Source organism: Odontesthes bonariensis, chromosome 14 (genome assembly GCF_027942865.1).
Source record: "Odontesthes bonariensis isolate fOdoBon6 chromosome 14, fOdoBon6.hap1, whole genome shotgun sequence".
Taxonomy (NCBI): domain Eukaryota; kingdom Metazoa; phylum Chordata; class Actinopteri; order Atheriniformes; family Atherinopsidae; genus Odontesthes; species Odontesthes bonariensis.
Genome location: NC_134519.1, coordinates 13032513 through 13160240, shown reverse-complemented (window position 1 = coordinate 13160240; position 127728 = coordinate 13032513). Strand labels below are relative to the sequence as shown.

Sequence of the window (127728 nt, the reverse complement as noted above, 5' to 3'; positions counted from 1 at the left end):
GTCTTCCCCGGGGCCTCCTCCCAGTGGGACGGGCCCGGAACACCTCACCGGGGAGGCGTCCAGGAGGCATTCTCACTAGATGCCCGAGCCACCTCATCTGACTCCTCTCGATGCGGAGGAGCAGCGGTTCTACTCCGAGCCTCTCCCGGATGACCGAGCTTCTCACCCTATCTCTAAGGGAGAGCCCAGCCACCCTGCGGAGGAAACTCATTTCGGCCGCTTGTATTCGCGATCTCGTTCTTTCGGTCACTACCCACAGCTCGTGACCATAGGTGAGGGTAGGAACATAGATTGACCGGTAAATCGAGAGCTTCGCCTTCTGGCTCAGCTCCTTCTTCACCACGACGGGCCGGTGCAGAGCCCGCATCACTGCAGACGCCGCACCGATCCGTCTGTCAATCTCCTGCTCCATTCGTCCCTCACTCGTGAACAAGACCCCGAGATACTTGAACTCCTCCACTTGGGGAAGGATCTCATTCCCGACCCGGAGAGGGCATTCCACCCTTTTCCTGTCGACATACATAATACATTAATTTGAATTAATTTGATTTAATTTCATGTTTGCACCTTTAGTGATACAGTGGTAGTTTCAGAAGAACAGATGATATAAGATTAAAGAACATTTTCCAAATGCTTCAGTGGGATAATGGATGATGACAGAGTGGAAATATTGCTCCCCTGATGTGTCTGTTGCAAGAACAGAGTATTCACGATAGAAGGCGAAATAATTTCAATCATGTTCCAGCAGGGGCAGCTTAGCTTGGTCTTTGTTCTGTCTATTGATTCCAGTGCATTTGGGTTCTGTGTGCCAAGCCAGCAAACCACCCACCAGCTGTCCTTGCAATGTCAGAGATGTGAATAGCAGCACAAAGCCATATACAACATGCTGCTCTATCTTCTCTATTACTGCAATATCTAATATGTTGTCACACAAATGTAGCGGATAAATTTTCTAAAGCTGGAACTGACTAACTGTTTAGGATGGAGAGGACAGACACCAGGGTTGAATTGGTATTTTCTAATGTTTTGAGATTTTGCACATGTGTGTGCATTAAAAATCATACAAAATGTATGGATGTTGAATTAGCCTGGGAATTCCCATGCTGCTGACGTCTATGCGCAACAACGAAGCTTGTAGAGTGTTAATCCAACATGGCAGCGGACACAACGTTACCGTTCGATGCAGCCTTAGAAAGTTTTTTAAGTAACTTAGAAGTTTACTTTTAAAAAAGAGCAACGTTTGGCGTTGAAAGATTTCATTGCCAAGAAGGATGTATTTGCTCTGCTACCAACAGGCTTTGGCAAAAAAATTTCTGTTGCTCTACATACGTCATCTGGTATAAGTGATACAATTGGCTATGAATCGCGCGCAAAGCAGCATGGGAAGAACCAGACGCCATTTGATAGACATTCGTAGCGCCCAATAAACGGCTCTAGGCATTCGTAAACCACGCCTCAAATACGAGAAAATGCACACCTAGTTCCCAGACCACCATCTCATCGAGATGTGGACGCGTCAGCCAGGCTAGATGTTGAATGGTAGTTCAACATCATTTGAAAGAATGTATATAAACTATTAAAAAGTCTGCATCTACATTTTGCATGAAGCCAATGAGAAAGTGTCTTAAAGTCAAACCTTGCTGATGATTGTTCGGTACAACCTCAAAAACATCCAAAAGTGTGAATTTTATGAAAAACTATAAATCTTTCTCACATGTCATTATGCTGTCATTGGCTACATTGATTAATTAACTCATATGTAAGTGCCATTCTTATCTTCAAAAAGAATTAAGTTGAATAATCTTTACAATATTAACGACCTTGATGTTATTGGTAGGAAATGACCAAGCTAGCTTGTAATACAGAACCAAATAGCTTTAGGTAACAGATAAGATCACATTTTATTATCACGTATGTTGTTCACACAGAGTATCAGATCAATTTACATTCAGTTATGAAGTAAATGTTAAATCTCTGTTAGTCTCTGACCTGCAGTGTTCTTTCTCTACCTCACCTTTACCTTGCTTTATTTTGTGTACATTTTAGTTGCAGCTTAAGTTGAGTTTTAATGACCCTCATGATACAAAGCTGTGACATCGTGACTGCAGAATCTTGGTGGGCTATTGACAAAATGTAAGGGTTAATCAGATTAAGAGAATCGCTTTTGCCGGTTTATTACCAATATTGAGCCATTGTTTGTCAATATCTAGACATGGCTGAAGATGAAATTGATAGAATAAAGCTGCTTCCGATGACAAGGGTGGATGTGGAATACAACATGGATAGCCCTAGCCAAATTTCACATTGGTGTGCCTGGCTCCATGTGCACAGGAAATACACTTTTGCATGCATGCATGCTCCTGGGTGTTGCAGATTAATCCCAGTCTCCTTTAATTGTTTTAAATACTCATCAAAAAAAGTTACATTCATTGAGCGTTATTGTTGAAAGAGCATCGACCATATATTTCAACAATTAACTTTATTGTTTTATTAAGAATTGTTCGTATTTGACTTCGCGTCCGATATTTAGAAGTTGAAAAAAATTCATTATACCTGTGGGGGGATTAAACCCGCTTGATTGCACACTTCCTTCTCAAACTAAAGTATCCCAGAAGAAAAGAGATCAGAAACTAATTTGCACACATTCAGGTTACTTGAGCAAGATTGAAATTCCCATTAAGGCCGCATCTGTAAAGACATAATGTGGACGTTAATTTAAATGGAATTGCAGTGATCTGTGGATTCTCCAGCAGGCTCTGCGGCAAGATTAAGTTGATCACATTTTTATTTTGAAACTCAAATTGAAGCTATTTCAGTCTTTTTTTGTGTTACACCATTACTTTTCATGCAAACCACCTGCTGGGTTAACTGCATTTCATAAGGAATGGTTGCAGACAGGTGTGTGATGGGAGTCTCTTGTTGTTAACAAGTCACTTTAATCTAACCCATCTATTCAGATGACCATTTTCATAACATGTAATGGATATCAGTTAGTATTAATTTGGTTCATACAAACATTTTTCTAGAGTAGGTAAAACTTTCTTAACTAAATAATAATAATATATATATATATATATATATATATTGAATAACTTTTACTCCAGGCTGCAATCTGTATTGACTCCATAGCCTTGCTGTTCAAAGTAATAGAAAGTCTTTATGAAAAATGTTGCTCTCTATATGCAACCCAGCTCTCATTGTTTGTTTTGTTGCAGTGACAGTTGAACCAGAAGCTTTGGTATACTTAGTGACAGGGTCAAAGCATACTTCTTACAAACACAGAGATGGAGTATTGAAAAATATGAGGACCTGCAACCACTAACTCGGTTCTCAGCAGCAAATGTTGATAAACGTCCCTGAAATTTTTCGACTTGAATAGAAGCTGTGCTTTCTTCATATCCCTTGATTTAAAACAGCCGGGGGAAGAGATATGAACCAGGCCTTCCGCCCCTATTTTTAGCATAAGGATCATTAATATTCAAATGTTTTGGAAAATAAGAAAGGCAGAGAGATTATATATAGTGACATTCATTACAAATGCAGTGCATTAGTTCTATTTACAATGCTGAATGACAGATATGTTTAGCCTTCTGTCCCATAACAGAGCCAATTTGTGCTTGAGTTCTGCTTCTGGGCACCACATAGAGCTGAATATTGATATTGATTTACTAATAGGCTGAATGCTTTAGTCATGTTTCTGAGCCTCCTCTTTCCCAGATACTGAATACCCCATGTCTTCTGTTATGTAACTTTGTGTTTGTGCCACCAGTGCTGACAGCGGCAGAACACAAAGATTGCTTGTGTCTAAAAGTGTCCTCCTGATACCCCCTCCTGAGTCTCAGATGTGAAAGGAGGAAGGACAAGAAACTGCTGTGACCCAGAACAGTAGGGAACATAACTAGTGAATAAAATCTGGTCTGGTCTTAATGCTATGAATGTGACCCCTCAGAAAAAAAAAAGAAAGCCTCATGCTGCACTAACACAAAACCAAACCAAAGAATTAATAAGAATGAAATGTGCCACTGCTGACAAATACAAGCACTTTATAGTTGTTTATCTAAGCATCAGAGCCCCTTTTTTTGTAACTTGAGGTTAAGAAAACCAAACAAAATCAATGGTAAAAAGAATCATTACTAAGACGTCTCAATATTTAGTTATCTAGCAATCAAAGGACAAAACATGAATTAATTCCAAAGCTCAAAGGCAACAGCTTGACATCGATTTATATGACTTATCCCCTTTATTTGTTGTGCATGCTTCTGAATGCTTTGGCTAACATCCTGAATTAACCAACATACCTGCAATTTCAGTATACTTCTGTTTGATTGCATCGGCTCTTCTGCATGCCATAAACTTTGGAGATATTCAACCTGTTCTCCTCACATACTGATAACTTCTGGAAGGGTTAGATTTTTTGAGCTGGTGATCTAAGTCACAGAACGCATGCCATGAAGATGTGGTAAATGTCCTTGTAGTTTTCTGCACTGAGATAATTTTTTTTTATAGTGTGTTTGATCACCGAATGAGGATGTTTTCATGACCTTGTCCAAGTGCTTTTGTTGTCTAACCTTGACCAAGTACTTTTAATGGTAATAAAGAAGTATAGAGTGAAAAAAGTCAAAAGTGAAAAACAACAGTGTCAAGGATGAACTTGGACATAAGTCACAATCTAGAAAGTATCTGTCTCCCTCCTCCCCTCCAAACTGTGGTATTTGTTGATTAGCCAGCACAGCAGAATGACATTTCCTTGTCACCATGTACTGTTGGTGCACTTATTGTATTCCTTAATGCTCCAAAAGGGTAACTGACATCATGAGGCAGTTCCCTCATGTTTAAAACTAATGCAAGGGCAGTATGAGATGAATTAGGAATGAGTTAGTGTGGAAATGACTGATTCCCAAGTGCTTAAAAAACGTATATGTTATGAAAACTGTGAATATCATATCCCCTCATTGCTCCAGCACCCCTGCACTTCCAAACAAGAGAAAACAGCATGCGTGGAAAGGCTTCAACTAAAAGACTGCATTGGGATCTCACTAATGTCTCCCGAGAGTGTGGTTTTAATTTTGCTGCAGGCATAAACTGGTAGTCAAAAATAAACAGAGGGTCTGGGTGTGATTCTGGCTCTGCTACTTAACTAGCTTTAACCACAGCGAGGAAGATTAAAGTGGGACTCCGGGTATCTTACATCTGGGAAATTTTCCCTGGTGCGAACATGTTCAACACATCAAATGGAATATTTTAGAAGGCACAGAATTAATGGTACTAATAAGCAAATTCTCAAAATGTACAGGAGCAAGCTGTAGTGGTCAGATAACCGCTGTGAGTGGGTGGGAGCAAGGTTGAGAAAACAGTTCCGTCCGTGGCTTTAGCTACAAGAAAAAAGTTACCGCTCCCTGAGAAGAACATTGCTGTCCATCAGCCGTTGGATAACGATTATGTTGGGGAGCCAGAGGGCCTTTGGGAAAAAATATTTTGGGGATGGATGAGACCAAAATAGAACTTTTTAGCTCAACCAAGAAACTTTGTTTGGTTAAAGAAAAACACTGTATTCTAACAGAGAAACCTTATTCCATCTGTAATTCTGGTACTGTCATAGTTTGGGCCTATTTTACTGGATCTAAGCCAGGACAACTTCCAATCACTGATGAAGCGATGAAGTTGTAAAGGAAAATAACTCTGATAGAAAGAAAAATACTGCACAGTTGTTCCTCAATTATTAACCTCAATTACTAACTTAGCAAGTGTTTCCTCACCTTAATTAGTTCTTACCACAGTTCTTGCCATTTTCAGAAAGTAAAGTTAGATGATTTGCAGCTTGCTGCAGCAAATAAACAAAAAAAGGAGTAAATCTACTATTCCATTAATTTTTTTTCGTTGTCTTTTTAATTGGGAAAGAATGGATCTGTGAGAGCAATAACAGGAGAGAGGGACCTCAGGCATTTGTGTCAGTCTATAAAACCAACTTTACATTTTGATGTCCGTATCAGTCAGTTTAGAGCCCTGCTTTTCCACCGTTTTTTAAGGGTCATCCAAATGCACCTAAACTGGAGCGAGTACTTTGTCCTCAAAACGGCCCAGTTAGAGGTCCTAAAGTTAAGTAGTTCCTGTGGTCAAAACATGCACAAGCACACAGACACTGACGTTATTAATTTATTTTCTACATTAAATTATTTGACAGTCACATAGCTGCTTCTTGTGTTTTCTTCTTCAGATTAATGCTGATCATAGGCTTTTGTTTTTCTCCTCCAAATATTTCAGTTGTTAATTCAGAAATAACATCCATCCCTTGCAATTAACACAGTGGTCTGACCTATTACAAATGTTATCCTAGTTTCCAAAACAAGACTTTAGGTTAAAAAAAAACGGCTTCTCTCCATCATACAGTGTCATTTAATGAGAGGCACTTACATTAAACTCTAGCACAATAAGGCGTTTCAAGACAACCTCGGGAGTAAAATTAATCTCTCAAATGAAATGGGTCTCAGTTCTGAATATGTCACCTCATGGAATGCGACTTCATTTCTATTCATTGACCCTCCGTGAATTAAAGCTCATTTTCTGAACATGCAGCTTTGCGGTGGCTCCCGCAGCAGGATGCAGGCTTTCAACCATACCAGCCCAGAAAACCTTCCCCTCTTCCCATTTGATTTGAGGATTAGATGTGATTACAGATTTGTGCTGGACAACCTCTGCAGCAGCCATGCAATCTCCTTTTCTCTTTTTGTAAAATTTACATAAGGTTGATGGGATTTTGGCTTGATACTTCTGATTCCCCCTCATTTCATGAGCAGACCAGGGACGTGTTACAGCACAGGCTGATATATTCTTGTCAGCTATTGTTGCTTCAGTGAAACGGTCAATGATTGGAATTGATAGTTTTTAAAGATCCTTTCAAATGACATTCAGCTGTTGATACTGGCTTGCACCTATCTACAAACAACACACAATTTCATTCTAGACATCTTGTCTGAAATATTATGTTACTACTTAATAAAATAACTACTATTCAACAACAAGACAAAGACATTTTTACTTTTGCGCTTTGGTGAAAGTGTATTGTGTGAATGCGTATGTAAACAGTTCTGACAGTATCTCTCAAAGTAAGAGAACCATGTGCCACACAAGCAAAGAAATAATACAACCAATATCCTTACTTACTCATAGTCCACATCTACTTTAGGACAGGCCAGCAGCAATAGAAAACAAGTAATACATCTTTTTGTTTTGCGTAGTCATGAAAATATCTGTTTTATACAAAATTAAATACAGTTACAGTATGTTACAACTTTTTTTTTTCTCATACAGATGAGATCAAGCAAGACTAAAAAGCCTCTGAAAAAGCAAATAAAGTCCTAGATGGAATACTTCTATGGGGGATCGATCAATAGTAATACATCTGCAGCATTTAGCAAAACAAAGGACACCTTTGAGCAAAGTAAAATCACCAGGATCACTAAAGCACAGGAAGGGGAAAGTGAGGGAAAAGGGGAACAACGAAGGAAAGCAGGAAAGGAGAAGAAGAGGGTAACAAGTAAGAAACGAGGCAGTGTGGCAAGATGTTTTTAAGATGTATCTGTCCACACTATTTTTTTTCTAATAACTTCCGATTATATGTAGAAATCATGTGTCTAGTTTTGTACAGTTTGCCTTCAGCTTGTGGCTTTACAGTCTGCATTTAATAGACTATTAGACAATGACGAAATCACAAAGCAAGGGCACCAACAGTTTCCTCTGTGAAGTTATAAAACAACAGTGTCTTTCCCAAGCCTTTCATAAATATTTCTATCTTTCAGTATTACACATCAGTGCACAGCCTGTTGCACTATCACCCACCACCGTGGCCTTGGATATACAAAAGAGTTGCTTATATCGTATGCTGAGTACATTGTCCACACATTCTTTGTTTTTCATGTCCACAAGGTTGAAAGTTCAGTCTCAGCATTTGTGGTCTTAGGGTTTTGGTTTAGGATTTGGTTCATGTCTCTCACCAAAGGGAAACGATCGATAGCGTGAGCACTATAATAGAAAGAATAAGGTGGTGGTCCATGGGGTGATGATGGAGCACTGCCCGTCCAGACAACTCATCACACTCTCCGGGACCCTGGCAGCGAGCTTTCTCACACAGGACACCAGTGAAGCCAGGGGCACAGTGGCAGCGCTGATGGTGGTGGCACGTGCCGCCATTCTGACAGCGCAGCATTGCGTTGTCACACACCCGAGCTATGGAGACAAAGCAGAAAGGGCAGGGGAGACAGGGAGGCGTGATTAATAGATCACTCAGTGATAGGGACGGCAGAGATCATCAACAGGCAGGTTCACAGGGCACAAGCTGCCTCTTTCTGTCCTGTCTGCATCTCTCTGCATCCTCATTGCGCAGCAGACACAACAGGAAAGGTGAAGCCAAGGACATCAAACAGTTCTTAAAAAGGAACGGGATGCAGTTTAATACATTTTAGAAAACACTTCCAGTGAAAGGCTGTTTATGACAAAAACACACGGATATTTTTAATGGATTTTGGGGTGTTTTCAGAAGCATCAGAGGGACTTCAGAGCAAATCATATTGGCAAAACAAAAGAGCAAATAAGGCATGGCACTGATGAGATGAAATTAATGATCAGTGAATCAAAGGATGCCAGAATATTGTGCGAAAGCCCCTCTGTGCTGAGGACAGAAGAAGAGACAGGGGAGAAGACTTGGGATGAACACCTGGTGCCATCAAACCACCACAACCTTTGATATGCAAATAGGCATTTTCAGGTAATTCACCAGTTGCTGTTTTTTTCTTTTCGAAGCCAACCCAACAATAAACAATACAACATTGTCAGGAGAAAAGGATGGAATCGCCAGGACTGAATCGTTTTAGGGGCAATAAATATTTCTTTGTTTTGATCTAGAGAGATAAGGACTACATAAGCTAATATTCACATTTCCAGACAAAAACTCACGACTCAATTATCCCAGGAAGCCTTTCTACTAGCAGAGGTGAAATCCGGGAAGAGGTAATATTTGCACAGAGATTTCAGAGTAATTGGATATCTCTTCCTGCATAAATAGTAATCACATTTTTGGTTTTCGGTAATGTGGCTCATGCATCAGAATAAAGTGAACAAATAATTATTTCTCATGCCAAAACTGATTAAGAAGGCGTTGATATTGCATCTAACTTAATAATATTTCCTCTTATTTCACTTAGACACCATTGCTGTTATGTGCTTGAATGGAAACTTGAATGGTTTTAGTAGGTGGACTTTCCCTGCCCTGACTGCCTCTATTTTTGACAATCTTGGGAGATTTGTTGTGATGGCCTTTTTGTGGTAAACTATTTTCATGTGTTTAGAAATTCAAAAATGCTATGATCATAAGGGCAAATATTGCACCTCTTCCAGTCAGTCAAAGTAGTTACTTAAAATGCAACACATCTACTGAGTGTACTGTGTAATAGATTCCTGTTTGTGTCACTCTTAAAGGATAAGATCGGTTTTTTGACATTGGGCCCTTGATTTCACATTATAACATGATGTTCTACTCACCCCTGCTTGTTGTTGAACATTTGGAGCTGTTCCGAAGATATTCGAGAGGCGTCTGGCTGCTCTCTTGAGATATTCGGCCATGAAACGGTTTCCTATGGGCAAGCTTATACAGGCACAAACTATGCTGTTTATAATTTATTAATTACTCTACACTAGCACTGATAACGTGGAGGTGCGTCGCTTACTTAAAAAAATCCGGGTTATTGTAATTTTGATTTTTTTTGTCGTAAAGTGGGTGTTACTGACGTCCTCGTCGTGCTACTGCCACAGACAGCCCACAGACCTGCTGCCTATTTATTCATTCGGCTAAAATTCAAAATTAGTAACCCGGATTTTTTTAAGTAAGCGACGCACCTCCACGTTATCAGTGCTAGTGTAGAGTAATTAATAAATTATAAACAGCATAGTTTGTGCCTGTATAAGCTTGCCCATAGGAAACCGTTTCATGGCCGAATATCTCAAGAGAGCAGCCAGACGCCTCGCGAATATCTTCGGAACAGCTCCAAATGTTCAACAACAAGCAGGGGTGAGTAGAACATCATGTTATAATGTGAAATCAAGGCCCCAATGTAAAAAAACCGGTCTTATCCTTTAAACACCAGTAAAAAATAAATGAGTATGGCAAGTACTCTTTAAATCCGAAACTGACAGAAAACCTGACATTGATGTTTGAAAAAGATTGCCTGCCCCCCCCCCCCGGAAAATTTGGAACAATATGATGACATCTAAAATCAGAGAAAAGACAAGTTACAATACAAACACAGAGTTAGTCTGGACATTAGCCCTTACTCCTCTTTCTTGCTGAAAAGATGATTTTGTGACTACATGGTACATCAAGGTATATCCCCTGCCACGGTCGGGATGTACTTGCTCATCTCTAATACAGATATGATACAGATTGTGCAGGATAATATAATCAACTACTTAAAATTAAAAAAAATGACATTCTAAAATATTTACTTCAGGGTACAATGCCAAATCAACAAATTCTTCGAGCTAACGTTGTTGATTTCCTTGAAAAAAAAAAACGTGTAATACTATCATTGTCCACCCCACTAACAAAAATGACGAGGGCTAAACATTACAGATACACCAACACAACCCACTACGAATCAACAATGAGCAGAAAGTACTGCAGAAGTATTACATCTTCAAATCAAATCAAATCAAATTTATTTGTATAGCACATTTCATGTACAAACAGTTCAAAGTGCTTTACATAAAATAAAAGCATTGCAGCAGGGAGTGCAAGAAGCATTAAAAATACATAAAAGAATATAAAGAGAAACAAATAAAATCATTTAAATGAATTTAAAAACAGGCAACAGTCTAGATAAGTTAAAAGATATTTCATGCATAGACACATGAGAAAAGAAATGTTTTTAACCTGGATTTAAAAATGTCTACATTTGGTGAAAGTTTAATCTCCACTGGCAGTTTGTTCCACGTGTTTGCAGCATAACAGCTAAATGCTGCTTCTCCATGTTTAGTATGGACTCTGGACTGGACCAGCTAACACTGAGTCCTTGGATCTAAGAGCTCTGCTGGGTTTATATTTTCTGAACATATCACAGATGTATTTTGGGCCTAAACCGTTCTGGGATTTGTAAACCATCAGCAGGCTTTTAAAATCTATTCTGTGACTGACTGGAAGCCAGTGTAAAGATTTTAAAAGTGGTGTGATGTGTTCAGATCTCTTAGTCCGGGTTAAAACTCTAGCAGCAGCGTTCTGGATGAGCTGCAGATGTTTAATGCTCTTTTTGGGAAGTCCAGTTAAAAGAGCATTACAGTATTCGAGTCTACTGGAGATGAATGCATGGATGAGTTTCTCCTGGTCTTTTTGGGAGAGGAAACCTTTAATTCTGTTGATGTTTCTGAGGTGGTAAAAAGCTGCCTTGGTGACAGCTTTGATGTGGCTGCTGAAAGTCAGATCTGAGTCTATCAACACTCCGAGGTTACGAACTTGGTCAGTGATTGTAAGGTCCCGAGTCTCAAGATATTTACCAACGCTGACCCTCTTCTCTTTGCTACCAAACAGAATGATCTCAGTTTTGTCTTCATTTAATTGTAGAAAATTCTCTCTCATCCAGGTGTTTACTTCCTCCAGACACTGACACAGTACGTCTGCTGGGCTGCAGTCGTCCGGTGACAGAGACACATAAAGTTGTGTATCGTCTGCATAACTGTGATAATTGATGTTAAAATTCTGCAATATCTGACCCAAAGGGAGCATATACAAGTTAAACAGCAGAGTTCCAAGAATTGACCCATGGGGGACTCCACAAGTCATGGCCACTCGCTCAGATTCATAGCTGCCAATAGTAACAAAATACCTCCGGCCTTCTAAGTAGGACCTGAACCAGTTAAGGACCGCTCCAGAAAGTCCAACCCAGTTTTCCAGCCTGTTTAACAGGATTCTGTGATCTACAGTATCAAACGCAGCGCTGAGGTCCAACAGAACCAGGACTGAAACATTACCAGGATCAGTATTCAACCTAATGTCGTTTAACAATTTGACCAGAGCTGTTTCAGTGCTGTGATGACGTCTGAAGCCTGATTGAAAGTTATCAAGACTTCCACTTTCATTCAGAAAGTCGTTGAGCTGGTTAAATACAACTTTCTCAATAATCTTAGATATAAAAGAGAGATTAGAGACAGGTCTGTAGTTGTTCATCATAGAGGCGTCTAGAGTTCTCTTCTTTAGGAGTGGCTTAATGGCAGCTGTCTTTAGTGACTTGGGAAAAATGCCTGATGCCAGTGAGCTGTTAACTATTCGTAGGAGATCACTTTCTACTGGGGTAAAAACAGTTTTTAAAAAGTCGGATGGTATTATGTCCAGAGAACAAGTTGTTGATTTCAGCTGCCGAACTGTTTCCTCTAGGATTTTTAAATTAACAATATTAAATTGTGACATAACGTCAGAGTTATTTCTAGGTTTTAGACACATATTAGTTTTCTTGTTTGTCTGTGTTGCGTGAATGTTTTGTCTAATTGTTTTGATTTTTTGGCTAAAAAAGTTGGCAAATTCGTTGCATTTCTCAGTGGAGAGGTCTGGGTTTGACTGTTTAGGAGGATTTGTGAGTTTTTCAACCATAGCAAACAGAGTTCGAGAATTGTTGACATTCTTATTAATCATTTCAGATAAATGCAGCTGTCTGGCCTTGCACAGCTCATTGTTATAACTACGCAGGCTTTCTTTGTACTGCTCAAATGTAATTATGTTTTCTTCTTTTAGAGCCTTTTTTAGGAAAACCTATGGTACAAGATTTCTTTTCTTTTTTTAAGCAAGGCCAAATCATTTCTCGACACCACTAAAAATAGCAAGAAAAGTTAAAAGTACTGATGGGTCTATATTGAAAAACTTTTATCAGTCATATCGTTAAGCATTATTATCAATTTCATGACTGTAAAACATTCAACAATTTTCGTTTAGTTGCTTAGAAAGAAGCATGGAAATTAAGAAATTTAGCCCCAGGGATCAAACAAACAAAACCAAACAACATTTTGCTACATTATCATTACTTGTGTAATATGAGTACTCTTTACTTTACATAGAAAAATGGCACCAATTCATCGCATTACTTTTGCAAACAGTTACATTTTTTACTGTTTCTATTTTTTTTAGAATAGAATAGAATAGAAATAGAAAAATACTTTATTCATCCTCCGTGGGAGAAATTCAAAGTGTCATGTCACAAATATAATAAATGAATAAATAAATAAGTGTGAGAAGAACATGTCAGCAGTCACTGTTGAAAAGCCTAATGGCTGTGGGGACAAAGGACGTCCTGAACCTCTCAGTCCTGCAGCGCAGTGAGATGAGCCTCTCACTGCAGAGGATTAAATTAAATTTCCGCTAGTTAACATAAATTTACCCTTTTAACGCAAAATCAGCAGTTTACGCAATATTAACGTGCGCACGTTCTATGAATATGTCAAATTTAACGCGTTCACAGATATAGACATACATTCATATATAGATATATATGTATGTGTATATATTTATATATATATATATATATATATATATATATATATTTACAATTCATTCAATTATTATTTTGACAATGACTTTAAAAGTCACAGACAAGTGGGAAATACACAGCATCTTTTCCTGCTCACATGTAGGCTACTTCTGATGAAGTGTAAAGTGACATGAGATAGAAAGTTACTTAATCGTTTGCACTTATTCAAATATAGCCATTTAAGCTAACCCCAGCTTGATTGCTGCCCACTTCTGATGGTTAATAATATTAACATTTTACTGTGAAAAAGTGTCTGCATGCATAAAAATGGACTGTTGAATTATGGCTTCCTTTGAGCTCATCCTCAGTGGGTTCAAAAATTAATGGCCCTTTCCATTCCAGTCAGTGATGTCTAATCAGTTTTTTATTTTGTTTTTCATTTCGGGCAGCTAATGGAAAGCACCTGCTCAGTGTGTTTTGGAAAAGCGTTCAATGGGATCAGCTGAGTCTCAGTTGTCTGATCAACACATTAGCATTGTTGACTGTAAGCAAAGGACGTTCTATGTGTCTTCCGGAAGACCCTAAGGACAACAGTCTCACTAAAAGCATCTGTAGCTTCAATTAGTTTGCTTATACAGAGGTTAAATTCGCAGTTTTCTGGCTGGCTGGACTCTGCTGCGTGCTGCCATTAAAAGACACAAAGGAAAATAAATCAATATTTGTGTTAAGTTAGAAAAAGGTTGTCAGTTGAAGTCTTGGGGCATCATCTATTATAGGTAGGAGGGACATAACAGTAAACTTTGTGTAAAGACAACTCTATGAGAGATGTTTGTTACTTTAACCTTTACACTAGATGGAGTACAATACAATTTAGTGCTTTTTTTTACATATGGAGGTCCTCCATAGATCAGGAAAAACAAAAACATTTCACAAAACAAGACGACAATTGAGAAAGACACCAATAAAACAGAAGCACATCAGTGTTTTAGAAAAAGAGAATTAGAAAAATTAAAAAAATTCTGTCATCACAGGGAACTTTGCCACTTTAATTTTTTAATTGAGCTTAATCACAGCATGACGACTTTACAGAAAACACATTTTTAGAAAAGTCTGTTGAGTTTTTTGTTTCACTGATCCACTTCTGTTTTCTGAAATCCAGCCGTGTGCCATTTCATCGTTGAATTTTCAGCCACACTTGTTTTGTGTTCATTGAAATGTTTTGTTTTACTGTTGGGTTTCGTCCAGTGCCGTTGTGGTGTGCAATCACAGCGACCGTAATAACACCTGAGATTGTTGTCGTTATACTTTTAAAAAAAGCCAGTCTTGAAGAACATAAAACCCTCCATCGCAAAGCAGCAAAGCGTGCCATGTCTATTTTTGGCACTTCCTGTCAAAAACGTTTGAAAAACAGGCCTCCTGCTTGGTTTGGAATCAAAGCTGAAATATCTAATGACATCATTAGAGAGGTTTTGGATTAGGTTTTGGAAAGCTTCTTCCAGGACAACAAAGAGCATTAAATGACTGTTTTGCCAACTAAACTTGATATTTAAAATGAGTGGATTGCGCCTTTAATAATGCATCATAATATACAATTTATTCATACATTTAAGTCTACAAATTTGCTTTGTGTGACATCAATCTCTCTTGCACTTGTGGTGGCAAAGAATGAGGACAGAGCAATTCCAGTCCTTCCAGCGAATTCTCCATGGACATATGTGTGCCTCGCACCTCTGTCAGATGTGCGACATTTCAACATTATAACTGTTGTGACAGATCCATCCTCAGGCTTTCGCGTTGGATGAAGCAACAGGGAGAAAATTCTCCACAGCAACAGCACAACAGTGACAGGAAGGACACACAGCTGATGCAATTGGAATGAGTGTTTTAAATGTCATTTTTTTCTTGCACTCTACTTTGCTCAGTTCACATAGAAAATACGTTTATTGTGCCTACTGCAAAACAACATTTTTATACACAAGCTTCTGTCCCCTGTGGGACTCTGGTACTTTTTAAATGTCCAAAATGCACTTGTTTAGTTCTCTAATAATCTCATCTCACTCAATTCTTGATGTCCTCTGATATCATGTCACTGAAGTGTCTCAGATACAGAAAATCAGAGGAAGATAACAAGTTAAAAGTCAGAAATCAATGTCCTGGATCATAGCTCCTGTCACTCTTTTTGTAAAAGATCTAGATCTTGCGTGGTGAAAGGAGGTTCTGCAATATACATGTTAAACCTTGTTAAATGCATCATTTCATATCAACAAAATGAGTCTCATCCATGGAGCCTAAAAGGAAGTATGTACGATCCCAAAGACCCAGCAGAGACACTGGCAGATTAATTTAAGTGCATGTAAAAAATAAAATAAAATAATATTCACAATAATGAATTTGATATTTAAAGTTCTTCAGAACTATGCCAGCACAATTAATTTATAACTGGAGACAGTTCTCAGATACAGGATCTGCTAATTATATGCTAGGAGCTTGAATAGTGTTGCTTCAATTACAATGGATCAATATCTGTTGCCATGATGTCAGTGTAAGCTGAAACTTGCATTCAGCCTTGCCTCCTCTTATCACATTAACATGCAGGCTTCATCATTAGTCCACGATTCAAGGCTCTGGAGTTCAATATGAAGCGTCAGTTTCATAGCACAGCACTTGACAGTGGCGGGGATACAATACCACATCTGCAGACAGAAAGGTCTGGCTTTCCCTTTTACTTAAGTGTTGCATTAGTTGATGCAAGTCAAGTCAAAACCCAAAGACAGTTTTAATTGGAAAACTACTTTGCCTAAAGTAAACTGTGCACTGCAGAACAGCCTGAAATGACACAATACTATACTAAGTTTTGAAAAAATGAAAAGTAAATACTTTTAAAGTCATGTGAAAAGTAACATATACCTCTAAGGTTTATGGATTAAGACAAAATAAAAACTCATCTGGCCCTGTACAATGAAACAGGTTCAACATATCCAAGGTATCTTTAAATCTTTTGGCTTATACCATACAATGCAGTAAGGGTAGTAATTGAGTAATTTTTCACACAGTGCTTCTGTATTTGGGCTTTGCTTTGTTAAATAATTCATGACATTGTGTAATATCCCCTGTGTTGTCAATCTAAGGTTTTATTTACCTAATTTCAGGCCTGGTTTGTGTAAAATCTTAGAATTAAAAGAGAGTGTACTTCTTTTTCACATGACTCTACTTAATTATATCTGAATTAGATTGATGCCACTTGAAGGAAATGTACTCGGTTGGCTTCGCACAAAAATGAGATTAATAAGACTTGCCGTGTTTTGTCAAAAGTAAAACGTCTTTCACTTATTAAGCTTGCTTGGGAGCATGGTGAAGCTTGTTTGTTTGACATTTACAGCTGTTTATCAGCAAACAAACAGGACACATTAATTCCCCTCAGTCTCAGTCTCTTTAAAAAGACTCTTTGTAAAAACAATTTGCAATAAAACCAAAACACAGTGTTTTAATTGCTGATTTCAATGTTAAGGAAGCCAACAAATGTCATAGCATATCTTACTAAAATGCTTGATTCAAAAACCTGCGTTATTGGAATTATTAATGTCCATACTGGTTTCCTGTATGGACACAACAATCACATCATTCAAGCGGAAATCAGGCTGATACTTTATCTGCCTATATCTGGGTCATTGTACAAAGGATGATAGCTTAAGTGAATGAATTAATTGTAGTAATAAATTTGTTAAAAATACACCCTTTGCACCAAATGATTTTTGACTGCCATCATCTTCTTAAATGTTGTGTCTACAGCAACAGCTCGTGCACCTCCGCAAAAGATACTTATGAAATTGGTATATCATTGAATTAGATTAATTATGCTCTCTGACTCTTCATGTGGAAATGATGGAGATCAAATCAAACCACAAAGCCAAATTGAGTTTTATTCAGTAAAGTGCAGTAAAGGGCTGTTTTCTGTTGGTAAAGAACACTGGATTAGTTTTATAGATGCTCAGATTTGTGAGTCCACAAAAGTAGAAAAAAAAATGTCCCCCTTTGATTTTGGAAATCCTCAAAGTCTTCTTTTAATTTTTTTCTCTCTTGGTTGTGAGAGCAGTGGTGCAGACACGACTTAGCACTCACTACACAGGATATCTGGGCCTGAGGATTAGCTGGAGATAGCTGGAGATCAATCTACATAAACCCCCCTGGAGCCTCTTCTCTCCTTCCTTCTCCTTTCCTGCTTTTCCTTTTTTTTACCTTGCGAAGAAGGCATAAAGGGTGCGCCCCCAGAGAGCATTCTGGGTAATTAAAAAGAGGGCACGATCAAAGAGGTTAGGAGGCTGTGGATTCGGTGATCATGAGACATGTGGTCCATTCCCTGCAGTGCTCTCACAACAAAAGGTTTGCCTTGTAAGGACCAGCGTGTGTTTGTGTGCAGGCAGGATGAAAGTGAGCTCTGGCAAAACAACCGACTGAATTCTGCTATTTCCATGTTACATTTGTTTCTATTTTTCCTTCAAAATGCCAATCAGTGAGCTGTCAATTATTTCTATGTATTGATAATACCAAGCTGAAATTACAAAGCCTATAAGCCTACCTTGGTTACGATTTGCAACACCAAGAGATGAGGCATTTGCTCGATCTGTGTAAAAATGGGAAAAGTCATATATTACACTGGGTTGTCATATAATTCATGCTGTTATGTTGTTAAAGCACAGCGGTAGCATGCATAGACTCTGGATTTTAACAATAATGACTTTTGTCTCACCTGAGTAAACTCAAGAATTATTGGAAACTTTCTGCCTCACATTTGGGTTTGTAGATAAGCTAATATACAGATAGAAAAGAATGCATGCAGCCTCGATGAATTTTTCACAAGACAAAGGCAGAGAGGTCTATGCATGGTAGCTGCTGTTGTTATTCAGTGTATGGAGTCACCTTCAGGCATCAACATGCATAGGGATGCACGGCTGGAACCAGGCCCTCATAAAGAACATTTTTTCTTTTCCTTTGCTCCAGGCACATGTGTTTGCGTGTGTGTGTATGTGCTTTGAGCAAATATTCGAGCGTGTAAAGCGGAAATTGTTCTCTCTTGTGCTAATACTTCAGCCAAACATGCAGGACTCCTGCAACGTTATATGAACCAGCAAATCGAGTAAACAATGCCAGTATTTTTGCACATTTTTGCTGCGTTACAACAGATTCCGTCCTAATAAACTATTTATTCCTAATCAAATCATGCTGAGTTTTGATAATTCCATTTTTACATTAAAAGTAATGACAACACCACACCTTAAAACAAACTTTTTTTTGCATTTATTTCCGAACAATAAGAAAGTCATAAAGCCTAACCAGACAATGGCTATTCAACACACCATTTTTAAAGCTCCACTGTAATGAAAATAACTCTTCACTGATTTATTCTAAAGTGGAAGTGAAAACTGTTTTTCATTCACTTTCCAGAGGGTCAGACAGTATAAAACAAGCTTGGCATGAATGCAAAACTGTTTGTAGGAATGTGAGGTTTAAATTATTCATTTTAAATTGGCCAAAACTTGAGGAATCAGTAATCACCCTCTAAGGACTGTTTCTGGGATGAGAAATGTCTTATTGTTTAAGAAAAATGTTTACTTAATTTAAAGAATTTTCTGAGAATTATTGCAGTTAGTACAGTTCAAATTCCTTTCAGTTCAGAGCTTTATTGTCCCTCCAGGGGAAATTTGATTTAGAACTGCATCGGAGTAAAGCGAAGTGTCTTCACTCCATGCATCAGTTCTCATCCTTTGATAAAAGTGGAATGAAGATGAAATGCAACAATTAAGCCTTGTTAGAATGGATTTGTTTTCTACTGTGGAAAACATGCTGATCAGTGGATGTGGTAACATATGGCACAATTTCTCACACCAACATCAACAGTCAAACAAGTGTTAGTCATGGGAAAGAGAGGAAGCTGTTAGTCAGCATGCCAAATGAAAAGCTTGATTAACTTACGCACTGGTCCGTGATTACTGGGAATGCCTGTGGAAAGAGCAAAGAAAGAATGTTTCATTCAAGCACCATCTTATTTCATCTTACTCCTGTAACTTTAGTCCTGAAATTACATTTCGATGCAGTTGTTTGCACTGAAAAAGCCCACCAACACAACACTTATCCATTTGGTGTCTGCTGTGTTCACTGATTAGCAGCAGCTATGGCTCTGCAGAGAGCCTGACCATTGCATTGTCCCATGCCCGCCTTCTGCTGATGATAATAACAGGTATGCCAGTGACAGAATGTCAACAGAATCCAAACTGTTGATTTGAAAAAACAAGTCTTTCCATCTGTGTTTTTATTCATATTTAGAATGGAAGTTGTTATTCTCATCTGCTATTGTCTGTTTTCTGTGTTTATCCATTTCCTACACCAACTTTGCAACAGTGAAAGCTTAAAAAAAAAAACGTTTCTAAATTTCTAATTTCACGTTAGAAATAAAAAGCTTCTGCAGGCATCATCCGGTCAGTAAAATTTCAAACATATAGAAGGGAGAGCTAAAAATCAAAGTTAACAAAAGAATAACAGTGATCATGTTTATCCTTAATTGACAAAACTCTAATGCTCAGAGAGCTGTCTCACCTGGTTTTAAATCAATGAGAACAGACTGAAATAAAGAAAAAAGCATAAAGATATAGGCACTGACTCATGACTGCCTGTGAGCTGGAGCTGACTTTAGCAACCCTGCAGGCTCTGTATAATCAGTGTCTGGCTGTGGATTTACCATCTTTGCATTGTGCAATCGTCACCGTCAGCCATTCCTAAACTACAATCAGTGCAATTTCTGATCCCACCCCCAAGTTTTATCTTCTTTGTCTTTTGTGATTATGTTTGGGGTTTTCAGATTGTTTGTATCCCATTCAGCACTTCATTACCCGTTAGGGGCTGTCACAACAACGGTTGGCATGAGCACAACACTCCAGCCGCCAGAAAAGCACAGATTTTAAGCTCCAGTTTGCATGCCTGTGAGCAAGCCCTGGTAAACAATAGTTTTTCTTTTGTGAGGAATGGAGGCAAACAATATTGCCCTTTGGAGGAAAAAAACACATTTTACAGTTTGATCAAACTCACAGCTCCAGCCCTTCTTAACCTGTGAACCTGCTTTGGAACACAAGATGAGTTGATGCTCCTTGCAACGTGGACTGTCAACATAATTCTCGGAGTGATTCCTCTTCTTCTCAGGAGGCAACCTACAAATATTTATATGCCTTTTTCAAGAAAACCTTGAATTTGAATCTTTCTCTGAATCACTCCCATTATCTGACCGCTATGGCCCATGTGGCAACACCATTTTGGCTCATATTTATCTCATCACAAGTCACACATGTTCATGAATATACATGTACAAGGATTTGAATATCTAATAAACCCTGCCATGTTCTTACATGTGAGATAAATGACTTCCATGATAAAAGAGGAAGACTTGATGACAGATGAAAGCTATTAAACCATAATTACATTTAACACGTTCAACATGTTTGTCTTAATATGAGGGCTGTATGTTTAATATATTTACAGGAAATATGAGCTTCATGTAATAGATAAAGGCATGTCATGGGGCCCATGTTTTACTCATGAGAGAAATAAGAATAATTCAAGACAAAAGAGTGTTCATTCAACCCCTGGGGGATCAATATCGTTGCGTCACTTCCATGTACAATATTATTGCATTTTATGCCATTGCCAAACAAGCACTAATATTGCTTTTGATATGACTAGACCCTGGTTTCATCAGTTCGGTGCAGATGCGGCCAAGTGCTGGATTTTTTAATAACATCCTGTCAATCTGAAAGTGAGCACCACATTGGAGGGAGGCTCATAACACAGAAGAGGTGCAGGGGTAAATCTAGCAATATCTCCTTGGAGTTCACAGACCTTCTCGCAAACAGACTCCCACACACAATCAAATATGTTGCATGTGCAAGCTTGAGCACTCTCAAAGCTCTGTGCACAAACACACAGACCCATAAAACACATATTCATACAAATGACTAGATAGTACTCAAATTCATCAGCAGCAAATGAAGAAGAGCAAGGAAAGCAGTGTTACTCCAAAAGTTTCATAAGAGCGGATCAATAGCAATATCACATCTTTGTACAAATCTAATCAGCACAGTGTCTGAGAATTCAAGTCAAACAATCAAAGCATCTGAGCATCTGAAAAGAACCTGCTGTCAATCCCAGCAGACTCGTGCCATGAGATTTTCAGGTTGGAAGGCTGAATAAGTGCAAATTGGGGACCAGAGGGCTAGATCTTCTGCCATCTGGCCACACCTGGCCATCTACCACCACAACCCTCAGTGGCTATATCAGATTTATTGAGGCAATGTGCCTCTCTGCCCCAGGCATGGGATTTGATAAATGTGACTCAACTCCTATCCAAGATTATAATGGGGATAATGCAAAAGAGCACCTTCTGTCTCAGAGATACCGCACACACACTCATCACAGAGTCGAGAAAGCGATACCAAAATTGATGTTATCTTGTTGGTGAGGGGTAATCACATCGATGAAATATAGTTAACCAGTGATGAAAAATATATTAAGAAAAAATAAAAAGGAAAGGCAAACGTGTAATGTAACATGTCAACATTATTAAGGTCATTTGACGATGGTCCATATACATTTAGACTTCTGTGGAACTACTGGGTAATGTTTACAGTACAATTAACAAACGTGTGAAGCCTATGTCTGATATGCAACCAGCTGTGACAAGAAAGCAGCCTCAGAAGAGAATAGGTTGGCACAGGACGGCCCCATGAATGTCAACATATTGAAAGAATTAAGGATTAATTCCAATACCACAACATTTTTGCAACAAATTTTGTGCAGGAATGCACGCTTATATTTGTAAGATGGGTATGAGAGAAAGTAAAATTCAGAATAAATTGTGGTGTTGGTGACTGGAAGTGAAATCACAAAATAACAGTGCATCCTAACCTGCTGAGAGACATCAGCTTCAACACCATATGAGGTAGGGAGGTTTCTCATTGGGAATGCTTTCAAGTTGTTTGTGCTGATGCCTTGGCAGTGTGCATCCATGGGTTTGAAGGGCAGAGTTTGCAAAGGAGCAGTGAAGGGATGGCTATGTTTACTTGGCTGCAAAATTAAGAAATTCTTTTTCTCCACAACATAAATTTCTCCCGCAGAAAGTCTGCTGCAGAAAGGATGTGCTTGTATGAACAGCAACAACAGAGAAATTGTCTGCACATTCTCCTCAATATAGGAGTGTGTTCCACAGCCTATGAGAATGTTTTTTTGTGCTACGTGACAGCTAAATCTATACATGAGCTCAGAACTGAGCAGAATTAGATATTTTTACACATTTCTCGCAGTTGCAGCATCTCCAAACTTGGCTTTCTGTTCTCTTAAGAGTGAAGTTTTGGGACATTTATAAACTTGCCCCTTATCTATGACAAGAGCACAGACTTGCAGTAAATCTGTATGGTTGTCGAAATGTAAAATCTGTAAGGTTGTCAAAATGGAAACATAGATCCTTTACAGACTTTATAAAACAGAGGCTGTAGTTTTACTGCTGATGATGGTCTTATATGATGTTACTTGGGTTCCCCTATACAGAAGGCAATTCATTAAATCAACCATCACCAAGACAACATCCAAAAATGGGTCTTGCCCGGAGGCTGAGAAGTAAAGCAATGAGGGAGAGAAAAAAAATATATACTAGAGATGTTTCATTGCTGCAACGTTCGTCAGATATTTGTCAGCTTTAGCAGTAACGAGACTGGAAATGGTGTCTTGCCAGCCAGCAGTATTTTTTGTAAAATGGCTGCATAGCTAGAACATTAGAATACTTCTATACTTACATATATTTGCAGTTCCTTTGGGTATCGGGAGGTAGGAGCCCACACTCCAGGCTCTTCCGTGGTAGTGCCTCTTACAGCGGCTGCAGTCTGGCCCTGTGGTGTTGTGTTCACACTCACAGCCCAGCTTCCCCTTGTCAAAAACACAGCTGTTGGCATGCAGGTTGCATTTGCACCTGAGACAGAAACAAAAGAAAGAGACATGAATAGGCATCATTTCGCACCCATTGAATCAATATCTTCTTGAGGGAATATACGGAGTCTACCCTTGCGGCGATGTTTACTTGTGCCTTTCAAATTTTTTGACAGGAACAAATTGAAATCCTGGTGGGTTATCTGTCTTGGATCATGCCTCCTCAAAGCTTCATTATGCTCGCCTTTAAAAAAGAAAACAAGGCCTCATTTGTTGCTGCCCCTGTGGAGAGGACAGCTATGCGAATAAGGTCATTTTTGCCTCTCTGAGAGCTAAATAAAAGGCACTCTGTGAGATTCAGCAATTGAGCACAAAACAGGGTCTGATAGAGAGATGATAGAGTAAACAGAAGCTGTGTGCTCTGGGAATTCTCTTTGTTTCTTTATCTTCAAAGTTGTATTGTTTAGCAAGGAAGCCGTCATACAGGAAGCCCAGTTGCCAGAACTGGTTTATTAAACCAAACTGTGGCAGAACTGACAGACGCTCCCGACAGCAGAGAAAAGGACTGATGGCTTTCCACACTGAACTAAATTCAACCTCCTTTTGACCACATGGAGCAAAAAGGGTTGCAGTCTGAATGAGGAAAGGGTAAATTGCATGTCCTCTGAATATAACCTTTTCCCATTAAGACGTGTGTTTATTCCCAGGGAAGAGCTCCATCAGAGGAAGAGAAGGCTGTGTTTGTTATCACATGAGATATTAGTTTCATATTCCAGCTGTATTCCAAATATAACTCTCCATATTTGATTTTGCTCCCAATAGGGTAAAAGGTTACAAATAGTGACCTCAGCTTCTTGCGAAGCGGTTGGCAATTGATACTAAAACAGCTGGAAGGAGGCCATCAAGTGGATCTGACACTGTAGACCTCCCTAGAGGTTTATGCAGCTCATGCTTTCACCTCAAGCCTATGTTTGTTTTTACAAAGTGCTTCCGAGAGAAGATTTCTCCCATTTGAGACCAATGAGCCGGGTATCTGTTGCCTACAACTGCAAGTGAACATGAGACAGAAAAATGACAGCAGCAGTCAGAAATACATCCATTCTAATTGACTTCCCGGCCTTACTGTGACATCTCGCATTAATGATGGATAACTGCGGGAATAGAGGGAAACTGTACCCTGATCTGCTTTGCTGACAAGCAGCAGTACAAGTTCCAAAGTAAAGTGGATGTCTGCTCACATTTTATCTAAACTCTAGAATTACATTTTTATCATCTGAAATAACACTTTAGTCAACTGTTATGACACATTAAAACAAACTTGAATTGTTACAAAAATATAAATATTTATAATATTTATAATTTCTAACAATAGCTTCCCTAACAACTTTTTATCATCTGATTCTGTACAAATGTGTACATTTTTGGATCCTTGTGGCTTAAAGTTATGAATCAAATATTTGATTAGCAAGATATATACATGATGGTTGTGAAACAAAGTCAACGGAGAGTTTATTTGTGTCTTTGTTGTGGGTACACATGATTCTTAGGTCATTGTAAATGTGACTTTCAAGATGTAACTTAAGCCCCTTTCACACTGCGACCCGCTACCTTAGCGGGTCCAAATTGCACCTTCGACCCGTGTCGAGCAATGTGAACGCTTGGCGTGTTGGTGACCCGTGTCGCCTGAAGCCGAGTTCAGGGGGCGTTGCCTAGTGGCAGAGCGTCACACGAAACACATAAATGCTGGGCGTGTACAATGATGTAGGCACAAGCCATGCGTCGGAGGTAGGGTCAAATACACCTTGAGGACTCGTTTTTGCAATTGTATATGCAGTTCATGGAGAAGTTATTTCACGGGGTGTGGATGGTTACAACGTGGGATGCCGCCGAATATGCGGAGAATACAAGAGCACTATAGTCCCCGAAATTTAGCGGTAAATAACGTCCTCTGCTCGGAGGCTGAGGAGCTCGCGGACCTCCTTGTCTCCCCAGTTGGCCATATTAAAAAATGTCTCGAACTTGATGTAGGCTAAAACAGAGTAAAACTTGTCCTCACCTGTCGCTGTTGTTCTGAATCAGCTGTCCATTCTGTCTTTTAAACTCCTCACGTCACGCCACGCGGGTTATTCGGTAGTGTGAAAGGGGCTTTAGAGACACATAGTAATGCTGAGTCGAGTCACAGTTACAGTTCGACTTGACCAGTTAATTGGACAACTGCCCTTGTCCCAGTATACATGCATGGTAGGGGGAACTGAGACACAGATATATATCGGACGCTGTGACACTGTGGGCCATGTGAAAAGAACATTCAAGACATTCTTCTACTTCTAATTCTCTCTGCGTGAGATCATTGTACATGTAAGTGTAGTCCAATTCACTGCACAGACTAAAGTTACCTAAATGTGGGTTTTGTCAGGTGATGCCAGGTTCTAAAATCAGGATTTTATTGGTACAGAGCAGCAGTCTGGAATTGATTTAAGTAACTGTGAGTTGACATGTAGTCTTAATATGCAGATTTTCAGTCACAGTTTCTGAACTGTTTAGTGATCTGAAAAAAACAATGAATGCATGCATTTTAAAAGTCTGGTTTTCATCAGACACACGCAATTTTTACCAGGGTCATGTAAACATGCTCTGGTTTGATTCCTGACTAAAGCGGTCATTGTTTTATTGTTAAGTAAAGGTTCTTTCACTTTTAGTCTGATTGGTTGGCTTTAATTCAATGATTTTTAGGTAAAACTGCTTTCCTCTATGTGAATCTCCAACTTTTCATGTCACCATGTTGTCTATCAGGCAGGACTATCACCATTGTCACTTTCCTGGTATTCCATAATGCGCTCTTAAGAAGTTAATAGATCATTTTTCCTATTTTTGTGAGACCAGCTTGTCTCATCAAGTATAAATCAGTCTAAATGTTTGGTTTAAAAACTAGTCGCAGAATACTGTAAAATGATCTGCAAACTACAAGTGTGGATTATTGGATGTGTTTAATGACTTTTTCTTTCCCCTGAACCACTGGACAGAACCATCTTCATGTTCTGGGACCTCCTGATTTACAAAATAAGCACTGGGTGTCCCTTTTTCGCTTGAAAAATCACACTTTTCCACACTAAGCCTCCTTGCATATGTTGAGGGACAGCGGTGGAAGCTGCAGGATACCGGGCGACGCTGGGCTAATTAACATATTCTCTCTGCACACTAAATGAGGCAAAGTTGTAGAGTTACATATCCCGTAATCCATTTTGAATCCATTCCAAAGCTTGAAAGAATTTTTGCAGATAGAAAAAAATTTAATAATTTATGTAATTTTAATGAACAGAGATTCGTTTTAAGAAGGTTTAATCAATGGACGGTAATATAAATATCATGATCTGCATGTAAAACTGGTAGAAAGCTGATAGAATGAAGGTATTTATTGTGGAGAGCTTTGCCTCTGGGTTGAACAAGAAATGGTCATAAAACTAATGCAAAAATTCTGTAACTATGTAAAAAATGGCTACATACTTAATGAAAAGAATAAGTTTAATTTGGAGAAAAAGAAATTGACAACAACAAACAGCAACAAATTTCCACAAGGTTTACATCAAAGTCATAAATCCTGAATGATTGATGTGAGCCACTGAAGAGTGGTTCACATCAACTAAATACTACTGCCTCTTACCAAAAAATCCCCATAGTCTTTAACTTTTTAATCAATTAAAGTCCCTGCTTCATAAAATTAATGACAGGGTGTAGCGTCTCTGCTCTGCAGAAAGCAGCAGCTCCCCGAAGTCACCAGCGATGAGATTTGACCTTCCACTTAATTAAAAACCAGCAAAATCTGGATCATCAGGCCCATCCGGCACGGCTAGCAGGCTGATAGAGTTGGGGATGTGGGCTCAGGGGACCTCTAGAGTGTGATGCTTTTGCCGCCGGCATTGTCATAATGAAATCGGAGAACTTTTCTGTAACTGCTTTTGGTCACAAGAGGGGAGAGATCCCCTGTATGCCCAGCCTTTTGAACCTTCACCATTACAATGACACATTTTTATAAAGTTTTAAAGACCTTTTATCTTGTGTATGGTCTAACAGCAATTGGTATTATCTATTATCCAAACAAGCTCCCTTTGAGACACCGAGGATCATCTAGTCTCTCCGTCCTTCTCAGAAACTACACTCCTTCAGATAGGAGTGAGAAATGTGCTAGATAGGTCTGTGATCTTTCTTTGTGTGCAAGACTAATGCTTAATTCCTACTAATGCTTAGTAGGAATTACTAATATTGTAAACCCTTCCTTCCAATGCAGAGTGTGAATTTAGTTTGTGGCAACAGGATAAATGAATGAATGAAGGCATGAGTAAATATATAAGTGCTCTTTAATCTATCAAAAAATGGAAACAGTTTTTAAGAGATTATCTTATTTTCTTATTTGATAAAATATAACTTCAATAAAGTTAAATTTACTTTCTTAAACTGACGTAGCGGCAGAAATACGAGCGCATACGGGTAAACTTAAGCAAATAGATAAGGAAAATTTGCTGGGATATAGTAGAAAAATGAATTATTTTAAATTTGAATAACACTTTTCTTTAGTTTAAGTCAGGTGTAATGTTGATGCTTCATAATACATTTTTCCATGCATTTCTATCAGAATGACCTGTGAAGACCGGTAACCTTTCCAAGGTGTTCTCACCTAACGGCAGCTGGGATGGACTCTAGCCCTGATGCGAACCTTAACTGGATTAAGCAGGTATAGAAAATAGATGGATGGATTACTATCAGACACCATTTTTAACAGGCCCATTGCAAACAAAGTTACCATGACATTCTGCGTCTAATTTGTGCTGCACCTGCTGAGTCATGTCTTGCTCATGACTAAACCGTGAATGTTAATGTGAACTATGGTGGCTGTAGATGTAACAATGAACAACTGTGAGAAAAAGGTGAGATTTGTGTCTAGTTTGTGTTGAAATTCTGGAGTAGATGGCAGCCCTGCCCTCCATCATCTTCTCTGGCTGCTGCCTAACCTTGGCTTCTCCTAGCTGCTTGGCACTGTGTCTAACACAGCTTTTCTTCCTTGTGACAGCGCCTAACCTCTCTGATTTAAGACAAGAGAGCAGTACAGATCAAGCTAAATAGAGAGTCTGAGCTGGAAGGTTAGGAAAATGTTTCTTTTGTTCTAATCTTAAAGTTGAACTTACTAGGGGGCTTCAAGAATAATACCATAAAGCCATATTTTCAATAAAGTTTTTCCTAATATGAATCGAACAGTTTTTGTTACTGGACAAAGGAATAAAACCTTAAACTATTGGTGAAAAAACAGCTTTTCCGCCGAATTAAAATAGCAAAGTTTGTCATTGTTCAACACTTATCCTTGAGGCAACTGTGGAAGATGAATGTGTGTGTCATGACAACAATTTGTTGCATTACCTCACAGATAAATTTATAGCAAATGACTTGCCTTGAAACTTGGTTCCTGGTGATATAAATGTTTCAGTAGTGGGAGATTGTAACAGTCCAACAGAAGAGCAATAAAACAGCTCTACAAAATTCAAATCACTATATTGTAATGTAAACGAAATCCTTATTGAAAAGCTGTGTGAAAACAAGCAGGGAATTTTTGCACTCTAAAAGTGTTTATTTTAGCCAGTTTATCAGTCTGTAGATTTTATCAAAGAATCTGGAGTACAAGTCCAGCCACAAAGGTTTTTTTTTTTCACATATATACCAAATTAAAATTCTGTGTGGGCATTTGCAGATTGCGCTTGACTGATTTCACCTTTAACCTTCATTCTATAGCCCTTATTCCATCAGATACTGTAGCGAATTAAAAGTTATATTGCATTACTTTGTTGCGATATAAGATGCGTTCGGTTGGTTTTCCATCAAACAGGACGATTCTAGCGAAATAAAATGACATCACCGGAACGTGCTGATGCGCATTATTCTGACTCGACCAGATGATTTTCCATTACAAAAGTGGCGAATTGTAGCGAATTAGAATGCTCGGTAGCGGGAATTTAATTGCTCGCGCTGTTATTGTCAGCCTCCTGTTATAACAGTTGCTATAACTTTCAAGGCTACGTACCTTTTCACCACCGGCTTTCGTTTTATTTATTAGGCTAGTTACTTATTTAGAGTTATGGACTGTAGGATAGGACTAAACATGCTGCTAGTGCTGCTGTCAGCTTATAATAGCTGTCAGAAATTTAAGAAGGAGGATCCTTCATCCGCAGGATCCGCATCATAATTAATTCTCGCCTCGCTTAAACTTAGCCCTGAACCACCTATTTCGAGCGAATTGATTTAATGCGACAAAACAGGCGTTCTAGCGATTTAACCGTTTTTCCATCACATGTATCGCACTAACTTCTTGATGCGCATCAAATTAAAGCGAATCATGTCGTTGATGGAAAAAGGGCTTATGGCACCTTGGAACTGTTAATTTCTCATCCATGAATAAGACAAATCATCAAGAAGACCTTCGAAACAGTAACCCTGAACTCCAGCTTAAAATGTACTTGCCCAAACAGGAAGCTTGAAGCTTATCCTGTACTTAGATACAATCACTATAGATATCAAGCTTTTACTACCTGTTAATGGACTTAATTTTACTTTGTCTGGATTCTGTGTCCAAAATTTGCTTCATACAAAAGTTTCGTATGTGAAACCATGTCCCCATTACATGCGCACACACACACACATACACACACACACACACACAGAAAAACACTAATTTAGAAAGAAGTACAAAGCAAAACTAGAAGCAGTTTTATTTTCCCACTCTTTGCTTTGTATTCACCAAAAATATGCAAAGAGCTCTGAATGCCCCCTTTCTGCCAAGCTGTGAGTTCACTTCAGATGAGTTATACCTTTCTTTATTTGTTCATATTCTCTTTTTGAATAACATGTTAAGACCTTTTTTTTTTTTTTTTATTAATAACATGTTAAGACCTTTTTTTTATTATTATTAGAGTCATGCTAACATTGCACAGTGGGAAAAGACCAGATTTCAATCCTACATTTAATGATTGCTGAACTCCATTTAGCTGTTTTGGTTTCAAGGTGTCGATGTTGTGCATGGCTGCTCACTGTAACACTGAATACATTTTCACCTACCTGTTTTATGTGCATTTTTAACTTGCGCTTTGCATATTTATGAGTAGAGACCCCCAATACAAGAAGGGGAAATACTATGTAAAACATCTTTCAATTTAGCTTGAGTTAAAGACGATGAATCAATTGATAAAGACAAACAGGTGACTTGGATACCTCTCATTAAAAGAGCACCTGATGAAAATCTGTGTAATTAAATGGTGACGTATTCATTTTCATACATGAAATAGACACATAACCAATATTTTCATATCAAACACGTGGTTTCACTTTGTTAAGCTTTGACTGATATCCCTTTAATTTCCTCATCTTGTCACCTTGCTATTTCTAGCAGCGCTTTGAAAACACATGACTGGAATTTGGCAACAGAACAATCGTGAACGGATTTGTTGGTGAATGTTCTTTGCTCTGAAAACTTTGGCGAGAGCTTAAGTTCAGTGATTTAACTGAGATAATGCAGGTGTGGAAATGCAGGAACTTGTGACCAGTCCACTGGTATAAGGGGAAAAACGTAATAAAATCAGCGATGGATCTTTTTTCTAAAATTGGCCTTGATTTGTTTGTTTTTAACTTGACATGAAGTTACTTTTCACATCTTTATACTCTATAAAAATATTCCAATAGCATTTTATTTATGTTTGTATTTTCAGTGCAGCAGACCCAAAGTACATTTCAAAACATAATATAACAACATAGCTACTGGTCTTCTAAATCCCTAAATCAGGTTTTTTTAGGTAAGCAACAATTCTTTGTCATATTTAGCCTTTTAGACTTTATCTACTCTCCCACTTCAGTTGACTTGCCACGTTTATAGATCTCATATCATTTTGTGACAAACATGACAAACGTGTTACAGCACATATCTTGTTTGTCATGTGGTAATTTTTGGGGGAAACTGTACGGTAACCTCCAAGATTGTTTACACCTGTAGGAGGGTATAATATCTTTGCCAGAGGCTGGTAGCAAATTGTGTCCCAGTCTTTTATTGAAAACCACTATGGAGAAAAGGTAACTGATGATAAGAATTGCATTATATTCATATTTTGAAAAAAAGAAAATTGAATGGTTATTTTCCCTACTGAAAATGCATTGTCTAAAACATGCAGACATTTATGTTGTCAATTTCCTTTTGAAAAATGGCAATACCAAAATGAAAAGTCTCTTTTTCTTTAGAGATTCAACCCATGGCTGCGTCTCTGACTGATAAGATTGTGCAAACCAGCCTTACTCAGCTCTGTATCTCACCTTTTCCCTCACACAAGTCACCCATGGTCAGAGCTTGTAATGCGCCTCCATGCTGTATAAATACATACTGAGGTTTCCTGAAACTTTCCTCAACAAGACACTCTGGGAGGCTCAGATATCCAGACCGGCGATTGCTATGAAAGATATGGTGAGATCAAGGCTGTCGAGGGAAACTTTTGACTTTTTAGAATATCGTGATCGTGTGATACCTGGAAAAACCAGAGTAACATACCAACACCCACAGGGGAGACCGAGTCTGTTTGATGTCTTACAAGAAAGGAAAAGTAGTGTGATACACACCAGCTACAGGGACACCAAAATTGAAGAATTTCTTTTAAAGCCAAGACCGTCTGCAACCATTATGATTGCTAGAATAGAGAACATGCCTCTTACTGCATCATACTTCAGTAAAATGGAATCTCAGGCAATACTTAAAGCGCTTAACAAATGATACGATCTGTTTTGGGGATATTGCATTTATCAAGGCCATGACAGATAATATTAAAGGTCTGAAAAACTGGCAGCTATCTTCCTCCTCTTTTCCATCAGGCAGAGCCAGTTATGCCTCGACACCTTTTGAGAACTGGAATGCATTTTGACAGTTAAGAGAGAATTATGCAGTGGTAGATAGGGCTCGACTTTTCATGGAGAAGCCTCTCACTGCTGCTACTTTTGTGTGAACTCTATCGAAACACAACTCTGTTTCAAAGTGTCTTGCGGCATGTCTTCCTTTTATTGCCAACGCCAAATGTTGCTCAAACTTTTGGACCAACTTGTGGGAGAGGGAAGTTTATTTTCTGTGGAAATGTGTAGACCAGAAGGTTGGAAAGGGGTTGTGAAAGCACTGTTCCATAACAAGCGTTCCCTGTTTTTCTCTGGCCACCTGCATGTCTTAGACCTAATTTTAAGATAATTTGGAAATACTATTATAGATTAACAAAGAACTTACTGATTTGTGCCCAACATTTCAGATACTACTTTACTATTTAGGATAGGATAAGACAGACCTTTATTCATCCCAAAAGGGGTGATTCTCAAAGTTACAGCAGCAAAAGAGTAAAGAATAGCACACAGTACTGGAAAATATAAAGATGGACAGTATAGAAAATAATCACAATAAATAGAGTTAAAATAATAGGATTATTAAAAAACAACTGAAGCAAAATATATACTAACAAATAGAAATGGAATATAATACATTATTCAACAAATGCTGGTATCAGCCAGGTGAGGGGGTGTATATGTATATACATATACAAAAAATATATTTATAAACCTATACACACGCATTAAAATTCAATTTTATGTAGCCTTTCATTCATTCAGTATTTATCTTTTAATTTGCTTGTTTTTTTGGCCTAATATATTTAAATTGGACTATTTTTAGACCAAGGACTACATTATTAGCTACAGATTTCAGATCAAAATGCTGGAGAACACATTTTGCAGAAAACTATATATCACTGCTGGTAGCTGCATGACTTGCATGTTGTTATGTTAGCTTTTAGAAAATAAAAAAGCCTTAAAGTCTTAAATTGGCAAGCCATAGTTTTCACATGCAAAAGTTTGAAGATCCAGTGGCCTTACGGGATGCAGTCACAAGCTCCTGTTAATACCTCTCTTTGGTTAAATATTTGTAAGGCCAAGTCACATACATAAAATATGACCAATAGGAATGATTGATGGGGAAAAGAATGAGAGAAATCTAAATATTGAGATACAGGTTTATGTATAAGCAGGGTTGAGACCAGGATGCAGAGTTGTAGTCTCACAGACTTCTCTGCAGCTTGCCACCTGCTACTACCACCCCCAAAACCCCATAATGCCTGAGTCTGCTCCCGGACCACCCAAATTCTATAAATTAATAAGCACTAGACGAACAAATCCTGAAAGACACAACATTTAATTGAACAAAGACATAAAGCTATTAAATTTGTATTGTAATCGGCTTGAATTGGGCTGCATCTTTGAAGTGTCTTTAAATTAAATTTGTTGTTATTTGGCATTATATAAATAAAACTGAATTGAATTGAACTGAATTGTTGGCTGGGATGATCTGAACTAAATACGTAACACATTCATATTGGTAATACATAATGTTGAGTATTTATTGAGTCCACATAATGATGTTGTTGGGAAGGAGTGTCCCAGTTTTCAACTCTCATGTGCGAAAACGTCTGTCCATTGATTCATTCCATCCATTTTCTAACACAAGTCCACAAGTCTGGGTTTCAGGGGTAATCATCTAAGCAGAGCAGCCCTAACCACTCTCACTTACAGCTTTTCTGGGAAGACACTAAGCTGTTAACAAGCCAGCCAGTCAAGAGTCTCACCATCCTATCTGTACTATGGTCTCTTCTCGATCAGACGTGTCTGAAAGACAACACTTAGGAGCCGTCAAAGCAGCATCCTAACAAGATGCCTGGACCATCTCAACTGGGTTTGAGCCCTTCACAAATGACCAAACTCCTTACCCAATCTCTTATGGTGAGCCCACACACTTTTAGCTGCTCGGATCATTCTTTCAGTTGCTACTCACAGCTTAAATGACAGCTGGAATGATCTCTCTGTTGCACTTTATTGCTGTTTATTTTGAATGTTTTTTACCATTTTCATTGTTATGTTTTACACTTTAATGATACTTTTATCAAGTCTTTGTACGGTGACCTTAAGTCCTGAAAAGCACCTATAAATGAAAGCAAAGAGACCTCTTTACTGTCGACCCTACAAAAATATGCCAGCAAAACTCATGCTCCATTCTTCTATCATTTGTAAACAAGATCCAGAGTTAGTCAAACTCTTCTACTTCAGGCAGCAGCTCTTCCCCAAACCGGACCGGTAAAACAACCCTTTCACTAAGAAGAATAGTTTCAGATTTAGAAATGCTAATTCCCATCCTGGCTGCTTTAGATTCTGCAAATTACCCCAGTGCGTGATGTGTTTGATGTCATCTTATGGCTAAGTATTTAGACCTTTGGAATAAATCAAAGGATTTATGTAAAATCAAATTATGTTACTCTCATAGTTAAATCTAAACACAAAGATGGCACAAAAATGTCTCAATTAAATGTGTGTTGGAATGTGTTAATAGTTGTTAAGACATGGGGAAATAAACGGCCCGAGTCTCATACACCATCACAATGAGCTTGACGGCTTTTCTTTACTTTGCCTCTTTTCACATTGCAGATGGCATTGGAGTTTTTCAAAAGGAGAGGGGGGAAGTCACCTCATTACAGCAGGCTCTGCCACCGTGAAATTGAAGAGTCTGATTAGGCCTGTTTTTGACGCTCTGTGTTGTGGCCAATTTTGTTATTCTTGGTGGTGTAACGCAATATCAAGCAAACTGTTAGTACCCCACAATGAAATATAAAGTTAGCCCGCTAGGGCTCCCCAAATTGTTGGGGAAACATCAGGGATGAATCACAAGTTAATTCCCCCTGCTCCAATTTTCTGCCACGGCAAAAACGGAATCTGAATTTGCATGGCTCGAGGCCCTGCCCTCCAAAAGCCTGTGATTTGTTTCAATGACAGGGCCTATTACTGAGGTTGTGCATCGATGTAGTCATATAGTACTGAGATGTCTGAAACCCTAATCCCATCTCAGTGCTCATGGTAGAAGGATGGATCATTTGTGATGTGATGTAAGAGGATGAGACAAAAAGGAGGAAATCAGCAAGAGGAAGAAAGAGTATATTGATATGAATTTCATAGGTCATCTGAATGAATACCTGCATATAGTTACCTACATAAGTATAATAAGTGAAAGTACAATTAGTATATAGCTCTAACATTTTAAGAACATAAGGACAAAAATAAATACAGTATTGCCTCTTTTTTTGTCATGTGAGCAGACACCCACATACAGTAAACTCATACAGTACAGCAATGACATTCAGGAAGCCTCAACAAGCTTTTGTGTTCCACTACTGCAAAAGCTTGCTCATATAATGCATGTAGATGATTTTACTATTCATGGCTGCTTCCACTCCAGAGACAGCTTATGTTGATGTACTTTCTCTGGCATCCATATATTATTTACAAAGAAAGCCCGGGCCTTAATGAGCACTAATTAAACACTGGAGACCGGGAGATGACTGGCAGAAAACATCGCAGCATGTGACAGACATCTGGTGGAAGATAAGTGAGCAGGCAATGGCAGAGCTGGAGAGAACCTTACAGTGGAAGCAGAGTAATGCAGGAGCCGAGTGAACCTGCACTTGAACCTGACTTTCAAACTCTGTCAATCAAGCCGGCTGCAGCTGTCATGGTTCACAGGGCACGGCTTAGAGGATTCAAAGAGTCTGTATGTAAGAGACTGGATAAGAGCCAGGAAATGTTGTGTGTGTATGCAAGTTTACAGTACAATTTCTTTTGGATTGTGCGGTTATACAAAAGGCAAATACGCAGTGTAGCCATTTACAACAGTTCCCTTCTCATGTTTGACTAAGAGTTTACTTTGGTTTTCATGCAACTGAATTTAAGTACCCAGAAAAAACTTGTCAAGGAATACTATGTTACTGTTATACTATGTTAAACACATTTATCTGAGTTTAAACTTCTCAGCTCCTTCAGCGTCTGTATTTTCCAGTCAAGATGCCAGAGGAAAACATCCCTATTTTACAGTACTGAAAGTATTGGACGTGCATAATCTTAACATTTCTCTAGCACAGATGGATATTAGTCATTATGTTTCTCAGCCAAAAGACCTCAGAATGAGTCAACTTTAATATTGCCTTTACATTATGACTCTGTATCAGGGACATGCATATTTCTGGAAAGCCAAACTGTTTTTTTCCTAAACTAGACCCAGTTCCATGTCAAATTGTGCAATAGCTATGTTGGTCTTAATCCACAAAAGTGAACGTACAAGAAATTGCTGGTTTGAGACCTGTTCTGCAACTCCCACTTGCAATTCCTCACTATTGCACCATACGCTGGTGACAGTGAGATGTCAGAAGTACATAGGTCTATTTTTGGTCTATATCTATATACTATTATACTCTTGCAAAAAATAACCATGGTTACCATATATATATATTTTCCCTCATCATGTCATGTAAACACTACCCTATAGAAAACAGCAGCCTTGCTATACAATACCATCTCACAATTTCCATCTAATTGAATAGATTGTGACATGTGATATGTTCATATTACATGATTCCTGTAGAGCCTGGGCTGCTAAACAAAATAACCAAACGGTGTAAGAATGAAAGCTAAACACAACAAAAAACGTAAAAGAAGAAAGTCAAAATTAAGTGAAAAACAGAATTACAGCCAGTTTTCTCAAAAAGGTCTATTCCACTTCACCCTTTTCACATTCAAAGATAGACCTGCCTGATAGTTGACTCAGCCATGTTCGTTGCTTGACCCTTCTTGAAGAAACATCATGGTTATACCTATCAGTAGTTGTAAGAAACGTAAAATGGCGACATGACAAACAAAATAAAAGACACTTTGTGTTCTTAAGCTTTAGAAAAATAAATCTGAGTTTGAGTTTGTTGGGACTCATGAAAAAGCTTACTATAGCCCTTTGTCACATTCGGAGGTTGGTAAGGATAAGCCATTGAATTACTTACTGTAAAGCACTATCTAACACATTGTGTCAATATGGGCATCTGTCTATAATATGGTATATTTAAAATAGAATAATATCACACACGTAAACTTTATGATGTCTGTCTGAACAAGGCAGTGAGCTTTAATGTGGCTTTCGTCAGACATGACAAGAAAAAGTTGGTCTGATGAAAACATCCCAAAAGCTCGAGAAATATTCAAACTTTACCAACATCTCCAATCAAATATGTTACTTGTTAATCAAATTAAACCGGATGTTGCTTTGTTATAAACAAGCAAGTTTATGTTTTGTGATAGAATATTGCCTTAAAGGCTACCCTGCATGAACAGTTGCTACAACTGAAGTATTGTACATGGGAGGAACAAATAATCCAGTGTAACAGTCCAGATGCAAACATGTTGTGCTCTCCCAAATCCAACATTTTAACATTTTGAGCACAAATTCACAAATCAAGCTGCAACTGCAAGAAACAGACTCGTCTAAGAATGAAGAAAGATTCCATCAAGTTGCCAAACAACATCCTTAACAAACACTCGAGAGGAATATTGATTGATTTCCTTCTGCTGCATTAAAAAAATAGGAAGCTTGCAAAAGAGAATAACCTGTAAAGACAGTGCAGAGGCTTTCTCCTCAGGATAAAGGCATATTCAAATGTCAGTTGTTTAAACAAGGAAGGAAAGATGTTCAAGTACATTACACAGGAAATTATGTGGGGTATTGTCATTGCACTGTTATTTTTCAAATTCCTGTATGCAGCCTTTGGAGCTGTAGATAACCTCAGGGTGTGAATCATCCGTATGTGGCTCAGAGTGTGTAATGCCCCTCGTGCGAATGCTCTATGAAAGTGCTACACACAAATTCAGATTCCTTTTGAGTACAAAATACAGTTGATGTGAGCAATGTTGTGCTTTTATGAGCTTAGTATATCCAGAAGGGAGGGAAATACAGAGTAAGTCTGGGGTTTGAGGGTAACGTTGGGGCATGAAATACTAATAACATATTTTTCAAACCTACTCACTCCTTCACTCTGTGCGCCACACCCACTTCACCTGCCCTCAATTCCATAATCATCCCACCTGTTCCTGCTCTCTTCATCAGTCACGCAGAGTCTCTCCAGATTCTCTCTTGGCCATATTGTTTAATATTCTCAGCCAAGCACAACAACATTGTATACCCTACCCTTTTTTTTTTTAACTACCCGTTCTGACCTCTTAGCTTATTCATAGACTTTGATCAATGCTTGCCTTCTGCTTTGTTTACTGAATGTGAGCTTTAGCATTTTTTAATCCAACACAATAACCCTGGTGCAGCCTCCCTGGTTTTGGACAACATTTGAGTTCTCAATCCTACTTTTGTGCCACACCAATTGAAAAATCTCAGAGTCTCTCTCGCTTTCTCTTTATCCCTCTTACTCTCTTTTATTTTCACTTTTAGTCTTAATTTGTTTTATATTGAATGATTGGTATCCCTTGTGTTGTATTTGTTGTTGTAGTGTTTATGATTATTTTTTTTATGCTTTTGCTTCTGTACAGCACTTTGGTCGACTGAGGTTGTTTTAAATGTGCTCTAGAAATAAACTATGACTATGACTATGAAATAAACAATCCCTTTTTGGAACAATTTATGATTGATATTAAATTAGCTGCTAATAGCTGCTGCATTTATTTAATCTCCATCTTGACTTGGGGCCTATGCTTCATTTCAGTTCAACACAAACTCACAAACAAATAATCTCATCCTTGCAGTCACAATTTGTCACAAAAATAATCAGAAAAAAATACTTGTATTGCTTCACAGCAAAGCTACTCAGATCACATTTATTCAGCAGCTAGGAAGTTAAAATTTTTTTGTATTTTGTATAAAACAAATGGAACTTATTACATTGGGATTTACAGGACAATTCAAGAGTTAAAATTCTTTCATAATGGTTGACATAAATATTGATGTGTTCATATTTGACTTGAATCAAAAGTACAGTTGGGCTGCAGCACAAAATGTACAACCTGCCCACGATTGCACTCCAGTGTAAGTAGAGATTCCATTAACCAGTATGAATAATATGGGTTTAATGCCTGATTGAGGACAGATTAACTTAGCTGGAGAAGCAATATCTTTTTATCCGAGATATGAATTCAGTCAATTAAAAACACAAGTTATCTTGAACCACACCATCAACACTATGGAAGGCCTTAGGCCTCATTGGACAACTGTTGTTTTTGAGGTTACTTTAACGCAATGCCTATACACTGAGTAAATAAGAAGAGCAAAGAGAGAAATAGTGACAGAAAAAAAACAAGAGGAAAGGTTCGGAGAAAAATAGGGAATGACATCAGGGGGGAGTAGCACATTAGCACTTATGGATTAGCTGCCTCTCATTCCCAGGCCCTGCTGCAGCCCTGCAGATGTAAAGCACTGACCGCGCAACCACCCGGTAGCGGTCATGTCTTAATTAACAAGCAGACATCTGATCAATAAGTGAGGAACGATGGAGAAGGAGACGTAAAAGGTGGGACAGCCTGCACGGTTCAAGGTTTTTGTTTTCTGTTGATGTGAAATAACATTAGAAATCAATAGCACAGCTAGCCTCAAAACATAAAATGACTCAATATGCAGCGGGGAAAAAAAGACATCCTCCCATTTCTGTTATTTATTTCATCCCTTTTCTATCACGAAAAAGGAAAATGATCATTTGTAAAAGTATTGCAAAATATGGGTCAGAGACCCTATTGCCGGTTCTTTTTGTGGCGCTCATGCACAGGATGTAAAGATATAGTCTGGGAGATGAGGGTATCTTCTTTGGGAATCTCAGGGTTGCATATTTACTTTTTGCAGATGATGTGGTACTGTTGTCCTCTTCAAGCCATGACCTTTACCACGCACTAAAGCATTTCACAGCAAAGTCTGACACAGCCAGGATGAAATTTACATTTATTGAATCATTCATTAGTTGCTGTTGTCAAGTTATCCACTAAATCTACAGCGTTAACCACCAGATCACCATGCAACCTATCTTAAATGTGATGTATCAAAACATGAGATGTATTGGCTGTCGCACTACCCTGTATCACACTGAAGTACAACAATTTTTGTCTACAGCCAGCAATTCAAAATATCTGCACATTGGAACCACAAGAGAGTTAACCTGTTCTAGGTAACTCTGCTGAGGGCATATATCAGTCGATAGTTGGTTTGACTTGTGTTTCTGAGGGTCAGAGATTCAAGATTCAAGATTTCCACAGCCTGTGCTGTCTCTGGGAAATATGCAAGTTACATTTTTTTTTAGTTAAAGAAGTACTAGTGGTGAATATGTTTTCTTTCTCAGGGTCTGCTGTTTCTGAGTACACTTGCTGCTGGGACTGTTCAGTGCAATAAACCTGTAAACCTCAGCTGCAATCATCCTGCTACCAGCTCTTGCATATATCTTCAATCATTGGCACAACATTTCAAACTGTACAGACAGTTTCCTGGCCCCCAAGATTTATCAGATCTGTCCATGTATCAGAGTCAAATTGTATATTCTGGGTTTGATTTGGTCCGTGAATTGTCTTTGGAGAAGCTGCCTGAGTAAGTTTCGGTTATTTACAGTTTTTTGTCCCCGTGCACTCTTGTAGCCTTAAAAGGTGTGCAGCATCTGATACTGAAAAACTTCCAAAAAAAAACAAATAAAACAAAATATTCAAATTTGGAGTTCTGGATGGTGTTCACAAGAAGAAAAATAACAATCCAAATTTCTGCATTCATTCAAAAGGGACATTTAACTCTTTAAATGACACTACAGCATAATATAAGGCAACTTGCATTACACTGAAGTAAAAAAACTCAAATCTGCACATTTAGTCAGCTTGATTGGTTATTCTTGCGCCTGTTTAAATGTTTAAAAAATGGAAGCAGTTAAAAAAAAGCTTATGAAAAATATAACTCACTCAGTCCTCAAACTGTCAGCAAAACCTCATATCTTCACTTTGGTTAACATGCCAGACACAAAACTGAAGGTAAACAGTGACAATGTTTTATGCTTTTCCTAAAAACTGACATTTTTGTCTGACAATGAAGACACATCTATTTTACATAGGAGATTTTGTTTAAGTTTATTTGACATAAATTGGTATTCCATATGTCAGAAAATACTTTTTGGAGTTGATTCTGACATTACTCAGGCTGTGAATTTCAAATATGAAGAAACCTATTAGTTTTGCAATGCATTTCTTGAATTGTAGTTATTAAAATCACAAAGAACATGAAATAGAAAACAAATTTTAGTTTCTAAAATCTAAACTCATTTACAGAACACTTGGGGAAATTGGCATTCTTCTTTCTGTCTATATCTCGAGGACATGAGCCTTTTCAGCCATTCAGAGCCATGACATCGCTTCAAGAGCGTATCTGCAGCTAACCTGAACCCATAAATATTTAGATGTGTGTGCATGTGCAAGTGACAGTTTATCAGCCTTTGTGTGGCATTCTGTGACTTCTCAGACAGGATGGCCATTCTATGATAAGCCTTTCACATTTGGTTGTAGCCAGAAGGCTGCTGAGGCTGGTGGGAAGACTAATCAGTCTCTGCCCACCTGCCTCCATCACGCTCTTTCAAGTGAGTTACTGATCCACCTCTGGACAGAAATTGTATGTTTATTTTCTTTTCTTTCTCACTGCAAAGTTTGTCTCGAAAATTGAATTTGATGCCGGGAGGCCGGATGGAAAACTGGACAAAACAGCTTATTTTCCCCACATCTAACCTTCAGCTACTCTTCCTAATGAATGGAAAAATAACATAACTGTGGTAGATGCTATTTTGTGCTGGCTGGCAGGCCTTTCAATTTACAACTCATCAATTCATGTTTACAGTACAAGTGGGAATATGAGTGGACCGTGTGCGACTGCAGAAGATGTATGTCTAATTTGGACAGAGTCGGGAATATAACACAGCACTATTATGAACAGCTTGGCATGTGATCAGAGACATCAAGTGCCATGAGACCTTGTTAGACTTTGATAGAATATGACAGCTCGTATTCACTGAGTAATTTGCTTAGAATTTTAAAAATAGGATATTTTCTACAAGAAAGTGTGCAGCCTGTTAAAAAACAAAAGCCCATAGATTAAATGATAAATCTACCCTTTATTAAACAGGGCAAGGCTAAATTTGGAACCACAGCCTGGCAATTCTTCATGCCGTCATGATCCACTGATGTGTCCCTGATGATTACCATTTAATCAGCTGCAAATGCTCTTAATTACAAGATTTGTCTCCTACCAATTAGCCAACTTGCTAATGGTTCTAATCTGCTATTGAAGTCTACTGAATTCTAATTAGAGACTAACTGTTTCAATTTACCTAGGGGCCCATCTGATGGGTCATTACCAACCAAGTTATCCTCCCTATAAACTAACTGCAGCAAGCAACACAGCTCCCATTTTGAGAGCAGTTATGGTGCCTTTATGACCATCATGTGGGCCATTTCAGTGTGTCAGGAAACGACAATGTTTCCATTACTGAAAATGGCAGTACCACTCTGATGACTCACTCATTAAGATACACACTCTGCAACACTATAAGCTGTGTAAACTCAATATGCAGCAGAGGTGTTCTTCCTTTTTCTCTAAATTTAGCTTAGAAAATGTGAACATTGCCAAGATACTGTGCATATTATTTCGGGTGGAAAAGAAGGCGTATTTAACAAGGAGTGAATTTAAACATAATAAATCTCCATACAGCTCCGGGTGGGGAACAGAAAAGGTTACTGCTTTCTGATAAATTTGTCTTGAGGATCTATTGGACTGACAGAGTGTTGCATTTGCTTCTTGTTCCTGTCCCAAAGAGCAACTTTATTTATAAAAACTTTATTATTGCGGGATATATTCGAAGAAGAAGTGTAGTCATTCACCGGCATTAAACATCACCGCACATCAGAAGCGACATATTTGCAGTGTATGTTTGCCTTTGCCTTTTAGTTTTTTAAGTAATTAAGAAATTGCACAGGCCTGATAAGACGTGAAAAACAACTTCAATATTCAAAGATACAGAATTATTTGAAGAGAGTCCTGACAATTGCAACTGCCAAAAAATCACAATAAACTAGATTTTAGGCCAAAATTGGCCATAACCTTGTCATCTAAAAAATTATGGCAATTATGCCAATAAATGCACATGAAAAGAAAGCCATCATGCATTGTAAGTTAGTCACTAATTGGTATTACTTTTTCACAAATGTGCCTTAAAACTATAGCAGAAGGGCGCTTAACTACAAGCCTATGCCGTTAGCATCACTCAAACCTTTAACCAGTAAAAAAAGTGCAAATGTTGATAAGACGAGTATATCTATTAGTTTTTTGTGGCTGTTCTTATGTAGATGTGTGGAAACTATTCTTGTAGTTTTGCTAAATGACTGAGATTGCTCAAATATTTGTAAACAGGTCTTATTGTAATAATTGTGATATGCCTACAAATGCCTTCTTCTGGAACTCAGCTCATGAATATAGCTCCTTGATAGATACTTCACAAGTGTTTTATATACTTTTCTGTTTAACAGCTTTTTTTGACAACATTTAACCAAAGTAAGTTAAACTATTATTTTATTACCTGACCCAATGATTTTGAATCATATAATGGGATAATGAGACGGCTGTTAAAACTTGATGCATGTCTGCTATAAAAAAATGATGGACATTCATTAACCGTCCCCTTCACTGTAGCTCAGAGACTGCACATCCAGCCCTCTGTCCTTGTCAAGTTAGGCTTGTAATAAATAATTTGGAGCACTAAAGTTCAGTATTGACTCATAAATCCCCATTAACACCAATTTGGGGAAATTTGGAAAATAGAATTTTGGGCTAGACTGAATTAGCCTTTGATACTTTAATACTGGCCTTATAAACAGTGATCAGCCAAGCTGTTAAACTAAAGAAATAACAGAAATAACCGAAATAAAGTTTCGGTTTGGATTTTGAAAACTTAACTTTTTTTTTATTGTTGTTGCGGTTGCTAGTTTGTGCTACCCAGTGACACCGGCAGTTTCCGACTCAGATTGTTTCACAAAAAACAACAAACGAATAGAACAAAAAAAAAGAGGAAATACGAATGCTGTAACATGTTGTTACACCTGTTAGAAGGTGCACATAATTTAGTTTTGTGGTGTATACAACTGAATACAAGAAACAAACTTCTGTTTACAAGAAAACTTGCCAGCACCAACTGTAAGAGGACACTAGATCAGAGCCATCTTCTGGAAAAATCAACAAATTTTCACCAAACTGAACACTCTAAACCAGAGGTCTTCAACAGGGGGTCTGCGGAGGTACTGCAGGGGGGTCGCGAAATCTTTGGTTGATTAGATGATTTTACTTTCTTTTTTTTTTTCAAACAGTTTTTTCTCACAAATTGTGTTCAAACGTGTGCCATCCACAGATGGTTTGAGGATTCATTGTCCCATCTGTATGCATGTTTAAAGTTAAAATCTGTGGATTATTTGAATAGCCCAGTGTTGTATGCAAGATGTTTGTTTATAAATGGCAGTGGCACGGCCACCCTGTACCTTGCACATGTTTAAAATAAAAACATGAATATATTAACCTGTGTATTATTTGAATAGCTTAGTATTGAATGTACAATAACAGAGTAGCTATGTTTATACACGGCACTAGGCCCCCGTTAAATATAAAACACAATTGTATGCCATATAAATAGTAGGGGGGTCCCTGCTCCAACTCTCCATCAGTTTGGGGGTCCCTGGCCTGAAAAACGTTGAAGACCCCTGCTCTAAACAAATTAACAAATAAATGAAAATTATTAAGTCCATAATCATGCTGCCAAACATAAGCCATGGGTTGCCAACAGGAAGCATGTTAAGACTTCTGCCGTTTATCTTAAGTCACTGATGAGATGTTCAACTCTTCCTGATTCGTGTGTGCTAACCAGTGTGTGTTGTCTTTGGAATAAAAAACCTTCATATTGCTGGAACTCTTTGTCTCGCGGCATTGCCAATTAATACTAAGGTGCTGTACGATTTACAATACAATCAATTCTAGCAGTCCATCATTATCAGTATTGATCTTGCTTCATCCAATGTGAGAACTACAGGAATCTGAGGTGTAGGGACACCCAATCACATTTCCCTACTGACAAAGTTCAGTTTTAAACATGTAGATATTTGGCTGCACTTTCTGTGAGATACTTCCATTGCAGTTTTCAGGTTATGAGGGCTATGATTCTTCTATAAAAATAAAATGGTTTCATACTATTCCACAAAATGAAAGTTATAGGCTGAACAGGTGCATCAGCATAGTCAGTGAAAAACAAGTGGATCCCAGAGTGTGTTTTTAAAAAAAAATTACCTACAGGTACAAACAAAGCCTTGCAGCAAAGCTTCTATTTATCAGAAAAGTCTTAACTTAAGAATTTAAAAATAGTCATATTTTTTTTAATAGCTACTTTAATTCAAGTCATTAAAATAATTTTTTTTTTTTAATTTATGAATTTACAAGCATTTCTAAAAACATATTTGACCACTCGTACTGTTTATTTTTGTGTGTGTCTGTGTGTGGATTTGTTAAACATTTGTAAGTCTTCAAAAAATGATAATTCAGAAAAATTCAATGGATCTTACCTGCCCTGCACTTTGATATCAGAGATAGCGTAGAAGTATCTGGACAGATTGTTCTCATCCACCATGGTGGCTCCAGTGGCTGGCTTCAGTAACTTAATCCTCAGATCGGTGATCGTGAAGAAGTCCCGCAGGTTCTTGGTGGTATCCAGCTGGCCATATAGGGAGGCCATGTTGTGTAGTCGAGGTCCAGCAAACAGGGCAAAGCGGTCCTTTATCTCAAACCGTACGGTCTTGTCATTCTTCCACACATAGCCTCTGGAGTAGTCCTCAGTGCAAATGATGTCCAGCAGGGTGCGCTGGGAGAGGTCATTCACCGTCTTGGGTTCCATGGTGAAAGCATCCAGGCAGTCAGTGGCATAAAACTGATAAGGGGTCCAGGTCCGGCCGTAGTCGAGCGACTTTTCCAGGACCATCTGTTCCGGCCGGCCTGACTCAAAAGTGAGGACAATGTCATCGGTCAGCTCGACTGTCTTGTTCCATGACAGCGTGATGTTGACCTGCAGAGGCTTTGGGTATTTCTTCCATGATGTGGACTGCCAAAAAGTTGTGGGGTTCCGACCCTCAAAGTCAAACATCAACTCAGGAGGATGAGCCAGCTCGTCAGTGTCAGCGTCACATTCATTGTTGCACATGTATGGATTCTCCTAAAGGAAAGCACAATTAGGTAAGGGTCAGTGCACACTGCAAGCAGATAATAAAAATGCTTTGCTCTCCCTCTTGTCAATGTAGCAACTCTTTGAAATCTTTGAAATTTGAAGATACAATGTAAACATAACATTTCATGGAATTTATCACTTTTTGAACTTGAACTCTTCTATATAAAACAGTGTTTTCACACTGTAAAATCCTATTAACAAAAAAAAAATCTGAATAAATACAAACAAAAGAAATACCAAATTAGTTATGAAATATTGCTTGAAGCTCACTCAAGTCAAACTTCTGGACATGTTTGAACAGACATGTTCAAATAGCTTGTTTCTATGTGAGGCTTTTTCAGTTTCGTCTGTATTTAGGGGCTCCTCTTTTTGCTAGCTGAGAAGTAGGTTACCCTACAGCAAACTGATTAAAATTTGATCAGAATTGATCTGAGCATTGGTGAAGAAGATTAGAAATCAAGACACAGGTTGAAAATAACTGAAATTTTAACATGTTGAGATTGTAGCTTTGTGAGATGAACCTAAGAGAGAATGGGCTGTTGGCATTTTAAAGGTTTTTACTTTCCCTTTGCCTTGTTGGCTTACTATCCCATAATTTCACCAACTCAACTCAATTCTGTTGCATTCAAACACATGTGTATTTCATGATCAAGGAATGTCAGTTCTCGGGCTGGAGACGGTGACCCTCTCCTTGAGATGTTACTGTGGATATCTTATTCTTGTTGAGCACCATTCCTCCCTACACTGCCACCCAAATCGTCTGTGTAATTGATATTCTTGTGTGGTATTTCAGCTGAGATGGGAAAGGAATCCCGATGAGTGTTTCTTATGAAACACGCAAAGGGACATGCATTTTTCATGGGCCCGTGTTTGCTCTCTACCATAGACATCCAGCGAGTTTGGGTGTTTGTGTGAGCGTGTTTGTGGGGAGAAAGAGAGGCGCTCTTGATGTGTTTGTGTTTGTTTGTGACAGGGATAGAGAGCTCTGAATGTCTTTGGCTAGTGTGTGGGTGTGTGCATATTTGTGCGAGTGCGAGTCCATGGCAAAGGGAGGAACAGAGACAGGGAGAGCTGAGACTGAAACGGGGCCAGAGCACACAACACTCACTCCAATTGACATTCCTCTCACCTCTGCTCCAGGAACAATGAGGTTAAGTGCTGATGAGATTCAGATCAACTGTAACTCCGTTCGATAATCAGCAATCATCTGACACTCTACACGCAAAACTATCTAAAGGTGAGAACAGCGCTATCCGCAACATTAGTCATCTATCTAGATATTGCAGTGCATTCATCGCAGACTGCCACTTTGGTGATGGTAGATCCCTGGCAGGAATACTGATAAGCAGAAACCATTATATTTCATTTGAAAAGACAGATAGCTGCTTTTTTTGTCTTGGAGTGGATTTAAAAATGTTCTTCTCCAAAGGAAAATAACTGTATTTGATTCTTTATCTTCTTCCCAGGAAGATATATAGATGACTTCCTTGTTTTACGATACGCATCTCAAGAGTCTATTTCATTTCCTGTGGGGCTGCGATACGCTATCAGTCCCTTGCTCCTCAGCCAGAAGAGATAACTATTTGATGTGGAAGGACACGACTGTTGGATTGTCGGTCACTGGGCCTGTGCAGCTGACTCAAAAGAGCGTTACATGATCCAATTAGAGGGGTAATAAGGGGTTATGCTGCTCAGACAAAATGTGAGAATAAGAAAGAGTGGGAGGGAGGGCGAATGTAACCTTTTAGGAATGTGTTTTTAAAGGAAGAGCTCAGTCTCTAAAAGTGTTCTCCTCTCACGCCCATGCACACCCACACACATACAACACTAACACAAAGCATGAAAGGCCACAGTGTAGCCTGAAACCACAAATGTAGAGAAGAAATACATTTTGAAAAGAGAGTTAAGAACTAATAGGGAGACTGGTGGCAGTCTGAATTCTGCCACCGACACTAAATTGTACTTGAGTCTACAGTTTACCAATGATGTGGGCTGATGTTATATTCCCTGCCTGAGCTCCAACAGGTCCGGAGGTCTGTGGAGCCTGGACCTTGATGGTGCACAGAGAGAGCACAGAAATTGTAAGAGGGAGTGATTTCCCTGTTGTCATTCAAGAGCATGAATTTTCCCTTATTTTCATTTCACTGGTTTAATGGTTTGGTTCAGGAGCAGCGGGGTGGCTGCCTTCACATCTAGCATGGAGCGAGCCTTATTCAGAGATGATATAAAGAACAGCGACCGCAGTGTCCGTGGCTAATGAGAAAACAATTTCCTGGCAGAACAGTGAAAAGCAGTGTAAATAGAGGCTTGAAGGAAAGAAATTGTCCCAAATTGAGTCGGTAGAAGTGTACAAAAACTAGTGAAAAGCAGTCATAAAGTCACTCTGTAATCATTTTTCTGGTGCCTTCATTGACTTCCAGCCCTCAGAAAAGAAATCACTCGAACTAAGGAGTCTGTTTGAGGACAAAATTTCGATAAACGTTGTGTCCATCATACTCAGTCATGCAAAAGCACTATTCTACTCAAGCAGTAAGTGGCATGTATGGCATCTATTATCGCCCGCTAAACAGACTGGCATGGTTCCATACAGCCTAGTTTACGTGAAATGAGAGACTTAGAGAAAGGTCAGCACTTTTCATCGGATTTCCTGTGGTGGTTATTTAACAACAAAAACAGTGCCTTATGAAGATCAATACCTTTTGTGCTCATCTAAGACCAAGGGCTCCAGCGCTGTGCCGGGGGGGCAGCTATTGAAAAACAATAAACCCTCTCAAATAGACCCTTTACCCAAGATCCGTGGTTGTGAAATTAATTGCTGGGATGAAAATGTAATGCAGCTTGGGTGGTTATTTCCACTTCTGACCAAAATGGGGAGGATGTTGTTTCATTACTATGAAGCTTTCTTGGGTGAAAGCACTTTGCTGACATGTATCTATTTAGACATTCATTTTATTTAATCATTATTTCTGTTTTATAAAGTTTTTACATTTACATTTTTTGATTGAGTCATGTCTATTATTTGTTATTAAATTGTATCAGTTACATCTCTTCAACCAACCAAAACATCCAGTAAAAACAGTCATGTGCATTTAAAAGTTGTTTTGTAATCTTGTCACATATTGTGTCGTTCAGGGTAACTTTTATATGTAAGTATCATCACAAACTTAAGGGTGCAGAGACTGAACAACAAGGAGCATCTAAAGAAAACTGCTTTGCATTATGGGTACTATAGAGGCCAGTATTCTTGGAAATTGACTCGTTCTCTGCATTAAAATCTCTAAATGTTTCCTGCTTCTGTTTTGAACGTTCTCATTCATAGTTTGTTCTTGCAAATTTTTCATGTCAACAAAAACTAAATCCCAAAGTTAAACCTTTAATATTATAGTCAATGAATTTGCAGCTCTTTTATTTTAAATGTGCTACAAAATAGCAGATTTCCTGACTCCAGCCATCATCAGCTGGTACTCAGCAGTACTGACTGGGAGGATCCAGGAGCCTTACCTTTTTATAGTACATGCATCTTTGGAAAAGAAAAGTTTTATTTGTGAATGGTCATAATGTATAGGCTAATTGGAGTGAATTTATGCAATTGCATGTTTTGTGTCACATGGCATCAGAAAACTGCACTTTATGCTTCATTAAATTTGCACAGTATATTACGATATCATCATATATCATGCTCTCTTTTTTAAATATTCTTGCACATTATATATATATATATATATATATATATATATATATATATATGTATTAATGCTTTATTTCACTGAGCCATAAATTCCTGTTAATTCCTAATAATTTGCCTTGATTTTCCCTGAAACAATAACCACATAACATGATACACCACAAGTCAGCTGATTAAGCAGAAGTGGTCAAAATTGAAACATTAAGCTTCTGAAGAGGACATTCTGAAATGATCATAGAATAAGAATGAAAAATGAACTGCCAAGAAATATTTTAAGAAGTCAATGATTACCTGAAAACCTCCAACTAAATTTTCTCTGACTTTGCTAATATTCAATCTGCAGCAAGCATCAATTACAGTGACATTCCAGGACACTGGAAGCAGTAAAATTAAATGTAATCTTTTTCCCATCCAACCGTCTGTTTCTTCTGCAAATGTAACACTGCCGTAATTCTGCTCTCAAGGATCCATCTTCCACTGTTTGAAAATGTCTCATTGTTGATAATATTTTATGTCACATATTTCTTTTGCAACTGTGATTTTCTCCTAATTTTGCTTCATATATGTGTGTCACGTGGTCTAATAATCCATGCCATAGATATGAGTTAGCATTCCTCATTCTACACCTATTGGCATACAGTGCAGCACATACAAGACTGCAAAAGCTTCTAATGGCCCGTGTCTTGTTGGTATTGCTGACAACTCTATTGCCAGCATGGCTGCTGTGTAACAGATCCCAGCTGGTTTCTATCAGTGCTATATGATCCGTCCGGGGGCGCTGGCTTAGTGCAGGAGGGTTGAGCAGCAAGTCTGCCACTGGTCGCAGCTAATGATGTCCTGATCTCTGCAGCCTATAAGGTCAATCCAATATCAGGGAGTAACACGGTGGGAGAGCTAGAGAACAAGGCAGACACAGACACTTCAGCTGTGAATCCAAATGTCATTCATTGGAATGTAAAGTAATCAGGACACTCAGCTCCTCAGATTGTCATGAGGCTCACTAGATGTTAGGATGTTATTTCATGGATGTGCTCAGTTGTTTATAAAGGTTTTATTTCTAGGAATCAATGAACCATCAAACAGCACAGCCACAGGACACTACAGCCCAGATTTTCTATTACTTAATGCCAGGTGAAAACTCTGTTTTTTCTTGTTACTGTCAATATTTATGAGGGTTGGTGGTAATTTAATGACTGCAAGGAGTGAATGATTCGCCCTGTTGCTTTTGTATTTATGGGAGTTTCACAATCAGGGTGGAGAATTCTGATTTGTTTAAATCAAATCAAATCAAATCAAATTTATTTATATAGCACATTTCGTGTACAAACAGTTCAAAGTGCTTTACATAAAATAAAAGCATTGCAGCAGGGAGTGCAAGAAGCATTAAAAATACATAAAAGAATATAAAAAGAAACAAATAAAATCATTTAAATGAATTTAAAAACAGGCAACAGTCTAGATAAGTTAAAAGATATTTCATGCATAGACACATGAGAACAGAAATGTCTTTAACCTGGATTTAAAAATGTCTACATTTGGTGAAAGTTTAATCTCCACTGGCAGTTTGTTCCACTTGTTTGCAGCATAACAGCTAAATGCTGCTTCTCCATGTTTAGTCCGGACTCTGGACTGGACCAGCTGACCTGAGTCCTTGGATCTAAGAGCTCTGCTAGGTTTATATTTTCTGAACATATCACAGATGTATTTTGGGCCTAAACCGTTCTGGGATTTGTAAACCATCAGCAGGCTTTTAAAATCTATTCTGTAACTGACTGGAAGCCAGTGTAAAGATATTAAAACTGGTGTGATGTGTTCAGATCTCTTAGTCCGGGTTAAAACTCTAGCAGCAGCGTTCTGGATGAGCTGCAGATGTTTAATGCTCTTTTTGGGAAGTCCAGTTAAAAGAGCATTACAGTAATCGAGTCTACTGGAGATGAATGCATGGATGAGTTTCTCCTGGTCTTTTTGGGAGAGGAAACCTTTAATTCTGTTGATGTTTCTGAGATGGTAAAAAGCTGCCTTGGTGACAGCTTTGATGTGGCTGCTGAAAGTCAGATCTGAGTCTATCAACACTCCGAGGTTACGAACTTGGTCAGTGATTATAAGGTTCCGAGTCTCAAGATATTTACCAACGCTGACCCTCTTCTCTTTGCTACCAAACAGAATGATCTCAGTTTTGTCTTCATTTAATTGTAGAAAATTCTCTCTCATCCAGATGTTTACTTCCTCCAGACACTGACACAGTATGTCTGCTGGGCTGCAGTCGTCCGGTGACAGAGACACATAAAGTTGTGTATCGTCTGCATAACTGTGATAATTGATGTTAAAGTTCTGCAATATCTGACCCAAAGGGAGCATATACAAGTTAAACAGAAGAGGTCCAAGAATTGACCCCTGGGGGACTCCACAAGTCATGGCCACTCGCTCAGATTCATAGCTGCCAATTGTAACAAAATAACTCCGGCCTTCTAAGTAGGACCTGAACCAGTTAAGGACCGCTCCAGAAAGTCCAACCCAGTTTTCCAGCCTGTGCAACAGGATTCTGTGATCTACAGTATCAAACGCAGCGCTGAGGTCCAACAGGACCAGGACTGAAACATTACCAGAATCAGTATTCAACCTGATGTCGTTTAACACTTTGACCAGAGCTGTTTCAGTGCTGTGATGACGTCTGAAGCCTGATTGAAAGTTATCAAGACTTCCACTTTCATTCAGAAAGTCGTTGAGCTGGTTAAATACAACTTTCTCAATAATCTTAGATATAAAAGAGAGATTAGAGACAGGTCTGTAGTTGTTCATCATAGAGGCGTCTAGACTTCTCTTCTTTAGGAGTGGCTTAATGGCAGCTGTCTTTAGTGACTTGGGAAAAATGCCTGATGCCAGTGAGCTGTTAACTATTTGTAGGAGATCACTTTCTACTGAGGTAAAAACAGTTTTTAAAAAGTCGGATGGTATTATGTCCAGAGAACAAGTTGTTGATTTCAGATGCCGAACTGTTTCCACTAGGATTTTTAAATTAACAATATTAAATTGTGACATAACGTCAGAGTTATTTCTAGGTTTTAGACACAGATTAGTTTTCTTGTTTTTCTGTGTTGCGTGAATGTTTTGTCTAATTGTTTTGATTTTTTGGCTAAAAATGAATGAATCACACAGACCTATTTACTCTGCTTTGCGGCGCACAAATAATCTCATAATTGTTTGCCTCCCAAAAAACCAGCTTGTCTTAAATATCACGCTTGACATGGCTTTAGTTGCCTCACGGATGAGAGGCAGGTGTTACACGAGAGGAGGTAAGAGTGTTCGAAAGGGATCAGTTCATGTCATTTTTTTTTGCAATGCCACAAGAAGATAACTATACACTGTAGACTGTAGGCCACATTATCTTTATTTCACTGGAGGAACTAAAACGAGAACCGGAATCACCCACTGGAAGGAGTCATGAAATGCTGGTTGACCCAAAATGTTTTGAAGCTCTTTGTCCTTTGGTATTTGTTTTAGTTTTAATGGATGCGTCTGCTTTTGGGATATCATCCACATTTTAATTGGTGAACCCTCCCGAATGCAAAGGAGCAAAACATTACCACATGGTGAGGATGTCACGATGCACTGCAGGTTTATATTCACAATCTTTCATTTTCTGGACTAACAACTGTTTATGACATTCCAAGAATAGAATAGAATAGAAAAAATACTTTATTCATCCCCCATTGGGGGAAATTCAAATTAGTCAAGTAGCTCAAAAAAATTATAAATATTTACAATGATTGTATATTAGCAACAACAATAATAATACAAATTCTAATAAAAATACTACTACTAATAATGATAATAATAAATTACTAAATAAATAAAAAAAAAAAAAAAAAAATCAATCAATCAATTTGAGAAGAACTCAGCAGGGACTGTTAAAAAGCCTTATGGCTGTGGGAACAAAGGACCTCCTGAACGTCTCAGTCCTGCAGCCTCTCACTGCAGCTGCTCCTCTGTCCTGCCAGGATGCTGTGGAGAGGATGATTATTCTTCTCCAGAACAGAATACAATTTCCTCCTCATCCGTTGCTCCACCACAGCACTGACAGGGTCCAGCCTTCTGCCTACAACAGAACTGACCTTTTTTACCAGTTTGTCCAGGCGCCTACAGTTTTTGTCTGTAGTGCAACTCCCCCAGCAAACAACCGCATAGAACAGTGCATGATAGTGCAATGATAGTGTGATAAAACATGCACATCATATCACTACAGAGACTGAGGGACCTGAGCCGTCTCAGGAAGAAGAGACGGCTCTGGCCCCTCAACTGAAGGTAAGTCCAAAAAGGTTTTCTTTGTTATTATTTGGCCGTATATCAGGCCTTAATGACTCTTTCTTGCTTTTGTGTCCAGTCCGACCCGAGGCTATAGATAAATAATAACAAATTGGAACACAGTTAAACAGAAGAGTAAAGTCTTATGACACTCACAGAGGAGTCTATTTATCAAAGCTTCATGCTTATATGCCCTGTGTTGTAAATTGAAACAAGATGCAATGCCGTTTGTGAGCAATAGGCTCCTGATTATCATAACACACTGACTTGCACTGTTCTTGGTAGACTACTTTGAACATTACTGAAATGAGCTGGTCGCATCTGTGTTGCAAATTAACCCAGATTTAGGACCTCGCCCTCTGAAATGGACACTCCCATATATGCTATTTAGCAGATTTGCAACCACATGCTTAATCACCATTGATAGTAAAACTTCCCCTAGAATTCCCGCACACAAGTTACGTGTAAGCTACATAGATAACCAACATCACTAAAAAAAAATTGAAAACACACAATTTAGATTAAAGTACACGCACACAGATGCATGATGTGGTGTGAAACGGATGTTTAAATGAATGACACAAGCAAGATCCTGTTGATGTGCCTTTTGACAGAGGATAGGGCTCAACAGATAATTTATTTGGCCAATTACAGCTGCTGTTGAAAGATGGGTGCAGGCGATCTAACCAATCAGTTTCACTGACGGATTTCTGACCTGAACCTCAGAACACAGATTTAACTCACAATGAACTTCTATTCCAGCCATCTTCTTCATGGCAAGTTTTAGCGACCATTTTAAACTGTAGTTAAAACAAGTAATGGTAGAGATGCATCATGTTTGCTTGTACACAAGACAAGGAAAAAACAAGAATTGAAGACCTTAGCAAACTTGGTGAAAATCCTGAATAGACAATCAAAAGAGGAGCAATTACCAAATTTAAAGGAACAGACATGAAGCTAACGATGTCCAAAACATTCTTCCTGTCTGCCTGTGACCTGTGTGCACTTTGCTAGTTTGTGCTCAGTATTCTATAGCTTCTGTGACTCGACTTCTGTGACTGTGGCTGTGAGAGAACTCTCTCCCACTGGACCAGAGGTGTTGCTGGATTAATCATCCCATCGCCCTGCTCGGCAGTTACACTTCCTAACCTGCTGCATGACACCTGCAGACCTGTCGCTGGCCCAATCCCCCTCAATCACACCTCCGAATGCCCATCCTCATTCATGGGGTGTGCCGGAGGAAGAGAAATTTCACATGTGACAATTCAAACGGCTGTGATTCAGTGTTCAGGGACTTGATCCAGGTAAACAAAAATAACAGTGACGTGAGCCGGCGCACCACTTGTCAAAAGATGGCCATCTGAGACCGCGACAAATTATCAACTTACAGACAAGTGCTCTTTATCCTGCACTCACATCGGACCTCGATAGATCTAAGGGTGATATGTTTGTGGTGAAGCACAGAGGACAGGCCAAAAGTCTGATATCCTGGTAGATCTAGATCAACGTTTTAGAAGATGGAAGGGTACAGTGATCACGTGATTACAGTGAGACTGGACGTTGATCCTTTCAGGGCTTCATATAAGCTAGACAGAATGGACAGCTGAGATGAGCCATGGTGAGATATTGGTGGAGTGAGAGCTTTGGCAGAAACTCAATAGAGCTTTAATGACCAGCAGTGAGGGCCAGGAGTGGTGCACAACAGAGCCAGGCTTTTCATTTTTCTGACCTTCAGAGGAATTGAGGACAGACAGACTTCATGTGTGACCTGTGAGAGCTCCATCATTTCAAATCTCTGGTGTGCTGCATGATGGTTATAAAATACCAGAGTGTTCACAATAATTAATTCTTCATGTAGAAAAATTCTGATTTTACAGATGAAGAACGTAGACTATACCAAACAATCATTGCCATACACATTTTTTTAAATATCCATCAATTTGTAAATATCTCATTTCCAAAAAAAATATATCTTAAAAGTTCAACTCAATCTGTACTTAATTGTCTCAGAATCTGTCAAGTAATATTTGGGAACCTTCAAGAAAAAATTGAAAGGTGGCTCTTGAAGTGGCCGATTATTTTGCTGTACTACCTTATTATAAATACACTGACCAAATTTAAGACATATTGTTTATAGTGATTCTGCTCAAACAGCTGTAAAATAAAATTTACTTGTCTTGTTTACTGCTACATATCCTTTATTATTATGATTATTATTATTGATATGTGTAATTTTTATACCTTACACCTACAATGTTGAGCTTGTTTACATTTTTTTGTGAAAAAAAAGATGAAGTTATTGTGTTGGATAAGGGTTACGGGTCAAATAAGATGTCCATCATTACTATTTGTACCAACTGTGCAAAAGACACCACTTTGAGCAATGTATGTAGAGCTACATATAGTGAACAAAATGATACATGCATCAGACAGTTGCTTTAACGGCACATCAGAGGGTGCTTGGGTAATGGGTTAGGATGAGGATGTAACTTAATATAGAAGCAGACATCTGATCAAACAGACAAGTCAAACTTCTTGCGGCACTCACATTTCAATTTGCTGCATGCCAAACACCCCACCCTTTGGAACACAGCCCTCACCAAAGCAGTCCCTTTGAGGGCTGCAGCACAGCCAGTCTGGCCTTTTGAAGTACGCTGCTCGGCAAATCAACTGCATCACGATGCAGGGCAGCAACCTTGATTGGGATTCACAGGGTGTCGGCAGACGAGAGGAAACGCACTCCACATTAATTAACACCTGGCCTTATTATCTGTCCCATGTGGCAGAACTCCACTGGGGTAAATTTAACACCGACTTATTATCATGGGGTAAGGTGTTGGTGAGCTTTAATACGTGTGTGTGTGTGTGTGTGTGTGTGTGTGTGTGTGTGTGTGTGTGTGCTCTTGAGTATGTCCATGAAATGTCTGTGTTTATTTATGAAGCACTGAATCAAAGTAATTTGTACATGTGTAGACTATTTGCTGTTTCTATTAGTTTTTTTAGGCACGGGTATACACCTGTGTATTTATCACTGGTGTTTGAATGCAGTTTTCCAGCTGCACAGGCTTTGTTGCATGTTGGTTTAGACTTGCTCTCATGTCAGAGTTCCATCAAAAGCTTTAACATTGCTATCATGAGAGGATGTTTAATTCTCTTTGGTCGATCTTTTGCTCTTTGCTGTGCTGGGTACAGAATGCAACTGATTTTATTTTACAAACAAATAACTTACTTATATATTCTGTCTTCTTCGTAAATCATTCACATAAATGACTATATTCTACCGTCATAATGTCTAAATGAACAACATGCTGTAAATGTTTCCTGCAACAAGCCTCTCGAACTTTACAACCAAAAGACATTTTTACTCATCGGTTGCACTACATTGGTGCAGAAAGGCATCAAAGTTCGAGGATATACTATGCTCATTGCACATTTTATAATAAATTGGAGTTACAACAAACTGAATGTGTTCAATTTCACAAAGAGCCTTTTCTGAACGAGATAAAATAACCTGATATCTATCGAGCTTGCCCATTTTCAATATACACATATTTGCACCCCTGTTATTGGAAAATGAGTTAACTAAAACATTTGTATTGTCACAGTATTGTAGTGACAGTTTGTTTAGATATAGGAAAAGTTTGGTTTAATTATGTACTTTGATGAAGCCAAAGGATTCCTGCTCATATGGCAACATTAATAAATAGGCAATCAAGGTTTTTGGATGCTTCAAGCTAAAAGAAGCTATGCTGACATTGCTGTCAGTCTAAATATCTTCATAAACATATACATTATTGCATGTAATTTCCTCTAAAATAATTTATGTAATTTCAACAACATTGTTAGAGGTCATGTTGCAAGCCAGAAACCTAGAAGTTATAAGTAGATACAATCATAAAACACCAATCCTTCAGCAGTTTGTGCTTTGCTTAAACAAAGACATATGCTAATTAGCAAGCTTTAGAAGCTTTAGTTTCAGGAAAGTACGATGACAAACAATGACTTTCACATGTAGCTATATATATATATATAGATATATATATATATATATATATATATATATATATATATATATAGATATATATATATATATATATATATGTATGAGGTAAGTATATATGAGATATAAGATAAGTATATTCATGGATCCCCATATGCTGAAAGAGGAGGACGAGGTAGAGCCCTATTCTGAGTAATTTCATAAGTAAAGAGTAAAGGCATAAGAAGTTTTATCTCTGCAAAAACTTCTAAATCTAAAGTGCAATTTTAAGATACACAGATGAGGTTTTAGAAGATTTATAACTGTCAAAGCTAAAATTCAAGTTGCATATGTTACATAAATCTTCAGAGGTACCTAAAATATTTCCGCCAAGTCTTACTTCTGCTTGATCAACACATTATTACTATTATTTGGCCCTAAAGTTTGAAACAAAATTAAACTGAAAGTAACAAGTCTTTTACCCCAGAGTGCCTCCAATCTAACAATACGCCAGTGAGCTTCTCTAAAATCAATGCATTATTGATTCTGATTTGTTAGTTTCATTTAAGCACCTTCAAATCACATGGAAATCTGTCACTGATTCAAAATGAACTGTCACTGAGAAGAAATCAGAGGACGCCGACTTTGTTCTCAACTATTTGCAATGAGATGCTAGGGTCATCTCAAATAAATTGATAGAAACTTGGATAAAAGTGAGGGAGTGGAAGAAAGAATGAGCGTGTAAGAGTGAAATCGCTGTCTCAACCTAGCCTCCATCTTTTCAATCTGCATAGTTATTAGAGGCTTTTATTATTTTGAAATGCCAAAGTGAAAAATAAAGCATTACTGAAATGTCACCCTTTCTCTGAGCATGATAAAAATCCCACCAGCACTACTTTTGGAAACGAACATTTTTCCCTTCTGTACTTTTATCCCTACCTCTTTGCCTTCCTCTCCCTCAACAATGCAGTCTCTTTCACTCTTTCTCAGAGATCAATATGGCCTGACAGCATGATGGCTGGCTTTCCTAAGGGGAGGTGGGTCACAACAGTTGCCTGTCATCTCACTGCTATTTCTCTCTTTCAAGTCTGGCCCCTTAGACTTAATGCAAGAGGAGAAAAAAAAAAGGAAAAAAAAAAAAGCACCGCTCCATTCTTTTGACCTTTTAAAATTTAATTTTGATTTGCTTGGGATCTGAAAGTGAATACAATGTAGAGTGATTTGCTTCACATATTAACACCTAAAAGGAACAATAAAGAGTAGTCGATGACCAAGCTTCCATCTATGCTATTTCTGCGCATTTTAAAGTACCGCATCGGAAAAAGTTGCTGAAAATAGCTTAAATTGAAAAACTTCTTCAAACACAAGCTGACACGAAAGAAAATTACAATTCAAGTGTTCTCTACATTATAACAGTTTGTCCACATAGAAAAAAAAAATCTGAATTTGAAGCTCTCTTTTCAATTTGTTTTGCAAGACAAGGGCACTGGTTTCCTTTTTTCTTCTTCATCAAGGTTCTCTGTCCAGTTAACCATTCAGTCTCCATATGTTGCAAGTCATGTGGGACATAGCCTGTACCACTATCTTATACTGGGATTATAAATATAGTATTCATACCAAAAGATGGTTATTTTTATGATTTATCTGTTTTTAATACTTTTTTTCCCTTTCTTTTCTAATGTAAAGCCATGCGGATTCTTCCTCAGATCTGTGTGAGCATTAACTAAGAGCTGCATTTTTTCACATGCGCTACTCAAAGATAAAATTTGTGGTTGGAGCTGACTGATGAGTGCATGGATAACAAAAGAGGGAGTGGTCTGTTTAAAGGTACTTCAATTTCGGCAAAGCAAAACACTAGTTTTAAAAATTAAATTTTATTAATTATTCAAGTAGCTGACCATACAAAACAATGACCAAAAAGTGATTAAACCACTTACTATATGGCAAAATGGCCACTTACTATGCAAATATGACTGTAATTCAATTAGCAGCAAGCTACTGGAAAATGTACTTAATCCACTGATATTTTTTAATTATCTGTTAGTCGCCACCACCAGTGCTGCCAGTTGGTACTATCTCTCAAATTATCTCTCAAACTCAAGTTCATTACCTGACACTTGCTGTTTTGTTTAAAGAGCATTGGCTAATACAGATATTTTCTCCCTCTTAAAATCTACTACTGCTCAACATAACAAATGTTTCCAGAGTAGCGAATCACCACAAAACCATTAATAAATGCATCATGTTTCTGCGAGGGGAGCAGCAAATATCTGTTTGCATGAGAGGATTTTCCTCAATCATCTCAAAATATCTCATTTCCTACCATGAGGGTCTTTGAGATTGACCTCATAAATGCTAACAAGATTCATCTTTGTCATCCTGCTTCACAACAGCTTACATAGAACACGCTGACATGGATTATTGAAAAAAACAAAACAATAATTGTGACATTAGAGTTAGGACTTGCTGCTTTCTTTTTTTCTCCCCTCAAAAAATAGAACTAAATTAAAATGACCACAAACAATAATAATCAGGATCAAGAAATGCTGTACAGGGCTAACTAATATTCAAACATGTTCAATAAAAAGCAAACATGTAGATCAGTAAAATGAGTCCTGTTTGTATAAAATGGATCAAGAGTTGTTGGAATCCCTGTGTGACATCTTATAAATCTAATGCCTGTACCGATGTCCATGGTTGGATTCCTCTCATCAGCCTGTTCCACTTACCTGCCTGCTCACAGGAACCTTGCACCACAGCCAACACCCTCCCCTCAACTTTGGATTCTCTCTGGAAATAAGTAAGGACAAACCTTCTCCCTCCTCCCACCGAGTTTCACGTCCTCCCGGATTCAGCTCTCGACCCTCCACAAACTCCTTTTACAAATAAATACTAATTACTCTGATTCCTCTCGAGTTCCGTGTCTGCGCTTGAGTCTGTGTTTGTTTGGCGGCTAAACTTCTAGCCGTGACACATAGCTCGAGGGATGAACCAGTGTAGAATCTACACTTAACAGACAACTTAGCAAAGAACCAATTTTAAATTTTACCTTCAGGCACTTTGTTACTCAAAGCATGTCACAGAGCACAGAGGCACATAATCTGTTCGTTGAAAAATACCAAAGTTATGTGAAAAATACCAAAGATACCACAGTTTCCCAGTCATAAAATGGTAAAGTTGTCCTAAAAATTGTACTTTTGCATCAAAAAAGTCATTCAAGAAGCTATGAGCTAAAATAAAATGGTATATCCTGGCATGGTGTGCAGTGTTATATTAAAAATATGAGAAACCGGGACAGCTGGAGGACAAGATAAGGAGTGCCAGGTCTAAAAAACTATATACAACAGATGAACAGTGTCTGCATGTGATGTTTAAGAAATAGTTGATTCATCTATTGTTCACTGAAACATCATCAGAAATGGTGTCCATGAGGGCTGACTGTAAGAAGCCGTTCTTAAGGAAGGGAAACGGGGAGAAAAGGCTGAGCTGTGCCAAATGACACAAGAAGTGGACGGAATATCCGTGGCAACAGGTCTGATGGAGGGATGAATCCTCCCCAAAGCCCGGACCTCAACATTATTGAAGCAGGGTGGGATCATCCTGACAGAGAACAAAACAAAAGGCAGCCGACATCCAAAGAAGAGCTTTGGGATGTCCTTCAAGAAGCCTGGAGAACTATTCTTGAAGACTACTTAACGAAAGCTTGTCTAAGAGGGTTCAGGCTGTGTTCAAGTGAAAAAGGGGTCATAAATTTGCCTTATATATTGTATTTCTATTTCTATTTGCACATAGAAAAAAAAAAAGGCTGCACCCATTTCTCATTTTCCAACCATTGTATGAAAAATTAATGGGCGCCTTCAGATTTTTGCACAGTACTGAGCAGACCTTTAAAATTTTGCAAAGACCAGTGAATTTATCGAAAGTTTTCAGATATTTTTTTGTTTGCTTGTTTGTTCTTTTATTCAATTCAAATTCAAATTCAAAAATACTTTATTTATCCCAGAGGGAAATTAAATGTTGATGTAACTCAATTAATTCAAGGACTTGTTATAGATGCTGATGGCTGTGGGCAGGAAAGATTTCCTGTAGCGGTCCGTTTTGCATCCAAACTGAAGAAGCCTTTGACTGAAGAGACTCTGTTTTCCAATAACAGTCTCATGGAGAGGATGTTCAAGATTAATTAATTAAGATTAACTAAGATTAATTAAGATTCATGATTAAGCTTGCTTCTTTTTTTTTTTGTCTTCTTCGTCTTATCATTATTAAGAAGGTCCATGATGTGAATGGGTCGGGTGATCTGACATGTCATTACCCAGTATACTTGATATAAATATAGGATTCAGGACTTTCACAAGACTTCAGTTAAAATATGTTAAGTTGCTTTACCATGTAATTAATATAAAATGGGTTCGGATTTTCTTTGATTTGTTCAATTCCATCTCTCAACCCCAGCTGTGTTAAGTGGAAAAATATGTCATATACTCACATCATTTTATGCACAGAGCGCAAACATAATTTGAAGCAAGACTTGGGTATGTGTGCCACACAAAGCAGCTCGGGTCTGTCATGTCAATGAGAGTAGTGGAGTGTGGAGTGGAGTGAGTGTAAAATGTTATACAAAACTGTGCAATGAGTCTTACACACTGAAAACTGTCTTTTCAGCTCTGGTTATAGTAAACGTGGACAGCGTAAAGGCACCCAAGGGAAAAAATAAGTTTTTATAATTAGAAAAGCAATACACATGGTTACACCAATGTCAAGTGGCTTTTGTCTGCTTTAAAAAAAAAACAGATGAATGAAGCACTTATCAGTAGAGTTGTATGAGCTTAATTTCATACAAACACATACATCTAACTCTTACGTTTTCTGTAAAGACTCTGTATATTCAAGCCACTAATCCCATAACACTCTTTTATACTTCAATGCATAATTCATCAGACTTTGTATTTACAACCCTCCGAGAATGAACCTGTCAGAGATCCAGGGAAATAATGCCAGCATATCTCTATCTGTCGAGTGCTCAGCTCATATGAAGCGTCCTGCCTCCACATGTTCAAACAAGACATGGATATTATGCGTCATCATCTGACAGAAAACAGGGGACAGGGAAATTAAAAAGCCAGGAGACAAAGACGGTGGCAGGCGAGTGAAAGAATAAATGATGACTCTCCCCCTCTCCTGGAGTCAGGGGACATGTTGCATGTCATCTCGGTGTCTTGGTACGCAGTGGTGCGGTGATGATGTGCTGGGCAGGGCCAGTTCGGAACAGAGTCAAGGGCACCCGGGTGACGGCAAGTTAAACGCTCCAACTGTTCCCTGTCTCCAAACAAATATATGGATGAGTGAATCTCCCACCGAGAGGGAGGGGTACAGAGATCAAAGAGGGGCAATGACAGTTGTGGCTTTGACCTCTGAACTGCTTGATATTTCAGCAGCTTGAGATAGACAGTTCATGATATGGAGGTTCAGATTTAGTTTGACATAAAATGAAAAGTTATTCAAGATTACAGCTGACCCATAATGTTGAAACTAAGAAATCTTCATTTGAGTGACTACTACCTATAATAAGGAGAATACAAAATACTGTGTATGAGCAAAGGAGTGATTTCAGACACAACTGTGGGTTGAAAAAGGAATAAGCCAGTTTGAGGTGATCAGTCCTCTCTTCTATTCTAATAAAGGGAAAATACTTTATTATGTTTTTTAGAGCATGTTTGCAATAATAGCACAATTCTTCTTAGAGCTATGAAGTAATTGTACTTTTTTTTTCTCCTTTTAGCCCCGGTATGAACTCTCTGTCGGAGAGAGAAACTTATGAAAAAGGAAAAGAGTCATTGTTGCCTAATCTGACTGCTTTAATATGGAGGGAAATTTTCCATATCATTGATTATCATTGTTCAGATAAAGTCAGTAATTAATAATTAAAGTTTCACTTGCCATTTGTGAATCTTGCCCTTGTGTGCATTCAATATTGTTTATAAATTTAGTATGATGTTTTACTAAGACATTTATAAGCATATGTAAATGAATGGCTGTTTAAACTTAAAGATAAAGTCTTGAGTGGGGGTGAAAATGTACATTTCACCTTGCACTGTGGTCTTTGAGGAAGTTCAGAATGAACTAAAAGGAAAGCTAAAACAAAATAAAAAGTGTGATCAACAGTAATATATAATTAATTTTAACAGTAACATACATATGCGCTCTCAGTAAAGGTCAGATATAAAAGTTGTGAGTTTGTTAAGTCTGTAGCTGAACAGACTGACCCACCGTGACAACCCAGAAAAAAGAGAAGACGCTTGTTGCCAAAGTGGAATGTCTAACAAAGGTTTCACTGTTGTAAAGATACCACGGCCTGTTTAATTCATTTTCACAACTCTACCAAACCAAACCCAGTACTTCTATCACTCTACCAAACTACCAATGTAGTTTTTATCAGGCGTTGAAAGTCCCCCTTCCAAGGCAGTGTTGTGCATGAATGCGTTAATATGAGCAGCTTCATGGGCAGTGTTCATTTTCTTTGAAAATTGAACTTAACAAGGCTGTTCTCTGCTAATAGATGCAAAGTAATGACATACATGACTACTGTATGTACAACTAATGGAACTGTATTAGGAAAATTACAGGCAATGTACAGTTATTGGCAAATGTAGAACAACGCAGCAAACAGAAGACAATACGCTAGCAACTGCCAAAAAAAAAGGGTTCTAAAGCAAAGCTCTCTGCTTAACCACCTCTGGTGGATAATAAGCTGGCTGAAGACTGAAAAGTGCTTAATATCTAGGTGTATTTTGATGGGCAGGGCCCACTTTGACCATCATGCAGTAGAGCTGTGCTGATGTTACTCCACCATTACAATGGCACAGTTTTTTTTGTTTGTTTGTTTTTAAAGTTATCCTGTTTGAAGCATTATAAATTTAGCTTGAGCTGCACATTTTATGATAATTTAGAGTCATTAATGTTTTATCTAATGCTGCAGAGGCATAATTTCCTTGATAGGAAGGGTATTATGAATGTGACCCCTAAGGGCAAAGTTGTAAATAAAAAATACCTTGAGTATCTTCATGGTTCATAATGAAAGAGACAAATGCAGATATGTGTATACCTGCTTAGATGGCCATGGTGCCCGCATTCCAGTACACCTTAACACCTCATAGCTGTACATACTATACAGAGAAGATTATTCAGAGGAGCTCTTAAAGTGGTAAATCAATGTGAACTAACTCATTTTGGGACAGTTAGTTTAGAATTTCAAATGCTAATTGATTAACATGTATTAGTCCAATTTTATTTCGTGTGAAGTGAACTTTGAACTAGTTCATGTGAAGTGTGAACTTGCAAAACATTGCTCCAAGATGCAGCTGTAGATCAATTTAATGAGCAGCAAAAAATGTCACTAAAGGGTCATTGTGTGGAGAGTTTATGGTAAGAATGTGATGATGCATACAGTGATGCAATGATGTAGCTCTGGCCTATAAAAAGCACCTGGTTAAAGTTGGTTCAAAAATAATTCTTTTGACCTTGATCTTGACTGAACATTGAAATTTCAATGCTGATTTCTTTTTCATTTAATTTTCTCATATGATTTAGCCCAAACCACAACCCTTTCTTAACTGTAACTAAGTATTTTACTGGCTCAAACCCATTTTTGACATATTGTGTTAGTTTCTGTTATGTTTCTGGTTCTGGCTTTGTGTTACTTCATTGTTCTGATTTCCATGATGTCTGAGTTAGGCCTTGTTAAGTTTATCCTTGGGTTTTGCCTTGTGATGTCTATTACTTATGTTTGATCTTGGGATCCTCTCAGATGCTCTCTGCTCTCCCTGTATGCCTGTGTTCTGTTAGCTAACCACCACCACCTGCCCGGTGTTAGTTCATTAGCTCTCTCAGTTTCAATATTCTTTCCTTTCCTTTGTTCGTTGACAGATCCTTGTCATGTAAATGACCATAGAAAAGGAAGACACGCAGAAGACCAAAGCATGAACTCAAGGAAGCCTAACACACAAATCATGAAAATCAGACCAATATAGTAACACAAAGACAGAACCAAAAAAATGACAGAAAACCTATGACAGTATGATGTCAGTTCAATATGATGCAGATTCACATTTTTTTCTGGTGACGTCTCAGCCAATGTTTGAAGCAAAGATCTTTAGTTCATAATCTAATTCTGCTCATGACGCCTTTTTTATGTTAGTTTATGTTGGCATGTTAGACACAGATTTAAAGTTCACAATGACTCCCATTAATGCCAGCAAAGATAAGTTGGCTGTATTGGCTGCTGTATCAACAATGTGGCAGTCTCCAAGTAGCTTAGAGGGAGCTCTTGTTTATCCATCTGAAGCCTGCTAGTGGGCCGTTTGGTTTGGTGATGCCCTGAGTACCGGGCATAAACACGATCTCTGAATAAGTCTCGGGACTGTTTACACAACTGCCATGGTGATGTGGTTCAATCAGTATGGCTGGACATAGAAAGCTCTCATGCTTTCATTGTGATTAACTGCCAGATTCCACATTTTTCTAGCAGGATAAAGTATCCCTCAATCTTTTCTTCTTCAAAGTTTTTCTCTACACTGAAAAAAGTGACTTTTTGGTGAAGTAAACTCTATTAGAGTAACTGTCATAATTTCTGCCTTGTATTTTTAAGATTCAGTTAGAACTAGAGCTTCTTAAGTAAAATTAAACATTTTATTAACGTAATACATGAATTATGGGGGAAGAGGAAGTTTTACTTCGGTTTCCTCATACAATTTAAATGTTTAATAGTTGTATGTACATAAACCTAGAAATACTACATAAACTTTACTCTGAAAGTGTATTGTTAAAATCTACTAAGTCACTCCATAACAGCAAATACTACAGATATATAGAATTTACTTAAAAGTTTTAGTAAAATGATGTTCCTGCCTATGAGAAACAAGTAAACTTTACTTAATTTGTTTAAATAAATGTAATTAATGATGTAATTCAGTAAATGTTACTTAATATCTTCAAAACTGTTGTGTTTTATGGTAAGTAAAATTGACTTGATATTGCAGCATTCAATCTTACTTAAATCATTTGAGTGCAAATACTTACAAAGGGTTTTTTAAGTAAATCTTATGAGTTGTTTTTTTCAGTGTAGTTCAAATCACCAGTCAGTTGGGTGTAATGTAAACGCTGCTCTGTTATTACCAGTGCAGTTATAGACAGGGTAGTCTATTTCCCAAAAAGGATGTTATTTATTTTATTGATTTGTATCTTATTGAACATACAGATTTTTTTTTTCTAGGAGTGAAAAGAAGTAATTTAATTTAACTCTGTAATGCATAAAAATTGAAGCTGTTTTCTCAATAAAGTCAGTTAATCAATTGTCATTTTTGTAAATTGATCTTAAATCCACCAAAGCCAAATGTGATTTGGAATTAAGAGACAGAGACAGGTGCTCTAATTAAGAACAATCCTGTGTCTTTTAACCATATCAAAAATTATTATAAGAGATTTAAGATGCAGATGTATTTCAGGAAGCTTGCTTTGCATTCACACCTACATATGACGCAGTGATGAAATAACTGTTTTGACGGCAACTATTCAAATGCATCAAATTGGACAATTTATATTGAAATTGAAGAATGGCGTGCTTTTATCTAAATTAATTACAATGAGAAGCATGACTGACAAAAATGCCACACAAATTTGAAAAAGCAATTGGAAGACACTATGTATCAGTTAAATCCAAACTTGCCATTGCCCTCCTAAGTCATAGTGCAGTTTTATAATTGTTTTACAGTTGAAAACCACTTGCACGCTGCACGTTAAACAGTAAAACAGACCTTAAAACAACATTGAGTGACAGTGAGTGTCACAGTGCACCGCAGGAGAAGAGGTTTAATACCCAAACATTTTGAAGAGCCCCTGCAGGTCTGCTGCTAAAAATAAAAACAAGGCTTACTTCCTGATGCAGAACACCTATTCTTGACGGCGTGCATTTTGGACAACATTTGTCACAAGACATCAAAAAATGATCTCTTTGTCAGTTCATCTCAAAAATATGTTTGCTTGAATGCTTAATCTCCAATTCTGTCATAATTTTGTGGCAACAGAGTTTAGTTAGAATAAAATGAAACATCCTTGAGTGACAGAGAGGATAACTGTAAGCATGAGGCACAGAGAAGGAATGGGGATGGGCCACCCAGTATTCTTTGACCAACCTGAATGAAGCAAATCATCTCCTGGGGAAACTTATTAGACTGGACTCATAACTGCAAGAAACTTAGTGATTGGCTGAAAGAGCTCATTTGCATGCTCCTCTCATCTACGACAAACTCTCAGGAAGCAGCTGTGGATAAGGTCACTGGTGTCAGTCTACCTGTGTGCCAGCTAAGTGTATAAACAGATCAAACACACGACAGTCATCTGAACAAGTCCATGGGGAGCCTGTGTGTTCCTCATAAACTGGACAATGATGACCTCAAATTCATGTCAGAGGGGATGGATGTTCCAGAAGTCAGAGCAACGTACACATGTTTGGAGTTGCTGACAAATGTAAAAAATACTGCATACTCAAACCACAAAGTCAACATTGTTACAGCAGACATATATATATATATTTATATATATATATATATTTTTTTTTTTTTTTTTTACATCTCAATCATTGAAAGTACTGTTTAAAACGTTTGCCTTTATCTTATGTGGTGACAAAATGGCTTCTCTGAACTGGAAACATATGTAATGCATTAGTCACATACTCTTTCTATTACTTGCTTTTGACTGTTATTTTTTATCCCTGTTTTAAAAAATTGTAACTCTTTTCAAGTGATTTTCAAGCTTTTACATTCCTTTCTCTGTTAAACTTCTAACTCTACCATTCAGTAAATGTTTGCAAATCCAGAATATCAGCATTCAAAAAAGAAAAATTGAGGCTGAATTTAAGAACATTGCTGAGGGTGTTTATCTATCTTACTAGCACTAAATATGAGAAACAAGTGAACATGACAGCATTTTAATGGTGTTTGGACAGAATAGGACAAACTGTCAATTTGAGAGGTTGTTGCTCATTAGAGAGTGAACGGAGAACACACATCTGAAGGGCAGCCTACATAATTTTATGGCAGTTCACTGAACAAATTGTTACGTTATAGAAGCTTTAGAAAAACTAATATCCTGGCCAAGCTAAAAAAAACAAAAAAAACTTACCAACCATCTTCTAATGTGGAATATTGATGTATTTAAAATTTGATGGCATGTCAGACCGATAATACATTAATCAGAAGTCTCACATCACCATGGCTCTTTTTTGAGTAAGCCACCAAATGAAGCCAAGCTTGAAATAAAACGAAAAGGTGCAATTCTGACACAAGCAACGAATGACTGAAACTCTAACAGAGCATGCTCGCAGTGTCTTACTCAAGGTAGGCTCACACAACATTACATCATCACCCACACGTGTCTGGCTCGTCTAATGCAATTAGTGAGAAAATTTGATAGCTATGTAAATAAACATACATATATATATATATAAAATTATAATTACAATTTCCAGTAAATAAAATGTCTTCAAATAAAAAGAAAAAGCAGAGACAGATGAAACTGTGATGAGGCATCTCTAACAACCATCAATTACAAGGGTAAAATGTAGTGAAATGAAGAGAAAAAATATGTGATATACTCTTTGCGTGATGTTAATGTAGTTCAATCAAGATGCGATGGGCCAGTGAGGTTTTAAAATTTTGTTTTCATACAAAGATCCACAGAATGTCCCACGTGATTGGAGACTTGCTCCTTTTTCATCCTACGGTGGCATTAAATGTCTCAATGCCATCTGGCGCGGCGGGAATAAAAACTCTCCTTTTAAAGATGCCCATTTTAATTGGTAAATGTTTTCTTGCAGGAACCCTCAGTGGGCAGGCACACAACTTCTAATGAAGCACTTTAAAGCCTATGGGCTCTTGCAGCTTACTATGAGTGGGTTTCTAAACAAATGCAGCCTGGGGTTGAACTGTTGATAATGGCTGGTAAGGACCAATGAAACACAACACTGTCGAGTGCGGAAGAAAGCAGTGCATTATAACATCACCGGTGCAATTACCCCATCACCACCACTCTTTGTGTGCAGTTGTGTGTGTGGGTTGAGTGTGATCTGGGCAGTTACTGTAAAGCGTAACTTGAAAATATCATTCTAAGCAATTTTTGAGTTTTTGACAGAATCCCACTTGTCATTTCACTGACGCATGCGTTTGTGTAATTTTCACTTTAGCTTGTAAAATCCTTTCTATAAATATACATTTGGCACTTCCTTTTCCTGGGTTATGAGTTCATATAACTCTTAATATACAGATGATGTGTTTTGATGAACAAGATCATATATTTGCTCTCCGTCCTTCTTTGCTTGTGCAAATCTGTCCACACACACACACACACACACAAATGCACTAATGTAGGTACATGTAAATGTGTGCTTCAGCCGCAGTTAGAACTTGTATCTTACTGCTCACTGGGTCGATGTGTACATTAATCTCTGCTGCACTGGCAGCACTTTGCCTTGTATGCTCTGTTCCCTATCCCTGACCCAGTATGCTGTGTGATCCTGCCTACAGCCTCATTTGTCTCCATCAGGGGACAGGCGAGGTTACGACTCACCAAAGCGCAGTACGTTTCTGGCGGATCTCCACACGTGATGTTTGGGGGGTCGAGGGCCACTCGCAGGTACTTTGTCATGTCTGTGGCTTCTGGCTGACAGGCCATGTAGTCCCACGCAAGGCCCTCCTCAGTATAGATCTGGGACTTGCACACGTCATAGTGTCCCCATGCCGCTGGGTAGTGTTGCATAGCATGTGTCACACTGGTGCACACAGCTTGCAGGGTGAACAATATGAGCCAAAGCATTGCTGATCTTTTACTTTATGTTTTTTTTTTTTGTAGAATGCCCCTTTTCTTTTTCTTTTTCTTTTTTCCTTAAAGCTTCTACGTCTTCACAGAAATGACGACTGTACGACTAAAAATCTTTTAAATCAGCTGCAGGTTTGAAAAGTGTGATGGAGCATTTAGGAACAGTGGCAGCATCTTGTACTTGTGTGTGGGCTGCTTCAGGCGACCATTAGCCCACATTCAGTTATTTTGTCTTTGATTGCTACCACGTCTGCCTGGCTGATGAGGTGTGTCAACAAGTCAATGCCTCCGCTGGTGGTGATAGTTGATGGAAAGGTCAACAAACGGTCAGATGTGATGTGTAGAGGGAGTGACACTTCTCATATGTCAGCAGATGTCTGATCTTGATCTCCTGTCAATTGTGTCATCTGCCACTGCCACCATCCTAAAAGACAAGGGAAAATGACAGTTTGGTGAACTAGACAGATCACGTACATACAAAGAAATATTTGAAACACAATAATATTAACAATTTAAAAAGGGCTAGAAGCCCTTATGTGAATAAGTAATGCATTTCACAATCCACTCACAAACACATGAATGTATTATGTAGACAAACACAATGCAAGGTTCCTCTGTTTGTACATATCCCTCAATAATAACCTTGCCAAAATCACTGTATATAATTCAAATCGAACTTGCACTGCAAAGCATAATCTCCATTCGATTTTCATACAAAGAGGCTTATTTCCATGTGTCAAGTCGCTGCATTTAAGTTATTGCTTTTTCTGAATCTTCTGACTCCTTTATGTGGAGCTGTGGTTGTCTCAACACCTTCAGAGGCATCTGGGAAATATTAAAGTAAAATTGTGAGACAGAAATGGTTTATTTGAGGGATTGTATGTTCTTCAGAGCTATCACAAGCCATCAGTAAGATGGTGTAATTCATCAGGTAATGGTTTCTGGCAGCAGTCAGTAGAGACGTACACAATTTTAAAGTCTCAGGTAAAAAGTGTGTTCGGGGAAGGAAAAATAGAGTGACTACGCACTGCCTCTAATGGAGGAATACTTTAAATGGGAGTCAAGTTACTGTGGACTGTGTTCAGAAGATCTGTGGTTTTGCAGGAGTGAAAAGATGTTTTCGTGAATAACTGTAAAGAATTTCAATGCAACCTTTCGCTACACTGATCACAATGTTGACAAACATGTTATTCGTTCTCAACATCTAAAAAGTTTGTAGAATTACATCATAATTATATTATGAGATAAATGCAGTGCTCACACAGAAGATCCTGTTTGAGTCGCTGGATGTGAAATGCCTTGTGCAAAGGCACCTCGGTAGTAGTTACTGAGATAAAGATGTTAATCTATTCGCCCATATTCCCACAGGATATACATGGGAGTTAAATCAGTAACTCTAAGGTCACCAGCGGTGCTGTCTGCTCCTCAGGCTGCAGCAGTCATTACCACAATAGCATTTTGAGGAAACCAAGGATATGAAGTCTGTAGAAGGTCTTATCTTTAGAGCAGTGCAATACGTCAGGGTTTCTGTCACGATATTAAGAGGTTTTCAGATCAAATTTATAAAAAAAAATCTATATTTATCAACATAAACTACTGCTGAAGAGTCATGTGTCTCTGTGTGAACACATACTGTTCCCTGCCTTCATAAGGAAGCATTAGAGCTCAATATTCTAATTTAGTCATCCTGTCTTGGTTCAGTTTGTGCCAATTTTAATGGGTTTTGACCACATCTATGGCAATTACCACTTCTCCACTTCAAGCCCGTAATGCCCCTTTTACAAAATGACCAAAGGCTTGAATACATTCCAACTGTAATAAAAGATGTTCAGTCGAGCCGGTGATATTATCTGCTCTGTTATCTGGACTCGGCAGACCCTTCAAAGTGAGTCATGTCAGAAAGTATGGATGGCAAGCTTCTTTTGACAGACCTCTGGAGGGAGGAAGGAAGAAACTATTGAAAACGAAGGTGTGATAGAAGAATTTTGGCTCTTTGAATATGCTCATGTCAATCAACAAGACTCCCTGCAAGAGGCCAATTACAAATTTGATAACACAGCTAGAACTCTGAGTGATGAATAAGCCATTTCTTTTATACTGATTCATGTATCAAATTTCATAAATATAAATGTCAGTCCCTGATCCGGGATGCACCATGAGATAGACCGCTTTCATTTCACATTCTCATACAAAGGCACACATCCTATACCCTATCAAAACACTCCCTCACACCGTTTCATCACGCTGAGGCTGACTTTCATAGCCAGTCAAATTAGGTACCAGTGCTAGGTGACAGGGGTCACTAATCTTATTTCTATTTAACAGGGAACATTCATAGCTAATAGGAAACTAATAGCTAATAGGAGTGTGGATTCAATTCATTGACACCTGGAGTAATAAAATCTCTACACATGAAAGTAAAGTATCAGGATGTTCACATAACCTCATCAGATTGTTGTAATTCAAACATCAGGCTGCTACTAACCTTCCCCTACCCGAACCAGGGTTTGCATCCCCACCCCGCTGTGACTGGTGTGCAGTTGGTGAGAGGCTGAGGTACCTGACTTATCGCACTTACTCTAGCACTAGTTTTGCTCTTAGCTGTTTGGTATTGGAAGGAAATGCACTTATGATTTCTTGTGACCTGAAGTTCTTTTGCCTACCGATGTTGAACGCACTTATTGTAAGTCGCTTTGGTTAAAAGCGTCTGCAAAATGACCGTAATGTAATGTAATGTAATGTAAAGTATATCAGATAAAGAAAGAAGAAGCTACAAATACAAAATATGTCACATCTCTGTTTTGCCAAACAGAATATTTCTGCAGGCTAACTTCCAGTTAAAACCTCAAAAAGGCTGCTTTTATTCCTAAACATCACTTTATCTATTTTTCAGTCCTGGTTCTGTTGGATCTCAGCGCTGCGTTTGATACTGTAGATCACAGAATCCTGTTGCACAGGCTGGAAAACAGGGTTGGACTTTCAGGAGCCGTCCTTAACTGGTTCAGGTCCTACTTAGAAGGCCGGAGTTATTTTGTTACAATTAACAGCTATGAATCTGAGCGAGTGGCCATGACTTGTGGAGTCCCTCAGGGGTCAATTCTTGGACCTCTTCTGTTTAACTTGTATATGCTCCCTTTGGGTCTGATATTGCAGAACTTTAACATCAATTATCACAGTTATGAAGATGATACACAACTTTATGTGTCTCAGTCACCAGATGACTGCAGCCCAGCAGACATACTGTGTCAGTGTCTGGAGGAAGTAAACACCTGGATGAGAGAGAATTTTCTACAATTAAAAGAAGACAAAACTGAGATCATTCTGTTTGGTAGCAAAGAGAAGAGGGTCAGCGTTGGTAAATATCTTGAAACTCGGGACCTTACAATCACTGACCAAGTTCGTAACCTTGGAGTGTTGATAGACTCAGATATGACTCAGCAGCCACATCAAAGCTGTCACCAAGGCAGCTTTTTACCATCTCAGAAACATCAACAGAATTAAAGGTTTCCTCTCCCAAAAAGACCAGGAGAAACTCATCCATGCATTCATCTCCAGTAGACTCGATTACTGTAACGCTCTTTTAACTGGACTTCCCAAAAAGAGCATTGAACATCTGCAGCTCATCCAGAACGCTGCTGCTAGAGTTTTAACCCGGACTAAGAGATCTGAACACATCACACCAGTTTTAAAATCTTTACTCTGGCTTCCAGTCAGTCACAGAATAGATTTTAAAAGCCTGCTGATGGTTTACAAATCCCAGAATGGTTTAGGCCCAAAATACATCTTTGATATGTTCAGAGAACATAAACCCAGTAGAGCTCTTAGATCCAAGGACTCAGGCCAGCTGGTCCAGTCCAGAGTCCAGACTAAACATGAAGAAGCAGCATTTAGCTGTTATGCTGCAAACAAGTGGAACAAACTGCCAGTGGAGATTACACTTTCACCAAATGTAGACATTTTTAAATCCAGGTTAAAAACATTTCTTTTCTCATGTGTCTATGCATGAAATCTGCACGGTATCTTTTAACTTATCTAGACTGTTGCTTGTTTTTAATCATTTTAATTATTTTATTTCCTTTTATATTCTTTATGTATTCTTAATGCTTCTTCCACTCCACGCTGCAATGCTTTTATTTCATATAAAGCACTTTGAATTGTTGTGTGCATGAAATGTGAGATACAACTTAATTTGACTTGACTATCTACTCGACTGACACCAAGGTTATTTTGACAAAAATCATAGTCTTCGACTTGTGTTTCCCCCATCCTCACAGCTCTGCCTTATGCTCAGCGGTGCTATTCAAGAAATGCACTGCGAAACCTTGGAATGTCATAATTTCTGGAAAAAATATGAGCTCAGATTCTATATTAAAAGTCATAAATATTTGAGCAGGTCTCCATACGCAGGGAGATGAACAGCTTAGGGTGACCACCTCACTTCTCTTCCTCTATGTCTCTTTGCTTTCACTTGTTTTTGAAGCCCCTGAAACACCCCCTTGTGTCCGCTTGTGTTCCATCCCCAAGGCAGCTCAAGCATAGCAGAGTGTTTTAAAAGTAAGCAGGCAGCTGTGCCCTGTAGCTTATATTTGTAACAAACTCACAGTAAGACTTAAAACTCATCGGGTTTGGGTTAAAGTAAGGCTTTGCTTTTTGTGTTCGTTTCTGATTGCCTTGTGGCCCTCATATTAGGGCCAGTGTAAAAGAGAGCTGTCCAAGTTGCTGAAATGAGAGATATTTATGTGTATATTACAATTAGATGTAATTACATGATAGATTTTTACAAATGCATATTTTTTTTTTATTAAATAAGCAAGAAAAATATTGACAAGACAGCATGAGGCTCCGTCTGTGAATTATTTTGCAACACTTATTGTCTGTCCTTTATGTTCTGTACACCTGGTCAAGATTTTGGATCTGCACATAAACAATAGCCCCTCATTGTGTGATTTTGTTGACTTCCAAGCAATAACTTCTGATTCACTGCCAATTTTAGCAGACTGAGGCTTTGTTTCTGAAAAATGAGAGCAACAATAAATGGGTTAATGCTTCCAACATTCTCCAAGCCAAGAAATAGCCCCTCAATATGAGTCACAGTGGGATCAACGGGCAAGCAGAATCCTGTCTGCGTTGGTACACATTTGTCCTCTGATTTCACTCTTCTATCTGAATCCTTCATTCAATTTCTCATTATTTTCTCAGTCATTTAGTTGTATCTCTCTCTTGCAGCCCCTGAGACATGCAGTCATAAAAGATATTACTGATAAACTCCAACTCCAGCCACATTAACTCACTTGCTATTTACAGCAAGGAGTCCACATGCTTTTATGTAAAGAGCCAGTTTCTAGAAAGGCTATGATTTTATGATGTTCCCAGCCAGAGCCAGAAACAAGCCAGTCAGGCAGCCTACAGTAATATCATATATGTAACTTGCAGCCATGTATTATTCAGAGTTCTTCAAATTCTGGTCATCTACCTGGCAAAAATTTGCAGCATGTTGCAACCATTTCAAAATCCTCATCATTTATCAGAGATTAAAGCAAGGTTCATTTACTGATATAGGTATCTAATTTGGTGACAGACTCAGTTTTGCAAAGTAAAAGGCAAACATTAAAGTTGGAATAACTTTACCAATAGCTGTAGGCTCTATGTTCTGGGTCGAATTTTGCGCAGAGGCGAGACACACCTCAGTTAGACTTTTCTGACCTGTTGCACCAGGTTAAAGTGGCATTCATTTGTTTACCACAGTCAGATAAAGATGATGCAGAAGACACTCCTCTACATTTATCAGCTTCCATATCTTGTAAAGGAAAGAAAGCCCCCCTATGCTCAATAAAACTCTTCGAGAAGGGGAATATAAAGGGGAATTTTGAAATGTTAACCTCAACGAAAGGCATTTATTGGTCATTTAACCCACTTCAAACCTGATTTCCTCTAAGTCCGTGAAATTGCTCCCTACAATATGTCTAACTGCCCATTGCAGGACAGCTTTCCTCAACAGGCAGTATAAGCAACAAAATGCACAGGGGAAAATGAATAGCGATCAAAAGAATACTCACATTTTAATGCGCTCCTGGGGCAAGCTGCTCTTTCAACAAGTTATTTACAGCCAGGAGTGGTTGCTAAAATACTTTAATGTCCCGCGGGATCCCTTGTCCGTTTAATTTGCACACATTTTGCAAAAAAAAAAAAAAGTGGAAAAAAAAACAGATTGCAAAATATTAAGAGAGCATATAACGTATGTTTTTGCGTAAAGACAACGAGGTTTTCCAACTTTACATAAACTTTTGCGTCTTACTAATGCGGCATTTTCTTCCATATAACGATCCAGAACCCGATCGTGGGATCTTTTCTTTCTCTCCTACAAGCGCCTCCGAGTAACGACTAGAGTCCATACAAGATGCTTGACTTTACGCAGGGCTGCTTGGCGCAGCATTCATCGGAATGGCGCAAGAAAAAAAAGGACCAAGTTGCAGTGAAGGGGATACACTCTGGTCCCTCATTCAATAAAGTCCATCAGCCGGTATAGAAACACATCCAGATAGAGAGCAAATTGGGATGGATAGGTTAGTCTTAGCCCAGCAGAGATCTGGACGGAGGAGGAGAGAGAGATAGCAATCTTCCTGAGATGGAGCCACAATGTCCAGTTACATATGAACGCTCCGCCGGGTCCTAAAGACAATTCTGACAAGCTGTTAAATTCCAACTTCAGCCGTAGTTTCTCGAAGCTGGTGTTGTTAATTCTCGTTTTGGGCGCTCATTTTGCGGTGCTTAAAAAACAGAATAGGTTGTTTTAAATGTTCTCCTCACGAATGAAATAATTCTGAACTCTTGACATTTTACAAATTGATTCGTGAACGTAGACCGACCAGCGATGGCACTTCAGTGAGATAATTCCATTTATAAATTTTCGATGGTTCCTAGTAGTCAGCGCATCGGTTTCTGCAAAGATGTCCGACCCTCTGACAGCCCAGAAAGCTGTAACCATAAACACCCTAATGCCATTTGGAAAATACAATTGTCAGTTTACAGCCTGCCACCGTAACAGTGTTCACCAACAACTGTTGTAACGCTGTCTTCAATGATAAACCAGCCATCATGCACACTTGAATTACAACTCAGGGGACATTAAGGGGACTGCATGTGGAGAGTGAGACTATCCAGAACTTTAAAAAACGCGCGTATTTGGGGCAGAAATGCAAAGTTCAATTAATTTCGAATAAGTTTTAAGAATCTCGGAGAAAGAAAATCAAGAAAATCTCTCTCTTACGATTCTGTACTTTGCAATGCCATTAGGCTCCTATGCGCTGATAAAGCTTTTGGGTCACACATTCTGATGGTTATCACCACCACACTGCCTCAGGACTCGATGCTTTTGGTACGGGATAAAAAAAAAAAGAGTGATGCGCCTTACCTTGAATGTGGGGAATTGGAATCGCCCTCGTAAAAACGACCGAGAGTTGGATAAAAAACCTCCTCTGACCAGGGTTCGTGCTGTAATTATATTCGGCGGATTTTGTAAGTGGAGCTGAAAGAATAACTTCAGTAAGTGCGTCTATCGGGCTCCCTTGGTGAGGAGTCACAGATGTCACCCTCTCCCACTGCAGGGTGCCAGGCGGCTTGGCAAACAACCACGCTGACAGGTCGCTGTGAATACGCATTTTAATTGTGGTGTAATGCCAACCGCTGGAGACAATACGATAAGAACAACCGTGCCCAGCTGAAGGTCACCACAGTAATTGAATAGTCTGTATCTCATATCGCCACAATACGAATTTTAAAACTACTGACTTGTAGAATCAGTTTCGCTTTCATCTTTTCTTCGTTCAGAATGTATGTGTGCTTTCAAAGACGGAGAATTTATTTTTTTCTTTACTTGACTGGAGATCATTAGATCACAGATCCAAAGACCCAAACTTCCTTGAAAAGCTGCGAAGTTTCCTCACATTGAACCAGTTTTACTGGTACTCTGATATCAGATCCCCAGGACAGCTCCAATGCCCTTTAGACATTAAAGTTGAGCAGAATCCCCAAAAATGAATTAATCATTGTTTAAGGAAAGTAGATTTTCATGCACTTTTCAGATGTTTTTGGTAAACAGTTCATTATTACATTCAAGGAAGTATTAAAAAGTAATTAGTGGGTTGCAGTATTGCCTGCCTTCATTAAAGGATAAGACCGGTTTTTTGACATTGGGCCCTTGATTTCACATTATAACATGATGTTCTACTCACCCCTGCTTGTTGTTTGTCATTTGGAGCTGTTCCGAAGATATTCGCGAGGCGTCTGGCTGCTCTCTTGAGATATTCGGCCATGAAACGGTTTCCTATGGGCAAGCTCATACAGGCACAAACTATGCTGTTTATAATTTATTAATTACTCTACACCAGCACTGATAACGTGGAGGTGCGTCGCTTACTTAAAAAAATCCGGGTTACTAATTTTGAATTTTAGCCGAATGAATAAATAGGCAGCAGGTCTGTGGGCTGCCTGTGGCAGTAGCACGACGATGACGTCAGTAACACCCACTTTACGACAAAAAAATCAAAATTACAATAACCCGGATTTTTTTAAGTAAGCGACGCACCTCCACGTTATCAGTTCTAGTGTAGAGTAATTAATAAATTATAAACAGCATAGTTTGTGCCTGTATGAGCTTGCCCATAGGAAACCGTTTCATGGCCGAATATCTCAAGAGAGCAGCCAGACGCCTCGCGAATATCTTCGGAACAGCTCCAAATGACAAACAACAAGCAGGGGTGAGTAGAACATCATGCTATAATGTGAAATCAAGGGCCCAATGTCAAAAAACCGGTCTTATCCTTTAATGTTCTCCGCACAACCTTTCTGAGTTCCTCCAATTCTTCCATATGCATTATTTTTTCAAGGGATCTACAGTACTTGACCTGCACTTCCCCCCCTAATTCCACCTCTTCTTTTGCAAATCAGAATATAAAAGTCCAATTCCCACCCTTCTTCGCCTTGCTCGTCATCCCTCCTTTTGTAGAATGTGAGCAAAGCAGTGCTTAAAATGTCCCCAAATAGAACTCCAGCTCGTATTGATTTCTCCCAAATTAATATTCAATGAAAGACCTGTAATTCCATTAAAAAGTGACAATGCCACTCCTCTTTCAGTGAAGGCAGATTTTGTTTGGGACCAGAGCAGAATGACAACAAGTCTCTTGTTGCATTGTGTTTGTCTCCCCACTGTATTGTATCAGAGGGTTTGGCGCTTTGCTTGGGGTTGCCACGACTTGACAATTTCCTTAAATCAGTTCTCCTGTAAATATTATGACTTCCTGAAAATAGATAGATAGATAGATAGATAGATAGATAGATAGATAGATAGATAGATAGATAGATAGATAGATAGATAGATAGATAGATAGATAGATTTGTCGATCGATCAAGTTGGTGGGAAGAAAAATACAAAGCAGAGGATGACTTCTTATGGGCAAAGGCTGGAGGATCAGCTCATAGAATACACATCAGGAATTCCTTCCTTCTCAGTTTTTTCTTAAGAGTGCTACCATGTATGACAACAATCCAGGGTGGAGTCTACCCTCGCACCCTCTGCATGTCCTATCCTTCAGTGACACAGAGAGCCTGGGCTGGCAGAGATGGAGGGTTTTCTGTTTGATTCCACTCCTGACGATCTATTGATGGTTTCAAAGTGGAGTCTACCTGCCACAGCTTTAATCATCCGTGACCCCAGCCACATGTTGGAAGACCACCAAAGAAGGGGCGGGGTCAGCAGCCCCCTGCTTCGATAAGTGAGCAGTCGAGAGAGGACGAAAAAGGAGGAAATGCAAAGAGATAAAGAAACATTCAAACATGCAGAGATAAGAGTATGTAAACTGAGCTGCTTTCTCTGCACACTCATTGTGATGTGGAATAAAACTGATTTAGATTCCATCCAGCTTTGGGTGTCTTTTCTTCATGATGAATTTCTATCTAGTTTAAATGTATTATTGGTGTATTTAATCATATTTTCTCCAGAGGTGGAGCAGAGTGAATCAGCATGCAGGCACAACTCATGGCTGCCAAATTAATTCAATGTATTCCAAAGCCTTTCTTAAGGCCAAGGTTGTAATTATGGCTTGCAATTAGATGGGATATAAATATTAGATAACTTCACTTTGCAAGTCCCAGAAAAGGTGAACCCAAAGTATTTTTTCTATTCAAAATAATTTTTTTAAAAGGCATTGTTGATTTACATTATGCTCTCAGGCACTTCTGGCTATAATGAAAGCAAAATTCACCTTTTATCAACAGAATCACTTATCTGTTGTAGGCTACAGTTTGGATGAACCGCCTACTTTTCCTCACTGCGTCACCAGAAGCCTACAGATAATTGAGGTGAAACTTCACCTTCTGAAGTGATGAGTTCAGGCACTGTGTGGTGGCATATGACAGTGTAGCTTTTCACCAAGTGAGACATAGTTGTGAATCTGAGTGGGTTGTTACCACACATAGAAGTCTCTGTGTATGAGGTATATGTGACACTTTCTGGAGTGTATGCCAAAGCCACTGCGGTGCGGCCTAAAAACGGGAAGTGATCAGGAAGGAGATGGGAGAGCAAACACTCCTTGGAATTAGTTCAAATACTTCAGTGTGTCTTTGCATGCATGTGCATATTTTGCTCTCTGTGTTACTGCGTTTGCATGCGTGCACAGAGGAGGGTAATTCTCATTTGAGAGAATTCAAATTTGTAAACATCCTTATTTACTCTCTTGAGTAATGTAATAGATGTAATAGATAAAGCTTGATGAAAATTTGTTGCTATCTTAACATTCTTATCTGCATTAGCCACCTTTGCATCAGTGATGCATGTCCACTGGGGCATCTTTGGATGCAAGGGGGGCACTTCTTCCCAGCATCAAATGCTTGATATATGGGCTGCTTAGCAGCTGACATGATAGATTCTTGAGAATTGCCCTCACCAAGACTTTAACAAAATATTTTCTGAAAATATTTAGGCAAGAAAAAAACATTTTCTGATCTATTCTAACTTTAAATTAAAAAAGTAAAAAAATTGGATGAGAAGTTTTCACTGAAATGAACTTGATTTAGCATAAAGTAGCCTTAACTTCAACTCTATGCAAATGAGCAGCACGCAGTTTTTGGCATGCCTATCCTGGAAATGCAATGAATCACTACTAGGATGCAATGGATGGCTCTTCACAAAGATAGTAAATGAGCAGGTTAAATATGGCAAATTGTTTGTACATGTACTACAATTAGACAGTCCGCCTACCATACAGTGCAAGTCTTGCGCCACTCTATGTTTCTTTATGATTTACTTTCAAAGAGCTAGATGTCCTCGTAAACTTTTAAAATGGTCTTGGGTAATAGTTCTTCAGGCTTTCTGAAGGTCTCTTACAGTTTTTCTGTGGACATTAACTGCTTTTTCCCTACCTGACCATTTTCAGAGAAATGTTTTTTTTTTCTTTGCTTCTATTTTTTTCAAGCTACTCTCTCATGAATCATTCAAGCTTAATGAAAAAGTAACCTGACCCAGGAAATGAACCAGTGTTGTGTCTACATATTACAGACAACTTCGCAAAAATCTTAAAAGGTGTCTTTAAGTGCTTTATCATCAGCAGCCTGTTACAAAGACACATGTCTGACTGGAGAAGTGGAGGACAAAAAAAGAGGAAAACCCAAAAAACTATCCACAGCAGATGAACAGTATCTGAAAGTGATGTTTTTAGGAAAAAGAAAACAAACAAAAAACAACAAGCAAAGACCTGACACATGAATTGAAAGATGCATCTTTGGTCCTTCAGTCAGGGTGTTCTTATTAAAGAATAAGAACTGAAGATCAAGTTCTATCCCTCATGGGCTGGCCCCTTCCATCGCCCATACATAAAGATTAATAAAGCAGTGTGGACTCATCTTGACAGAGAACAGAAGAAAAGGCAGCCAACATCCAAAGAAGAGCTTTGGGGTGTTCTTCAAGAAGCCAGAAGAGCTATTCCTGAAGACTACTTCAAGAAATGATAAGAAAGCTTGAATAAGAGGGTTTAGGCTGCGTTGAAGAATAAAGGTGCTCATATCCAATATTGACTTTCAAGCTTGTTAGAATTGTACAAACTCTGTTTTGCCTTTTTGCTATACTGCATTTACTTTAATATCAACACGTTTCAAGATATAGCTGCTCCTGTCTATTATCTTTTCTTTTTTGTTTGAAAAAAGACAAAGAAATGAGAGGTGAGTCAATACAGTTTGAACAGTACAGTGCGACAGTATCTATTTGGTTCCCACCAGCATGGTGTGGCACTGCATAACTGGCTGCCAAGCTCCACCCCTTCGGTGAGAAAAACTGAATGTTTTGGACAAAATAACCAAATGTCCTACTGGAATGCATATGTTTCAAGGTTTTGTTTGATGTCACATAAAGAACGACATGATTTTTGTTCAGGATTTTTGTTTCATTACTATTTTATGAGATTGAACAGTTTTTTCCTCCAAGAACAAGTTCCCGATACAAAAATTAGTCATGCAAGAAATGACCTTAACCCTATACTTGGTAAAAGAAAGTGGTCTGTTTGCTTTATCAATTACACACACTGGAAGTATACTTGGAAATGACTTTCTTTGAAAGAACAGAACAGAATCTATTCTTAATAAACTGTAAGTTTCTCCTTTAGGCTACTCTCTATTTGTCTGTATTTATCTATATTTTTTTGTTATTACTTTCTAAACAGACAAAAACTTTTGATGACGAAATTACCCCCCCCTCCTCCCTTTTTTTTTTTTTTTTTTGCAAGGTATGATCTGTCCCAAAACCGGGGCATACCAGCAGCTGGAACCCAGAACCTCCTTCCTTAGGAGCAGTGGGCAACACTCCAAACTCTGTGGGAGCTGTGCTACATTTCCCAACATGATGGATGGCACAAGTCATTTTTAACTGTAACAATGAATCAGTTCATCAAAAGCCCTCCTCAATATTTGAGAGCAGATAAAAGCTTCCTTTAAGAACAAGACAAAAATTTTCACTCTAATGAGGCAGTAAGTACTCCTGAGTACTTCTGAGTGGCGGGCCACTTGACACATTTGGCGTTATCTTGCCCTCTTACTTCAGTAGATACATGAAATGATAGTGTTTAATTGTTGCTGTACTGTGAGTTGCTCATATTTGCCACAGGCATTTTTTATAAAAAAATGACCTTGAATAAAATAGTTTTCATAATGATAGAATTTAAGTGCTTCAGGTGACGCAAAACAAGCCTGAAAGTAAGATAAAAATAAAACGCTGCAGGCTTTGGAGGTGAAAAAAGGACATTTTACAAGGAAATGGACTGAAGAAGCATTTGCATGGGTTTCCTTGATCCAGATAGCTCTAAAGTTTGATTCACATGTCTCCAGAACCATGTGAGCCTCTTGACATTTATTAGGTATGGCATGCCAAAAAGTCCTGTATTCCCTGAGGTTCTTTTGCTGTGTCTTGACATGGTTTTGACTTTTATGTGGTGCTGAAGAGAGATGAGATTTACTTGCAAGATTTTTTGATGAAAAGGCATGCTGATAAACAGTTTCTATTCAATAGTACAGTATGATGGGTTTGTTTTTCTGCTTACAAACATGTAATTGCTGACCATATTAATTGCTATGTGTCATGATCTTTGGCAAGATGACATTCAGTATGATTTAAAGTCTGTATTATAGGAAATATGGAATCAGCTGCATATTGGGACTTTATTAAGTCTCTTTTAGTCAGGGAGAATCAAAAGGAGTACTATTCAAACAAATCATGCCAAGGTAATGTTTTTTGGCTTTGTATCAAGAAGCTTTTTAGGAGTTGTGTGGCCACTAGAATGCTTCCCCAGAAGGCAGGATTAGATGGAATGTATCCCTGAATAAATTATCTATAAATGTGATTATATTACAGACAGGACTAGTGCTGAATGTCTTGTGGAAGCACTAATTGTGCTTTTAATCTGGTTTTAATTGACTTTATCACTTTTGATTTAGTCTAATTTATTTGTTTCACTAACTAGTATATTTGTTTATTCTTACTTAGATTTTGATTGTGGTCTAACAGTACTCTCTATAATTTTATAATTGAACAACTTTGTAACCTTTTTTATCTGCCTTTAGTGTTTGTGTTTTCTCACACGTTTCTGAGATTTTGTAGATCTAAAAATAATTTAGATAGGGTCCATTCATATATCTCAGTGGATTAGAGCTGGAGTGGGACAGGCTGTTACCATATGGGATCTATTGTTTTTGATACTTTTTTATTGGTTTTATGAATTTTCATTGGAACTCTGCAAAGTACTTTGTGCTACTTTCAGTTTTGTATGACAAATCCTGTGTAAATAAATTCTGACTGATGTAGTTTAATGTGATTAAGTTGCTTGGTTAGAGTTAGGCACCAAAACTAAGCTGAAACTCATTTAACAGAGGATTACAAACCAGTGCAGGACACATGTAAACACAGTTTAGGACAGGCATATGTTGCCACTGTCATTCATTAGAATTCCGAGCGAGTCATTCATTATTCTTTGTTCATACATGCATCTCTATTTTCCAGGCAAACCTGTGTGGGTGTTATATTGCAAGAACTATTAATTAATTAATTGCGGTTTTCTTATGTTTTGGCTTTTTTTTATCATCTCACTATAAATTAAACCTGCAAGGTCTGCAACTCTCATATATCATGCTATTTATTAGCCTGGAAAACCAGCGCCAACTGCTGGACGGCAAAATGTTTTGCCTGCGGTTGGGTCTGGCTTCGAACCACTTTTCATTTTGAAAATACTGCCCTGAATCTGGCTGATGGCAACTAAACCAATCACAACGCAGAGATGTGTTTTGAATCAACGCGGGCGGGGCAGAGGGTCAGAGCGTTGGCCTATAGGCACAGACACGGTTTGAAAGACAACGGGTTGTGCTCATCAACAATGTTCCGTTGTATCCATTCATCGGAGCCAGACTAAATTAGACATCCAATCCATTTAGGCTGGTTTATCAGGCTAGCTATTTATGTCTGTCATGTTCTGAGCAGCTCATTATTTCCAACATGGACCATTGGCAGCCAGCAAGGTAGTCACTGACCTTTGCCTAATCTACATTTGATTGAGGGTAACAATATTTTGATGTGGAAACTGCTTCTTTATGTTGTGGCGCTCTTTAACAATATCCATTCACAAGCATAGCATCCAATGCAAGGAAAAGCTTAGATCCTGTTTTGTGTCAGTAAATGGCTTGATAGAGCACTCACTCACCCATGTCTAATCTATTTTTTATTGAGGTTAACATATTGTGATGTTAAAAACCACAGGGACTTCTGCTGCATGTAAACTGAATCCAGTTAGTAAAGCTTCTTTGGAGAATAGAGATCACATCTGCAAAAACTCCAATATTAAACAAACCTCTTGCTCCCGCTAGTTCCACCAATTTACACACATTTCACTTTGAAATCAGAATAGTACAGAAATTGGCTCACTGCTGTTTGAAGGATTCTGATCTTGCTTGTCTCTAGCCCCCAAAGATATTGCAATTTTGAAATGTGAACCAATAATAGTGAAGAATCATACAGCATGGCCTCTGTCCAGACAATTTGAGCCGTCAATTCTCAGAAACAAGGTGGTGAATAGATCAATAATTATGTACAGTAACATTGTCACTTATTCTATGATTTATTTATCATGTAAAATTTGTATTTATTACAGCAATTTGATAACCTATTAACCCTGGTGTACCTTAAGAGATTTTCCAAATCACTATATGAGTTAATTTGTTTGGCAACTCCAAATGGGATGTCTTTTACTTTTCACTTAAGGTAAAAATAAATAATGTTCAAAAAAGGAGAAAAAAATGGGATGTTTAAAACAACAAAAATGCTTCAGTACGAACAAACATTCACAATGATAAAAAGAAAAAAAAAAGGTTCTCTTCTCATGGCCCCTTCTGAGTATCTTTTAGTTTTAATTCACATCTCAGGGAACCTTCTGATTCTCCATAACGGTCTAATAGATATTCAAAATATTTCTTTAACACCATAACACAATGTTTTCCTAACGTTAAACAAGTTATCATAATGCATGAAGTACTACATTAAAAAAACGAAGCAAGTGAAAAAAAAATATGATAATAATGGAGGCGGCAAAAAACAGCAGCCTCAAGATTAGACACAAATATAAGACTTATACTCGGGAGTTGGGCATCTATTTCTCTCCTCTCCTCTATTATTTCTACATTCAGTTGGTGTTACTCATAAATAAGCACAGTAGAATGATGTTTTCCTTCTGCTGTTTACTATTGGTGCAGATGGTACAGCTGCAAAATGATAACTGGCAAAATGCATCCATAAAGCATTTCCTTCTATATAAGTGACAGTGAACGGGTGACCTGTATACTGAAAACGGCGTAGGGCTCTTAAGCAGGCCTCAACATGTATTTATTTGCATTCTAGAAAAAGATTCTCTATTTCATTTCTATTTTTCTTGTCGATGGAAATGATTCCATACAACAGTACAGCCTTAGAGCACTAGCATTAAACGACTGATTACTAGTTTTAACATGCATAAAAGACAGCATTCAAAGGCAGCATGGTACAGCAGTGGTATTCTATACATGTTGACCAGGAGACTGTAATTCATCTCTAGTTTGATCCAGCAGTATTTACACCATATTTAGATTAAATTCAAACTTAAAGGGGAACTCCGGGGCATTTGAAGCGCATTTCCATTGCTAGAGGTTGTCAAATACTGATAGTAGGACACAGACAGGTGCAAATCTGCGCTCCCTGTGTGGAGATAGCGCTGTTCGCTCAGCCTGTCATGCGAGGCTAATACGTGGTGGCTAAGGGGCAAGCGCTAACCCTTCCACGTAAAACAACAACTTGCACACTGCAGAAACGTCACACCACTTTATAAACCATCCGACAATAAAGTCACAAGCCTTACCATCAAAACCATATGCATGGTTCTCACATTACTGGCATGGGGACGTTACAAAACAACTTTATAAACAGCATGTAACTCACCGGTTAGTTGTACGCTCGCGCATGTGAAAGCCCAAAAGAGTCGATGGACGATAATCACATATACAAAGCAATTATCTTCTCTAGAAAAACTGCGTTCAAGTATTTAAAACATTACAACAATATTACTGGGCATGTATTGTTGTAATGTTTTAAATACTTGAACGCAGTTTTTCTAGAGAAGATAATTGTTTTGTATATGGGATTATCGTCCATCGACTCTTTTGGGCTTTCACATGCGCGAGCGTACAACTAACCGGTGAGTTACATGCTGTTTATAAAGTTGTTTTGTAACGTCCCCATGCCAGTAATGTGAGAACCATGCATATGGTTTTGATGGTAAGGCTTGTGACTTTATTGTCGGATGGTTTATAAAGTGGTGTGACGTTTCTGCAGTGTGCAAGTTGTTGTTTTACGTGGAAGGGTTAGCGCTTGCCCCTTAGCCACCACGTATTAGCCTCGCATGACAGGCTGAGCGAACAGCGCTATCTCCACACAGGGAGCGCAGATTTGCACCTGTCTGTGTCCTACTACTGTGTATTTGACAACCTCTAGCAATGGAAATGCGCTTCAAATGCCCCGGAGTTCCCCTTTAAAACTTAACTTTCTTTTCTTTTTAGTCACAGTTTGGTTTGGTTTAGGCTTGAAAAAAACAACCTAGTTTGGTTTAGTTATTAAAAAGACAAAAATGTGTTTCAGAAACAAATGAAACCTCTGACTGAATTAGATTGCTTCGAAGCTCAATTTGGGTGACACACACACAAAAAAGCGCAATTTGTGTCCATCTGCAAGAATGTGATGAACAATTTCATGCTTTTCATTTACGGTTTATCAAGAGCTTGACTTTTAGTTACAGTTGGTAATAGAAAATACAGCTTTGTGGTGCAAACCTTTTTATACTTTTGCACTGATGTGGAATAATCTGAAATAATAACTTAATTTGTTAAAGATCTGAATCACACAAACAATTACAACCAGATACAACCATGACTGTTTTTTTTTATCTTTAATTTTGAATGACAAAAGCACCTATATGGCTCATCTTAACAACTTTGGAGCTCTAAATGATGTAGTTTTCAGAGAGGACAAATGGACTTTAATTAAAAACTACTTATAAGACCAGCATTTGGGTTATTGGACTGTGAACAGATGATTGAGCTGCTATTTATCACCCAAATACTGTCAGGACCAGAGAATGGAGGACGCAGATGCAGGAGGTTTAAATCCAAGACTTTTATTAGAGGCGACAGATCGACCAGTTCCTCGTGAGAGAAGCTAAAAAGGGCTATGAAATATTACTCTAAGATTATACTTTCCAAAAGTGGAGAAGTATATCTATATAAAAATTATCAAAACTCAAAATCACTCCACTAGCGGAGGAGAAAACAAAAGACCATGAAACTTTACTATTAAACTAAATGTCACTCCTACTGAGGAGGAAAAGAAAAACCTCACCTAAAAATCGGAGGAAATATGCTGTAAACTTTTTAACAAACAAAAGGGCCACTCCACCCAGGAGGGAAAACAAAAGGCTATAAGCAAAATTAACTATGTACTTCTTACGGGATCTAAATTATCAAACTTACTCTGGGAAAAAACAAAATCACTCTCACGAGGATAATTACCACTGGGAACCAGGAAACACGGGAACTCGGAAACGGGCTTAGGCAAAACGCTAGGATGATGCTCTATACGGGGACAGATACAACACACTGGCACAAGACAGGGGGAGACGCAGACTCTTAAGCATACAGGGGTAATGGGGAACAGGTGGAATCATTCATACGACAATCAGACTGGAACACGAGAGGAAGGGCAAGTGACCTGGAACGAGAGGGAAGTTAGTCTTTCAAAATAAAACAGGAAATGACGAGACAAGACAAAAACCCAACTTAACCTCACCACGGTGTGACAAATACTCAATAACATTTTTGTGAGAATGCACATCTAAAGGTTTAGTACTTTCAGAGTTTTTATTTACAAGACGATTCAGAAAATAATGTACCACCAACATTTATGTCATCTGTTCAATCATTCACCCTTTCACTCCTGTCCCAGTCAAAGAGCATCTGGTTTTTCTTTGCTTCCAGTATTAACAGGCACTGAGTCACCTCCAGCTAAGGTATTTCATCAGAAACTTGGTGATTAAAAGCAGAGGGGAAGCAGATTTTCGATTGATGGAATGTCTCAGCGGCAGATTTTCTGGAGCACAGCGTGAGAATGCTTTCATGCAGGAGATAACTGTCATCACAAATTTTTCTCTGCCAATCTCATCTCTACTCCAAAATAAGATATTTTTGGAGATGGCGCTACTGTCTTTTATAGGTTTACACATCCATCCATCCATCCAGTTTTCTACTGTCTCTTTACTACCCCTTATATTTAGGATACCTTTGTTTATTCCACCCACACGAGCAGATGCATATTCAGACAAGCATGCTGACACCAACAAACACACATCATTCCAACAGGAGTACACACATTTGTAAACACAGCCCTCAGACAGAGGCTTACTCATCAAATGGTTCCTATCGTTTTCTCATTCTGGTTTGACGTGCTTCTTGAGATAACCTTTCTCAATCTGCAAATCTGCAATAGAGGCTGTCTTCATTTGGTTGTTTGTTGGGTGGGCAGGGTGGAGTTTGCATTATTGATGATGAGGTAGACCGGCAGTGATAGGCACTAAACAGACACGAGAACAGCCCCTCATACCAAGGAGAAGCAATCAAACACAGTCCCTTTCCATTTAGTGATGCCTCATGACACCTCTTTTCATTATAAACATAAAACATTGCATCCATCCCCCTGCTGAGAACCTTGGGGAGGACACAATTGAGAGGCTTAAGAGTCGGCAGTCCTGAGGGAGCTTGAACATCCCTTCCCAAATGTTGGTATGAAAGTGTTGCAGCTGATTTGTCAGAAAGGAAAGAAGTGAGTGGGGCTCATGATAAACATTTCCCTAGATGAAGAGAGACACTTCTATCTCCACCCCTCATCTTGGGGAAGCATCATTTTCTATAGAGAAAAAACATCACATCACTGCTGAAATAGGCGGCCCTCCCCTGGATATGAACATATCTAATAAATTCGTATTACAATGCAAATAGCACCTATCCATTATCATCCACTACTAAATCCTCTTTGTTGGTAGGTATTTACATTAATCTCAGAATCCAAGGAGTGGCAGGCAGGCAAAGACTTACTTGTGATGTCCATGCTATGGAAAATGAATAAAGCATGAAGGTGAAGTGTTTGGGTGCAGAGCAGACTTTGTGGATTGGTTGAGAGATCTGATAGGTGGATGGAAGAGTGGATCGAAGATGTTGTGGGAAGGAGGGCAGTGTGGAGGCCACAGGGTCTGCAGGTCAGGCCTGCCGAGAAATACTCAGTTTATCTTCAGTATGCAAGGCAGGTGCCAGAATCCAGGAAGCCTCTTAAATATTAAATACCAACCACCTGCAGTTTTTTTTGCTTTTCCTATTTAATAATAGACGACTGACGTCAAAGCTGTGATATTTCCATGTATAAGACAGTGATGATTGCATAACAATGGATAGTATTAAGTATATTTATAAGAGTACAACAGCATAAATACTATGTATCAATTTATAACATTAACATGTGATGATGGAAAATGAACATAATTCAAGTCTCTGCAGAATCCTTGAGTTTCCTTTGTGTCACAAATGCCTCTTAAAGAACTAGCTGGAAGGTCGTTCTATTTTTCTTTTTGTCTTTTAAAAGATTAAAAAAGAAGAAAAAAAACTGATGATGATTAAAAAAAATAAAATCCTCCCAGAGATGTAGCAGAAACCACATCCTTTCTTTACGTTTGACTTAATTAGAAAAACATGGATTTGTATTTGTCAGATAGTTTGTTGATCTTTTCATTCCCTGAATTGACCAGTCCTCATTCCCTGATCAAAACAGTTCTCTGTTCCTGTCTGGGATAGATGTGGGATTAAATGGCCATCTTTGATGACTGACTTAACAAAATTACAGCCCCCCCCTCACACACACACACACACACACACACACACACACACACACACACACACACACACACACAAAGCATCTAATATCCTTAGAAACATATTCAGAGCAAATACTTTTCGATTATCAGCCAAAGTTAACATTAATACAGTTAATATATCAATAACCAATGAGACAAATGTTATTCAAGCCCTAAATTCTACATATTTAGATAGTTGTAGATATATATATTTGGTCTAGGCAAGGCTGAAATACATGACTTTCTCTGACATCGTCTCACAGGAATACAAGGAATGACCATAATCTGTTATTACACAATATGTGATGGAGGCAAATGTGTCAAAAGGACATGGACAAGTGAGCAGCAGAGAGAACAACAAGCTTTTCCCTCAATGTCACCGAAGGCTCTGGCCTTTTGCTGAAAATGTCACAGATATATACACAAACATCATAACTGCAATATTCACTGCTGTTGCTGTTGTTCCACTGCTATTAAAGAATGTCTGGTGAGTTTGAGTTGCCTAAACTGTGATGCTTGATAAACCAAAACTAAGTACTTTTAAGGTTCAATCTAACAGCAAATGAAAAGAAGACCCACCCACCCATCCATCTTCTATACCTGCTTAATCCAATTCAGGGTCACGGGGGCGCTGGAGCCTGGACAAGAAGCAAGGTACACCATGTACAGGTCTGAAAAGAAGATGTTTATATATGATATCCTAGAGATAAAACAGAATTAAAAGGCGATCAGGTCTGTCAGTCATCTACCCAGAGGGGGTCTCAAACTCCAGTCTTCTGGGTGAAAGTCCTATGTGTCAATTGTACCATCACTATACTTTTGCACCCTTGAATGTGAACTTTCGTTGGTTTTTCTGCTACCTTACATGGACCAGAGAACACGTGTGTAATTGTTTTCAGTTTAAAGGGACCACCGCTTATCATTGTGTGCCAATATCTGTGATAATTTCTTACATTTTGTGAGACCAGGGCGACCTTGACTCATAAGACTTATGTTCATGTCCTTTTGTGTGGGACTGTGATTTTGTAGTGTTTCAGTTTTTAATGAATTTAATTGTGCTTTTAATCTGGTTTTAATTGACTTTATCACTTTTGATTTAGTCTAATTTATTTGTTTCACTAACTAGTATATTTGTTTATTCTTACTTAGATTTTGATTGTGGTCTAACAGTACTCTCTATAATTTTATAATTGAACAACTTTGTAACCTTTTTTATCTGCCTTTAGTGTTTGTGTTTTCTCACACGTTTCTGAGATTTTGTAGATCTAAAAATAATTTAGATAGGGTCCATTCATATATCTCAGTGGATTAGAGCTGGAGTGGGACAGGCTGTTACCATATGGGATCTATTGTTTTTGATACTTTTTTATTGGTTTTATGAATTTTCATTGGAACTCTGCAAAGTACTTTGTGCTACTTTCAGTTTTGTATGACAAATCCTGTGTAAATAAATTCTGACTGATGTAGTTTAATGTGATTAAGTTGCTTGGTTAGAGTTAGGCACCAAAACTAAGCTGAAAGAAAAGACTCTTTCACACTCTTTCACAACATTACTAGACAACAGGTCCTCCAAACGAAATGATCATAGATGCTGTCTGTTCATACCTTAAAGGTGGGGTCTGTGATGTTTTCTGGAGCATTTTTTATCATATTGTCTGAAAACCTCCTCACGACCCCATTGCACCCACTAAAATAGAATGTTTGGAAAAAAAACTAAATCTTTTAGTCCATTGTAGAGGGTGTAGCAAGAGGAAATGTCTGACCAATAGAAGTAATGATGAGAGTTACTTCTATTGGATTCTGACACGCCAATCAACCGTCAGCCCCCCTCACCCCTCCCCCCTGCGCGTTCACAGACTCGTGACTTGTTTTGAAGGCGTGGTTTCAAGGGGTGGGCTGAAGGGAGAGGCAAGGTTGTGTATTTTCAAAAATATAGCTTGCAGGAACCATTTTTCCAAGATCTCAGACCCCACCTTTAATAACAACCCATAATGTTGTGCTACAAAATACGGCCTGACAAGCTGCAGGAGGGAAGTAGGATTCATATGAGCATTTCCAAATTGGAGCATTGTCAGGTGTTTCCTTTTACAAGGCGCAAGATCCTTATGAGGAGATAGAAGGAGGGTTTAGATGGTTTAGATGTTACTTGAAGCTCTTTCAAAAATGCATGCGTCCATGAGACCTGTTCGAGACCAACATATGGAAACTATTAGAAAATGACCATTACCTTCATGGACACCATTTTGCTGGTTGCATTGATTTCATTTAACCACGACAGATACTGTATGAAACTATGTAATTTCCTGGTAACTCGGAAAGGTATTTTTATTCTCTTTTTTTTTTTTTAAAGTTTGGGCTACGTAACAAACGCTTTTAGTCTCTTTGTTTATTATATTTACAAGTTAAATTATGAAAAATGGGCTACTGACAGGATTTTGCTGTGTGTGTGGTTTACATCCCCAATACTGTGAGTAGGCTATTCAGGACAAATACTAATATTTTCCAATGTGCTGAGGAGTTCCTAATATTCCTCCCTAGTTACATTTGATGTAAAATCCAATGTGTAAAATCCTGCATGCTAGATAGATATATTGTGAACAAATACATTATTCATGTGATTTACAACTGGCTACAAGTGTACAAAAGTGACACTGAAGGGATGCTAAGAATGTTTACTGTGCTTGCATACCTAACAGGGAAGAGTGCGCATCACTCAGGGGAAGTTGAATATTACCCAAATTATGAAACTGCTCCTTTAAATTAGAAAAACCTCTATATCGCCTCTTTTGTTCAGTGAAGAGATTTTAGTTTCTCTTTAATAAGTATTTATTTTATACAGTAATGCTCATTTTATTGAGTCATTTAGTTTTCTTCAAAAATTATTTTAGCAGTTCCTCATGGATGCCTTCTTGTCTCTCTCTTCTGGGCTAATGGGAAAGCTGAAAATTGTGAACCTTGGAGATTTAACAAAAATTAAATAGAGAATGTCATTTAAATTAATGTCAAAGATGGAAGGCAGTACATCCATATCCCTTGTGGAGCTGCATGCAATGAATTTACATGGTAGAGGCTAGTCTCCATTCTCAGCCAGCCAGGTAGGGGGAAGCAGAAAAAAAGAGGTTTCTTGAAGCTTTTTTTCCTTCCAATAATGTTCAGAATTAACCCTGTAAGACCCACTGTTGCAGAATTACAACAATTTTTGCATCCCCCCAAAAAACTTTTTTTTTTGTTTTTTTTTTTGGTTCAACCACATTAACATACTCATTTGGTCCTATTGTTCAGTCTCAGAAAGCTATTGGGTCACACATTTGTATATAAGGCCTGCCCTCAGGTCGAGAAGTCACACAACCTCCAGATTTTTGAGAGAGCATCAACCCCTTCATTTACTGGACTGGATTTATCTGATTGAAGTAAGTAAAATGCTTTAAATATTTTTTTTTGTGTTTATTACAGTGTCTAGAACGTGTCCATATGTATTCATTGTGGAAAATGTGCATTACATTTTATTTAGAGCTTGTTTTGTAAGCGTTGCAATATTACAACGTTGGGTGAATGTGGTAGTCAAAATATCCCTGTTTTGAGAGGAACCTCTTCAGAGGACCTTCCATTTACATTTTTTCTATATAACTTTAAACTACACATGATTTATACATTCTAGCCTTATATTAGATTACATATTATTGTATTAGAAACTAGTGTGCAAAGGTATATATTGCCATATATAATCATTTTCATTTACTTATAATGAATTCTAACCACCTGCAACATTCAGTATTTTCCCCTTATCACAGAAAGCAGGACTTTCTAACAAAGAAATTCTTTTTGTGCATGTCTGCTCTTTGTCTTGGCTATTGATAAGGAAATGTTCCTATATCAATTCATAGACATAGCAGTTGTGGGGGATGATGGGGGAGGGCTTTTCCATTGTTCTGGAGCAGGTGTTGATGCTCAGAAATGTAAGGTGTTGTTGTAAATTGGAGGTTACCTGCATTCCTATTAGTATGATAATCAGAGTTTACAATTGGTCAGCTATACACTATTGTGTGACCAGTGAAATGTGTGAATAGGTTATTTCAGTGCAATTTGTAAACACTTCATATTGAAATCAATCTCCCCATCATCCCCTCTTTTTCTGCAGGTTATCTAGAATCTAATAAGCATGTGTGCTGTTTATATTCAATTTTATTTTTTCCATTTCAGAATGCGACCAGCAAGGACAGATCCTCGGTACAGTGTGACGGATGTGATTGAGATGGTCCATAATGGAGAGAGTGATGTGGACATAGAGTTTGACGACACTGATGCGAGTGATGAGGAGTCAGATAACGATGCCTGTGTGGACAAAGAAAACTAGGAACCCACTGACTGCACAGCCAGGACATTGGACATTGAGCCCCAATCAAATGAACACATCAAGCCCCGTGACAGATATCGCTGGCAAAAAAAGGATTTCATCAGTCCCAATACTGATTTTTCTGGTCCAGCTCTCACAGATGATGCAACTGTCCTCCACACACCGCTGCAGTACTTTGAAAAGTTTGTCTCAGAAGACATGATTCAAGCTCTGGCAACCCATACAAATGAGTAATAGTATGAATTAATAGTAATATTGATGCTTCTCTTTCCAGGTGAACACAACACCGAAAACTCCGAAGAGAGGACGACCATCTTCAAACCCAGATGCGGCAGGGAGTCCTTTGAATGCTGGGAAGAGACCATCCCCAGGTGATGGGAGTCCAAACTGTCCCTCTTCCAAGAAAGCATGTACACACCCCCCGCAGGATGTGCGCAAGGACCAAACTGGACATTTCCCAATGAAGGTGAAGAGAGGACGCTGCAGACACTGCAGTAAAGGGTATACTAATACCCAATGCAGCAAGTGTGATGTTCGCCTCTGTTTTTCAGAAGACAAGAACTGTTTCTGGGACTATCACTGTACATAAATGTTCTATTGACTACACACTGATGCCAGAGCTGTCCCAGACCAGGAAGCCTCTTGGCATGTGTGTGTGTGTTTCTTTGTTTGTTTTATTGTCCAATCACTGCACTATGGAACTATTGATTACACTATGGAAATACTGACTTGAAATATGTCTCATTTCTTTTACTTCTATATCTCTATATTATATCATAAATGTATCTGTCAACACTCTTTCCTGGTCATGTTAATCTTGTCTGCCTCAACTGACCTAGTATGTTTTTTTTGCACATTTTTTTGCAACTCATAGAATGTTCTTTGCACAATTATCTTTATTACTCTACTCTACTCTACTAAGTTCTTGTTGTTGCAATAAATGACTGTTCAGAACAACATGACTGAGGTTATTTTTCATGTTATACTGTTCTGGGACAAAAGCAAAACCCTGCAAAAGAATCCTTAGTTCTGTATTGTTGTTCAGACAATGAGTGCAAATGCAGGAGATTCTGCTCCCCATTGAGCCCAACGTTGCAATATTACAACGTTTCCGTAAAAACTTAACAAAACATATTTTTTTTAAAAACACATCATTTTCAGCATCAAAGGCCTCCTACAACAACATCTTAATGGTTGAAAAATTTTTTTTTGGTGTTTTTCTATATCTGGGTCTTACAGGGTTAACATTCAGCAACCAGTGTGAGTATGATATTACACAAAATGTGAGTCTTTAGAGAGACAGACAGTTGAATGTTAAATATACTACTTTTTATCTTGTGCTTAAATTTGAGCTTGCCCGATAATTAAAAGTAAAAGTAATAAGCAAATATTAATGCTAACACTAAAAATAAAGACAGAAAACATTTGCAGAAATTTTGTATGTCAGTATACTGAAATCATTGTAGTATGGTCAAAGCAAAGCTGTCCTAAGATAAAGCATAATGAACGTGCTTTAGCATATCTTCAACCTCTTAACCTGGTCTTAACCTAATGTTGCTCCACAATATCCTGTCACTGTTGCTCTCTTTCTATCACACTGAGAAATCATTTCAGAAGCAGGGGATTTTATGTGCCTTAGTGTTCAAGTCACTTGTGGCAAAAATCTTGTATTTCTGTGGTGTCTAATTACAATGCTTTTTACACAAAACTCCTGCAAGTAATATGTATGCCTTTCTCACCTCAGAAAAGATCTGTGGTGTTCTAACACCTTTTTTCTTTTAACTGCTCCATCCTGGTGACTGTGTTAGACAGGATTCACATGACCTGGCGTTTAAATTGGAGCAACAATCAGTCACAAGATCATACGCACTATCATTCCAGCAATTTTATGGGTTTGGCCTGCATTGCCACCACAAACTATGCTAGCAAAATTAAGCACTAGCCCCAGAATTTAATTTGCTGGCGCAGGACGACACCCCTCTTTAATGTGAATGGGAAGCAAGATGGTAGATACCTGGAATGCATACGTGTGAATTCAGCCTGACAGTTGGAATGCCACATAGCCAGGTCTGGTGGATCAGGTTAATGTAATTTATTTCAATATTTTTAAAAAAAGATATTGTGGGGAGAGCAGGGCCTTGATACTGCTGATGATGATCTCTGTCTAGACGATGACGAAGATGTAGCAGCAATCTCAGACAGATAGTGGGTCTAGGCCACAGAATGATATCAGGAAGTATAAAAGGATCTCACAAACTAAGGTAATTGGGAATTTACATGTAGGCTGCCATGTACATGTCTCTATGTCATTATGATCAATAAATTCCCCTTAAGAGGCTGCAAAGGTGAGTCCGACTCTTTCCTCCACAACAATATAAACTTCATACACTGTTTATATACTTTTAAGGTCAATGTCTTCTCAAATTAAGCTTTAGAATGGAAATATGTACCAAAAAGGAGAAATTCTATAAAATAAATGATTTGATTGGATACAGGATCATAAGTAAATTTTGTGGAGCTTTGAGTATATACAGTAAGTTGGATGCACAATTTGGTAGCCTTGGTTTTAAGCATCCTTTGGAATCAAATTAGATTATTTTCATTTCCGCAGAGCACATTGTCTGTCTGTGTTGAATGCATGGAGTCTTGAAATAGTATGCTGTAATCTGTACTGTGCAAACAGTGCAAAAGTGTGGGTCTAAAGTGAGAAGGGGAAGCAGGAAGTTGTATTAAAAACAGAAAAAAATATTGTGTTTAGGAAGTGGGTCTTCATTTCTGGCTGTCAACAATTCCACCTGGAAAAAAACAGAGAGCAAAAAGATGCAACTTACTGAATAATTATTTAGAAAATGTATCAATTTATCTTTTCAATTCTGTAACTGCTATGTGCGGATTTTCTAGATGATAAGATGCAAATAAATAAAAGTGATATTGCAGCAATGACATAAATATGTGACTACTCATAAATGTTGCTACCTGAGGATTGTGAGAGGATGATGAACAAATATTCTTGACATGACAGAAGCTTGGAATCACATCCGTAGTGGCTTGAAAAAGTAATGGTCCCGGTGGTGCATTATATCTCAATAAATGAAAAGTCAACAATATCTCCCTTCATGGAAGTTTCCATCACTTCAAACCTTTATATTATGTCTGCATCAGATGTGTACTTGAAAGTTAATCCCATTTTAAGGAGGCAATTGTGAATGTGACACAATACTGATAGGCTATAAAGCCCTCTCTTAGGTCAGTATAGTAGTAGTGGTAACAAGGTCCAACAGGGCACTATAAGGGTGCATTTCAAATGTCACCATTATGTCATCCTGTTGCCTGACAACTGTGAATGACAGAGACAGAGAGGTCAAAACAGAGAATTTCATCCGCTCCCTGACGAGGGGAGTCGAGACATGTGCACCCCTGTCAAAGCAATCCAGAGCTTGCTTGACAGATAACTGATACCTGGGCTTTAAAAGAAATGAGAATGAGAGCAAGTCTAGGGCATCATAATCCCTTTGGAAAGGCTTTCCATCTTTCACAAATGCTGGTGACTGGGCTTGGGTAATTTCCCCACAGGATTTACAGAGAACATTAAAAGAGCTGTGTAATATTCAACCTGCCTTAGAGGCTGGCAGGTGCAGAGATGCAGCGGTGCAGGCTTTGGAAGGATATCAACATCCACCCTTTTTTTGTGTCCCACAAAAAAAAAAAAGTTCTATATTTTGGACTGGCTTGTTAACTTTGCTTGTACATTATGGTATTACTCCATAATTCCACAGCACTGTTGATTTCAAGCTTAGCACACCCAGCCATCGCTCACCTTTTGTAATTTATGCACACGAGATGCAGATTTTTTTGCATGGATATGGCTTGATGGTCAGTACTCTGAAAGCTAGCTTCAAGGTGCTGCAAATTAAGGCGTAGTCACGGACAAACTCACTGTGTGGGGTCAAGGGTCTCTGAAACTCATTGCCCCCAACAAGTCTCTGTCTTCTGTAATTGGATACTGCATCACAAGTGGTGTTGTTCTAAAGAAAACAGAAAGCACAACTCTGATGACGGGCTTGCCTGTGGGTTGTAATAATAGGCCATTCCCTCTTTGTGTGCAGAGTGCCCGAGACGGTTTATAAGACATTCTTGTTTCACATATGGCTTTTGAAAACAAACAGAGAGGCTGTTTGCCCTGCGCTGCGAGTTTGTTTGCAGCATGAACTCACATGAAAATGTGCGGACCACTTTGGTCCACAACACAAAACATATCTGTGTGACAATAATGGCTCTGAAACTGTGAGATGTTCTTTTTTTGTTCTTCCACCAATTCAGTTCAGTTGGTTGTGTCCCTGTTAAAGGAATGGTTCGGCGTAAAATGATAATTTGAGCATCACATGGTCATGCCACATAATTTATATGGGTGATGAGCCTTTCTCCGAAAGACCGCGGCATTCCGAAGTTGGCTATTTTGAAGTGTTTTGTTAGAAACGCAGCCAATGCAACTGGACGGGGCCAACTTGGAAAATATAAGAAATCGGTTGTTTTTCCGCGATAAACAAGCTCAAAAGCGCCACATACTTCAGCTGTGTCATAACAAAGGCCTCGTCAAGCAAACCGAGGCACAGACAAGTTCATCGCACCACACAGCCTTTCACTGGCTTGTGTTTTCACCTGTTGTCGTTTTGGGCACGTGAAAGAAGGTATCTAAGACGGCTAGAATAACATAATAGGAGTACGAAGCTTACTTTTCCAATTCGGTAGATCTACATATTGTTTGAAACATTGTAGGAAACCACAAATAAGGGATAACGGTGTAACAGCATATGAACTGCATATTTTGTCGTTGCGCTTGCTTTTGCCTAGAATAAAAAAACATGGCACACGGCTATGCAATGTAAAACAAAACAAAAAAACTCACCTTTGTCTATTAGCGACACAAAATGTATTTTAGATGACAAACAGGTGTTTTCGTTCGGCATATCTGTGCCTAACAGTTCCCACTCCTGGCAACAGAAGCTCTCCTCCTCCGACGGCATCACCTCGCAGCACTCGCAGCTACACCACCATGTACCTCCAGTACGCGACCGAGCAGAAGCGCCCACTGACGCTTGCTCCGCACATCTCTGTTGTTCCTCCCGTTCCCGCAACTCCTCGTCTGTATATTCGGGCTCAAACAAGTATGGCTGGCCTTCCAACGTAAATGGCTCGTCTTCGAAAAAATTATGGTCGTCTTCTGCCATATTTGCGTCTCAGCCTCCCTTTGATAACTTGAAGCAGTAGGCCTACATCCGGGTCAGACTAGGAGTTGGAACTACCGGTGATGCCTCAAAAAACACTAGCCAGTGAAAGGCTGTGTGGTCCGATGAACTTGTCTGTGCCTTGGTTTGCTTGACGAGGCCTTTGTTATGACACAGCTGAAGTATGTAGCGCTTTTGAGCTTGTTTATCGCGGAAAAACAACCGATTTCTTATATTTTCCAAGTTGGCCCCGTCCAGTTGCATTGGCTGCATTTCTAACAAAACACTTCAAAATAGCCAACTTCGGAATGCCGCGGTCTTTCGGCGAAAGGCTCATCACCCATATAAATTATGTGGCATGACCATGTGATGCTCAAATTATCATTTTACGCCGAACCATTCCTTTAAGGGACCGTTTAGTGTCTTTCATTGTGGATAAAAAAAAAATAAACAAAAAAAACCCAAATGACTTCTTGTCCCATTTATCTTCCCATGGGGGCTTGATTACTTATCGTTTGAAAATGTCAGAGCAAACTTGTAAAGTAAACATTAACTTTCATAAGTTTACGAATAGCTTTGCAAACTCAGTATCATTAAACCTTGCTTCTCTCCAAACACAAGGAAGTATAGTAAAGCCTATCTCTATTTTATACAAAATATTTTCCAGTATGGATCAGGCAAATAACCTCCTTGTCAAAGAAAAATGGGAAAAAGAGTTTGGTATGTTAATCATGGAAGACATTTGGGAGACTATCTCTTTGCAAATACATAAAGTCACTAATGCCAATATTTGGAGAGAGTTTCAATGGAAAATAGTTCATAAGTTCTTTAGAACACCCCACATCCTTCCAAATTTAATCCAAACCAGTCAGGGGCCTGTTGGAGAGCATGTGGGGAACAATGTGCCAACCACTTTCACATATTCTGGAGCTGCCCTGTCTTAAATGATTTCTGGAAGAAGATATTTGACTATATAGATAACATTTTCAGCTGTACAATAGTGAGGGGTCCGCTCTTGGCCATTCTGGGCACAGTTCAGACTGAGACAATGAGCAAAAAGAGAATATACTTGTTACATATTCTTCTTGTTGCAGCTAAGAAGGCAATCACCCTTAGTTGGCTTAAGGTGGAACCACCAAGATATGAAACCTGGATGGACATAGTTAGGGGAATATACACAATGGAGAAGATAACATTTCAATTAAGACTACAGGAGGAACAATTCCAGGAACGGTGGGCTCCATGGTTGAAAGTTATGGAGGGGGACAACTGTGCTTCTTGATGATGGGGTTTCTAGGTGGGACTATTTCATTCATTGCTTACAGCAAGATGGTGTATATAGTGGTTGGACGAGACCTATTATGCATCTGCTTATGGTGTGTGTATCTTGTTTTCTTTGGTTTTTGTTCTGTAGTTTTGTTTCCTTCTTTTTTTTAATTTCTTAAAAAAAATTTGATTATGCTTTTTTGTTCGTTGGTTTCATTGCTGTGATTATAATCTTTAATATGGGAATTTCACTGCGTGGGCATGTGGTATTTTATTATGTCCAAAATCCTAGTGGAGAACTTTTTGTGAATGTTGTGAAAATCCTCCCAATAAAAATTTAAGTTGCAAAAAAAAAAAACCTTGCTTCTCTCATACTTAAAGTGTGACTGGAATCAGTGGGCCAGGCAAGTTCAGTCAGCATGAATATTTTTTTCGATGTGCTACTTTCAGTCAGGGATCACATATATAGTATCTAAATAGCAAGTTTGGTTGTGGGAAACAGTGGAATTCCTCTGTAGATTGACTGACTTCACTAACACCAAAGCTCGAGGACTGGACAGAATCAACTTAAATTGCAGTCCAAATATATGTGATTTTTTTTAAATGGCTTGTATATATAACTTGCTGAACCTAATAAATGGATTTACAATGTGGGCTGCCTAAATACTAAAATACTATCACCTAATGATGATAGGTCGAACTTTTATACTTAAGTATAAAATATAAAATATTTTATACTTAGTCATACTTAAGTATTTTATTTAATTCCCCCCATTGGGGATGAATAAAGTATTTTTCTATTCTATTCTATCATTCTCACTTGCTGTTCACTACGGTACAAATACTAATTTTTTTTCCTTATCGTGTCCACAAGACAGTCAGTTACAAGACTTGCCCCTTCTCATTAATCTCATTAAAGTCTGATGCCGTGACAACTACTAATACTGTATAAGTATGTTTTGTGATATGTTAATTTTCCATGTAATTATAGTAAACTTCGTTTGTAAATTAAACTCAAGGTTTGTCCAAGATATTCATATTGTCATGCGAGACCATATTTCATATTGGGTTGTTGTTGTATTTCATACACCTGCTTATTTTGCTTTCTACCACCTACTGTTTGGCAGCTGGGATAGCTGGTGGGTGGCATTTGCTGCCCGAGAGAGGTTGATGTGCAGGAGACCTGTGGGCCAAGATGAGACTTGTGGGTGTGAGAGACAGGTGCCTGTGCTCCCAGTGTTGTGCACCGAGCCAAGCAAGCCAAGCAAGCCAAGCAAGCCAAGCCTTGTGTGATATATTCTATTTCCATCACTTTTTCTGAGAGAAAATACTATGTGAAAAGAAACTAATCTTGTTGATGGTTAGCGTGTGTCAGGCACAGTATGCTCTGCTGCAGAGAGAGACCTGTTGATATGAAAGATGTGGGCTTTTGTGTATGATATGGTGAACTGACTGTGGGTTGATGTCACCTAGTCTTTTTGATGTATGGCAGAAGGAAATGGGGCAATGTGACTATGATTTAAAGAAACATCTTGTAAACTCAAAGTATATACCTCAGATAGACCAACCATATATATCACGAGCATACTGTTTAATTCCAGTAAAATACAAACACCTGTAAACATGTTTAAAATAAAACAGCAAACAAGTCTTATGAACAATGCAAGGGAAACATTACTGCAGTCCAATAACGTCAGCTCTGCTGGCAACTGCCAACACTTCTGGGTTTCTGGTGTTTTCAGCAAAAATAAGAAAAATTGATGTCTGGAATAAAGCCTCTTCATCTGTCGTCCATACATTAGTCATTGTTTGAATCCAGAAACACTGACCAATGTTTCATGTTTCTTTTGATATCTGCATGACTATTTTTGTGATGCCAACAACTGTCCACTAAAATATGATTGGTCAGTAATATTGAAATCAAAAGCAAATCACAAAGGAAAACTATAAACTTGTGAAACCAAAAAAATTGTGTCCCTTGCCTACCGATTCTAAATAGTCACACAATGATTTCTGTTTACAGAGATTACATGGTCCAAGCAATAGATGCCAAGTGGACGGGAGGAGGATGGCAGGGGGCAGCAGAGAAATTAGCATTGAGAAGTTACAGAAGTTGTGACAAAATATGACACCACATGCTCATTTACAGGTTCATGATTGGGGTTCCACTGTTAGAGGCACGTTTTAATGTCCGAAAACACACGTTATTTATTTTTAACAGTAAATTGTTCCTCCTGTCTGAAACCCATTTTTTTACATATCAGCAGAAGTGACCTTTTCCAGTAACTGCAGTCTTTTGGGAGGTCCTCTCCTCGACCATGTCCATTTCCAATGCAGGGCCCAGTGGCAAAGCTGAGTTATATGAAAGTTACATGAAAATAGTACTGTTGAGATTAGCTGGAACTTTCAGGGTGGCGCTTGCAGCCCTGAACATTTTTGTTTGGGTTAAATATTTCTGCTTTCGGTCATCTCACATTTAATATCAACCATAGCTTGTATAATCTGTTATATGTAAGTAGTTACGCAAGATTAGTCGTTACTGTTTGTAAGCACAATATTCAAACTCAGTTATTCATGCAGCTTCAATTAGCTGAGAAGACACAGCACGCACCGTTAGCTGCACTGGTAGGGTGAGCTCCAATAGGAACAAGGAGAGGATTATAACATGAAAAAAAAGCAGTGGCTCATGGCAATACAACTTTCATCTTTTTAACGTCTTTAGGCACGAGTAAAACCACCCCTAACTAATAGAAATTTATGTCATTTACAGATGTGGAGTCATTGCGACCTGTCCAGGGTGTACCCCACGTCTAGCCCGATGACTGCTGGCCTCTGTAGTCATTGGTGGGCTGGCCGGTGTGGACAGATCCCCAAGATATCGTTTCCTCACTTCAGCGTCAAGACAGATGTTAATGTTTATTGTTGTTGATATTGAGTTCAGGCATGAATTGATTTCAGTATTGATTTTATTATGTAAAGTACTTTGTGCTGCTTTTTTGTATGAAAAGTGCTATATAAATAGAGTTTGATTTGATTTGATAGGCTTCAGCCCCCCGCGCGACCCGACCGACGGATTAAGTGGGTATAGAAAATGGATGGAGTTAATGTAACAGGAGTGGACGTCTGGTTTAGCTGTATGTGTAAGCAGCTGAGTAGCAACTCGCTTTCCTCGTAACGAGAAAAAAATATATCCCACTTCAATGGATTTTATTTGCCTAATGTACCCTGTACTTTAGACCTCAGTAGGAATACAAAACAACCAGGGGAGATAAAATATTTTAGGTCCTTGAAAAAAACTCTGGGCTGTTTAAACTCAAGATGCTTTTAGTTAAATATGCCTTTCCCCCCTGAAAAAAAGTACAGTTTGGCAGATCAGCCAGATGACCCTAAATGGAGTGTGAGGCACCTGTGAGGCACCTGCTCATTTTTATTGTCAGTTTGTGGAGTACCAGGCGAGTGAAAATGTAGGCATTAAGCAAAAGTCTTTCATGGTGATGTTGTTAATCAAATGGAGCCTGGTACAAAAGCAAGGTGTTTCAGGTAGGTGCAGTGGATTCTGTAGGGAAAGCTTTATTAGCTTTGGTGTGGAAGGCTCTGTGACTTTGCATATCTTTTTATCATATCATATCTGTAGAGGAGAGGGAAAACCCCAAACACGACAACTTTAAGTGCTTCAACAATTTAACAGTTCTAAACCAAAAGCCATACCTAAAAAAAAGAAAAACTGCTTTGTATAATGAAGTAAAAGCCTAAAATATTGGGCATCATTTAGAGTGATGTTTGAAAGATTTATTGAATAAACCTAAAATAGGTATGTCCAATGTAGACCAGAGTGATCTTAGTAACTTTAGCATTATTTCAACATAAGGCACTTTATATGTGTACATTTTTTTCAATGCGATCCAGATTTACAGTTTATTTGAGGCCCGCCATCCTACTACTTCATAACTTAAGTCAAATTAAAATCATTGCCATACTGAACAATTCCACATGTTTGAGCTTTCCCAATTTTGATAAAACTAAGCTGTGGATAAATAAAGTTTAACTGACTGAGCAACATTACCCAAATGCATCTGAATGATAAGAACCACAAGAGGTGAGTCTTTTCTGGGTATTTCACTTAATGCACATATTACTTTGACTAAACTTACTCAACATTTATGTATTCATTCTAGTTCAGATGCATTTGTGTTTGAGCCTTAATATAAATTGGCAACCTGTGTTAAGTCTTTTTTTCTGCCCATTACTTGCGCATGTTCAGGTTTCTCAAACCTGAAAAGGTTACAGAGGTGGTCAGAAAGAGATGTTATCCATGAATTATTCAAATTGCAGGGAAAAGTTACAGACCATTATTTTAAGGTATTAATACAATCTATGATGACCTTATACTTTAATTGATCAAACACTTTAGCTAGTCCTTCTTCCTTCAGCTAAACGGGTAAATATGGCTCAGAATAGCAATGAGCGTAACAGTGCATGGCCTTGAAATTATGCCTGTCTGATGCTCACCCTTGAGACACAGTTGAACCGTTCAGCACTGAACCAGAGCAGAGCAGCCTGAATGAGTATGCACTTTGACTGAGTGTGTAGTAACCATAACCTCCTCGGCCAGGCTGTCTGACAGCCTCCTGCTGTTCAGCACTTGACTTGTGGCAGCTTTTTTTTGGTGGATCACAAGTTAAGCCCCTCTTAAATAGGATGAGTAAAACTTTATTAGAGGAAGTTGTTGAAGCAAACCAGCTTTGTTTTCTACTTTATGGGATACTGAGAGAAAATTTATTTGTTCATCTGCTACAAACTTTTTGAAATTTCAGTATTTTAAAACCAGGTTCCCAAATATACTTATTTTGGATCTGAGTGATACAAATGGATAAAATTGTATGGGATAATAAGCAAGAATACATTAATAAATCACAGAGAAATGGCCTTACCACATAAGTATAGCTGAATTAACTGCACAGGTGTTGGTTTAGGTCAAACTAACAAAAAAATGTGTGGCTTTCTTTGCCATGTAATTTGTTGATTTGGCCGCAACCGAATTTTCTAATCCTTTTTATTGTAGACAAATTTACTTAGAAGAGAAAAATCTCACAGTCTTATTCATCTTTGATCATCTAACAATGGCAGATTCTTCTTTCCAGGTGACAGTTTGCTTCGTTGATCATTAAGTCTGCAGCGTAAAAGGTGAAGAAGAAAAGAGACAGATTGGTCCCATGTGGACCGCTTTGCTGAAAACAGGCCTGTCAAACTCCCAGTCCTCTGCTCTTACATTTTGTGATTGATTTGTGAGATAGTATAAGGTTCAGGAGGACAGGATGTGGTCAACCTGTCTGCTCCAGCTAGTCCCTGGGCAGCATAGACTGTGTGGTGTTGAAAGGAGTTGGAAAAAAAATAAAAATTCCTGCCCGCTTGCTTTCTCTAAGCTAAATCAAATCAAATCAAATCAAATTTATTTGTATAGCACATTTCATGTACAAAACAATTCAAAGTGCTTTACATAAAATAAAAGCATTGCAGCAGGCAGTGGAAGAAGCATTAAAAATACGTAAAAGAATATAAAGATAAATTAAAAGATATCGTGCAGATTTCATGCATAGACACATGAGAAAAGAAATGTTTTTAAACTGGATTTAAAAATGTCTACATTTGGTGAAAGTTTAATCTCCACTGGCAGTTTGTTCCACTTGTTTGCAGCATAACAGCTAAATACTGCTTCTCCATGTTTAGTCTGGACTCTGGACTGGACCAGCTGACCTGAGTCCTTGGATCTAAGAGCTCTGCTGGGTTTATATTCTCTGAACATATCACGGATGTATTTTGGGCCTAAACCGTTCTGGGATTTGCAAACCATCAGCAGGCTTTTAAAATCTATTCTGTGACTGACTGGAAGCCAGAGTAAAGATTTTAAAACTGGTGCAATGTGTTCAGTTCTCTTAGTGCGGGTTAAAACTCTAGCAGCAGCGTTCTGGATGAGCTGCAGATGTTTAATGCTCTTTTTGGGACGTCCAGTTAAAGCTGCAGTCTGCAGGATTTGTTGTTGTCATACGTAAAGTCCTACTTTTTGGCATTTTAAGAGTTTACATGATCTATCAGAACACTTGAAGTTGAAAACGGTGACCTCCGTAGTCGCAAAATGCAAGAAATGCTTATTTTTTAACCGAAAAATAAAAAGTTATTCAACTTCCTGTCCCGCCCCATCTAAACACATGAGAACTCGTGCACGTAGACGTGCACGCCAGATGCGCTTACACGACTCCTCATTCATCAACTCACCTGTCATTTGCGATCATGGAAGACACAGTAAGTAGACAAGCCCGTAATGAAGTTCAATAGTCTAGATAAATAAGCGTGGGGACGAGCCTACCTTGTATCGCGCGTGCACAATCGGTGATTGACAGGCAGCAGAGCCCAGCTCGTAAACCTGATTGGTTACCTTTTACCGGTCCGGTCTGCAATTTTGTAAACAAACCTGCTGGCTTTGGAGGGACCTAGCGGGACATATAGGGGACCTAGAGAACTCATTTTTTTTTGTATTGGGGTATTTAATGTACTACTTTCAGAATACCCGGACAGTTCCAGGCATTATGCTTGAAAAAGAGTTGCAGACTGCAGCTTTAAAAGAGCATTACAGTAATCGAGTCTACTGGAGATGAATGCATGAATGAGTTTCTCCTGGTCTTTTTGGGAGAGAAAACCTTTAATTCTGTTGATGTTTCTGAGATGGTAAAAAGCTGCCTTGGTGACAGCTTTGATGTGGCTGCTGAAAGTCAGATCTGAGTCTATCAACACTCCGAGGTTACAAACTTGGTCAGTGATTGTAAGGTCCCGAGTCTCAAGATATTTACCAACGCTGACCCTCTTCTCTTTGCTACCAAACAGAATGATCTCAGTTTTGTCTTCATTTAACTTGTAGAAAATTCTCAAGCTAGCGTTGTCATGGGACTATGTTTAGGTCATGCTGGTTGTTTCACGTTTTAGATCATGTCTTAGTTTAGTTCTTTTCTCATGTTTTAGTTGCATGTCATGCCACCCTCTCCTGCCCTGCCATCAGCCTCACGTCCCTCACCTGTGTTTTCCCAATCAGCTGCACTCAATCCCTAATCACCCTACACAGTATTTAGTTTCCAGGTTCCCTCTCATTTTTTGTGAGATCCTTCCCTGTCACCATCATCCATACCACGCTGTGCCACAGTTAACTCATTGGCTGCCAGCCATTTTCAGTTCAGAGAGACCCATACTGCCAAGTGTTTTACAGTATTTTGACTGATTTTCCAAGACCCACAGAAAAGTGTGTCTTATGACTATGTACAAACTGAAATTACCAAACGAAAGAGTAGACTCTCTTCTTTCATCAGGAAAAAAAAGTTTGTTTCTACCATTTTCAGTCCTTTAGTAATAGACAGTAGAACATAGGTTGGTTTCACCAAAAACAGCTGTTTGACCAAAAAAACGGAGAAAACGAGCTTTTTTTTTTTGTGCAAAGTGGCACTGCTGCCACCTTGCGGGTAATTTTGCCAGTATATTCTCTGTTTAGTGTTTACAAGCCTAAGATTTAGTGACAAACTCCGCTAGATTGTCCCCCAGCCCGCTCCGTTAAAAAACGCAATTGACGTCTATAGACGTCTTTGGCAGTCAGCGTTTTTTTTTTTTTTAAATTGACGTCTATAGACGTCAATGGCACCGAAAGAGTTAAGTGTTTTTTTCCCCATGATATGCCAAGTGTGTTGTTTTGTTCTGTTAAATAATCATTCCACAGTTTAGGTTTTTGTATCCGGCTCAGCCGCGCTTTCTTTATGTACTTTGTTTTTTGAGAAATAAATTTACTTTGCTATTTTGAATATCCGCATCCGTGTCCTTTCAAACCCACCATTACTGACAAGCGTTAGAAATGATAAAATAAGTTTCCCCAGTAAAATTACTGTAAAACAAAAAGAGTGCCAACAGACTTTGAGAAGCTTCTTTACATTTGGTTTCACTTTATGTTTGGTTATACATAAGCATCTCAACTACTTGTTTGGTCAACATACTTCTTCTGGTTGAGTTAGGCACTAGACTAGTAGAATACACTGAGGAAGCAAAGCTACTTGGTTGGGCTCAAGAAATGTTGCCTGGGGATTTAAAATGCAACCTTTCACCACTTAAGTATGGTGTGTTAGATGAATACAAGGTTTTATTATGTTTAGGTGCTGCATTTCTACAAGACTCTCCTTGTATTGTTTTATTATGCTGGTAAGTCCTAACAAAAGCAGTAGTAGTACCATTCCATGGTCATAACAAAGATCCACTAACACTGAATCCAACAAAGCCAAGATAATCATGCATAGTTTTTAGATTTCCTGACGGTCAAGGCAACAGGGTGTACATATATCTAGGTCTTCACATAATATACATATCTTAATTTTATCACATTTCTTAATGTTTTTAACAGTATTTCATTTTAATTATCATTGCATTGGATTCTGCATGAAATAGGTAAATCAAATAAACCGTTTTTCTGATGGGTGTTTTGGCCCCTGAGAAACACTGTTATAACTTTATATCCTACTGTAAAGCTCTTACATTAACAAGGGAGTTTTCTTACTGTAATGTAATGCAGCAAACAGGCTGTCACATTGAACAGACGCTCAGTGGAGCAAGAGGAGAGTGGAGCACCGGGGATGTAGAGGAAGACTAGTTTTAAGTGTTATAGAGAGACAGGCGGTGACCTCGTGGGAAAGGTACACACCACCGCAGTTCATGAATTGGCTTCAGATGGGAACTGGCAAGTGGGAAAAGCGGAAGAGAATTGTATTGACAAGTTATGCGTGGGTAAGCCCTGAGCAAGGCCATTAGCCATGTTGCCAAGTCACCAGGGAAAGCTCCGTCAGTTTGAGTTTCCACTTCACCTGAGTGTTGATGGGAGCACTCTCTGGCTATGCTGTACTGCAGTCCACCAGTGGATGAGAAACAAAACCAAGATGTTGATGAGTTAAGTTCAAGTTATGAATACCTTTAATGTAGGGAAGTCTTGTACATAATGGTCTTATCAGTGTGCTTATAATTTTCTTTTTTAAATCATTATTTCAAGATTCTACTGCTCAAATGACTTGCTCTGTCCTTCCTAATTGTTATTCCGTCCTATGTTTTACTTATAACAGAAAGTTAGCAGGAATGCTACATGTGAATTTTAAGTTAAATACCTTCGCAAAAGGTTGCCATTTCTAATGTGATTTTTTTTTTTTTTATTAATCTTTAAAAAAATAAGAATAAAGGCTAAACATAATGAATTATATTTGTAATGGGGCTCTTAAATGAAACCGTTTACCTCTTCGCTCAAACAGCTCTTGACTGGTTATTGGTCAACCAGAGAGCCTGATTCCAATAAAAAGTTTAAATAAATGCAGAATCCATGTAATTCTGTTTTTCAAAAGTAATCTAGTTTGAAACATTTTGTCAAAATGATCCTTCTGGGAGATAGGAGAGGGCACCTCTTGACTGTAACTAATCGAGTGATAACAAGTATCAATGCTTTCTTTGAAGACTGGCATGTCTATTGTTGGCAAAGAGAGAAGTTTTAATATGAGGGGTACACAGTGAAGTAAAGCACAGTAACTGGACGATTCTTTTTTTTGTCATGTAGTCAGCAATTGTTAAAAAAAAAAGCGTTACATTTCTCTTACATTTGCCACTGTTTAATTTAGTTTTGTAACACGAAAAAAAAATTGACTAAGTTATAATTCTGCATTTTTCTGAGTGACAAAGTTAAAACTCAAGGAGAACTAAAAGTTGACCAACAGAGGACAATGAAATCATACAGAATCATACTGGTCCTGAGCTTACTTAGTACTTAAGTTGACATTATTTGTGATCTGAGAAAATATTGAAAATCTTGGCAAGATCTGATAAAATTATCGATGTCATAATACAGAGCAGAAAACCTTTTAACTCAACAAACGCCTGGGAAAGATCCTATGATTAAGCAAAACTGATTGCAAAACAGGCATTTAATTTTTTTTTCCTTCTATCTTGAGAGTTATTCAAAAACCTTCAATTATTATTAATAATAATTACACATAATAATGACAATAATGTGTTTATTATTACCCCCTTTCCAAAGAAAGCTGACATATTTGAGAGTTTAACAACATGTCACAGGCCATTGCAATGTTGCAAAGTGAGCATCCAACTGCAGTCCCCAATTTTTGACAGTGGTGACATATTGTGATGTGGAGCTCGCTTATCTGTGCCGTGAGAGGCGTCTACTCTGATCAGTTCTGTTTGGAGGGGGATACTTGGAGTGAACACTGTCAAAACCCTCTGCAGTCCTCATCTCAGCTGAAGACAACCCGTGCCACAGCACATCAGTCAAAGACAGGCCTCGCTACCTCTGTTGCCGTGAGAGGAAATTTTGGTTTGAGGGTGTGAATTCATAATAAAGATTGCGGATGACATTTTTCTTATACGCAGCAAAAATACATCTGGGTAGACTGTTTCAATTAATATTTAATAAACCTCTGAATACTAAAAGTTGTGAACTGTAGGGTTTAACTTATTTTTAAGGAAACTTTTTCAAATATTTGTACCATTTTAAATAGTACAATGATCTTCCAACATTAAGAGACACATCTCTTTTGGAGCTAATAGGTTTGTGTAATTGATAACGAGAACCAAACTCAGCATTGCATTTACAGCTCATTTGTTCCTGCCTTTCTCTCCATCTCTCTGCCAGTATCTCTATGCATGTGAGTCTCATCTTACAGTGTGTATGTGTTGTTCCTCCTCTTAGGTGTCTATAGTTAACTATAGTGTATTTTTTGGTGTGTGCCTCTTTGTGTATGCATGTGTTCCCTGTCTGACTCCATAAGCCAGTGGAGTCTAGGGAGTTGTCAGAAGGTGGTTGCCCTGGTTTCCTGAGCAAGAAAGATGAAAATCTACTGTACAGCCCCAGAACAAAGAGGCAGTCTACTTGACTATAGCAGTAGAGAGGAGGAAACCATTGAAAGACCTTAAAAGTCAGTACAAAAAATACAAAGGAAACAGATGATTCTGATTGTCTGATGAATCAGCATTTTCTTGATTCTTTCACGTTGTGTACCTGCACAATAAAAGGAAAAAAAAACCAACTACGACTACCTTATCGCCTCAAATGAAAATTGTGATGCAGTTAAAAACTCACAAAATAGTTAGGAGTGAAGGAGAAAAATAATGCATGGCTGTCATTATAATGTGCATGTCATAGCTGAAAATTTACAATTTTACTATTTTAATGTCATTAGTTTAATGAATGGCTGCATGGTGGTGTGAGGATTAGCGCTGTCGCCTCAGCAATAGGGTTTCCAGGTTCGAATCCTGGCTGGGGCCTTTCTGTGTGGAGTTTGCATGTTCAAAAATGTCCACAAACATGCATGTCAGGTTAATTGTTCATTCTAAATTGACCCGAGGTGTGAGAGTACATGGTTGTTTGTCTCTGTGTGGCCTTGTGATGGATTGGCAACCTGTTCGGGGTGTACCCAATCTCTCACCCAATGGAAGCTGGGATAGGCTCCAGCCCCCCCCCCCCCCCCGTGACCCTGAGTTGGATTAAGTAGGTATAGAAAATGGACAGATGGACTTTATCCAGCAACCATTCCTTTTGATCAATTCACTCTTAAATGTTTCATAACAGTGTATTCTTTATTTAGATATGCAAGCAGATCTTTCATAAAAAAACAACAACACCTTGTTGAGAGCAGGTGGACATCAATTAATTCAAATTCAGAGGGGACTTTAATTTGACATGTTGCTGGAAGTGTTATGTGTAATATTAGCTCAGTAATTTAGTGCTTAAATAAAGAACATTTATGTGTTCAGTCTGTGATTCTATCTGAAATACAAATCATTCCCCCTTGTCTTTATCTATCCATTCATTTTCTATACCCACGTAATCCAATTCAGGTTCAATATGATATAATGTGATAAGTCATACTAATGACAATCAGCACAGTAGAGTAAAGTTTTCGTTACTGCTCAACCGGGCAATTTAACTGGAGTGCAGTCCTTGTGCCAGTATACATGCATGGGAGGGGAGTTCAGTTTTTGGCTAAGGTATGTCCATCACCGCACCCTGTGGACTGTGTGAGAAAAAATAATTCAAAATATTCTGCCGCTTCTAATTTTCGTTGTGGGGGATTCACTTCTATGTAATTATATCCGATTTTACTGCACAAACATTGTATTTAACTTATTTGAATAGTGATTTTGGCAGATCACGCCACAGTTATAAAAATCTGGATTTTTAATAGAGCAACGGTATTATCATGCACTTTTAAAGAAAAAGATGCAAACATATGGAAGTGTGAAAGCATGTGTGGTGCACCTTGCCCAATTTGAGTTTAGTTGAGCGTATACATGCAAAGGACCCCAGCAGCATTATCTCTGTGTTGTCAAGTTCTGAGAAGCTTGATATTTGTACGATTTTGGTAGGACTTACGTGTTTTACATGTACTGGTCCGACAAATATAGTAATTTATTTCTATAGCTAATGTCATGCCTATGAGCTTAATAATAATATTAAAATAAAAGCCTGCCACTGATGAGGTCTGGTACCTTCATGATGTGTTCAATTTGAACATGAAAGTCAAATTGGGTCGTGAAAAATTACGAGTTCCCAGTTGGAAAAAATAACCGGAAGACCTCTGTGTTGGATTTTCTGCTCTCGAGGAAGCTCACCAGCCCAAATTAAAAACTCACAAAGGCAAGCATAAAAGGTGCTAATAACTGCTAAATAAACCGCTTATTAGAACATCTGGCAGTTTGTGTTAAATGAGTCACACAAATAGCACTGTCCAAACTATCGCTGAAGACATTGCTACAGTGTTTGTATTCGCAATATAGAGCACAATGTGTTGTTATCATCTTGCATTGAGAATAACAGCCGGTCAGGTCAGTGAGAACAAAATGTTTTCTTTTTCTGATTTCCAACTGGAACATAGTCAGTTTGATTGTGAAGTCATTCCCAGCCTCATGTTCCAAGTTCTGAAGCAAATGTAACAAACATAAGCATTTTGAAGTGTGAACAGTACGGGCCTTGGCATTTATTTGAGGAAAAGCATGTGACTTTACAACCTTCATCTGATATAAAGCAGCTATTGTGACAGAGGATTGAAACTTGTCCACTCTCTCTTCTCAGCACTTGGGCAGTTTGTTTGTTGTACTCCTCAGTTTGTTGTAAGTCTCTCCGTCTGCTTATGGATTTTGCAGATCCAGCGTGCAGCCTCTTTGGGCTTTGTTAAATGAATTATGGAGGGCTGAGCAACTTTTTTTCCCCTTCATACACTAGATACACATTATCTTGAGCTGTTTAAAGCCTAAATAACTGTTGGGTCTCACTATGACCATTTAACTGCCATCAAGAGCCCACAGAGAGGTCAGATAGGCGAAAAGACTGCACTGGATAGAGACTGCATGCAGGAGAGAGTGGCTGATTAATGCAAAATCGATAAATTGAATGAGTGAACAACTCATGCTAGGATTGAGTTTCACTTCTGTGATAAAACAAAGTGCACATTATGTTCTATAACGAGTAAGGAGAAAAATGGGTTATGCTGCCAGATGCCCAGCGGTGATAGAGATTGTATTCACTGTTTCACTGCTGGGCCTCTTGCAGCTTAACTCAGAGTTTGCACGTGCCTTGCTGCAGCTAAGACTGACATTGAGGCACCTGAGGAAGCCTTTGTTCTCTTTCCTATGAGAGTCACACCCCCCATCCGTATTTAAGTTAGTTTATGTTTAGCTGTCTTGACCAAGCTCTGAGTACTTTTATATTTTTTATGCTCATCTTTGTTTTCATAATGCAGCAACAAACAATGCAAGCCACTAGTTTTTCATATGTCAAACTAATTCACAGAGGCAGACTGAGCACTTTTTCACTAGTTTTGCATTATTTTAAAGTAATTACAAAAATCTGACTAATGCATCGCAGTCAATTTTGTGTTACTAACATTTGAGGTAATTGTGTTTTATCTGTCCTCTTCCTGAAAGCAAGCAGCACTTTTCTACCTTGAATTCCATTTGATTCCTAGCAGCATAAAATTCATTGCACATTAAGCATGACTGGACCCATTATTAGCAGCATCCATGCTACCACAATGTTAGACCCTAATAAGAGCTTCTTTATTGCTCACTTATTTGAGCTCCGATGGTCTACGACAACCCTGTAAGTCTTCGGGAACCTCACTGGTTCGGTGCCAGCTTTATCCACGATCGAGATAGTGCAAGATAACCAGATCACAGGTGCACTACATCAGTCTCTGCCAGCGTCAATGGGATTACCTGTCCTGTGTAGCCGAACAAAGGCAGGGATAGAGTAAAGAAGCTGGGGAAATAGGTCAAGCACAGTGATATGGGCAGGTGTTCTTTTGAAGATGTCTCAACAGTTTTGAGGGGACCGAGCATAGCAAAACATTTCTGCTTCGATATAAAAGAGAGACCTTCTGTTAGAAAAATCAGAGCTGAGGTAGAAGGGGTTCTGTTTAGTATATTTGGTTACAATCAGAAGATCTTGTTTGAACCTTGTAATTAATACAATTTAGAAAAATAAACAGTGGATTGGTGTAAAGATGCATTGAGCAGTACAGCCACTAAAGGTAATCAAAATCTTGATGGAGGGAAATACAAATATGTGAAAATAAAGAATAACCACTCGCTGAAATATGATCCTGCTTAGTACTGACACTCATATCAGCAGGGTTAGGTAGTAATGAATTATAACTAACTGTTTTTTTAATTAGATAAAAAAAAACTAGGTTTTGACCTAGTTATTACCTGCAAATCAAATTTTCAGGAAATCATCAAAAGAAGACGTCCATTTTTAACACTATTGCAAATATTTTAGAGTTTGGCTTATTAATGTGGGCTGTAGTTTCCATCAATTCATCAACCAGGACTGCAGATGAAGAGGGTGCAAACAAAAAATCAATTATGACCTGCAGAAATCCCAGAACTTAAAAATGCAAACATGGTTGTTCTCAAACGTAGAGCACGTAATATTCATTGTTCAAACGTCTCTCTGTTGTCAGACTTTCCATCTTTTTAATTCATTTTGAATCTGATTTCCTTCACTTGAGATTTGACTTCCACTTTTTTTTTCATAACATAATCTAATTATTCTCTCTTTTAATTTGCTCTTTTAAACCTCTCTGGGTTAAAATTTAGTTCTAAATCACTTAACAATGAGCCACCCCTTAGTAATTGCAAAGTAGTAGTGAATAGAAAAAGACATAAATTTTCATTTTATTTCACAAATTGTCCTAGAAGTGAGCAAATTAAGCAAATACATATCTGATCACATTTGAAGTAAAACTTTAAAGTATGCAAAGTGCATCTTCTAACACATTATATCACAAATAAATGAATGAATTGATAAATTGTGGATGTGTTTATTTATCTGGTATAAGTTCATATTTTCTATATTCAGTTTTAAAGTAAAATAAAAGAGTAGTAAAGTGTTCATATTATATATTATTTTCGTAATCCAACAAATTGCATTACATTTTTAAAAAATGGCCAATTACTTTTATTTTCTAGTGACTAGTGAAATTTACATCAAATTGAAATTTGTCTTGATGTGATACTAACATTTTGCAATTTCTTGAAAAAGAAATATCCTCCTTAATATGTTGCTCTAACCAAACTACATAGAACGAAAAAGGTGTACTTTAAAGCCATTTTTTCAGATCAAGTAATTGTAGATGCATCTATAATTACATGATCCCATCAAAGGAAAAGTGCATTTGTTACAGCTTTGAATGCTGATAATTAATATACACAAACTAATTTCACAATAATTTGAGACATTTTGGACAAAAATTGTAATAAAACATAAATTATTCATGATTTTACTTCAGGATTTATTTTTCTATGAAACGATTATCATCATCATCATCATCATCAACTTTATTTATATAGCCTTTTAACACAGCCGTGGCTGAAACAAAGTGCTGTACAACACAAAATAAAACAAGGCATAAAACACAAGAACAATGTAATGATTATCATAATCATTTCACCTGCATTTAATTTCTATAATTTAATTATAATTGTTAAAGCAGTATGAGAACATGATCATAAGTAAAAGCTACTTGTGAAAAAATGTCCATTTGGTTATTGAAAAATAATCCTCTTGCATTTGTACATCTGCATTTTTTCTTAATATGTAGCATTCCACTTTAACAAGGGATGATGTCATTGGGATGGAAGGAAAAGTGGCCATGCCTTTCATGTTGGAAATCCCACCATTAAATATCAGATGAAAGAGAAGCTAAAGAGAAAAGAGAGCTGGTCATGCTGGATCGAAAAGACAAAGCTAATGCTTACAACAGGATTTCAAGGACAGGTGGCATTGTATCTCAGCACTGACGATAAGTCTGTCAACCCCTTTGTCATCATGGGGAGCTTTGACCTCAGTGACAGATTTTGCATTCGGCATCCTTTTGACTTTCATTCAATGCCAACATGAAATAGAATCAAGATACTTTGAAGTTAGGTGTCAAAACACAAGTCCTCACTTGATAGTGAATACGTTATGACAGTACCTCTTCTGGTCAAAGTATTACTTCTCAAGATTTGTTTGGAAGAAGTAAAAAGCACATACATTCTGTACAGTTGGCGCCCATGTAAGAATTCATGTTATAGTGTACTATTTAACACAATGATCTACTTTTTTAGTGTTACTTAGAGGCCCTTTGTGTATAGAAAATGCAGCTTAGGCTTCATGAGATATAATTTTTAGCACAAGCTCTTTGAATCACTGATACTTATTACACATACTGTTTTCATTTGCTAAAAGAGAAAGACTAAAATCTGATCTGAAGTACTTTGTATCCAGTTCGTTGACACAATGTGTTTCGTAGGCATATAACGTGGTATGCCAATGCACTAATACTGCTTTGAGTTGAGTGATTTGACATTGAAACGCTGAATTAATTCTTGACATTTTGACTTTGATCTTTAAACTGTGTGCCAACTTTATTCTCCTCATTTACACTTTACTTTCCAAATAGTATTTCAGGTTTATACTCAGAATGTCGGCCTAAGTCAGACTGTGTTCTCAACAGTCTGACTTTATTCATGACCAGTTGATTTTCTTCTTGACAGTTTGACTTTATGCTCAAATTTTGAACAATAAAAATAAATAAATGATTAAACCACTTTTTTTCAATCATGTGGCCCTAATTTGCTTTACACAACAGTACCTCTGCAAAGCCAAATGATCGATATTCAATTCTAATTTAGATCTCCCCTCGAGTGTGTCAGCATATGGAAGTTTGTCTTAGGTGTACCCTACATCTTGCTTGATGGCAGTTGGGACAGGCTCCAGATCCCCCGAACCTTAGGATCTCTCCAAAGGTATTGCTGTCCAGCTACATATTCTGTATAGCAGATCAATCATCATGAATAAGGTACTGCACCTACAGCGATTTATTTATTCTGCTCACACACATACTGTCTAGCCATCTGGAGTTACCACCTACCAACTTCAACAAGAAATCAGTGACAGGAAAACACCCAGTTGATAACAGTGGGATACACTGTGCGCTTATCCCCTAATGCAGTGGTTTTCAAAGTGGGGGCCGCCAATAGAAAATTAATTTTTTTTACACATCATTATAAAAAATAGTCAAATTTTTTTAATCAGTATTGTAAAATACAATTTATAATAATATGTCATATCGAAATGTTATTTGCCATGCTTGTCTTTCTGATTAGCTGCCAGTCAAAACATCGTAGACCTGGCGGTTTGCGCCTGTTCTGAAGCTGCTCTGCTCCTAAAGCTAGCGTGTAGGTAGCTAGCCAAAATGAACAGATTTTTGACTAGGAAGAGACCGAAAGAACTGGCCAACTAAAATCAGAAAGTATGAGGCAGCATACATACAAGTTTGGCTTTACAGCCATACAGAAAAATGGCCACAATTGCCCGAAATGCGTCTTCTGTCTGGAGACCCTCTCAAATGAGTATCAACTTCAGCGTCACTTGATACAAAAACATCCGGCAGAGTCCGAAAAAACAGTTGACTTCTTCAGATGTAAAGAAGAGCATTTAGTCAGGCTGCATTCACACGACGAGCTACTGTCCGTGAAGAAAAGAAAGAAAATACGTTCTAAAAGTTGATGTTTCTTTACATATTTTGTAGCATTGTCTGTGGTTTGCAAAGGGGGTCCCCGGCCAGAAGCTAATACTGTTTGGGGGGCCTTGGCATGGAAAAGTTTGGGAACCCCTGCCCTAATGCACTTAAAAAAAATATATCTCTCCCATACAGGTTCTCAATCAAAACAGCAGAATGTGTTCAGCAGGTGTTTTCTTTATCACTTGTTTTTATTTTTTAGAAAAATCTTTAAACTCAGCTCATTATATGGACTTCAAACAAGCCATAATGATAGTGTGTGACTGTTTAGTTTGCTAATTTGTAATCGTCTGCCTTCCCAATGTCAATGAATGCCGCTGTTTGCCACAACCCTTTGCTTCTGCATCTCGACATTCCCATCCCACCCCCTCATTAACTGAATCATTTTGTGAGATGCTCTAATGGCTCCTAAATTGTTTATGGGGCAGTTTAATTTGTCTGTTAGGAATCCTAACAAACTCTCTTGGCACACAGACAAGTAATTATGTGTTTGGCTGAACAGATAATTGGATGGGCTTGAATTTAGATTTATGCGTCTGAAGAATGTTGGGAAATACAGTAAGTTTTGAAAAAATGCAAGCAAGTGAATTTGATCTAATTGTGTTAAATATCATGAGAATAAAAAAAATATGCTGATTTGCAAGTAAATGTTACCAAAGGAAAATGCATTTTATAAGCACATTAAACCCAGTATTTTTCAGGTTTGCTAAAATATTGTTTGTCCTCATATATCTCAGGAAAGAGCGAATATTGACCCTCTTGGGCTGGTGTTTACAATATCATCCAAGCTGCAGTGCCACTGTATATCTTCATCCAATAAGATTAACTCTCCCTGGAAATCTCATATATTGTTCCAGTTCACAGAGGAATACTAACCTTTGAGAAAGAAAGCAGTCATTTTGCTATCGAGGTCAAGCTCAATATTGGTAGCAATAGCTTAAAAGAGGCCTTAATATGTTTGGAATTGATTTTCTGACTTATTCCCACCATAGTTCATGGGTTCACAATATGTATTTTCAAATGATATAGACCAGATTAGAAATATTCTCATGTAAGCCTCAAAAACAATTCAACTAAACTCTCAGGTTGGGTTTAAACATATGATATGTGTACACAATGGCGTCATTTAGAGGTCTTATCCTGACCGTTTTAGCACATCGGTGGTGACGTGAGCTTTCCTTGGGCTTCCCTGGACGTTTTCATCAGCGGTGCATCAAACAGCCTGAGACTGTGTCTATACGAAATCTCTATGCAGCAGAGCCTGCATGATTTATGCATTTGTCATTTCTCATTTGTTGAAACGAGGTGTCAACGTTTTTGTTCCATTGCACCAGTCAAGCCCATGGAGACGAAAACATAAGGATGGAGCAGATGTCCTTGAAGATAGCAAAGTCAGATGGGCAATTTGTTTAGGTGTACGTATTTTCTAAAGGATTTCGTTGTGAAAGTGCAACGGTTGAAGACAATCCCCTCGTGACTCATTCCTAAATTTGCGTTCCAACAGTATGATCTCATGGCACATACTCATGCACCGTGAAAGAGAGTGAGCAGAGTGAATGCGATTGCTCGCTAAAGATTTCAAATTTTTTCGAAAATGGTCCCAAACTGTGGCAGACTGAGTTAAAACTTTGATCCCCATTCTACTTTAACAATTAATAATCATATTGGCCTAAATATAAGACATCCCTGAGTATAAGACATTTTCTTGGAATATTAGAAACACTTTAAGACTTCCTCATCGCCATTACCTTGTGACCATGAAGCAGTCATACATGAAGTCCACATTTATGAGTCTCATCAATCAGTCATAGTCTTCTGTTAGACTTTTGAGAAAAAAACATTTTCTCTGACAGAATTTTCTGTCTTTTTGAGCACATCTTATGTCACAGCCACATGTATAGGTTGTAGATTGTATCATGATATGCATGATTGCTTATTGTGCTACAATGTTTAAATGGCCCTGAGAGATGAATATTGCTGTTTGTAAAACCTGCAAATGTTACCCATACTGAAAACGGATTTGTGTTAGCTACTCAGGCCACTCATGCAGCACCAAATGTTCTGATGCATGCAGAAAGTGTATGTCTTTGGAAAATTTAATTAGCAGCTCATCACAGTTAAAAAGGGTAGCCAGGGCTTCCGGTTTGGGGTATGAAGGAGTAGGCAGCAAGTGTGAAGAGCTCCGACCTAACTTATAATTTAAGTGACCAAATTTAATACCTTTACTATAGGAGTGGTATAACTTACGCATGTTATAGTATTATGCGACCTTGAACAGCTAATGGCTACCTCCAAACAAAAACAAACTTCTGTGATGACCACGCGAAACACCATTGCTAGTAAGCTATCTACCATGGCCTCTGACGCTAGCCCTTCCGAAAGCGACGGAATAACCATGACTCAGCTGGTGCAAGAGCTAACCAAGCAGCGAGAAAGTTTAAAAGAAGACATCTCTATCCTCATTCAAGAATCACTGGTACCGTTACAAACTTCAGTGAATGTTTTGACTGAAACGGTGGACTCTGTGCAACAACGAGTGGCGGCGGCAGAATCACTTGCAGGTGATAATTTTGAGAAGATATGTGCAACCGATTCTGCCGTTGCAGCTCTGAAAGCCCAAAATGCGGCACTTTTGGACCGTATCGAAGATTTAGAAAACAGGTCACGCCGCAATAACTTGAGGATTATAAATGTTCCAGAAGGCAGCGAGGGTGTTGGAAATACTGTTAACTTTGTGGCGAACCTGTTCATGGAGATCATCGGCGGCAATGCGCTGTTTGAATCTGCTCCAGTGTTGGAGCGAGCGCACAGAGTGGGCAAGAAACCCGACGACGCGGATCACCCCCCGCGCCCCTTTATGGTGTGTTTCCAAAGGCACCAAGAGAAGGAACGATTACTGCAATGGGCAAGGCAGACCACTATCACCTATCAGGGCGTGAAATTTAGAATATATCCAGACTACAGCGCTGCCCTGTCAAGGAAACGCGCTGGGTTTAACGGCGTGAAACAAGCATTCTATAAGAAGGATATAAAATTCCGCTTGCGTTATCCAGCTGTCCTACGAGTCTTCCATGAGGGAAAGACCTTCAATTTCAACTCACCGGAGGAGGCACGGGCTTACTATGATCAACAGGTAGTTGGCGAAGGAGACTGAGGTGACCTGGTCAGTTCAGTTCATGCACGCTTGAAGGGAGAAAGACGTTTTTCTGCTTGGAGGACGTTTTGACATGTCGTTGAATTGGAACTCTCGTCGACGTCTACTTTGGTCAATCGACTTGGTTATGAGGACTATGGGTAATCAACGGACCATTTCCCATTAGTTTTTTCTTTCACTTCCCCATGGTAAGTGCCTTTACCTGTTTTTCTTTCTGTTTTGGAGATAATGGTCGACTGATAGCCTACCTGTTGGAGGTCGCCCTGCTAATGTTTGATGGTGGTCGGATTTTTATTTTTATTTTTTTAATTTTTTTTAAATTCCATTTTGTTTAGGTTATACATTGAATGTGTTGATGTGACTGAAGGACCGTCAGCAGCATATTTAACGGCGTGCTTTTCATTTAAACTTTAATATGAAAGTGTTGTCAACTAATACAAGTCATCACTGCTAAATGGTCACAGGCTCTTCACAGTCTAGAAGGAGAGGATGTATCGGAAGGTTCAGGAGTTAGATGAGAGCCTGCAGTCTGCCCATGTTTTAGGGGCGGGCATAGGATTTGTTATGTTTGGGGTTAAAGTGGGGCTTATTCCTATGGAAGTGTTATGTTGTTTTTTTATTGAACAGAGATCCTATACTGCTTTTTTATATTATTTAGTATGTTTTTGTTTGTTATTGACAGACGCTTTGGAGTGCAAAACCTGCTTTTCATTTCTAATCATGTCACATGTCACATGAAATAAATAAAGTCAGGGCAGATATAGGGGTGAGGCTAACTCGTTTTATTACCTGGAATGTGAAAGGAATGAATGGGCCTAATAAGCGAGCAAAGATTTTTTTCTCATTTAAAGAGGTTAAATGCAGAAATAATTTTTTTACAAGAAACACATTTGAAAATAGCAGATCATATCAGGCTTAGGAAGAACTGGATTGGACAGAGTTTCCATTCTAACTTCAATAAGACACGGGGGGCAGCCATCCTGATCCATAAAAAGATATCGTTTACACCATCTCAAACCATCTCAGACCCTCAGGGACGATTTGTGATAATGTCTGGGTTGCTATTTAGCACTCCAGTAATACTAGCAAGTGTTTATGCCCCAAACTGGGATGATGTTAGCTTTATACATAAACTCACCTCTCTTTTCCCAAACTTAAACAAACATAGTCTTATTCTATCTGGTGACTTTAACATGGTTATGGACCCAGCTATGGACCGTTCTAGCCCTAGAACTTTGGCACGCTCTAAAATGTCTCTTGCTCTTGGTGAGTGTGCTGACAAGGCAGGCTGTGTTGATCCTTGGAGGTTCTTTAATCCTCACAAAAAGGAATTTTCTTAATTTTCACACGTTCATCACACATATAGTCGGATTGATTTTTTCCTCATTGATAAGACACTTCTCCCTTATACAAAAAAAACTGAATATACTGCAATTGTCGAATCTGATCATGCACCAGTTTCCCTGGATATCTCATTCTCTCAAAATGTCACACAGCCAAGAGTCTGGAGATTAGACACATCCCTACTATCAGACAGTCACTTCTGTGAAGTCATTGGTAAAGCAATAGACGAGTTCATATACTTTAACAGGTCTGACTCCATATCCCCATCTACATTATGGGAAACGCTTAAAGTTGTTATAAGAGGGAAAATTATCTCTTATTCTATTTCACGCAGTAAGGAGAGAAAACAAAAAGAAAAAGAACTCCTGGAATCAATAAGACACATCGACCAACAATATTCTATCACCCCAACACCTGAGTTATATAAAGAAAGGGTTGCACTGATGACCCAATGTGACCTACTGTCAACAGAAAGAACAGAAAAACACCAGCTTTGGTTAAAAGGACATTATTATGAACATGGTGATAAAGCAGGTCATCTTCTGGCTTACCAGGTTAAATGTAAATCTGTATCTCGTTTAATTCCTCAGATACGCAATACATCACAACTTTTGACCGTAGACCCAATAGAGATAAACAATACTTTTAGAGATTTCTATTCCAAATTATACACATCTTCTTCCCCACAAGATAAATCAAATATGATGACTTTTTTAGACAACATTAATATCCCACAAGTAGATACAGAGGCCAAAGACAGCCTTGAAGAAACCATAACGTTACAGGAGATTATTGACTCCATTCACAAAATGCAGAGTGGCAAATCACCTGGGCTGGATGGCTATACTGTTGAATTTTATAAAAAGTTCTCCCCTCAACTTGCTCCCTTGATACTTGAAATGTTTAATCACTCCTTCAAGCAGAGCCATTTACCACTAACTTTAACAGAGGCTTCCATCTCACTTCTTTTAAAGCCAGGCAAGGACCCAAATGATTGTGGGTCATATCGACCTATATCCTTGCTTAATGTTGATGTTAAAATTTTAGCCAAACTGCTAGCTTCAAGACTAGAGAATGTTACCACCAATATCATCTCAACTGAACAAACTGGTTTCATAAAGGGTCGTCAGTCCTTCACAAATATTCGTAAACTTTTAAATGTTGTTCCCTCTCCTGCGTCCAGGGAGACTCCAGAGGTTGTTGTCTCCCTGGACGCAGAAAAAGCGTTTCACAGAGTGGAATTTAGCTACTTATTTACTGTACTGGGGAAATTTGGCTTCGGCTCAAACTTCATATCCTGGATACGTTTACTATATACAACTCCTAAAGCATCAGTAATTACAAACAAGATATCTTCCCAACTATTTTCTCTCTCAAGGGGTACACGTCAGGGCTGTCCCCTTAGCCCACTTTTATTTGCATTAGCTATTGAGCCTTTATCAATTAAATTTAGGACAACCCCCAAAATCTTTGGTATTCACAGGTTTGAAACTGAACATAAAATCTCTTTATATGCTGATGACTTACTTTTGTATATTTCTGACCCAGTATCATGTATTCCTAATATTGTCAATATCCTTAATGACTTTGGGCTTTTCTCTGGTTACAAATTAATCTTCTCCAAGAGTGAATGCTTTCCAATTAATAATTTGGCCCTTCAGTTACCAGACAATGTGTTCCCTTTCCATATATCAAAGTCTGGATTTAAATATTTAGGCATACACATCACCCAAGTTTTTTCTGATCTCTATGAAAAGAACTTCAAACCCCT

General features: G+C 38.4%; 1 protein-coding gene across 2 annotated transcripts; it reads right to left on the bottom strand.

Annotated features, from left to right (window-relative positions):
• Positions 1-6196: 6196 nt before the first annotated feature.
• Positions 6197-71523, bottom strand: LOC142398785 (netrin-G1-like). 2 transcript variants are annotated; one of them, XM_075482957.1, is made up of 6 exons: positions 71224-71523; positions 45984-46627; positions 23333-23505; positions 19470-19496; positions 18076-18120; positions 6197-8223 (listed from the first exon to the last, which is right to left on the bottom strand). In XM_075482957.1, exons 1-6 carry the CDS (start codon positions 71467-71469, stop codon positions 7988-7990), a joined length of 1371 nt encoding a protein of 456 aa, XP_075339072.1. In that variant the 5' UTR covers positions 71470-71523; the 3' UTR covers positions 6197-7987. The 2 variants fall into 2 exon arrangements, with proteins under 2 accessions (XP_075339072.1, XP_075339074.1); XM_075482959.1 differs by lacking the exon at positions 18076-18120.
• Positions 71524-127728: the final 56205 nt, after the last annotated feature.

Bases quoted from the DNA above. Each gene is read 5' to 3' on its own strand.
- LOC142398785 (XM_075482957.1), bottom strand. From the start codon at position 71,469: ATGCTTTGGCTCATATTGTTCACCCTGCAAGCTGTGTGCACCAGTGTG. The intron at 46,628-71,223 runs GTGAGTCGTAAC...GCTTTCCTTTAG, and splicing joins CAGAAACGTACTGCGCTTTG to GAGAATCCATACATGTGCAA. The intron at 23,506-45,983 runs GTAAGATCCATT...TTTCTGTCTCAG, and splicing joins GATATCAAAGTGCAGGGCAG to GTGCAAATGCAACCTGCATG.